At 32.5% G+C, this 144,179-nt stretch overlaps 10 protein-coding genes and 1 long non-coding RNA gene across 13 annotated transcripts; 6 read left to right on the top strand and 5 right to left on the bottom strand.

Moving 5' to 3' along the window:
* The first annotated feature begins 32,678 nt into the window (after nt 1-32,678).
* Nucleotides 32,679-35,849, top strand: LOC123691961 (uroporphyrinogen decarboxylase). Its single transcript, XM_045636557.1, has 7 exons — nt 32,679-32,834; nt 32,911-33,198; nt 33,444-33,602; nt 33,861-34,004; nt 35,047-35,202; nt 35,350-35,517; nt 35,612-35,849. Exons 1-7 carry the CDS (start codon nt 32,817-32,819, stop codon nt 35,753-35,755), a joined length of 1,077 nt encoding a protein of 358 aa, XP_045492513.1. The 5' UTR covers nt 32,679-32,816; the 3' UTR covers nt 35,756-35,849.
* Nucleotides 35,850-36,592: 743 nt separating this feature from the next.
* Nucleotides 36,593-40,617, bottom strand: LOC123692101 (COP9 signalosome complex subunit 3). The gene is made up of 9 exons (XM_045636746.1): nt 40,365-40,617; nt 40,119-40,273; nt 39,927-40,023; nt 39,417-39,634; nt 38,906-39,103; nt 38,424-38,576; nt 37,961-38,092; nt 36,996-37,178; nt 36,593-36,732 (listed from the first exon to the last, which is right to left on the bottom strand). The coding sequence occupies exons 1-9, from the start codon at nt 40,417-40,419 to the stop codon at nt 36,652-36,654; spliced, it is 1,272 nt and encodes a 423-aa protein (XP_045492702.1). The 5' UTR covers nt 40,420-40,617; the 3' UTR covers nt 36,593-36,651.
* A 3,723-nt stretch (nt 40,618-44,340) lies between these two features.
* On the top strand, nt 44,341-45,506 carry LOC123692097 (RWD domain-containing protein 2A). The gene has a single exon (XM_045636743.1). It carries the CDS (start codon nt 44,549-44,551, stop codon nt 45,419-45,421), a length of 873 nt encoding a protein of 290 aa, XP_045492699.1. The 5' UTR covers nt 44,341-44,548; the 3' UTR covers nt 45,422-45,506.
* Nucleotides 45,507-50,018: 4,512 nt separating this feature from the next.
* LOC123692100 lies at nt 50,019-50,552 on the bottom strand. The gene is made up of 3 exons (XR_006751483.1): nt 50,317-50,552; nt 50,150-50,224; nt 50,019-50,072 (listed from the first exon to the last, which is right to left on the bottom strand). It is a non-coding gene; the product is annotated as an uncharacterized LOC123692100 (long non-coding RNA).
* Nucleotides 50,553-52,712: 2,160 nt separating this feature from the next.
* Nucleotides 52,713-56,470, top strand: LOC123692095 (anaphase-promoting complex subunit 4). The gene is made up of 6 exons (XM_045636740.1): nt 52,713-53,111; nt 53,272-53,375; nt 53,891-54,079; nt 54,160-54,706; nt 54,878-55,077; nt 55,206-56,470. Exons 1-6 carry the CDS (start codon nt 53,003-53,005, stop codon nt 56,421-56,423), a joined length of 2,367 nt encoding a protein of 788 aa, XP_045492696.1. The 5' UTR covers nt 52,713-53,002; the 3' UTR covers nt 56,424-56,470.
* A 371-nt stretch (nt 56,471-56,841) lies between these two features.
* On the bottom strand, nt 56,842-58,366 carry LOC123692098. Its single transcript, XM_045636744.1, has 3 exons — nt 58,014-58,366; nt 57,595-57,829; nt 56,842-57,202 (listed from the first exon to the last, which is right to left on the bottom strand). Exons 1-3 carry the CDS (start codon nt 58,227-58,229, stop codon nt 57,006-57,008), a joined length of 648 nt encoding a protein of 215 aa, XP_045492700.1. The 5' UTR covers nt 58,230-58,366; the 3' UTR covers nt 56,842-57,005.
* A 25-nt stretch (nt 58,367-58,391) lies between these two features.
* On the bottom strand, nt 58,392-58,995 carry LOC123692099 (transmembrane protein 60). The gene has a single exon (XM_045636745.1). The coding sequence runs from the start codon at nt 58,802-58,804 to the stop codon at nt 58,400-58,402; it is 405 nt and encodes a 134-aa protein (XP_045492701.1). The 5' UTR covers nt 58,805-58,995; the 3' UTR covers nt 58,392-58,399.
* A 3,116-nt stretch (nt 58,996-62,111) lies between these two features.
* On the top strand, nt 62,112-65,387 carry LOC123692096 (probable dolichyl pyrophosphate Glc1Man9GlcNAc2 alpha-1,3-glucosyltransferase). 2 transcript variants are annotated; one of them, XM_045636741.1, is made up of 8 exons: nt 62,116-62,337; nt 62,413-62,685; nt 62,764-62,911; nt 62,990-63,232; nt 63,305-63,410; nt 63,613-63,811; nt 64,020-64,106; nt 64,798-65,387. In XM_045636741.1, the coding sequence occupies exons 1-8, from the start codon at nt 62,279-62,281 to the stop codon at nt 65,270-65,272; spliced, it is 1,590 nt and encodes a 529-aa protein (XP_045492697.1). In that variant the 5' UTR covers nt 62,116-62,278; the 3' UTR covers nt 65,273-65,387. The 2 variants fall into 2 exon arrangements, with proteins under 2 accessions (XP_045492698.1, XP_045492697.1); XM_045636742.1 differs by lacking the exons at nt 63,305-63,410; nt 63,613-63,811; nt 64,020-64,106; nt 64,798-65,387 and having other exon boundaries at nt 62,112-62,337; nt 62,990-63,015; nt 63,105-63,226.
* A 2,023-nt stretch (nt 65,388-67,410) lies between these two features.
* LOC123691738 (protein phosphatase 1 regulatory subunit 36-like) lies at nt 67,411-74,350 on the top strand. Its single transcript, XM_045636275.1, has 10 exons — nt 67,411-67,510; nt 67,657-67,753; nt 70,393-70,458; nt 70,623-70,754; nt 70,962-71,106; nt 71,233-71,385; nt 71,824-72,052; nt 72,454-72,621; nt 73,423-73,527; nt 73,807-74,350. Exons 1-10 carry the CDS (start codon nt 67,416-67,418, stop codon nt 73,922-73,924), a joined length of 1,308 nt encoding a protein of 435 aa, XP_045492231.1. The 5' UTR covers nt 67,411-67,415; the 3' UTR covers nt 73,925-74,350.
* An 826-nt stretch (nt 74,351-75,176) lies between these two features.
* Nucleotides 75,177-77,997, bottom strand: LOC123691813. The gene is made up of 10 exons (XM_045636380.1): nt 77,860-77,997; nt 77,662-77,755; nt 77,524-77,583; nt 77,322-77,453; nt 77,052-77,196; nt 76,832-76,981; nt 76,524-76,752; nt 76,085-76,273; nt 75,917-76,006; nt 75,177-75,338 (listed from the first exon to the last, which is right to left on the bottom strand). The coding sequence occupies exons 1-10, from the start codon at nt 77,952-77,954 to the stop codon at nt 75,191-75,193; spliced, it is 1,332 nt and encodes a 443-aa protein (XP_045492336.1). The 5' UTR covers nt 77,955-77,997; the 3' UTR covers nt 75,177-75,190.
* Nucleotides 77,998-93,890: 15,893 nt separating this feature from the next.
* Nucleotides 93,891-135,903, top strand: LOC123691704 (semaphorin-2A-like). 2 transcript variants are annotated; one of them, XM_045636229.1, is made up of 14 exons: nt 93,891-94,414; nt 127,001-127,088; nt 127,317-127,368; nt 127,717-127,887; nt 128,257-128,527; nt 128,741-128,971; nt 129,313-129,458; nt 130,513-130,628; nt 131,550-131,704; nt 132,155-132,335; nt 132,556-132,831; nt 133,088-133,222; nt 133,566-133,674; nt 134,106-135,903. In XM_045636229.1, exons 1-14 carry the CDS (start codon nt 94,276-94,278, stop codon nt 134,178-134,180), a joined length of 2,145 nt encoding a protein of 714 aa, XP_045492185.1. In that variant the 5' UTR covers nt 93,891-94,275; the 3' UTR covers nt 134,181-135,903. The 2 variants fall into 2 exon arrangements, with proteins under 2 accessions (XP_045492185.1, XP_045492186.1); XM_045636230.1 differs by lacking the exon at nt 93,891-94,414 and adding an exon at nt 99,263-99,423.
* The last annotated feature ends 8,276 nt before the right edge of the window (nt 135,904-144,179 follow it).

Below are 144,179 nucleotides of genomic sequence, written 5' to 3'. Positions count from 1 at the left end.
ACAAGTAATATACTAGCAAAGTACCGAGCTAGATTTTTTAAATTTGATCTGGTTAAGGAGTAAAAAAATAAAATGTTCGGTGGCGCTAGTTTCGGTGGTGTAGGCCTCTTAATCAAAGAGAAAAGTTTCGTATTCGTATGTAGGTACTTACCTATTTAGTTATAAAAATTGTAAAAGGCACAAAATATGTCTAATTAATTCGCTAAGAGTAATTAGGTTATTTGTTGTATGATTAGGATTTAGAACATGTGTGAATGCGGTGATAGCTTACTATTAGCATAAGATTATTTAAAACAAAGGCAGAATTGTATCACAATTAGGCCAATAAGACAAATCCACAATAACACGATAGGTATGATGAGTCAATTTTAACGTTGTTTTTGATAGTCTATAGACTTGCAAATATATTCACAATATTAATGTTAAAACAGAATACTTGCGATTCAAACGAACGCAAAGTAATCTTTTTATCAGAGATTTTCAGTAGAAGTTCATTAAATTGCAATTATTTTAGAATGGAACAAATCGACATCATCTTAGAAGATGGAGAAAACAACAAATATTTTCATAAATCAATTTAATACGCTAGAATCTAGATGATCTTTTTAAACATGAGCATACTGTAATTATCGCCAAAATTGAACTTTAGGCATAATCAGACCTAGGGCAACTTCCGACATGTTTGTATGGTTATGATAGTCTTATCTGTCTATGCAAATTGCCCTCTAAATGGCCGAATGGCTAATTTATCCAAATATTTACTTATGAAACGAACAAATAATTATTATGCGTCGATATATTTTACACTCTATACCTACGTCTTAAGTTTAGCGTGACAGAAAGTGAGTAGGTAATTACAGAAAATACATAAAATATGAAATGAAAGTTCCTAATCACCATCTATGGACAACTTGAACTACATTAGATGTGTATTATTTTTCATTATTACAAACCAATAAAAAACATAACAAACCGTTCGCCCAAATTTGTCGTTAAGAATTCATAAAATCATTAATACTTGTCCGCCTAATAACGGTCTCGTATGCTATAGAAAGGATTAAAAAAAGGAGTTCAATTATATTTAGCAATCACCCCTGTAATTACAGCGGAGGTTTCCTTAATTACAGCTTCCAATAAAAAGATAGAGCTTCCTACTTCCCACGTACCTACCCTTACGTGGGCGAAGCGAACACGTAACATGTGCGCGATGCGGCTTATTATTACACGCCGGTGAATACTATATAAATACAGATTACATTCCACCACCAATCTATACATATAATAAATCTGTAGAAGGGTCAATTCTGTATATTGAAAATATTGAAAAAATAAATAGCAGGGGGTGTTACTGGATCGATACCAAACCCAAATATGTGATTTAAAAAATTTTTGTCTGTCTGTCTGTCTGTCTGTCTGTCTGTCTGTCTGTCTGTATGTGAAGGTATCACGTGAAAACTAACGGTTCGATTTCGATGAAACTTGGTATAATTATACCTTATTATCCTGGGCGTAAAATAGGATACTTTTTATCCTGGAAAAATACGTAGAAAAAAATTAATCTTAATTTTTCAGTTTTATCCATAGACGTTGTTCTGTAGAACCGCGAACACACGTTGTGTATTATTATAGGCCTAGCCGTATTTGGGTCCAATAGATATTTATAAGATGTCATTGTCAGAGTTACTCAAAATGGAGAAATAAGCCATCCACGCGAAGACCGACATCCGCGCGGACGGAGTCGCGGGCGGAAGCTAGTATAGAATAAAGAAGACTCAACAAATATCAATATTCTCATTTCAATTAAAATAAATGTACAAAACAAAATTACATAATTCTTAGGTACCTACTTATTCAAATTTCAAACCGTGGTTGATTTAAGTTAGAAGAAAGAATTGTATAGGAGTACCTACCGAATACCTTGAATTCATTGGGTTATTGTAAATTTGCCACAAAGTTAATTCGTCACGTTTTTAAAACTCCATACATTGAAAGTAAATTCGTCACATGCCTTAAAAAGTATGTGTAAGTTCGTCACAGGTATATTCGGGTTATTGTAAATTTGCCACAAGTAGGTAGTAAAGTACCGCCAGCAAGCAAGGCAAGTGAATTATACCTTTCAGCCTGCGATGAAACCAGCAATATAATGATTTACATTTTAATATTACAGTCATCATTCACATAAGGTAAATTCATCAATAACATAAGGTAAATTCATAATTGAGTCAAATTGATTTGCGCTTTTTAAAAGTTTGAAATGATTTTTTATGTATTAGAATTTTTATTTTTATGGAAAACGAAAGTTGACTTAATTAATGTGATGTTGAAGAATGTTGAAAAATAATTAATGTGATTTTAACTGTGATTTATTAAGTGTCATGATCATGAAACGCGCTAGTCTGTTTGAGTTTTGATTTTTATTTGCTTTGTGTTTTTCTAATATTATAGGATATGATTTAAGTAAAGTAAGAGCAATATCTTTACTTGTTAAAATAAAAGAATAATATTTTATCCTTATTTTTATAGGATTGTTATTAATATTGTAGAGCCGCTTTTAGTTCATTGCATTTTAAAAATATTTATAGAGAGAACTGTGATTTTTACGATTACCTATGTAGAATAATATAGATGTTAAGTAGGTAATATTTTTTATAACTGTTGTATATTTTTAGAAAATTCAGGGTGTAAGTGACAGTCACCCGAAAACTTTAACCATGGAATCATTCTGAGCAACTTTCTCAAAGAAAGCATATTGTGGAAATGAAAAAAAAAAATTTCAACCTCCCATACAAAATTAGCATCTCACTCGAAAATTTTGTATGGGAAGCCGAATTTTTTTTTTTCATTTCCGCTATATGGTTTCTTTGGGAAAGTTGCTCAGAATGATTCCATGGTTAAAGTTTTCGGGAGGCTGTCCCTTACACCCTGTATACAAAATAGGTGAAAAATATTTTATCCTTATTTTTATACGATTTTGATAAATATTATAGAGCTGCTCTCATTTCATTACATTTTAAAAATATTTATAGAGAGAACTGTGATTTTTACCATTACCTATGTAGAATAATGTAGATGTTAAGTAATACTCTTTATAACTGCTGTGAATTTTTAGAACATATACAAAATAGATGTTCCTTGGTTTTTAGCAAAATTTATCTTTGTTATGCTTTTCCTTATGTTTTAACAAAGTCCATCGTCATCCAATTTGACTGTGATTTTTTTTACATGTAAGGTTGAAAATCTAAAACTGATTAAGAAATAAACATTTTAAATTAATTTATTGTTTAATTTTTTTGCTATCTGTACTTAAATTATCGATGTGACGAATTTACAATACTTGATATTAAATCGTGACGAATTAACTTAAAAAAAATAAAAGTGTGGCAAATTTACACATACTTTTTTAGGTGACGAATTAACTTTGTGGCAAATTTACAATAACCCAATTCATTTTATGCTAAACATAATAATAATTAATATTGAACCGAACCGTTTTTGTTTATCACACTATATTTGCACTAATTAATTATTTTGCAAACTTCATTCGGTATGATAATGCTTTCTTTATTACTGTTATCGTTTACTTTAGCAAATAAATAATTTATTTTAAATAGAGTTTGTAATTGCTAATGTAATTCACGGAACGTTGCTCTACATTTATCCAAAAAATAGCATTGCTTTAAAATTTATATAAATAAATGAAATAAAAAGGTATGTCTAAATGTTATTAAGTCTACAAAAATTACATAGGTAGTTGAATGTGAAATAAAATAATATAAAAAGGCAAAGTTCCGGCTTCAGGAGACCTGCGACACCACGAGTTATTTCAGGCAGCTCGTCCCCGCCTTAGGCTCTACATTAAATAGATAAATTGATCGCGTATTATGTTACACGAATTAAAACTATTTATATCGCACCGCATTTACTGATTCAACATTTATTGTATTCTTTACAATTGTAATAATAATAAAGATACAGACAAGAAGAGAGATACAGATGGTTACAGCACGGCTCTTCGGCATGAATGTTAAATTTTAATAAATATTACGTATCTCATTTCTTAATTTGACACATAAAAAAGGACTAATACATAACATATCATTAAAATTCTGAACAATAGAAAAACCAATATTTTTTTTTAATTTAATTTCGTACAGCCAACTTAAATTTATCTAACACTATCTTGCATTAACTAATACTATTAGATATACAAATAAGTATCTTTCTAATTGAAATCGCCATTAATTTGCTCATCAAAGAGCTCTCATTAATGTCTAACAAAAAACAATAAAGGTTAAATCTCGCGGACTCGCGTTAAATACTTAAAATGGATCATGTCGCCGCGTGCATTGAACCTCATTGTTTGATATTGCTAAACGAACTTATAGCCACTGCAAATGTATGAAAATCACATGTTATTCGAGAATATTTAATTTAAAAAAATTTAAACCCGAAAAAGTAACTTCACATTATTAGTTGAACTCATCCATTTGCATATCACCTAAGGTGATAAAGTAATACGTCGTTATAAGAACAATCGATTCCAAAAGTGTAAATTAGAATTGAAACGCTAAAAATTCAAAAAGCGGAATGGGAGACAAATACTTACCTATCCATATTCTTCACAACATTAACTTCTTTACCAGTAAATATTATAAGTAGGTTACATACACGGATATTTATGCATATACCTTCTCAAGCAAATTAATTGAAAAAAACTTAAACATAAAAATACATTTAGACTATAGCAGTTCGATAGCTACAGTAAACTATAATCTATGCATTAAAGTATTTGTTTAGCTGGTACTGTTATGCAAATGGACGATTGTAATTGTCAGGTCACAGGTGACCAACGGCTCGCTGCAACCCTTTCGCAAGTTGAATCGATTCTTCTCACTGAAGGGATAATGTCTTGTTCAATATTCTACTATGGTCCGATCTATAAATGAGATGAATAATCATCTCATTTGATGATGAATAATCATCTCATTTATAGATCCTATCACGTTTGAAAGAAAACGAGAATTGCAAAACAAGAAAAGTTTAGAGTTGAACAATATTTTACATATCGTAACGTGTATAATAGTATTATTATTTATTATTTCAAATGGGTAGGTTTAATACGAATTTTATCTTATTTACGGATCCCAAAACATACCCTATGAAAATTTATTTTATACACAGTTTCCGAAGTTATGAATTAATGTGACATATAAAGAAACTAAATTACATATTTTCAGTTAAAATACTATAACAATAAATGAAAAATATATTTTTTATAAGTATAATTGCGAAGTTCAATGTCACATGTACTTGGCAACGTTTCTACAGAACAAGTTGTCTATCCCATGAGGTCAGCGGTCACTGGTCAGAGGTGGCCAACGGACGGTCAGTTTGAGGGGTTGCGAATCACTGCGATGACCATGACTGGATTAGAGATCGTTGATGAATGTGTGAATCATAAATTTATAGGATAATAATTAATAAGTAGAGTCCTGATCCGGAACTCTTAATACCTAGTCAAAGCTGGATGGATAAAACGAGAACTCTAATGTTGATGATACTTCATAACACGCCGATGTATCCTATAAAAAGCAAATTTGGAAAAAAAAAAGAAAATTATTTATATTCAATGGTCTAATCTTTATTTTCTATAAGATACATCATCTAATTGTTGTGCCGTTAGAATGTTTTAGTTGTTTAAACTACTGAAAATCGGAACAAAGAAAAGGATTGATTAATTTATTTTGCACATGCAGCAAATGCAGATTTCAGTGTCAAGTTCTGAGTCTCATGAGGTCAGCGGTCAGTGGTCAAGGGTGACCAACGGCTACCATCTAAATCCTTTCGCGAATTCACTTTAATGCACCCCTAACCTGTAGTGACCCTTTGTTCAATTTGACAATGCAAAACTTTCATCTTCACAATACCTTATCACTCCCTCCAAGAAAATGATTGAAAACATTTTACATATCCATTGAGATAAACAATTTTTGAACTTAAAATACTGCATATATTTTGTTTGAAATGAAACAATACAGTGTGCATTATGCACAAAGGTCAATGTGTTAACAGAACTCTTTTGTATGCTAAATGTTTCGCAAAATTTTCTTTGCGTATTCATGAATATTTATTTTAAATTTAAAAAAGGACGAAAGAAAGGAATTCTAGAAAACGTTGAAGATATTTTAATAAAAGCAGGTTTTATCTGTCCGTTTCTCACCTTTGACCTACGCTTGACCGGTGCAGGAGTCCCGAAATAGCAGATGGCTAAATATCCTTGGCAGAATTTTTTATAGCACATTAATTGATAAAGTAAATATTTTTTTATTATTTGGATTAAGATTAAATAACTTCTTCGCATTTTTTTCTATGTTTACTTTTTAATTAGGAGTTAGGTACTTAACAACAGATTAAATGGATATAGATTGAAATTCCAATAACTATATTTCTACTCGTTTTAACAAGAGGCATGACTTGCCGTTTTGATTCATATGTTTGATGAATGAACGAAGCTTGCATAGGTGTCACATCAAATACCTAATCAAAACGTACGGTCAATGGGCAGTGGTCAGTCTTACGTTTCTTTTATTTACCATAAGCTTATTAAACCCTTTCTTTGTGAAATGTTCTTGAGAAGGGTAATTAATATGGTTGAGGTATTGTGCAAAAACGCCACCTTTGTTCTTTATTGTTTAGCCGCTTTGTGTACGATTTTCGTGCTGGTTTTTTGTTCCGTCGTTTTGTTCAAGCAATCATTAGGCTAGTAGGCAGTTTTGCATTGACCATTCACTACTTTTTCTCACAGATATAATACTTCCTTGACCGTTACAAAGTATTTTATAATTAATTCTCTATCAAATTATAGAAATTATCTGTAAAATGTATTGATTAATTTTCGGATATTTTAAAATTGGAGTTTTATATTTTTTTTTGTTTTAAATAGATAATATGTAGGTACATTATTAATTTATGCTGTTAATTTATTTTAAGTAGAGCTAAATTAAGTTATATAGGTACCTAAGTAGGTACCTACACATAGGTAGGGATCATAGTTACTACAGTATATATTATGTACAATTTAAAAATGTAATTTTTCATTATTAACTTCGTGTACAAATACCCTTATGCGCACATTAATAAAACGAATGACCAGTGCACTCCGAGCTGACCTCTGATCTCCGATGCATTTCTGAAGGTAACCGTTACGCAATTGTGCAAAGACTGGTTTTAATAAAACTTTATGTGAACGTTAAGAAACATTTTCGACGAAACATATGATATAATGAAACGACTGAACATATGATATAATGAAACGACTCTACATAATATGTGACATAATATTTACATAACAGAAACCGAGAAGTATACAAAACAAAGAGAGCTCCTCGCAAAACATAAAATCATACCATCCTGGTACTCTTATGTACCTACATACGGAGATACTCGAGAGAGGAAAATGTTCGCTTGTGTGAGTGTATATTACACGCGCAGGACGCGATTCGCCACAACTCCGCGTGTAGTGGTTCGCGAATCGCATCATTCGAGAGGAAGGAGTATCGCCCTCCCGCGCGAGTGGCCAATCGCAAAACGTCTAGACTGAGCGAGCTCCGTATCGGAACGTTGTATGGCTTTGCGAATATATTATTAGCGAACCTGTTCTTTATCTTGTATATGCGAAACATATAAAAAACTTTGTATATAATATTTACTTTAATAAATAGAACTCTTTTTTGCTATTGGCTATCTTATCGCTGGTATATAAGGAGATAGGTATTATACGTTCTGTATATGTCTCGACATAATGGAAAAACTCTATCTATGAGTAATTATGTAGTCCTAGTAATAATTATAGTTTAAATGAAATCGCTCAATTGAGAGCTTTTGTCCTAGTCATTCATTAAGAACAATGCGCGTCAAATATAGAGTTCTATGCAGCGGAAATATAAAATAGAGCGTCAAGGGAGCGCAAAAGCACGAGTTTAAGTAGGATTACTTACAAAACGATTTCAAATTAGTTTGCCGTGGAGGGCTGCACCTATTTTAGCTAAAGTGCGGGTGCAACCCTTCTCTGTAAAATGTGTCAATTAAATCGCTTCAAAACACGTGTTTGCTTAACACTGAACTCTGAAGGTTACCGGAGTGACGGATGGATTCCTAAAGCAGTTAATTTACTTTGTTTAAAAATATATAGGTACGGAATGAGCGGACTTTTTTTATTAAACCGTACTTAAAGGTAATTTTTTGAAGTTTAACTATTATTAAACCGTACCTACCTATTTACATAATATAAGAAAGCACAGTAATCGATTGTCTCAGGATTTAGTTTCTTGGTTTAGGTACGTAAATAAGAATATTCTGATACTTATTATTGTGTAGAGAAACTCTGAAAATAGACACTAATAGGAATAAATTCCGGATCAGTTAGTTATATGTATTTGGATCTATTGATTTAAATATTTAAACATAATTATTTTTCTATACAATTATTTTCGAAGTCATAAAGATTCTTACGACGAAATACTTTTCCAACCCTTTACAAGGGCTACGAGTAAAATAAGAAATATTGAGGGGATGTCGCGGGATTAGCCCTCCAGATTCGTTGAGCAAAAACACTGCAGATGGGCGGTTTTTCAATTAGCTGTCAGTTTGTCAACTCTTCTCCTATTAATCTTAAATAGCGGATATAAACAACACTGCTTACCCTTTTTCAAGTTTCTGTGATACACTTGCTTTTTTATAAAATATAAGATGCATTATTAGTTGTACCTATCGGAACAATAATAAAGAGGTCTATGCTACATAAATAAGCATTAAAAACTGTTTATGTTTATATATGACTTTTCGAAGTAATTTTATATCTTGACATATGAATTAATTAATTTTAAATTGAATTTACCTAAGAACATCGCTTAGAAGAGCATATGTTTTTTAAACCAATGATATCTGACTTTCACAATATTGTTTGTAATTGTAGTAGGTATGTACCTAATATAAACAAAAACGCATGAATGGTACATGCGTACGCGGATATCTTAAACCGTTTAATGCAAAGGAAGTGTATAACTGGGTCAGACAGACGATTGTTGATCGCACATGTTGTGAAAGCGCCGCAAAAAATACCCTTTATACCGCTTTGTTTCCACTCTTCTCAATTTTGATTATTGCCTGCAATTTGTACCAACTCTTCAGGATGTATAGTGCGGGCCACAAATCTTGGCTGTTGTTATTGTATTTTGAAATAAATTTTACAAACCACCATAGAAGTTATGATAGTCAATTTTATCCTTAAATAGTAACAGAGAAATCGATTTTTACACGTTCATAATAAATATTTAATATATCAGGTAAGTAGATATATTAGTAAGTTTTAAATTATTTATTGATTTGTAAAACACAAAAGTCCAGAAATCTATGAATTTATATGTAATAAGAAAAAAAATCTTCTCGAGATATTTATTAGGGCTATAAAATTTATTAGAAGCCAAATCATCGCAATGGCACTATACTTAACATTTTATCAAATTTTTTGCTCAAATCTACACGTTTTATATTTAACCCTTCTCGCGGTCTCTCCAGCCATTCTTTGCCTACCGACCTCTTTTTTACCCTGTTCCTTTTTAAATGGCACATGCAGAGAGAACGTTTTTTAAGTATAAGCCATTTGATAAAACGCAATATCATCAGTCTACCTGAATATCCTTTGGAGGCTTTCTTTTAATAGATCGTCTCTAATCGATTATTAAGAATGAAAAATAAAGTTATGCATGATCTTAGATTTTAATACGTGTAAAATTATTGAACATCTTCTAACCCAGTTGGATTCTTTACCTACCTACTTATATGATTATTTCTTATTAGTATTTTGTGTAAATTACATTACATCATTTTACGAATTTTAGATAATTTCTACTTTTAGTTTTATGAATTTAACAAGTTTAAAATATAGAATCATCAATCAGGAAAAGGTAGGTAAGTTATTCATGAGCTACGTGTAGGTACCTATTGTCTTATTGAGTTAAAAAGTTGCGTGTAATAATAATTTATTAACTGCAACTGCAACATTAACTCGTTACATAAAATATAAAGACTTATATAAAAATCTAAAGTTTCAGAACATTTTAATTCTTATAATCTTAAGAAACTTGATACCCAATTTTTTATTCAAAACAACCGTTACCCAAAATCCAAATCTTTTCCAAAACAAACTGATGTGCAAAATGTCAGACGCGACGAATCTAAAAATGGAAAAAACTTCTCAGGTAAAAAGTCATATACCGGTATAATTGTCACAAATTAAAGCAAAAAACTGTTCTCAAAAGATATCAAATCTGCAAGCCACACGAGCAGGTAGGGAAACCTTATAAAATTCCGAGCTTTTTTGCGCCGAAAGTGTGCAAAAGCGTGGGAGGGATTTCAAAATAACTGTATATTGCGAGGTATCAAATCAGACCTCGCATTGATCACGTTTTTTGTCGATGTAAAACTTAACTTTTTGCCTTTTGTTTTAAAATATATCCAATTAGATTTTAACGACTTGCCCACACCAACTGATTTCTTCATTTTCGAACTTTGGTCCAAATAATATGATATTATAATTTCGTGAAAATATACCTATCTATAAACCTAAACTTAGAATGAAAACATTTATAATTTAAACAAAACATTGTGCAATCTAAGAATTTTTGAAATCCAAAAAACTACCGCAAAAGTTTGCTTTGTCACTAAGTAAACATTAGGTCGCTAAGTTGGTATTGGATTTTGTTGTTGAGGGAATTTCGTGCAAAAACTGCAACAAAAACGAAAAGCTCGGCTTAAAATGCAACGTGATAAGTTTATTTTGAAACGGAGAACGTTTATACATGATTTGAATCTTTTCTTTATTACTAGACCGCGAAACGTGTGTGTATTTTTTATTTTAAAATTAATCAACAATCCCTATTATATTCTTATTGGTTATATATAGGAACGCAAACAATCACATATTTATATATTTATTATTGCTGTAGCCAACTCATGCGCAATACACATAAACGCAGCCACGAGCATAGTTCAATGCACCCTCCTGAAAAAATCACCCTCAACGTTTCAGAGCGTCTGCTTCTTTCTCACGCCAAAGTGAACTCTTGACACTAGCAAAAACAGTCTTAAATGAAAGATTTAAAATTTCGCTTGAAGCTTCACGTAAGCGTCTGCTTTATTTTACAAAAAAAAAACACAAAAATCTAATACGATTCCTTGTAATATGTATATTTTTTTTTGATTATTCCTTTATATCGTAATATACGGTCTACGATTTTTATTACAGCTTCTGTTTTTTAGGTTCCATGCTTATTCTAATAAGAGGTTAAACTTAAAATGTATCTGATGGCAGAATCAAAACATAACACAGAGCAAAAGGAGTAGAATCCTACTTTAATTTATTATTTTAATTTCTTTCATTTATTATTTTATTATTTTAATTGATTTCAACTCACAGAACTATATCTCGATATAGTTCTGTGTTTCAATTATTTCAATAATCTACATGGCTGACAACTACGCTTACAATTGATACGATACATTTCAGTTCGCCCATATAGCTCTACTACCTATATCGAGGGAACTGGGTATGTAATACACGTATATTAGTAACCCAATATAGCTAAATAGTATATTTCGACTATAGATGTCTTTTATAAGATAGACTTTTATAAGCAATAACATCAGAACATATGACGGAGGAAGTAACTGCGAATGCACCGTTTCCGGCTCGCCCCCGTCGCGTCTATCATTATTCTTTCAGCAAATACGTTGTGACTTAAACCATTAGCCCTTGTATCAAGCCCCTCTCCAACTGTCATCTAAAAAGTTTAAAATTGGAGATATTTAACTGTTAAATGGCTTTGTTGTTTTTGGTTTGTTAGTCTGTATTTTTGGCGGTTGGATGGTGGTTTTTGTGCATAGGAAGTAAATTTAGTTTAGGTTTAGAAATAGGAATACGAAAAAGGTGAATTTATAGAACTACTAGGGAGTTATCAATATATAAAATAATATTTACAATGTATATTGAGGAGCGCTTGACAAAAGAATATACCTATACTTACAAATAAAATATTATGCTTAAAACTTTGAGATAAAAGTTATTCAACACCAGTAAATCAGTAATATTCCCATAATTAAGACTACCTACTTCCTCAAACATCTTCCAAACCCCGCTATATGAAGTAAATAATACAGAAATTGTATGAAAAAAAGTGTGCAGATTCTAACGGTACAAAACAGATTGATCTGTATAACTGTCATCACTTCCCTAATCTATTGAAAATTGTGGGAACAAATTATCGCAAACACTTCGCTTGTGCAAGATGTGTACAAAAATGTATCGCACAAAACATCGAATCAAGTATTTTCGCCAAAAAAACATCACTCCCACGCTATGAAAGGGTTGAGTATGCACCTGACCTATATTGCATTAAATTAAAAAAATGTTTTTCATACGTTTTTTATTCCTTTATTTCCCTTACAAATCTTTGCATTAAGTAGGGTGACCATGTCCAATTTTTTAATCTATAATACTTCATTAGAATCGCAAGAGAATCGCATTTAACTAGGTACTAATTCACCTCTAGAAGAAAGTTCATTTTGTCTTGAGTATTCTAAATAATAAGGTAAAAAATTGTAGAGTTCTTCGCATAATTTGTATTAGGGGTTTATAAGTAACATTTTATCCAGACATCCTTTACTTTTTCTTGTACTGATTGTGTTTTAGATAATTGATTGAAAGTGATAAAATAATCTGTTTTCGAATAACAATTTAATGAAAGTAAAAACAAAAATGGAATACTTGAATTTCTTTTTTATTATTCCGGCACAGAGTTAACCGTATGCATCCTCCAAGCAGGTCACCCTACTTGCACAACTCAATTGCATACAATGCACTTAGATTGTGTAGCGCAGGTAGCCAAAGGGTTATCCGCTTATGCAAAAAAAGGAACTATCCGATTAACACTCGCATAACACGACTTCGCTTTTAAAATGCTAATCGTCGTATTAAGAGCTTTATAACAATGTTTAAAGACAGCTGCATTAATTAAAATTGAGCAAAAAGTGTAGCAATTTCTATAATTAGCTAGAAATTGAGTGCCTATTGTTCGCCTCTACATTCTGTTTTGAGGCCAAAAAATTGTAAAATCGTATTTATAAACTTCAAAATATCGTAAATTAAAGATATAACTGAAGGTTTTGTAGGAGGTCATCAAGATTGCTGCTATTTTTTGCACCCTTTGTTTACCTCGTTATAATGTGTAAATATTAAAATTAATTGTTCAAGACTGTTTGCTGCTTACTGAAAACTTTTCCTTTAATTGACATGATTCTTAATTAGCATGATTTTCAGTCGATCATTTAATACGACAAAAATCGGAATAAATAATATATCTACCTATAGATATAGACCTTATTTCTCCTGACATTAAGTACCTAGGTAGCTAACGTATTGTGTTGAATTATTTACCACTTTCTGTATTGGAATCGCGTGTCTGTTTAGTATATCTCGTCGATAACACGGGCTAGGTAGGTAAATTCGCGGCCTTTAACGAACCAGCCTTATTAAGAATTCATCGGTGACGCGTTAGCCGAGGAGGGTGAAAAGGCCGACAGGCGATGTGTTGCAAAATGAATAAATAGTGGCGAGAAATAGGGGCAGTTCGCTCGGTAACGACCACGCGATTCAATAATGCATCAATCTAGCTTTTTGAACTGTGAAACTGAACTATTTTAACGGCTCTACGGCTCAAGCGAAACTGGGCGACATTCAATAATGCGAAACACGGCATCATTAATGAGTATGTCGGACACGATAATGCCACGGCAAACAGTTGCAATCGACAGTTTGCAACCACCACTTGTTTCGTCCTATATTTGTAAATAAAATATGCGCTTTTAACGAAGCTCTTGATGATATTATTTGCACGCTATGTTCATGTTACAGTGGATTCAAATAAGCGTCGTCATTCAAAATATGTCTTTGTTGTTTCAACGCCATATGGATAAAAAACTGCATTAGACTGATCTGTCTGCACAAACGAATAAAAAACTAACTGGGCGAGCACCATGTGTAGATGCAGGTGCCCTCCGTTCCCACACAACCCTTTCAGCAACCGACCTCTGGCTCCGCGCCGCCCCCTCATCCCCTCTAAGTTCACAAAAAGTTAAAGATGAAATGATTCTGTTTTGCGCTGAAAAATAAACTTAATCGCACGACCATACAGTTCGAATTGCCAAACAAAATGTTTTGTATCATAAGCCTTTTCAACTTCACCCTTAATATTTCAAAATTCTACCTGTTTCGATTATATTTATAGACGGTGTCGTGTCATTAGATTTATTGTGGATATAATGCAATCTTCCCAAATTTTTTGTCCCCGTCCTCTTGCATTTTGTTATTCAAAAATATGCAATACTTTCTTCTTTTTGACGGTTAATATGATTTATTCTTATAATAACGAATTATTTAGTATTTATTCAATTTGTGTGATTCATTAAATTACTGTATTCATAAAAATTAATCACAATACCTATACGGTTCAATAAATAATCGTAATACATAATGCAAATAGTATACCTATAACATAAAACTTTTGTAATTCACATTTTTATAAAGCATTCCAAAACTTTGCACAATAGGTATTTAGGTATTGGTATCTAAAGTTAAACATTTTCGTAATACGTAAAAAAATTCAGTTTCATTAAACATATGAAACTGAAATATTATACTAATAATAAAGTAAAAACTTGTTACTTGAAACGCAACTTGAACCTGTAAGTAACATGTTTCAGTTTCGTATATTTTATATTTTTTTAATAAGGCACATCATTTCATCAATTTTTATGATATTGCACAAATTGCACTACTGTTATTAGGTACTTACGTTCACTTGAGCGTCTAATAATAATTATTTAATTCGATTCATAATTCTACCTAGTTTAAAATAAATTGCAATAACTAACTAACTACTAGTCTAACTAGGTATTGTACCTACACAAAAAATTGACATGAGATTGCTCTATAAAGCGCTAACGTTGAATCAGGAATTAATCAGGAAGTTGAATCCATTCACTGCATGCTAAAAACATCTTAAATAAATGTGTTATACGACCTAGTCTTAATTTAGACTTTTTTACAACAAAAAGTGTTTTGTATCCAATTAAAGCAAAAGGGTCACCGCCTGTTGGCCGTTTCGGTCCGTAGCTGTCCGCAATAAATCGCAACCCTACCAAAACGTTTCCGCTCCACTCTTGATGAAGGACCGCCATTATTTTGTACATTTACTAAATACAAAATTTGCATAAAAAATATTAAATAATTTGTTGTCTTTTCGTGTTATAACTGTTGAGACTCACGCGAAACACTGTGCTTAATTATAAATCTCAATTCTAATATAGTTCTTGAATACCTTGTAAAATGTGATACAAACGCTTTTTTCTTTATTTTTCATTCGCCTAATAAAGCTCACAATAAATTTATGCTTTTTCTAATGCTAGGCAGGCTTATTCAAATTATACACATATGTAGTTATGATGCACAAACGTATAGTAGGTATACAAAGACTAGATTTTCTAATTAATTTTCCTTTTGAATAATCGATTGAGAACAACCTGCAAACCTTGTTAAATTCTTATATTATATTCCAATCTTATAAGACTATCTAATTAAATGAAAAAATGTGTTCACCGGTGGCTAAACTCTATCTATATCTAAACGACTATAATGTATGAATCGCATTTTTATCTTCAAGAGGGCTTTCTTTTACCCCATGGTGAATAATTTAATGCGCTATAATACGGGCTCGCTATTGGTCACTCAGTTAAAGCTGCACCAATGCACACGGTTGCAGATCATGCCTGATATATCATGATTATTTCTTTAGCTAGTGGTTTTTACATCTGCCCTTACACACCCTGTTTTAACTTATGACCCTGCAATTATCAATGCAATGTAAACCGTTCGAAAATATCGGTTTGCTGTTATAATAAAGCTTATTTAAAAATTATAGGATGCCTGTTGCTATTTTCTGTGTTACATGCTGGAAAAACAATATAATAATTTTATTTTTTGTTTTTAATACAATCTACTTATACTAACGAGAACTTTAATATATAACTATTCTGAGATTTTAAAAGAAATTCGCTTGATACAGAAATACTAATAACTTTTCTATTTTTGCGTAGGTATTAACTGTGTAATAAGGTACACGATTCTTATAATTATAAATGCTCCAGTTTCTGAGGATGGATGGACTTCATAACACCATTAAATACATATAGTTATCTACAAACAGGTAGCAATCACAATGACATACAATACCTACATTCATATTAAAAAAGTTAATGCATATAAATATTGAATAATCTGATATGTTCGTTGAAGTATTTCCGTTACCAATATTTCTCATTAACTTTGTTTGCGGTTGTAAAAAATCTATGTCCGAAGGGTGGCCGGTGACCAGGAAGGGTTACTTGTCTCCACTAGGGAGGGCTCAGGGCATTGAGGGACACGCAAACAAGCAGATGGTCAGGGCTTCGATTACTTAATCAACAATTATTCAAATAAGTTCACCAATCTTAATGGCATTTGTAAATGATAATGTTTCTTTATTCTTATAGGTATGATCGTTCTAGCATGCTACGTACGTAGGTTCGTAAGCTTATTTGTATTTGTAATTGAATCGTCTCCTTGCTAAAGGCGGAAGCTAACTATTAACCATTACTTGATTCAACTTATAAAATTAAGATAACGAAGCAAACAATGAAACGTACCTATAATAAAAATTGAAAACGAAAGTACAAACGTCAGTAGTTGTATACGCGTTTCTGTAAAGTCACTAGATCACTGGGTAATGATAATTGTCTGTTGAGCATCGGCAACGAGCTAGTTATTTCTATTGAATTTCTTTACCGAGCTATCTGTTTATCATCCACATCTTGTATGATAAACATACATTGCGTTATTCATAACAGAATGTTTTCGATCGCTGCATCCGGAATGTTCGAGGGACGTCTATGGAGTGGAAACTGTAAGAAGCTTCGAACATTGCATCTTATCATAATGAAAGTAAAGATCACGATGCGTTATGTACGTAACGGTGCATTAGGGCCTGACTCACAGGGAACTGACCTAGCATGCTGTGGAGTGCATTGACGCCAACTCCGGCGCATTTATCGCTGGTATGCCCCTTGAGATAATGAGTATACTCGTATGATGAATAACGCATCTGTTTCCATGTCTGAGATAGACGAATTATTTCAAAGTTCATCCCCCTTTGTGTTTTATTCAGCAGACGATGCAATAATATTCATCCAATTTAAATGTCAGTGACTTCAATGCCTTTGCATTATCTTATTCGACTACAGGAAATTTATACGATTTTCGACGGATCATGTTTAACTAAATGTAAATATAATAAAGTTTTTGGAGAAGGACAACAACCCTACCCTTAAGATTAACATTATCGTTAGAAGAGTTAGAAGTTTGTAACGTTAGAATGAGAAATAAGCTAGAGAAAAGATAGAAAACTCAATCGGATGTTTAATGAAAAGTCAACTATTTGCGTAGAGGATAGCATTGAAACTGCTACGGATATTTTATTATCATATAAAAGTGTAATCTTGAAATCGTCAACTTGACCGTAATTCATGTGATCCGACCAAGGTCCTGGGCGGGTGATAAGACAGTTGTTTCACAATAGCAGAATTATTTGCGGCAGAGCCACCGTCGCGTCGCCTTGAGAAGCGCCACAAACAACTGGCGAACGGGCGCCCGCGCCGCTGAAATTGAACACTCGCGTTCAAAAGTGTCTTTGTATTTTACATGAGTCGCAGGGCATATGGAATACAATTCATAAATTGTCTTGTTTCGAATGTTTTTTCTAGTGGCTAAATGGCTTATGGCATGGATCAGAATTACGGAATGAAATATTACCGAGTCATTTTTCAGTACATAACCTTAAATACTACTTAATTTTCGAACTTATCTGTTTCGAATTTGAAATTAAGTAAGGTATAAATCGTATTTCAGTTCTAAACTTGCCATAATATTGTATGCGATAAATATATATACCACAAACTGCAATAGTTTAAATATAGGTACATATAAAATAGCTGTAAAAACTTCGAATGTGTTTATGCGCATACGTGACATCGTAAAGGGCTTTCAGTAGCGAGTATACTTGCGCGCACGCCGGTTAGGTATAGGTACGTAAGTGGGTCAATGGCAGAGCGTGACGCTGACGCGGCCCTTTACGTTCGCAGAGCTCTCCTTGAACTGATCTGGTAGCACGAGTACTGCGTTGCTCGGCTAAAATTTGAATTGTTTTCTATATATTTGAAGACTAAAATACATTTTTAATTTTTTTATATTTGTATTTTACATCATCTTGAAATAAAAATGATACATAATGCCAATTTCAATGCACACAAGAAAATATTATAGAATCAAATGTAACTTATTTATTTTAATTCGAAAAGTATACTCATTGATTAATGATTACTATCGTTTTGATATTTTTCAAACAAAGTTCAAACTCTCTCAAGTAGGCATCAATTTACGTCGTATTTCGAGAATATTGAAAGAAAACGCAGAAAACAATTTGTGCAAATAAACACACTTATTTTTAAATAGAAACATGAAAACATAAATAGATAAGAACAAATAATCTAATATCAAGGCAATGCAAGCGACATATACTCGTAATGAGTTGTTATCAAATAACAGCAACTACGTGTTAAATAGGTAAACGTAGGTAGTCTACGCTTTGGGTTTAAAAATTTAGTACAAAGCCTGTTTTTTGTATTTTCTATTCGTAGGAAGTATATGTTATAGATTATATATTGATGAAATAATATATATTGATCAACTTATTGCAAACTTAAAATAAAATAAAATAATAATATCAAAGCTCTAGAAACGTGCAATATTCGAGTTTCTTCAGTCAAACATTGGTTATTACGCAATTAACTAAAATTTAAGATGGAAAACAATTTGCATAAGTGTTGTTATCAATGTTAACGACAGTAGGTAATGTGTGGCAGAAGGTCTTACCGACCTTCCATGGCTGACGACGAGGCCCTTTGATTCGCTACTCAAAAACATTGGCAGCAATTAATTACTGTAAAAAATTAATTTAATACGCAATTCAGTCATTTGGCATTGTTTTATAATTAATTCTGTAATAAATTAAGAAACATGGATGCGGAATTGTACAGGAATTTAAAGCATCGGTAATAATAATTGTTTTTAAAGGCCCTTCAATGTGTTAGTTCTGTATGATCAAAGCATGAACGGAAGCTCTACGTAAAATGTAGAGACACGCTCTTAAACATATACAGCTTTCCTCGTCATTACAACTTTAACCATCACGTGAATGTAACGTATATTATATCCGATCACAGCTAAGTATATTATCTGTATTTTCTTGGTATCGGCCATATTCGCGCAAGGTTGGCTTGCGCAAGTCTTACACGTGTCGCTCGCCACGGCCTCTTCGGAACACTTCCGATTCGCATGCAACAACAACTTCTGGGCATTTGAAAGGTTACCATGACGTATATACGGAAATGAACATTGAATTTTATTAATAACAATATTTCACCTATGCTGTGCTTGACAAGGACAGCTTGCAAGCTTTTTGTGCTTTAGAAAAACATTGAATTATAGAGCTAGGTTGTAAAAAATTTGAAAAATTAAGAAATTTCAGTTTTTCATTGAGAAATGTGTCTTACTTTTATATTACTTACAACTTAAGGTGCAGGTCTACAAAGAAATGTGCACACCACTAACACGCGGTGACCTAAAAACAGTGTTTTCGTAAATTTACATATTCGTAGCTCGCCATATTTAGGCATATCCATAATTGTAACTTTAACTAGCACATGTAAACATAAATCTCAGGTAGTTTGTATTTCACTGGGTCAAAATTTAGGAAAAATATGAAACTAATCAAAATTGAACACAAAAACTTTATTAAACTTTAAAAACATTATACCTATTATATTTACTTACTTACTTATTTTTTGCATTATACAATATTTTTATACTAGGTAAAAGAACATAATATTCCAATAAAAATTTACACATATACGAGTATCGTCAAGGTAGCATTAGATATTATAATATTATACTTATTATTCTTGTACCATGGCCATTTAAAACGCGAAGAAAATTCTGGATTTGTCTGCTTATCAAACAAAGCAATTAATATCATTGTGGACCATTAACATCCATTGCTAAAAGCTATATTCCAATGAGTAAAAATAATCTTTCCTCATTTTTTTAATCAATTCTAGATAAAAGAGCTATGCCAATAAGAAATAACGAAATTTTTCTTGCCAGCTCCACAAGTTTTCCAGTTTTAACGGGTTCGCCGGTTCGGTTGACATCTTTATTGCAATGCTATCGCCGAATGATGGTATACAATATAAAATGTTTGACCTACTAATAAAGAATTCTATATCACGACTATGAGTAGGTAGATCACTTACAATGTAGTACAAATGTTTTCTAAATTTCTAGACTTCTAGTTGTTTCACTGAAAGAAACGTTAGTTTAATTATTTATTAATAAAAATAGTGGAAAGAGATTTTAATAGAATTCGTATACAATACCTATCTAATAAATTTTTATTGACAAAATGGTTTATCATTGATGTAAAACAAGGTAACTTCCCGTGAGTCGTGACCCCTTGTGCCCCAATCGTTCAGATGCATTTAAAATCTCTTTCAATGAACCATTTTCTTTAAACAACTAGGTTATCCATCTATGCCTTTACAAATGAATACTTTTTGTATGTCCCCACATAGGATCGAACGCAGTTAAGAACACTTTCGCGTTAATTATGAACTGGTAACAACTAACAAGTTAATACCTATAACAATAGTAAATTAGAAATGTGTAATTTTATTTTCCTACAAGGAAGCCTAAAAAGTATCTACTGAGTAGATAAGACCTTTAGGTACTTAAAAGTAGGTAGGAACTGTAATTTCCTTGATACGTCTAACCTTATTTATGCAAGTATAAATAAAACCTTCGATTAATTCAAAGAGGTCTTTTATATTAAAATTAAACATTACAGGTCGACCACTTCCAGTATGAGCCCTTCACTACTACAGACGCAAATCAAACTAGCGCAGAAACGCAACGAACAACATCGACAAATGTGTTCACGGCTAGTTGTAGGTGTAGACGCACACATGCACAGCGAAGACTTTGTTTTGCTGTTGAGATTCGCGCGTGTGGTTGCGCAAGCGCATAGTGGAGGCCATTGACACGGTGGACGTGCGTGGCCGCCATGTTGACGGCGCTGCGCGGGCGCGGTAGTGGAGCGCGAATCTAGCGGCTTCTGTACAGCGCTTTCGTAACCAACATGTTTGCCAAGCCGTCGCCAATGGGGACCCGGCCAGCGACTATAACGGACTATCGATAACAGGTTGCAAATCGATGTAAAACGATCACATCTAGCTTGAAGTTATTTTAATTAACTGTAAAATGTAGCTGGGCCACCATCGTTAAAAAGAGTCCAACAGTTCTAGATGCATGTCACTTTTTGAAGGATAACTAAATTATCCTAAGATTACGTCATTGTACGCAGATAAAACTTACATTTTTTCTAATATCCTAAGTACTTAATGGTAATAGTTAATAAACAATTAAGCTATTGTTTTATAAATTAAATGACCAAAAAACTAAAGAGTGGGTAATCCTATGCCCAGAAGAAACTTATTCGCCTATAAAAGTAACCATATTGTCTCTAACCTCTTGTATATAGCCGAGTTATACCTAATGGATTCTATTATATACCTACAAAATTTTCCATAACACTTATATACCTATTTTGCGTTAGGTATTTCCATTATCCAGTTAGAGACATAAAATATTATCATTAGTATAATAACAACGTGTCTTGTCACCCAAATAAAAATTAGAACATTTAAAAAAACATATTTTTCACTTCAATTCAAAGAAAAGTCGACATTTGTTCCGCCGCTTACAGTCAACCTATCAAGTGAGCGATTTAATTTAATTATTAATCGCAAACTACGAGTGCCGAATTCGAATCAATAACTGTCGGTTAGGTTAAACTGATAAGAGCTATTTTGTAAAGGATATTGGTTGCGAATGAGGTCATGTGTGTTGCAATCTCATGCATGTTTTCGATGTTAATAGAAACCTATTTTCCCTGTTGTACGTTGCGCAAGAATATTCGCGAACAGATAACGAAGTAGGTACAGAAATATGTGCCCCTCCGTCCTCTCGAAGCGAGTCTGATTTGAGCGTTGCGTCCTTATCTTTCCTCCGGCTTCTCGCTACGTCTGTCCCAGTCCCTCACTGTGACATAGATACTGCTAGGTACAGTTGCGAAACAGCGCGGATTATATAGCAGGTGGAATGTGCCGCAAACTAGTTTAAATAAATGCTTTCACATACTTATGAATTATATAAGCGATATTATAATGAAGCCTATCAAGATCTTTTCTCGGATTCGTGCTCTTTAATTAGCATTATCACTCTTTCACTTGGAGATTTTCGTGCTATATTTAGAGATTAGCGAATTTGTTTCACGAGATTATTCAAATAAAATATTTTATAACAATAGAAGCATTAGTACAGATGCTTTGTAGAGTTAAAACTCTATATAATATATGCAGTTAATTTTAAACGCTTCTTATTTATGCCTTGCTATTTAACTTTTTGGCTTGTAGAATTAAAAATTTAAAAGGAAACAGTATCTACTCGCTAAAGAAAGTGAGCTATTTAAAAATTAAAAGCTGTGTGGCATACCTATTGGAAATTCTAATCTTTTTAATTTCTATTGGAACTCTAGTGTCTCTAGCTTACTTCGATCCAACTTCCAAATCAGTAGACAAACTTACTAATACGTAAGCGCGAAATTGCCAAATTTTTTTCAAATATTGGCGAATAGGTAACTAAGATAACTTTTATGAATTGTTTGTAGTTTTCTTACCTAGGTACATGTAGGTAGGTAGCCTGTAGTGCAGTGTGGGTAACCTAATAAAGTATTTTCAGTTGTACCTACCTAAAATATTTAATGATCTTGATATTCCTATAGGCTAAAAAAGGCATAAGATGCAACATAGCTAGTCTTTCTTGAGTCATAGATATGGTGATGCCCTACTAAAAACAATCTTTTGTTTAGAATGACTACTAGAACATTCGATACCTAAAGGTTAACACGTAGGTATAAGTGAGCAGTAATTCAAGAATCGATTTATAAATGTTAAGGATAAGTGGATTCACGAACGTTACTTGAAAAGTAATGATTAAAAATTAAAGGAGCCCAGCTATGTGGAGGCGGAGTTCGCGACACTCGATAACCAATAATTCCTCCTACGAGACGCATGCGCTTTATTCTTAAGAAATTATCATTTTTTCGCTGGCAAGTATGCGTGTGTTTTATTTCCATTTTATGCGAGTAACAGCGCGACACGCCAACGATACTGATTAGATAAGAATAATCGATATATTCGCGCGATTCACTCGCTTGACCACACGAAAAGGCACTTTGCAAATGAACGCCGAAATAAACGTGCACGTAAGATTGCTGGATTTTAACAATTAAGTGTAGTAATTTATTCAAAAATGTAAACAATAAACTGCGAATAAGTTTCTATTACAGATGATTGTAGTACAAATACCTATGTTTAGGTACCTACCTACTTTTATATTTATTTTTGTAGGACCTGCCATTGACGACGAATTTTGGAAGAAAAAATAAATAGAAAATGAGATGAATTCTATAGGTATTTTAATCGTCAAGATGTTAAATTGTGATTAATGATCCTAAACTTAAATTTGCTAGATACTATTTTGAGACCGAAAGAAGTAGGTATAATTGAGTGATTTATGAATATATGTCCATTACGTTTGACACGGCTTGTTTCCTAAGTGATGAAAGAATCCTGGATTTACAACATGTGTTCTGGGTCACTGCCATTTCTTTGGCAATCGATGATCGACTCGTCTTATCTGCTAATGATGTTGTTTATGTATCTTAATGATCGTCGCTGCCTTATGCTAAAAGTGGCTATTAAGTTTTCAATTAATTTAAATTCATGACACCTAGAAGTGCACAGCAACGTCGTTGTGCACCGCATTTACAATGTCTTAAAATGTTAGCCTTTTATACACTGATTGATTAGATTTCTAAACATACAAAACTTGAATAGAAAAGTTGAAATAGAATATTTCTACAAAGTAATACAAAAATGTGTTGAAAATTGTTAGTTTGTATTTCGCCCCTTTTGGAAATAGTTTGTTGATTCTAAGTAAGTAGGTATTATGTTAAAACAAATTCATTAATTATTTTCCTATCAATAAGACATCCTTATTCCTAATATGCAAGCGATAAAGATGCAATAATAGCCCTTTTAAAGGATTGAACTCATATACTTTATAGATCTTAAAATAATATTACAATGCCACTGCTGAACAAACATTGTAAAACATTAACGCGGAATCCAGATCCATGTGGTATCAATTAATTTTTCAATATGTAAAATACACATTGTGAATAGACAAATATTTTTTGCTTTCTAGATTCACATTGCCTCTTGTTACGTGGTCAATAGGTATAATTGTTATTATTTCGTGTATTTACCTACACGAAATATCTATCTTATAAAATTCAAAATTTTACTTTTGGGATGGAGGTTATTAAAGATAGAGTTTTCTAAAAAACTGCATATTATATTATATTTTTATTTTAACAGTAGACAAACACGTCATAATTATTTATTTACTTACCCAAAGACTCTATATTAGTTTTGTCAAAGAGGATGGACCGATCGAATGATCGAATTAGTCCTTTTTGTTGACAGTGTTGCAGTTGGTTAAATTCAATTATGATTTGGAAATATTCTAATAGGAGAAAAATGCAGAGAAAACAACACATCCTTTGCGGCGTTAAGTCTAAAATGTAGAGTAGGTAGGGGAAACTTGCCTAATTCGTACCACTTAAGGAGAACCTCAAAAATTTTGGAAATGAACAATGATACACAGTTATTTATATTAAGTAATTATAATTTCACTAATGTTCTATTAGTATTTCAACAAAAAATAACATATATCTTATAAACTTCTGAGAAATAAACAATTTTCAAAAACTTAAAAAAAGTACGATTTAAGACCATTCATCTTAAATCGTACTAGTATATTCTTAAATCGTACTTTGAGATCCTATCATTGGTTTACAGTCTTAAAAATCACAATCTTAATAATCTTCTCCTCTTTTTCTTAATTTTAATGTACCTAGATTAATTCTTATTAATACAGCGGATGGTCTTTACCAAATCCTGACAGTCATTGCAGTAATAACATTTTGTTTTTTAGTTGTCCCTGCACATAGCTCATGTAGGTAATTGTGAAGTATGGGTAGGTACCCATACTTCACAATTACCGCATTTAATCATGTTTTCTTTAACGTCTTCTTGACATATTTTGCAATACCAACTGTCATTTTCATCTTGTTCTTGTTTCTTTTTCTTGTTTCCTTTTTGAGGTGTTTTCGTTCGTTCGTACAGGTACGTTTTAAGAAGTTGCTGCGAGTACGAAATAGGCACAAGTATCAAAAGAATTTCAAATTTGCCGCAAAAAAAAACTGTCAACGAACAAGCCGGCTTTACTATGTGAAATATATTCACAAATATACGCATAAATATAAAATAAACAGTTAAACAACTTATGAACGGTATACTTGGAAGACAGTTCTTGTGAAGTGTGCGAAAAAATTACTCAAAAAGTAAGAAAAAACTTACTTGATAAATATTTTAGTCGGGAGCAACGTAACAGGTATTTATTTGTCACATGGCAATATGGCCGACTATTATTGACATTTTATGCCACCAGAGGCGCTGGTAACTATTACCCAAGCCGAGATATAGACGAGGTACGATTTAAGCGCAGGTACGAATTATGCAAGTTTACCCTATGGTGACTTGTGACTTCCAATTATTCATTGTTTCTTTGGTCATTTTTCATGTGGGACTAATTATGACTACCTAATTCTCTAAGTTAAAAAAGTGACTTCTTTGCTGAAAATATTATCATTAGAACCCATCTAAATCCCCACAGGTTAACACTTTTTATGCGGTTTGCGTTAAATACGTAATCTTATTATGGATTATTACCTTATACCTTCTCGAGTCTCGACTCACGCTAGCTCTGTCGAAAATATTCGAGTTTAACTAGCCGAACCATTGTCGCTGGCGTTAATTCGACTGGATCACGATCACGCACAATCCGCCCCGCGGTTCTCTTGAGTTATTTAATAGTATTTTTTGTGCCGTGACGGGCGATTGCGCTCCGCCACCCCTGGGCTTCGCGCAAAAAACCCTCCTGCTCACAAATACTTAGAATGTTGTTTTGGTGGAGAGAGAGGGGAATGGCCCGCGGAGATCGCTATCGCACGCACCCACTGCACGCACTATCCTACGCGCTGGCCACTTAATTGTTGTGTACCGCGGCCGCAGTTCAAATAGGTATAGGTAGGTACATGGCCGTACCGAAATTAAAAGTAAACTCTGGATAATTATTCTTAAAACGCGACCATCATGAAGGGTGTTCTTTTCAAATTTCTGATTATAATAAAACAATTTTACATTACGTATGTTACTAATACGAAATACGTATAAAGTACAAAGGATGTGAAATATAGATCCTCGCCCTCACGATCTTCCTAAATTTCATAAAACGAGCGATTTTTTTAATTTCTACCATAATCTATGTATCTATATCGTTAAAGCTTAATTTTCTAATGTTTATTATCATATTTAAAAAATAATCAAATATATTATATAATTTTTTATCACTGATTCATTACCCGTAAAGGTGATTTTTGTTTACGTGAGCGCAGCACGAGGAAGCAATAGTAAAAGCTCATTAAGGTAAAAAGGCAAGAGCAAGCGTTGAATTAATAGCAAATTACACGAAGGGGACCTCTGTACATTGTGTACAGCTTAATATAGAAGAATTTATTTTACCTAATGCATCTTGACTCCCATAACTTTACCGTATAGGTACTCACTTACCTACGATATATAATATGTAAGTATACGTATGTACGCAAATATTGACTTTTGAAACCACAAACTTATAATATTATAATCCAAATTATTAATTAAGTAAACAAAAAACATTTCAATTTATTATAGAGTCATCAACACGGCTCTATAATTAATTAGGTATCCGATTTTTATCTTTTCACAATCTTTAAACCAAATCTAAATAGGTAAGTAACAATCCAATTTGATTCAAATATGAATTTATCTTGACCAAAAAACGTGCCATTACCTACATATGAAAAATTACTAGGTATTACAATCATATTAAATCTTGCATTCGATTATGTAGTTACTTAAAATCTTCCATTACGTAATTAATAAATAATGTGCTACAAAGTCACAGCTAATGCATTTCAAAGTGTTAGCGAAGCGAATCGTATCTGTGGCATAGACAGACTTGCATGAAGCCGATGGAGTGCCGACAGGGCGGGGAGCGGGCCCAGGGACGGAGGGCTATCAGCATTTCGGCGCGTCCGCGGGTCCCCTCCTTCGTCCCGCGCCGAATTCGCCCTGCACCCGCGACGCTCCCCTCCTTGCGCCGTGCTAACCTTGAAAATAGTTTTTACTGACACGAGGGTATTCACCCCGAACCCAAATTCCGGGATCTAGCGTACACCGCCGGTTTTCTAGCGATGCAGCTCAATTTCTTATAAGAATTCTTGTTGCATTCGTAAAAACGCCTCGTGTGGCACGACACTTTATTTTACGCGATCCACGTCAGGCAAAGGATATTTGATTGTTGTTTTTTAGACGAGTCGTATGTTTAGTACGCTTTGTATGCACAAGAATCAACGCCGAAACTTGCTGTGATTTTAAAAAGTTTCGGTTTCCTTTTTATATTTAAGAACAATAGACAAAATTTAAAGTTAATCCTGCTGTGTCGTTACGGCCCTTTCCTATAGCACACGTTCTTTTCTATTAATTAAATTAGACAAATAGCCTATTAAAATTATAATTAATTTGTGGCGGAATACTGTAGAGTGTATATGTAATTTAAACATCAAAACAAGCTTTAATTGTTTAGAATCTCCTTACCGTAAAATTATCTTCTATTGCATTTGAATTCATGCATAGTATTGATTGCATAGTAAGTACCTATTCCTGTAGAAAAAAACATAGTTTCAGGCGTAGCGAAACCAATAAGAAAAAGTAGCATCATTATTTACCTGCTAGCGTTCGGAGCTACGAAAACAAGAACAGAATAAAACGATCGCTATACAAGTATACACATAGCAAGCGAAGCAAGGGTAGAGCAGCAAAAAAGGTAAAAAAGAAGCAATGCACCGCGCCCGCGCACCTCCTCGCTTCGCGCCTACGCAGTCGCACTCTACAATTTCTCCTCCCCCATTGGCTTGTAGATTTATGAGATGTTTTTTATATTAAAAAAGTACCTTATAATTCCGAAATTTTTAGTAGTATGATAATGAAATAGGCTTAGGAAATAGGTAGATATAAGTTTTGGATTCGAATGACAGATTGATGAGTAAAAATGATAAAAAATATTTTTACTTAGGTATAAAATTTTTACTTATAACGTTTATTTATAATAATATTATGTAATATGTAACATGCAAAAATATATATGTATATCTTATACAGTGAACTGTTAACTTTTGAAAATACGTATAATTTAGATACATAATAAATTAAATCTTTTAATTTTTCAGGTAATAAAAATTTTTAAGAAGTACTTTTTACTCTACAATACTTTTTAACAATTATTTTATAAGCTCATATTACTTAGTACAGTAAAATCTCGGAAATAAATGTGCACATAGCAATAAACTTAAAATATATTTTAATGCCTTATTTTAGTAGATATTCTTATTTTATAGTTGATACGTTAATAGTAATATTTTAAAATTTCCATAGTATAGATGTACGGTACCTACGTATGAAAGACGCAAACTATAATTTTCAATGTTATCGAAAGAATGCTCGTATAAGAACAGCAGGCGCGCTCGCAACATAATTTCGTCTATTAGATAAAAGCTGCGAGCGAGTCATCAAGTCAGCAACGACGCACAGCTTAGATAAGGAACTGTTTACAATACTTGAGTCAACGGCCTCCTCATGATCGGCGACAGGGAAAACCTTGGAGTAGCACCTTATTACATCTTCCGTTTCCATTTAAACCTTCATCAAAATCCCTTCAGGGTGATGTGCACTCGATCGTTATTAATCACGTACGTTTAATAAGTGTCCATTGTATTGAGATGCTAATTTGGCAGAATGTAAATAAGTTTTTATACTCAATTCTCAAACCTTTTTTATTTCAATTAAACATAACTTAATTAAAAATACTTATTCATATGAAAATGGTTAGGTTTTGTTCATTGATTGTAAATGAATTGTTCGCAAAAAAAATTATACAGTTCTACAAAAGATAATCCTGCCCCCAAAGTAATTTTTTCGCACAGAACTTTCCTTGCTGCATACTAATACCACAGACTAACTAATACTCAAATATACATAATTATAAATAAAATATAATTCAATGAACTATTCTATTAACACTGAAAACTGTGTCCTTGTGCGCCCCTAGCCAACTCCTCGTAAATAAATTGAGCCGTATATTAGTGACAATTGTTCGCTATTGCATGAATGCATTTTCTTGAGAATTTATTAATAAAGTATCCTAAAGTAAATCATTGTTCAAACAAACATCAAAATTAAGGACAAATAAGCAAATTCCAGTAATATAAATAAAACTTAGCCAAACGTTCGTGCTCTAGCTGATAAGGCCCACTCATAAGCCATAGTTCGCGGGTTCCAGACCAAATTATCTCACGAACGGATCCAAAGGTCAATGAGTCGAGAAATTTAGTTTTTGCACAACGTTGTTTTAATTTTATTCTTTAGCTACGTAGGTACTCGATTAATAGTAGAAAACAATTCATATACACAGATACACTGCATAGATATATTAAATGATGGATATCGAATAAAGTTTATGTACCTGTATGATGATTTGCTAAAATCACAATAAAAAGTTAATCATATTTTCTCAGAGCAACCCCAACTGAGCCCAACGAACTTTATTTTGAAAAAACTAATCGCAGATTATTTATGCGAACTCCTGTGGAGATTTTTAGAAAAAAGGAAATCTTTTCGCTGACATAAAAAACGCTTTGTTTTTATTGATTACTAAAAATAATTAAATAAATTTTATAAACTCATTTGATTTACAGGTCCACTGTAGGTTCATCCTGAAAAATCGCTCTCCATTGGATAAGCGTATAACTTACCTATAAGACTTAAGTTAGGTAATACAGGGAAAAAGTCGTTGAGGGATTTTTATTAAAATAAAGTATGCGTATAATATTCAAATGATATTTTTTGCGGCTGCTCCCCCCTGCGAGGCTGCGACACACAAAGAATGCACAAGTCACACCGGCACCTGTGTATTCGACCCACACTCACTTGTATTACCTACTGCAATATTTGACTTAGAACCATAATAGTGTAACTTTTATTTGTTAATAAAATACATAGGTACCTACATCAAATTATGTGAAACATTCACTTTCCAAAAATAATAGATAATCATGATGATTTTTTATTTTGATAATTCTTTGGTTTTTAGATGATCAAAGAAATTTGCAAGTAAAACTGGTTGGTAGGTTTATGTTTAATTACACTAGCTATCCTTTATTTCGTACTGATATTGTTGAAATACCCCCGTTGTTGCAAGTAACTTAAAATATACCTATTGTATTTATTTTCCATGTAACATGGTGTAAACGCATGCTTACATACAAGGATAAATTAAATGGATATACAAATTAGGTTGACCGAGTTACAACTCTGTTCCCATAAACCGAATAAAGTTTATTGGGATAAAGGTTTGCTATAAAAAATTCTTACTGATAGGTCGCTATGTCGCTTGGATGGCAACAAAAACTACGGCGACCCCTCTCATTTGTGTTTTTTCGTTTTGATCGAAAGATAGCAGGTAGGTGCAAGCTCTCTTGCAAACTTTGTTTATAGGTACCTACTAACAACATTCGACTCTATTTATTGGATTCGTATTGGATAGGTAGGTATTATTATCCTTTACCTTTAGCTTGGGCATAATTATCCTTTACCTTGGGCAGCCTGGAAGAGATCGCTGATAAGCGATAAGGTTGCCTTATGTGCTGTGAATGTTTCCTTTTCTTTTAATAGATATTATAGATTGTAAAATTTGTAATGGTACAAAAAACTGTTAAATAAATATGTAAATAGATATTAGGTGCATCAACCGTTCAATAGTTTAACGACACTTTCATCAAACCAATTCAATAATATTATACGTCTTATCATATAGCTAGACAACATTGACTTTTGCAAATGTTCTTGAAACAGAATCGAAAACTATTAAACCGTAAATGATTGTAAATGGAAAATGCAGGATTTTTTAAATATGCTGCGATGTTAAAAAACGCTGCATTCATTTTCTGCTATTTTCAGTTAGGTTCTAGGGTACTAGTTCCAGTCGAGTATGGGAACACCTCATGAGGAAGTTGGTTCATCAGTCCGATGTGCACATGAAAATCCTTCGTTTGAAGCGCGCTTGACAAGATACTGTGGGAAATATAAATATTATATTGACTTAGATTAAAAACAATAACATAATTAGTATTCAGAAGTTGATGTTGATCAAGATGTTGATCATTTAATATGTGACGATTTAATAAAGCTAATTTTTAATTTTCTTGATCATCTTGTTTTTTTTTTTTTTTTTTTTAATTTAAGTCTTCCTTTTCCCTAATTGGATAAAAATTGTAATTACGGTATTGATATATAAATAATACAAATAATATTCACGCTGGGTAATGAATGGTTCCATGATAAGTGATAACCGACATAAGTTTCTTGTGTTTTTGTAAAGAGTCCATACTGTTATAATTATGAAAATAACAGTTTAAGACTTATAATAAAATTTCTGAAGCCTGTGAAAATCTTATCACGTATCAGGTAAACAGGTCAGGTTTTAGAGCATGCACATGTAGAGAACTGAAAATCACAACAGTTCTCGATTTTTCTAAGGTTCCCCCGCCCAGGATCTCTGTTAGGGTAAAAATTCCCTAGTATAATATTATAAGAAAAAATTAAAAAAGGCGTTATGGATAACGTTTCTACTCAGGTTTTTTTGTACAAGATATTGTAAAGCAGCAAGATACCTAATTAATTTTAAACATTATAATAATTATTGATAAAACGTTTAATATAGACTTAAAAATATTGAAAAATTGTATTAATATCTTAATAAAGTAATCGGCAAGACATATAAGTAAAAACATTCATAAAGTGCAGCTTATATATTTAATTTGTGCAAATAGACATTTTCAATCATGTGAAGAAAATATATTTTTGGATAAATCTTACATAGCGATTTTGATTACTTATTAAGTTATTATGCTTTAAACTTTAGTAGGTATTCTAAAAATATATAAGGTAGTAAAAAGTATATAAGATGATTATTATCTATTACAAATTGTATCTGTTGTTCGAAAGTTGTATCGATTGACATTTGACAGTGACAGATAAATAGATGTCATTCTATTGGCAACTGACGTCTGACACAATAGCTGCAAGTTTTTCAAACTTTTGCGATAGATGATATTTACTTTTTATTAAATTGATAAGACTTAGGTAGCTCCCAAAGAAACATCAATTCTATTTCTAAGAGATAAATCAGAAGTGATAAGCTACTGTATAAAATGGAGTACACAAATAAGGTTATTATTTTTTTTTATTTCAACATTTTTAATTAGCATACTTGTAAACCTACTTAAATAATTGCAAATATTTCAGAACTTTCCGGTACTAAAAAATACGAGACTGCTGGATGCCGCATTGGGTAGAGAAGTGGATAAAGTGCCGGTATGGGTTATGCGTCAGGCAGGGAGATATTTACCAGAATTTCAAGAAGTTCGCGCAAAACACGATTTTTTTACAGTTTGTCGAACACCGGAGCTAGCTTGTGAAGTGACCTTGCAGCCGTTAAGGCGATACGATCATTTAGATGCATCCATCATATTCAGTGATATTCTTGTTATTCCGCAAGCTCTTGGAATGATAGTGGAGATGCATCCTGGAAAGGTATTCTGAGAATTTATTTTCAAGATTTGATTTGTAGCATTCAATTTTAATTTAGTATCTGCAAGCCAATCCTGTATCCAATAAAGATTGGATTGTGCAGCTGAAGGATATAGAACTTTGTTTACCTTGCAGAAATCATTGTTATACATTAAATTATCTGTTTTCAATGAATTTTTATTCATTCAATAATGTTATCTAACTCAAACTATGTTTTATTTTATTACTATAAACATTTATAATTTCAGGGGCCTGTCTTTCCAAAACCACTAGTTGATCCTTCTGAAATAGACCAGCTTCAAGAAGATGGTGCTGTTTCTAGACTAACATACGTTGGTCAAGCTATTACTCTAACCAGGCACAAGATTGAAGGAAAAGTGCCGTTAATTGGATTCACAGGTGCACCTGTGAGTACTATATAAAATTTACTATTATTACAAAAAATAAAATAGGAAAAAAATTACAAAGACAAGTATTTCATATATTATACATAAATTAATTTATAATGCCTTTACAATGTAATCATACATTAAAAGCAATAATAATTATTGAGTAACCTTGTTTGCAGGATATCAAGAATTACTGATGCCTAGTTTTATTGATACCTTGAAATATAATGAGATGATTGACCTCATATTGTATAATAATTATTGTACTATTTTTAGTTCACCCTGATGGGATATATGATAGAAGGTGGTGGAAGCCAAACTATGTCTAAAACAAAGGAATGGTTAGAAAAATATCCTAAGGATGTCCACAGACTTCTAAGTCTGCTCACAAGAGTCATAATTGATTATCTTGTAATGCAGGTATGTTATATTGATTGTGATTTGTTATTTATTATCTTTACTTAATATATTTATATTATGTCAAGGAATATCAATATCTCAAAAACTATAATTAACACCTTTGTCCCTGTTCTATTAAAAAATTTTGTACTACATACAGTATGAATCAAACTCATCAAACGCAGAAAACAATTTAAGGTATTAGCCGGACGTTAAGTGACCTGTGCACCTAACTTCCGAACCACCATTAAGTTTGAATCGAACTATAACACCCTGAAATATTTCTTTTCATGTTGATCAATTTATTTATTACACTAACAAAATTTTAATAGAATATGGCCAAACCTAATTTTATAAGCATAAAGCATTGGTTGCCTTATCCTGTATAAAGTGTTTACTTTTCTTTCCTGGCAGAGTGCTATTTTATTTGTAACTAGCTTCCGCCCGCGACTCCGTCCGCGCGGATGTCGGTCTTCGCGTGGATGGTTATTTCTCCATTTTGAGTACCTCTGTCAATAACATCTTATAAATATCTATTGGACCCAATTCCCAAATACGGCTACGCCTATAATAATACGCAACGTATGTTCGCGGTTCTACGGAACAACGTCTATGGATAAAACTGAAAAATTAAGATTAATATTTTTCTACGTATTTTTCCAGGATAAAAAGTATCCTATTTTACGCTCAGGATAATAAGGTATAATTATACCAAGTTTCATCGAACTCGAACCGCTAGTTTTCACGTGATGCCTTCACATACAGACAGACAGACAGACAAAAATTTTTTTAATCACATATTTGGGTTTGGTATCGATCCAGTAACACCCCCTGCTATTTATTTTTTCAATATTTTCAATGTACAGAATTGACCCTTCTACAGATTTATTATATGTATAGATGTATCAGACTAACATAGGCTATGGACCCATATAACGTGTGTAACGTTTGTGATGATTTGTTTCTAAAAAAACCGTTGTAGACAAAAGTTATAAGTAACACTAGAAAATCAAATAGTGTTGATTTACAGTTCTTAATTACAAGTTATTTGTGATGATTGTAGGTTGAAAGTGGTGCTCAACTATTGCAAGTATTTGAATCTAGCGCTGATCATCTCACAAGGGAGCAATTTGCTGAAATATCAGCACCATATCTAAAGGACATTAGATCTGGAGTACAAAAGAAACTGCAAGATAGAAATTTGGAACAGGTTCCAATGGTAAGTACTTGTATGAATTTAATTATAGCAACTGTGATATGAAATTAGAAAGATGAGGAATGTAGAAATAGAAAAAAAAATAATCTGTTAAAAATAAAATAACAAATAGGTATATTGCAGTTTTTTTAACACACAAATCTCTTACAGACCGTTTTTGCAAAAGGAGGAGGTCATTCTTTAGATGTCCAAGCAAAAATGGGCTACGAAACAATTGGTTTGGATTGGACAGTAGATCCTGTTGAAGCAAGAAAAGTTGTTGGTGAAAATATTACTTTACAGGGAAATTTGGATCCACAAGATTTATATAAAACACCAGTATGTTTAAATAACCAATATTTATAATAATATATCATTCCACTCATTAAAACAGTGGCTTAAATCAATTAATAACCAAATGTATTTCTTTCAGGATGAAATAAGAAAACTAACAGTGGATATGGTCAAAAAGTTTGGTAAAAATAGATACATTGCTAACTTGGGCCATGGTATTACACCACAGACACCACTCGAAAGCATGACAGCTTTTACAGAGGCAGTCCATGAAGCATTATAAATTGCTCATTCTATCAGCAACATCTATGAACAAATTGTTTATTATAAAAATGTATAGTATAATATAATTATATTGTTTAATTTGTTTTATATTACAGTCAAAATCTGTTATAACGACATCGAAGGGACTACTCATATTGAGTCGTAAAAACCGATAGTTGTAACAACCGGATTTGAATTTTGATACACCATATTCTTTTGCCAGGTTTTTGTTTGGAATTCCTTTCTCTAGCTTTGAAATAATACGCGATTTTTCTTCGATATTGATTTGTTGTCTTTTTTGCGACATGTTACAATTTTCACAGTTAACTCAACAATATGTTTTGGTGCGCCTTGTGTAACGATAAGTAACAAACTGACTTAAGAGATATGACGAAGCGGGCCTTGAGGCTACGGCCAAGCTACGGCATGCATGTGCTTTGTTTCTAAGAATGACAAAAGACCCTAAACTTTGATTACTTTTAAGATAATAGCCATTGACTATTAAACTGTGCCAGATGTGGATACAGTTACCTATTCAATAATTGTTTACAATCCAGCTGAGCCGGTCGTTCTACAGATATAATTCTCCGAAAATATTAACCAAATGTGGTCGCTTAATGCGGTATGTCGTATTAAATTTTATTTACATTACATTGTCGTAAAAACCAATGTTTTCGATAAGGCGGTCATATAACATTCAGCCAGGACCTTTGATTTTGGTCAATTTAACCGGTATGTTGTTCTAAACGATGTCGCCATAAACGGTTTTGACTGTATATAGTTTAAACTAACACATTTTTTATATTTGTAATCTTTTTTAATTTTTTAATAATGGGGTAAGTGATACTTGAATGTAAGTTCATACATTTAATCACTAAAGGCTTACATAATATTGTTATGTTACAAATAAAATCTTCACATAGAATATGTTGTTTTTGAGTTTTGACTTGTTGCTGGCATATCTTCATCGTGGCATCCAACAGATTTTTTCACGTACTGAAAACAAATACGAATAAGATAATTACATAAATTATTTCATACACAACAATCTAAATACTCTACTTAAATACTAAAGACAATATAGTGATAATGTAGTATGTATGTTTCAATTATCAAAAAATTAAACATTGGAAGTAACTGATAGTTTGTTTAGATATAAAATGCCCATTTTAACTTTTTTCATGCAATGTGACATTTTTGTTTACTAATTCAAGACACTTCTTGTGAAATAGTTTGTTTTCACAAACATATTCATATACCTGTGGGTTCACTTGAATTTGTTCATCCATTTCTTGTATGTACTGGTGAAGCTTAGTGCAAGCAGCCATTTGTTGCTCCAACACACACAAAGTCTCTGGGGAGGCATATTTCTCAGGACTATCCAAGAACACCACCATGCCATCTTTCTGATTTATCATGGCATATATTTCACCTTCCTCAATCTATAATGAAGAAAGGAAGGAAAGTTTAGGGCTATTTCTATAAAATTACCATATCAGTTTAGTATCATATAGTATTGTATAGTATATAACTTAATACAGTAGAACCTCTATAAGTCGAATACCAAGGGAGACGCCAAAAATTTCGAGTTATAGAGTTTTCAACTTATGGAGGATTTCGACTTAGGCGGATTTTGATTCGACACAAAGAGTTTGAGGTTTATTCTTATAAATTTTGAATTCACAAAATCAAAATTGAACACCTGACACCAATCAAGCAAACACGTGTTTACGTGAGTCATAGATTTATTATCGTATACTCCTAAAATGTTTTCTAAGAAACAATAGTGTACTTTCATTGTTGGCAAGTTCTTTAAGTATTTTTGTTCGAACAATAGAGGTAATAAATTCCTATTGATCAAGTTGTAAAGGTTTTAAAATAAAACGTTGCTATGTTCGACATACAGAGGTCAAATTTAATTTTTCGAGTTATAGAGTGAAAATATGTACCAAAATGGCTTGGAGGGACTCGGTGATTATTTCGACTAACAGAGGGTAGAGATTTCAATAATGGAGGTTTTGGTGTTTGAAGGGAAGGGAACAAAACATTTTTTCGAGATTTGGAGGTTTTTGACTTATCGAGGTTCGACTTAACGGGGTTCTACTGTATATCAACATTTTTGTTGAACTAATTCTTTTAATAATTTTAAGGCAAAAAATTTAATACCTCATATTTAATTTGAATAACAAAATTATCTACTTTCAAAAATAGAGCAAATATTCACCATATTTAATATATATGATTCAGCTTGAGCAGGCCCAGATAACTGAACCCGTGACGCTACATCACTTAAAGATAGGGTCAAAAATGTTTTGGTAAGACGTTGTATATTCTTTTTGTACATTGAACTGAGCACCTGAAAATTAAAATGTTGAGTGAAAATATATTTTAATATAATTTGATTACTTTTTTACTTTAAAAAACGACAGTCCATTGCCTAAATCTGAAGAAAAATACCTAATTAAATGGTAATTAATAATTATGTAAGGTCAAAAACTTCAATTAAACTGATTTCCTTATGTATTTGCTTCTTTATTTCTCACCTAGGAACGTATAATCCCATACAAAAAACCATTCCATATTCGTGGCACATTTACAGAACCTATTACCCACAAATACAGAGCTTTTACTGTATTAACAGTAAATATATTATGAATATCCAAACATGACTTAAAAAGATTACCTACCTGATTGACCAATCCCATATTTTTGTCACGGACAAATGTTTCTCTGTGTTTAACAGCAGCATGTTGTGATGCAGCCAAATCATGATAAGCAACTGACAGAGGCTTTAAGAAACGGCACACAACTTGGGAAGTGTATTTGGGCATTTGTAGTATCTGTAATTAACATGTACATTGTTTTATTTATTTACTAGCCACTCTGCCCTACACACACAGATTCCATTCCCGTGGGATTTTTGGGATAAATGGGTACTTTGGTTTCTAACTATGTATGTACAAAATTTCATCCATATAGGTTCATTGTTACATAGTATAATTGTGTAGAAAGTATGGTGAAGAAGAGACAGACAAACATTACTGTCACATTTATGATATTGGTAGGGATATTGGCAAATTATTTTGATGGAAACTCAAAATGGAAATAACAACATACATTTTTATACATCAATAGTAACTACCTATGCAAAAATTAGATCTTGCCTTACCTTTCCATGTAAAATAAGAGAAATTAAAATATATTTCTTGTAAGCTTCAAGCATTATATGAGATACTACCATCGCTGGGACGGTTACAACCACTTCAAAGAAATATAGAGCTCTTTCATAATTTTTAAGTGCAGCATATATCATTCCTCCATAATAATAATACAGTAAAAAATGTTTTGAGTCATTATTTCCTCCAAGCTGAAAAAAAAAGTGAAAATTTCAATTGCACCAAGTGTAAAAGTCACCAATATTAAAAAAAAGATGTGTGGCACTCTGGGACTGCCGCGGTAAAGCTATTGGATAGCATGCCCTCAAGCTACACCGTGCCCGTCGGAGTGAGGAGTGTGAGGTTTTTTCGATACTGAATTTCTGGATTCGGTCCCTGCGCTCAAGGCCCGCGATAGAAGCTATGCAATAGCTTAAAAGGATAAATTTATGTGTAGTTACACTTATTCACATAAAATTTTAATATTGTTCAGAATAAGTTGTTTAATAAAAACCTCTACTATACCTCTGATCCTATTCCCGTAACATCTGTATCTAGAAATTCAAGGGCTGGTTTCATACATTTCGATAGAAGACACAATTGGCACAAATCAGCATGAATAGATGTTAGTTGAGAATCAAACAACTGAATTTTTCTTATGGCTTTTTTCAATATCTCAATGCCTTTAATTGGCTGTTTAATCTCAACAAGGTGGTCAGTAAGCAAATGACACAATTCTGCATCTAAAAACAAACATTTAAATATAAAATCATCATGAATATAGATAATTAATATGTTTAGAATTGACATATCCTACTAATATTATAAATGCGAAAGTTTGTGAGGATGTGTGTGTGTGTTTGTTACTTTTTCAAGCAAATACTACTGAACTGATTACAGTGAAATTTAGCACACATATAGAGGGTAACTTGGATTAACACATAGGATAGGTTTCATCCCGGAAATCCCACGGAAACGGGAACTATGCGGGTTTTTCTTTCAAAATGCGGGCGGCTAGTTAATTATATTACATACATAACTCAGGGCAGAATCTGACTTGTTCTCCATTACAATTACTTATAAAATCACATATTTGTTGAAACATAGTTGATTTATCTAAATCACTGGAACCCTGTAAAAATTAAAATTGTTTGGTTTAGACAAAAATAGATACGTACTAAACATTTTTGGTATGTTTTTTTCTCCAAACTATTATTCTATACTAACCTGAGGCAATGAAAACTTAGCTACCAGTACCGCCAAGACCCCTAGAGAATGTTGTTGTATATCAAGAGTTTCAAGTACTGTATTTAAATGAGCACTATTTCTCTGCAACACTTCATCCGATTTCGATATAATGTCGCAGAGGTCACGAAAGTTTCCTGTAAGTAATTGGAATTAAATAAGATTAAATAATTTTATTATGTGGAAAATAAACATAATTCTGATAATAAAAAACACAGAAAAACATACCTGAAGCTGATATTGTTCGTACATTGTTTACAAATTGTTCCAATGGCGAAGCCATTTCAATTACGATGTAGGAGTTCACAGTTAATAAAGGTAGCGTAAGGATTTGCCGGAAAGGGCAATATCATAGATATAATGTGTAACGTATTCAAAAAATGTGTATTTTTATCGTAGCGACAAACAAGCTTTGCTAGCGGGTATCAAAATCAAAACTCAACTCAGTCAGCTCAGGTGGAGAATTCTGCTTTCTGCTGATTGAAATTGATTGAAATTGAAGTATTGAAGTCTCCTGTCATTTCGCATTTTTTTCAAAGACGTCAAACTCTATAGTCTATTTTATTTCTGTGTATTTCAAGAAGCTAAGTCAAGAAGCTTATATCCTAAAGTAGCCTACTCACGATTCAATTTCAGTAACAATCTGTTGACACAATCTGCAGTGAGCTGACAGATTGTGTCGTGAATAGTATAGTTGAGGGCACGTTGGGGGCGTAACCCAACATGTTGCGAATTGGATCGGCGCGGAAGCAACCCGACAAATTGTCTCAGCAGATTGTGTGCGTGTTGAAACGTGAGTATTGTGATTGCTCCAATCTCGGCTCAATCGCGCTGCGCAGTAATCGCAAAATGGCGGTTTTGAGATAAACGCGGGAAAGACATTTTTACATATTTGAGGAAGATGTTTATATTTTATAGCCGTTTATACTTTATAGCCCTTGAAATCTATCAATAAAATTGGAAAAAATACAAGCTTTACAAAGATAATTATTATCTTATATTTCATAAATTAGTATATCCATTAATAATGCGTATTATTGCGTTGAGGTTTAGCATCCAGGCCAGGCATCAACGTGACGTGCACACGTTGTGGCAAGCAATCGCGGAATGAAATTGTGTCATCAGATTGAGGGTTGGATGAATCGTGAGTAGAGAACGCTCAATCGCGACTGCAACAAATTGTTTCAGCAGATTGTTGGTTGTGTTGAACCGTGAGTAGGGCCTTATAGTAGCCTACTCACGATTCAATTTCAGTAACAATCTGTTGACACAATCTGCAGTGAGCTGACAGATTGTGTCGTGAATAGTATAGTTGAGGGCACGTTGGGGGCGTAACCCAACATGTTGCGAATTGGATCGGCGCGGAAGCAACCCGACAAATTGTCTCAGCAGATTGTGTGCGTGTTGGAACGTGAGTATTGTGATTGCTCCAATCTCGCAGTGTTACCAACTCTCAAAAATATTTATCCCTAAAGTTTGTGTCAAAAACTCCTAAAAACGCCTAAATCATTCAGTTGTCCCCCTAAAAAAACATACAAATATAAATTCATGATGATTTAGAAATAATATGCTGTAATATGTTTCAAAATTCTTTTTATTACAAGTTATTTAATACATAAAATATTTCGTCTTCATCTGAAGATTCAGCGTTTTTGAAATCATACATGTTGAATAAATTTAACAGGATGGATTAAAATATGTTGTACAAGATCCACCATTTCGATTTAATGTAAATCGGACCATCATGATGCTTTGCAAAATTTTATTTAATTACGTACTGGATGTCGCTATGAGTCGCTAGGTCAAGAAATAAATATTAAAACTAGTTATGTAATTATCAATTTAAAAATATTAAACAGTAAAAAAAAAATCCCTAAAAATACCCCTAAAAATTTCAGACCCCTAAAAAATTCCTATCTCACTTATTTACCCCCTAAATCTGGGGGGAAAACCCCTAAGTTGGGAACCGTGCAATCTCGGCTCAATCGCGCAGCCGCGTTAATCGCAAAATGGCGGTTTTGAGATAAACGCGGGAAAGACATTTTTACATATTTGAGGAAGATGTTTATATTTTATAGCCGTTTATACTTTATAGCCCTTGAAATCTATCAATAAAATTGGAAAAAATACAAGCTTTACAAAGATAATTATCTTATATTTCATAAATTGTATATCCATTAATAATGCGTATTATTGTGTTGAGGTTTAGCATCAGGCCAGGCATCAACGTGACGTGCACACGTTGTGGCAAGCAATCGCGGAATGAAATTGTGTCAACAGATTGAGGGTTGGATGAATCGTGAGTAGAGAACGCTCAATCGCGACTGCAACAAATTGTTTCAGCAGATTGTTGGTTGTGTTGAACCGTGAGTAGGGCCTTTATATCTAATACACTGGAGATTGCACTATAACCATGTAACAAGAAAATAAGAAAATATGACGTTGAATGACGCCTGTATGTTTTTTATCCCTTTCACACCTAACTTGGGAAGTTGTCGTATTTCATTTATTATTTTTATTTTTTACAGCTTAAAAACGGGGAGTAGACCACGTAGACGTAATTGGAAAACGTGTGGAGAGCCGTCTCGTCACTTGTGTGCGCAGAACATAATAATAAATAAACTCGCGTTTGTGTAAAAGTTTCAGTACAAATCTCTACAATAAACTTTAATTTGAGTCGATACATATCAAACTCCGGTAAGTCCACTCCCCGCCAAAATTGAGATAACAATGGCGCCAATTTTGAATTGTAAAACTAAACCAGTCTGTACTTTTCAAAGTTAGGTAAGTCAATCGTATCTATATTAAAATAAGGTCTAAAGTAAATGTTTTTTTTCAAACGCCGGTATGTCCGTCGACAGTGGTTTATCAAACTCAGTTAAGTCCATTTCGACCAATCACAGCGCAGTATGGCACTAAAATGGCTGCCATTTCTCTCAATTTTGTTGAAGCTAACACGTGTGACCAATGCTTATAAATCGTTTTAATTGATAAATGATGGAAGAAAACAGTTTTACTATAGAGGTGGTGGTTCTAGACAAAGCAAGGAAAAAAACAATATCAAAAGCTAAAACAGACAAGGCTCCGAAAACAGCTAAAAGATAAATGAAACTAGACGCACAGCACACGCACAGTAGTTATTCCCAGCCATAAAGCCCACGGCCGTACTGAGATTTTTCAACCGTTTTGATTTATTGAGCCTTCTCTTTGACCAGCAGTGGGATGATAAAGGTTAATAATAATAATAATTTGTATCTTTTAATTTACATATTTTATTTTAATGTCCAATACTTACAACGCGCCGAACTATCTACCTATTTCCACCACCTCAGTACGTCCCAAAACTAAGTTCTATCAAAGCCCTGTAAGTCCATTCGAGATTTTTCAAATTCCTGTAAGTCCAAGACGTTCTTTTTCAAAACCCGGTAAGTCTTGCTGGTACATATCAAACGCCTGTATGTCCAGATTTAAATCTAATTTGTGGCATAATCATCAAGTAATACGTTTCTTTTTCTTCGTAAAAATAATTCTAATGTATTATATTATATCCGTCATAAATTATAAAGGTCCAAACATATTGTTTTTTTAAGTTATTAAAAATACCTCGATTCCCACATTTCTGTTAGAATGGACTTACCAGAGTTTGATATGTATCGACTCATTTAGTGTTGTAATCTAAGGGCGTATTCAGAAAGAAAGCTTGAAACTTGTAAGCGCTTATCGGCGCTTGTCAGTGCTGGTTCGTTCTACACAAAGGAAGCAGGTTGAAGCAGACCAAAACAAATTTTATATGGCAGCCACCAGCATTGTTGAAGCTTGTCGGAACTTGTCGGCGCCGATCAGCGCTTATAGGCGCATGTTCATATATTTTCCTGCGCAGGTTACCAGCGCTGACAAGCGCCGATAAGCGCTTATAAGCGCTTATAAGTTTCAAGCTTTCTTTCTGAATACGCCCTAAGGTTGTAATATTAAAAAAAATATGACAGCCGTCACGGGACGCATTGCAGAAGTGAAACACGGTACCGCGTAAACATTACTGCTTATAGGCCGCTGGCAGAAAGCTAGAAAAATTATATAAGTAGGTAGGTAGTTTGAATGATTGAAATTGGATAAATAAAATTATTGTAATAGACATAAGAGGAAATTATAATCGCACAAGCAACACACTTAACGAACTGTCATTAAATGACGTTTTACATACAAGATGACGGCAATCGGCTGACATTTTTATTTATTTATTTTGTTTTAGGTACTTTTTACCTATTATAATATTGTGTTTATTATCCTATGTTACTTGCTCTGTGTTTATTATTTAATAGTTAATACATGAATAATATGTACTGTATTACATTTTGAATTGTGAAAATAACTACAACTTCTATGCTAGTGATTCATTTAATTTCCTTATTACAATGGAAAGTGACGAAATGAAGGATAAACTGTTTTCCTGCCTAACTCAACAAATGAGTGAAATCGAGTTATTAAATTCAATGTATCCAAACAAGGATGAATTAATTTTTACAGATGCCTCCATTTTAGAAGAAGTTAAAGATTTTCTAGATAATAAAACTGATTACACACCAAGACACATAGACTTCATATTATATCTTTTTTTACAAAATAAGAAATTGGAGATTTCAATCAATTTACCTACCTTCTACCCTGAAGATGAACCAGACATTTACATAAGATGTAATCAAATGAATCGTCAACAAGAATCAAAATTGAATAGAGGGGCTGTAGATTTTCTAAAATCTAATCATAACAATGAACCTTGCATTTATTCAATTGTAGCATGGATACAAGATAATGTAGAAGAGATAAGTGAAGTAGAAGAAAGCACTCAAGAATTAAAAGATGATCATATAAACTATACAGAAGAGGTAAAGTTTGCCAGATATTGGATATTTTCACATCATATTTATAATAAGAAAAAACGAGAAGAAATTGTGAAGCTGGCTAGAGAGCTGAAATTAACTGGATTTTGTTTAAGTGGGAAGCCTGGAATTATATGTATTGAAGGAAGTGAAAATGACTGTAAAGAATGGTGGAAAGTGATAAAATCTATGAATTGGAAAAAAATTGTTGTTAGAAAAATAGAACTATTTGATATATCCCAACAAACAAAAGAACAACGATTTATAAAATTTGAAGAAATTGCATTTCTAAATTCATCTAATCGTAATAATAAACATGCTGATATGAGTGGGTTCTCCAAATATATAGACGAATATAACTTAACAGAAGCATTCAATGACTTTTTTGGCTTTTCCAATAATACTTGACATTACTCCGCTATTAAATTCTTAACACATTGTCACATAATATCATATTGGCCAAACTATGGCAATAACAATAAACTTAATCTGATGTTGCCTTTGTTTTACCCAAGAAGTTGATAGGCAATGTTCATAGATTATAATATAGATAGAGAACCATTCTGTTGATGGAGTTATACTTATGATGTTTTAGGAATATATTATATTTCCAAGAAACCAGAAGGGAATTTTTAAATTAACTTCTTTTCTGATTGAAGAATTCTCCAGAGTTTAACTTGTAAATAAATAAAATAAAATAATAAAATCTTTATTTACCAAAAATTTTAAACATTAAGTACATCATTAAATCTAATTGCAAATTCATAATCCTAACCTGCCATGAAATACCTAAGGATATAATAAGCATGGATACTTATATGATATATCAATCTGGTTTCTATTTAAAAAAAATGAATATGTGCCAGACTACACAATTTTCGCAAATATAGGTACTGTTAGACGTAACTTTTGATTTAATATTTTTGTGGATGAATAGTTGTCATTATTTCAAGTCTGAACATGCTTAGCTGTCGAATACTATAAAAAGCCGCTTTCCTTTGTGATTTGTCTCGTGGCGCATTCGTACGAATCGTGCCTAGGGGCTCGGACGTTGTTTATACGACGTTCGACCCAACTACCTTCACTTTGCTAATAGTCGTTGACTTGCTGCGTTTTGTTATCAACTACCTACATCAATTAGGTAGCTGTGTAGAATCGCAGTACATTCTTATTACATTCAAACTAATATTTAACCCGGCCTCGCGTGTTATTTCTTAGAGTAGGTACCTATAGTCATATATATTTTTTTAATATATTTTATTTCTTTATGAATTTATTAAAAGTTACAATTACTTTTTTTGTTTTTAAAACCAAAATGTGATAAACTGTACAAATAAAGGGTGTCAAGCTGAGAGGTGTGGTTTTTTGTGGTTAGCTTAAATGGAACATAAATCTGAAATATCACTTAAACATAAGCTAGAAATTTTAGTAAGTGTGGATTTTTAAAATCAGAAAATTATAAGTTACTGCATTTTATATTTGAAACGCATATTATTACTTAGTTGATTGATTAATCTATACCTTCTTGATCTATACTGATATTATAAAGCTGAAAAGTTTGTTTGTTTGTTTTGAACGCGATAGATAGCCCATTTGTCGATTAAATTGGCTGTCTAACACCGAAAGAATTTTTCAAATAGGATCAGTACCGTAAAATGCTGCAACTTTGCACGGATTTTGACGTTTTTCTTCGATAAATCTTTAATCGTTAAGAAAGTCGTATGTTTTTTCAATTACTGTCCAATATTGGACTTTAAGCTATAGAAATACATTTGCTATTAGTAAAAAAAACACCTATAAAGCACCAAAAAATTGCTTTGAAAACGTAGGCAAAGTTGAGGTAAAAACTACAACATTGCCTGTCATAATATCTTTTTAAATGAATAGGTATTTTGGTAACGGATTTGACACCCATATTGCCATGAAGTTCTTTTCCACGTCAGACTTCACTGAATCTTGAATAGCACAAGAAATTTTTTTTTACAATGCTAGGCAAAGTTGTGCATGTTTCTCTAAAACTCCCATACAAAAGTGAGTTTGGTGTAGGGCTGCCCCAAAGGAAATGCAACAATTTTTCTTAATATTCAAATATATTTTTAATAAATCAAATTGTTGTACTTAAATTTTAATCACATTTTTTTATAGGAAAACAAATATTATGTAATAATATTAGGTTAATATTCTGTAATAACATTAAAAAAAATAATGTTGGTATCTATTACGTATAAGTAATAAAGATTACAACAGCAGCCTGCAGTGAGATAAACAAATAGTTTTACATAAAATCAACAAAGAGTTTTACATTAGTGAGATCAACAAATAGTTTTCCAACATTTTCCATTAAAAACCTGCAATCGGTCATTTTTTTCTAAATAATCGTGCAGAACAATACGCAAGTCAATCATACTCAATCTTTACTCAATTGACAACCGAACTCTGCTGATAAATTAACAACTTCAGCAATATGCTTTTCTTCTTCTGCAAATAATTTTGTAGGATGGCCCACAGATTTTACATGAAGATTCTTACATATTTTGTTTTGTACGCCTAGGAATACCGAATTGCTTCTCCGCCTCGTATGAAGATATTTTCTTACATGTGACTAAATCTACCGCCACATTCAGCATCTACTCTTGGGTGGGTTGCTCATGTAATCATAAGTACTATAAATCGATACCTCAGTTCCAAAGTGTAACAATTCAGAAACAGGTATTCATGAGATAATTAGAAAACTTAATGACTATTGATACTTTTATTAATTTATTCTTTTATAGTTATTTCGATATTCTAAAATATATTATTTTTATGAAAGGTCTAGGTAGGAACACTATTAGGTGAAGAAGAGAAAGAAAATTATTAAGAGTTTCACCAAGTTTTCACAGTTTTTCTTTAATTGTTACTGTATGGAACTAAATTTTATTTCATTCTAGAGAAAGTTATTCCAAGTTATCCACTTTTGTATATAAATATTTAATAATCTTTATAGTAAATTTGAAATAAAACAATCATAATTGAAATCAAAATGTTGTTTTAATTACTTAATAATTAAAAGAAATAGATTTTTTTAATCTGAGTCATCTTCCTGAGTTCTTTCTTCAGATACTGTAGGTAGATTTTCATAAAAGTTCCAATGAGCTTGTGGAATTGCTCCTGATTTGCATAAATCTAATAAGTCCTTTTTCTTCAATTTTGAAATACCTGGTGGATTGTTGTATGCTGGTTTTAACTCTGTAATTGTTGCTTGTTGCCTTCTCGTCCTTCTATCAACATCAATTACTTTGAATTCATCATCAAAGAAAGACATTTTGTAAAATATCTTGTTAGGTTCATTTTTTTTTAGTTGAACAATGTGTACATTACTCCATTTAACAGCTTCTCCTTGACTGTTTTTTGTGAAATTATCTGTGTTTTTGACAAGAGATTTAATGTTTAAAAAATCACGAAACTCGTTGGTAATGTAGGGTTTACCATTCTTTTTGGCTAGATTGATTATTGGGGTTAGCTGTGTTGGAACATACAAGGGCCCACCCTTTAAGCATCTTTTTTTCTCGCGTTCTATCAGGGCATGCATAGCATCCCCCTCATTTTGTGTATGTCCTACCACAAAAAACTTGTGGGTTATTGACTCAATTTGTGTGTTCTTGACAACATAAGAATAAAGTGCCCACATAAACTTATTCTTATTTTGCCCTGGGCAATTGTCGGAGTAGAATATGACATCCTTGGCAGTAACATGATCCCTTAGGTACTTCATTAAACAACTGCCTATCTCATTCACACCTCTATTGGCCAGTCCTTCATGCCAAAGAAAGCAGTATCCTTGCTTGTTGTTTATCTCGTAAATTGTAAAGTTATAACAAGACAGTCTTCGTTTGTAGAAAAAATCGCTTCTATCTCCACTGGGAACAGTTTGAACAGCTTGCAAGTCAAAACACGAAACTACAGTAGTGCTGGCACATGATTTTAAATCATTTTCTTTTTCTATGCGACTTTGATTCTTCTCATTGATGTGATAATTATAACTCTCTTCTTTCTGTTGCTTTTCTTCAACGGATAGATTTTTAAAATTATCACAAAACCCACAGATATCTTTCTTCGGTTGAAAAAATGAGATATTGTACTCAGTGTTAAAAATGGTTTCATACAGATGTTTTTTAATAGGTTGAATATTTTCTTCTATGCACTTTTTAAGATACAATCTGTACATTTCTGACAAATTCAAATCCCCGTTTAAATATTTTCTTTGAGTTCGTGCTCGACAGTAGTGTGAATCTATGAGGGGAAATTGTTCTATATGCCTTCTAGCAAAATTTTTTCTTTCTTCTTCAATTCTTGGTCTACCAGAATTTTTATGACCACCTCTTTTATCTTTCTCTAGAAACCCAGTATTTGATATTTTCTTTGTAGCTGTATGTATGACTCTATTATTTATGTCTAATGTATTTTTGAAAAATGTCTTGCAAACTTGCACTCTATTTTTTTGTATGTTAAAGTAATATCCATTATTGTATGTTCTCTTACTTCCAGGTTTTATCATTGTATATTTAGGCTTGATAGGTTCAATATGTCTAACTAAAAACTCACGTTGTTTTTCAACATCTGATAGAGCCCAGTAACTCAAATGAATTTGTTGCCTCTCACTGTCGCTTATTTTTGATGAGCATTTAAGCCTACATGTTTCAGTACAGCTACTTTTTACTTTCTTACCAGAAATTTCTTTACCAGAGCTGGTTGTATAACATTGGCCAGAATTACGCTTTATTTTTCTAATATTTTTATGCCAATTCATAGGCTGACGCAGCCGTTTTTTAGATTTCACTGGAGCATGAATGGTTGTATCATCTTGTCTTGAACTTAATGTTGTAATACTGACAACAGATTGAGGAGGAATGTCAGGAATTTCGTCTGTTGAAATATCAGAGGATTCAGGAACGTATAAGTCATTTGAACCATCTGAAAAGTCTTCGTCAACTTCTGACTCTTCTGCTAATATAACATTGTTTATCAGATTATTATGATGCACTATTTGTGAACTAGTTCCTTCTTCCAAGACAGTATTCTGAAAATAAGATAATAATATTTAGAATTCACGTATATTTTATGTTATATAATAATTTAAGAATATAAAAACTCTACCTCAAAAGTAAGTACTATGCGGTTACTCTCTGATAGAATAGAATCACTGTTGCACAATTCGTCGTCGCCGTCTTCCTGTAAGAAAATAGTTGAGTATAATTTAACAATATTTACAAACCCAATTTGATAGAAAACATAGCATAACTTTGATAAGACTCTTTACTTACTTTGTTTTCATGATAAGAATTAATGTTATTCTCCTCGTTATTTTTGTTAACCAGTTTTAAAATACGCATAGATCTACTTTCGTAACACTTTTTATGCATGTTTAGCTATTTTTCTTATTTAAACAAACACGAAAACGAGTGGGTTTTAATTTTGTCAGCGGAATGACAGACAACATCATGCATGTGTCAAAAGGAAAACGTCAACCAGAAATCGCAATGTTGCCAGTTACGAAAAGTAACATTTCGATTTGTTACTATAAAGTGTAACTATTTTCAGTTCCAAAATGAAACAAATAGAGTTGTTACTGTATGAAAATAAAATAATCTCACGTTACGAAAAAATATTGGGTGTAACAATTGAACTGCATTCAGTTATCGACTTGTTACTCTTTGGAAATAGTGCGTAATCGTTTTGGGAACAATTTCTCACACTTATCTCCAATTCACTAAATTTCGAATTTGTTACACTTTGGAACTGAGGTATCGAAATGACTTAAAGAAAATTAAATTCGACATCCTTAATTTCTGATGATGATAAATAAAGAAACAATAGTTCTAGCTTCTATAAAACGTTGTTAGATCAATTACAAAAAAAAAATTATACAAGCAAAACCACGGTCGATTAAGAGTTTGTTGAAAAAATTAAAAGGGGCAGCCCTAACCCTAGATAATGTTGAGTAAAAAGTTGCGAAAATCTGACACAACTTTGCCGACCATGATTTAACGGTTTAAATTAAGATATAATACAGAAAAAACAGTTAAAATACATAAAAGAGCATATTTTCTTTGCTATATAACATATTACGCTAGGAAATAAAGCATAAATATTCACAAAATGAAATTTTCCTGAGAGCCGGTAAAAAGCGAGTATCCGCACCGACAATGAAAAGGACTCTGACAGTTTGTTATCTAAAATTTGGAGTGACGTGTGATTGAATGTTGCCATACAGATTGCCGACTTGCTTTTAGTAATACCATAGACAATAAAAAACATTTCGCAGCGGGAATAATTTAACTTTTTTGAATTTAGGCAATGTTGAGCTATAAAGGCAATGTTACAGCATTTTACGGTAGTTCCCGAGATTAACGCGTTCAAACAAACAAACTCTTCAGCTATATAATATTAGTATAGATATGAACTTAAAACATAAACAGTAGTAGTTCAGGATGCATCGCCCATTTTTGCAAGTGACTACTATCAAGCTGATTTTCCGTTTGTAGCTTTATTTTGATGAGACCCCGAATAATTTCGTGTACGAAACTCTCGATTGTGGTAGCTAACAGAGATAACAAGGATAAAATTTTTTGATTTGATGGTTCTCAAATATTTATTACGCAATTTGTAGGACAATATGTCTGTTGAATTATATAAACATTAATTAAGTGAAAACAAAAAAATCAGCTTGTTAGTAATCATTTATGATGACCTCGTTATCGATACACTTTGGAAAGGGGGACTCTTTGAACCAACCATAGATTTTGTAGGACAAATATTTTTTCGAATAATTTAGGTAATTATCTTGAGATTGAACAAAAAAATAAATTCAGTTAGTAATAAATATTTGAGAACCATCAAATCAAAATTTTTTATCCTTGTTATCTCTGTTAGCTACCACAATCGAGACTTTCGTACACGAAATTATTGGGCGTCTCATCAAAATAAAGCTACAAACGGAAAATTAGCTTGATAGTAGTCACTTGCAAAAATGGGCGATGTCCGAACTATAGGTTAGGTTACGAAACGGATGATGATTTTCCCGCCCCCACAGATCTGTGGTAGTAGATCTGTGCCCGCCCCACTCGTAAAAATCCAACAGAACATAGAAAAGAAACTTCAATGGTTTTCTCAAAAACTAGGTCTCTATTACCCCGTACCCGCCATCACAGGGGGAGTGGGAGTCCCCCTTAAGTCGACTGTCTCATTGTTACCTCTGAGTACAATATTATGTCGAATGTTGGGTGAACTGATTTATTATTAAAAAAAAAAGTAATATATTTTATTCGCATGTTGCCTATTAAAGTATGGATCATCTCATATGGTAGAAAATTAAAAAAGTGTTCAGCTAAAGGCGTAGTGGAGAAAGCTCTGCGAATAAAAACTCCGCTTCGAATTTACCGCGAACTCAACGCACATTATAAAAAAGTATCACTTTTATACGCGTTCTGGCGGTACTCGCGACTAAATTATTCATGGGTAATCACGATGGCTTTGATTAATTTTTAGCCCTTTCTTAAGCTTTTCAGACTTTTTTCAGAGCGCCGCGCCCGGCCTGGCTCGCGTAGCGCTGACTTGACCCTTTTAGTCACACTTTTAGTAAATCAAGGTGGCAACACTGCTGTCAGATGACAGATCTGTGAGACTGTGACGGACATACAAATTACAATTTACATATGGTCACACTGAATTTATTTTAAATTGTATCTTTTGGCCTAACACAAATAAATAATTGTTAATTTTAAAGAACTGTAAAATAATATCACCAATAATTTATTACGGCGCGCTTACGCCAAAAGCTTACGCTTACGAGTTAATATCGATACAGTTAACAGTTTCTTGGTAGGTAGTACCTATGTAGTATTATTGCATTGAGTACGGAATATCGTCTATCGTTACCTATTCACTTGTGAATTTAAAACGGGTTGCATAGAACATTGTTTAATAAGAAATATTAAAAAGAAAAGCAAAATGTATCATTGTGGTATGAGAAAAGTGGAAGAGAGGCATGTTGCCAATCAAGTTGAAATTATGATTTGGAGTCATCGGCTTGATTTACTGGCTCTCAGCAATAATAAAGGTGAATAAATCTTTATAATTTATTGCATTTTTTTTATTTTTCATTATAAATTTATGTTTTGTTAACACTAAGTGATTCATCTATATTTTGTATTTAAATCCCAAGTTGATGAGTTAGAAATGTGTTTAATTCATATAAATGAACTATTGTATGATTATAGGAGAAGTACAAGTTCACAGACTTCATTGGCAAAAAGTTTGGTGTTTACCTCCACCATCAGAAGAAGTTCTCGTGGACTCAATGGCTTGGCGACCAGATGGTAAAGTATGTATTAGATTATTTTTCAAGTATTATGCTTAAGCAGTTATTACAAATTCAGAAGTAACATAAGAAATAAGTAGATGTGATCACACTGTCCAAAATTATTTAGATAGGTACTAAATCAGATAATGGACACTGAATTTTTAGAAACAAGAGACGTCAGGAATTATCCATACACTGATTCAATATTGTATGATATAGCACATCTGGTAAATCATATCACAATTTAAAGTCAATACTTTTTTCTCCCAACTCTTGCTGAAAAAAAAATATGCCTGCAACATGTTGGTTCAGTTTTAAGTATCTACATGTATGCAATTATATTATGAGCCTCCTAAATGTGCTTCTAATTTGACTTAAAATGATTCAACCAGTCAGAAACCACCCTTTCTTCTGAATTTAAGATGCTAGCTCGCTGAATGTGATAACCAATAACTATTGACTGAGTTCAGTAAGAATTGAATTTAGATGACTAAGTTCAGTAAAGCACTACTAGAATATTTACTATATTTTTTCAGGCTATAGCAATTGGTTACAATAATGGAAGTGTTTATATTGTGGATATAGAGGATAGAGCAATTATTGATAAATATGACTTTGTTCAAGAAGTTGTAGAAGAATCAGAGTATAAAAACTATGGCATTCCCTGTATTCGGTGGGCTGTTAAAGCTGGTACTTTGGAAAGTGCAACAGAATATAATTTATATGTAAATATAATTTTCAAATTTTTTATGAACTTAATTTTCTTATTGTGCTCTTTATAATTTATTATCTTAATAATTTACAGGATGATTGCTCTATATTCTTACAAACGCCACCAGCAACTATAGGTTTTCCATATAAAAGTGGAAATACTGAAGAAAAAGAAAAAGGTTGTGGAGATCATTTAGACCAATTTAACCAGCTCAATTTGTTGATGATTGCATATGGTACTGGAAATATCTTTATGAGTGTGTTTGGTAGATATCCCTATAGAAGTGTTCATATGTCTCAATTTACTAAAGATGAATATGGAGATTATGAAATTCTAGACATACAAATGTCAGATGATTTTAGTGTGATGCAGGTGCTGTATGTTGAAAGAAATACAAACAGAATAATTGTCTCTGTTACAAATACAAGTGTTTTATCTGCTTACTCTGAAGAACTTTCTATTGTGGCCAATAAACATGTTCATATAGTACAAATGATTTCACATCTTGATAAAACTATGAAGGCCATTAATGAAGCATGGGAACATATTTTATTAGAAATGGATACAAAAATGGCATATTATGCATCAACTGTGCCAGAGGGTGGTGTTTCTGCAGATTTATTGGAGCTACTCATGTTAGGTATACTTACTGTTGTAGCATTTCTATAATTTTCATTTATTCTTTCTTTATTCCTTAAATTTATTTGTATGTCGTTATTAATGCTTTATCGGTAACATTATAGTTAAACAAGAGTGGTAGAGAATATATTGTTTCAACGCTTCTGATTTTACTATTCAATTTTGCTTACAGGTGTACCTTCTGATGAATTGGAAGTGTTTTTGTTAAGAGAGCTTACGGCAAAAGGTCTGAAGAAATTTGGTAGCTCAGTTGAATTAAGTTATTCAACTATACAAAAATTGGTTTTGAAGCAGTTGAATATTGTTGGACAAAATCTTGTATATCACTTGTCTGAACTGAGAGGCCTTGCTAAAATACCAGATCGATATAAGGTATTTATCAACTTCATTGTATAGTACCAGATTACACCAACACTTTTCACTATTAAATTTGAAATAGAATTTAGAATGGGTATGCATATTAAAGTTTGTAATTGTTCTTATTTAATTTTATTTTTCAGGTATTAGGTCTTGATGAAGCTAAGGTGACATCTGCAATAAGAGCTAGCTTTGCATTTTTAAACAAATGTCTAGAATTGCAGCAGGTCATAGATGTGTCAATGCGAAATTACAAAGCTTTCTTCCGTTGGTTATTTGTGGCAATAGTTCGATTATTGGATGAGCACACACCTAGTGAAATAGTAAAAATAACTCAGCAGGAGTTAACACATATTGCTGATTTCTTATACAACTTTGACAATGTACAAGTGGAAAATGAAGAGGAAACTGAAGAAAAGCCTATGAAATTTAATTTAGAAAGATTGGGTCAATATTTACAAGATAACGAATTAACAATTTTACCAGATGATGAGGACAATCCTTGGCATAAAATTCTTAAGGAAAATGCATGCCTTTTGAAAGACGATGATACAATTTATTTAACATCTGAATTTAAGAAATTTTCACTGGTACAACAACAGAAATACTTAAACCGTGAAGTTGAGGAGGTTTTTGATATTCATCATAAAGATATAGCAAAGAACTTTTCTGTTTTGTATAATATAAAATGCTATGATGGTGACGAAGATTTGAATGTAAATGAAAATGTAAGAATTTCTCAAATATTTGATCCCAAGCAGCAAAGATTCATGATGGCCATAGTCAATACAAAAATACCACAGCAGGGACTTTATTTTATGTCCGTAAGTGTCAAGGAAAGGTTATGCTCAGCTACAACATGTGAATATTTCTTTTCCCCAAGTTTACTTAAGGACAACAAACCTACATCAGATGAAAATTTAGAAATATTAGACATACAATTCTATTCACCTGAATATCTGTCTTTACTATTGAAGCATCCATACATGGAAGACAGCACTATATTTGTACAACTGCCTCTAAAAATTGCTTTAGAGAATTCACAAGAGTTTAATATGAAATGTAGGAATATCATTTTCAATGAAGACATGGAAAAAATAGATCTTTCTCCATTATTAGATCCCAGTGTATTTAAAGTTTTAGAAAAATTGAATGGAACTAAAATAGCAGTGTCAGGGGCGCGAAAGGTTGCTGTTGTGCTTTCGAATATACAAAGGAGAGTAAGAGTTTTTGAAATGGAAATAAACGGTGAGGATGAAGATGATGACACGTTGGACACAACTCCACAATCAAATTTAACGAATAACAGTGAAACTATTGCATCTACTAGTAATGCGACTGCAGGAAATATCACATTTTAATGTAAATAAAAAGAGAATACACCAAAAAATAAATATATTTTATCTTAGTAAATTATTCACAATATCTACATGTAGATTTATACCTACTATAGTTCAATAACAAGAATGAAATTAAAAAATAATTCACAGAAATTACACTATACAATACAAAGCTATTACTGTATCAATACAACAATATATATATGCTAATAATATATGCTATAAATTACTGAGACCTACTTTAGAATGTACACTTTTCACCTTATGGCATATATATAATATCATGACTAATACAAAATTAAAATGTATTTTATTAATTAAGTGAAATACTTAAATAATCACTTCACTACATAGTATAAAACAAAGTCGCTTTCTCTGTCCCTATGTCCCTTTGTATGCTTAAATCTTTAAAACTACGCAACGGATTTTGATCCGGTTTTTTTTTATTAGATAGAGTGATTCAAGAGGAAGGTTTAAGTATATAATTTCTTAGGTTGTAGACAAAGCGGGCGAAGCCGCGGGCGGTAAGCTAGTTATATTATATTCTTTAAGTATATCACTTAAGTTTCATCAAATGTACTATAGTCTACAATAATTAATGAATTATATCAAGCTAGCCTGTGGAGATTTTATTTGTATGTTTTCAAACACAGAATTAAAATCAGTGTCCAGGCCTTGATTGTCTATACCATATATCAAATGCTCTGAAGATGGGTTCCTACTAGGGCCAGGTACAGGTTCTGTTATAGAAGTTGTTGTGCGGTTGTATATTTCATCACCTTCCTCATCTTCATCATCCACTGAAAAGAAAAAATTATAAATATTAAATAAATAAATAGTTCAGGACATTTTTACCACAGCACAATCTGATCCTGTACTAAGCTTTCGCTGTTATGGAAATCAAATGGCTGATAAACATACATATATATAATTTTAATTTTTAAATAAATACCTATATATTATATACGTATATATATAATTAACACCTAGACATGGAGCAAACATGTTCATCACTAAAATATTTGCCCTGGGTGGGAATCAAACCCACCACCTCTGGCTTGGAAGGCAGGGTCACTACCAACCAAGCCAACAGACCTTATTATTTGAATAGTTATTAATATTAATTATTTTAATCTTTGTTGGAATTACTAGTAATGTATGGACATATCATAATAATTATTACAAAGATTACCTGGAACAACAGTTCTCCCGTCATACTTTTTCCACTGTTTCCTAAGCCTGAAGTAAATCACAGCACAAGTGATGATCACAAGGATAGACAGAACAATGGCAACCAGCTTCACAGCATCTGCTGCAGTGAATGTTGATCCCTTTACTATCATCTCCACTTCTCCAACAGCTATCCCTGATCCATCAAGGTTCTTTGAAACACATTTGTAATAGCCAGATTCTGTTGGGGATACATTCTAAAAGAGAGGAATAGAAAGTCATTCATATTTAAAAAAAAAGATGTGGATATCGCCTGAATCAACAAAAATATTGGTTACTAAAATATTTTTATTCTGGTATACATTCTGGCCTTATATAATTTTAATTACAATTAGAATATGATAGTTCGAAATTAAAATATCATTGGAATAATAAGCTTACATCAATATGGAGTCTTCCGGATAAAACTTCATACTTGTATTTCCTTTCATCATACAAGTTTCCTGGACCAATAACCTTGTTTTTGTCAAAAAGCCAAAACATGAAATTGTGATTAAAGTCATTACTGATACAGTTCAAAACGGCAGTTGATCCCATAGGCACTTCCTTCACTATTGTTGATTTTACGTCGGGTATATTACTCATTATTGATGGCATTATATAAAATTAAGTCACTTATGGGTTATGTTATATCACTGTACAACCAAAATTTTGTCATTACTGTGCAAACACATCACTGATGTCAATGGATGAGTGCCAAGTTTAAATTTATCTCAAAGTCACATGGTCATTTATACTTAAATGCATTTTATCTTCTAGACAAATATTCAATATCTACTTCTGCTCGAATTTTTTATAAGGTGCATAAAAACTTCCACACACAAAACTGGCAGTAACATCCAAATTGGAGTCATAACAACATAAATTGGGAGGTTTACTTTAGTGTATTCTAGTTTAATGCAAATTATAATTTGAGCTGCCATTTTCAGTCCTATAGCAGCAATATACCATACATTTTTGTTTATAGTCCCGCGAAACCTTTCTAGTCCATTTCTGCAGTGGGAAACCATGTGGAATATAACATATATCAATAGAATGCTATCATACACCCACATAGGAATAAAAACAATGAACCAATTCCAGTGTGTTCTTGATTCGAGACGTAGACAAAGTAGTATAAGAAATACTAATAATATGAACCATGTAAATAGCGCTCTATGAAGAATAGCCATGATCAGTGCTTACTGTTGATACTTCAAAATCTGAATGTTCATGAATAGTATCACAAATTTTGCTATGGCTTCCAGAGCATATTTTTTCGATATTAAAACATGGGGTCAACATTTAAAATCAAGGGTATTCGAAAAAGTAAATGTTTTTAATGTAAACAAAATATATTTTTGTTGACGTCAAAATACAAACGTCAGACCGCAGACGTTTAAAATATCATTGACAGTCACTGTCATCAGTCAACTGCCAAAATCCATTAAGCCCCCAGTAGATTCTACACAATGGCCCATGCTACATTGCCATTGTTTACACTGGCGGGCAATTGTCTGTCGCGGTCGTGGCGCGCAATCGGGGAGTTGTCGGTTTTTTGGGCACACTTCAAAGGAATCGTGGCGTAGCGTGGCCTGTGGTGTTCACACAATGGGCCATTGTTTAGTTCGTCAATCGTCACCGATCGCTGACCGGGATAGTGCACTTTTTGTTGCGTACTAGAACTAGAATTTTATTTTTATATTAAATTAAAGGTATTATTTGATCGCCTAAAATTTCAGTATTGTGGAGCAATGAAGAAACTTTCAGGTTTATTGATTTATATCAATCTGGAGCCCTGTACGTTCATCGCAAGTGGCTTGCCAGGCAGCAATGAGACATGTGCCAATGTGTGAGGCATCACGACAGTATCCATAAATGATCGTATTAGTGTTTTTAAGGGAAAATGTATAATAAATAAATTAAATATAGTGACTTAAAAATCTTCAAAACATTAAGATTAATGAGATTATCAATAAAATAAAACATTGAAATTCTGCAGTTCGCCATTTTGACTAAAACACGCGTGACGTCACGATTAAGTAAACAACTCACGCCAGATGTATTTTGTTGTTATGAATATGTTGAGAATACGCATTTTTATTTATTTTCTATTGTTTCACGTATGCTTTATCGACCCAGAACAGAAATATAATTGCGAATTCACGAATACGTGGTTTCGGGGTTCTCCGCGCCAACTTTATACAATAATTTCTTATTATTTTCTCGCTTGAAATAATTACTAACACATTTTTGAGCATTATTTTTATGTGGATTCACACTGCAATACTGCACACTACTTATAAACTTTGAAATTCGTTTCTATAACACATATTAAATAAATATTTCTTTAATTTTCTTCGCAATGCGTACAAATAATTACGTATTTACCAAAGAGTGACGTCACGCCTACGCCATGACACCTGCGAGCTGTTTTGGCACAGTTAATAAATATTTTTTGAAAAATGGCTTTTATCTTCGTTAAATTTAAGTATATTACCGAAATATAGGGTTTTTCTTGTATAGTAAACGTATACACACATTATGGAAGAGGATTTCAAAATCTTTCGTCATGCCTGTGCATTGTCGTCACAGGCTATTTAGTTTTGTCATTTTTTCTTTTTTCATTTTTTCATTTCATTTTATCATGTACTCACACCAAAATTATAAATCATAATTTATTAGTTGGATCACACCCACATCACACCTGTGGATCACACACTTGTAAAGAAAAATACCAAAAAATGTGGGAAATGTCGTTTAACCTTAGAGTATATATTACAATAGTATAGAGCGAGTGTATTGCACAAATTGCCTAGTGCGGATCGTAGGCAGATGAGCTATAGATACTATATAGATGTGTGTGTGACAAATAGGGATGGGTAGGTATCAATTGCGTGTTGAACTATCGATAATTTATGTAAATAAATATGTATCATAAGTAAATTTTATGTTCAATAAGTTATTAAAGGAAAAATATATGAATAAAGTATAAATATGTAATTTTTTTATTTGTTTACCAACTGAATAAAGTTTGTTTATTCCATTTGAATATTAAATATTATATAAGAAATTTTCTTGTATTAATTATAAGTACTTTAAAAAAATATGTTTAATTGGAATATCAGAAAAACGTGAGTACTTTTTAAATAATAAAGTTAATAAAATAAAAGATCGGGTTTAGTGCTATTTCTTTAATAATAAATCAAACAATAATAATAATGTTTTAAAAATGGTAAAAAATATTAAGGAATAATCAATAATTTAAAATGATAATATAATAAATAATATTAATAATTTTTTTATTTAATTTTATCCATTCTACTATCAAAATCTTCAAAATCAATTTAGCGGTTCAGAAAATATATCGTAACATTACATTTACACTATAATACATTCGCATTCATAATATTAGAAAGTGTATCATACAAAACACACCACAAATTTATTTATAATACATTTTTAAAAGAGTTTTAATTTTAAAGTTAAATAAATAATTTGTTAAAATATAGTTCTTCTAGTAAACTTTATATCGAGTACAGCGTTGGTCAGGTCACAACACTACGATCACGTGACGGCAGTGAGGCGCGCGAGCGAGCCTGCGCGTGTCCGCCTCCCACCTACCCTTCACCCCCGCGATGCTAGATTTATTTTCATAAAAATAAGTATAACAATCGACTTACTGATGAAATGTGATAGTGGATTTCAATTTTGTGTATTTTCTAGTATCGTTTTTGCAAGATAGAACTGCACATTTCACCATGTTTATTCGTAAATATAAAAAAAATCCAGAGCAACGCACTTCGTGAGCACTCAACCACGACTGCGAGCGCTCGCGGCGGGAGCGTCGTGTTGTTCCCACCTGTGCCTACTGTTCCCACTTGGTTGTTCGCACTCTATAGATAGTATGGCTGTTTTCCAATTACAGAGCATAATGCGACTCAGTGGCGCACAATGCCGAATTATGCTGATGCTTAATTGGAACGTGAAACGCACCAGCAGGTTGCGCTAAGTTCAGTGTTGAAAAAAAAAAAATATTCATAGAGTTAGCAATAACCTCATTAATGTGTAAATAAAGTGGTATACATAATAATTGGTTGAAAACTATTTACGGTTATTTTAAGTAATTTGGATTTACCTTCATCCATACTTATATTGATTTTTTTTAACACAATTTGAATTAACTTTGATTATTTCGAAAGAAACGAAAGCTTTAAATATTTTCCAACAATTATTAATTACTTACGATAAATCGCATCGCACGCATCAATTCACGCGCATTACTTTTAAGAGTGCTCAATTGTGCGAAGCATTGCTGCAATTGGAACATTCAACGCTAAGCATTATGCCGCATAATGCGCTCTAGTGCTGTAATTGGAAAACACGGTATATATACTCTAAGCGTTTAACACTGGGTTTGCAAATCGGTGACTGGCATAGAGAAAAATCTAAATGTCATTACTGCAACTGTCAAGCTTCAAGACCAAATTGCCAAATCGTAATGTCAATGTCAAAAAAACTGAAAACATGGTGCCGGGTGCGGGTTGTGTATTTACTTTTGTGAACAATAAAATTTATTATTTTAATGGAAACGAATGAATGTTTTATTAACAATTTTGTATTACCCCGTTTTTAATATACAATTGAGAACGTAGTGATTATTAAAAATGATAACACAAGTTACTGTGATTGTAACCGCGGTTAAATTTTTGTTCATGCCGCTCTAGTAAGCTTTTACTTTAATAAATATCAAATAATGATTTTGAAAAACTGTATAAATTATAAATTCTTTGTTTTCTAGCCGTTCAACAGATTTTGAAGTTCATAGAAACTGGTTGGCTATTACCCATAACAAATCTATTGATCAATGGTATTTTGAGTCTACTTCAGAATGGACACTAGACTATCCTCCTTTTTTTGCTTGGATGGAGTATGGTTTATCATTAATAGCTAAACAGCTTGATCCAGAAATGGTCAAAGTTGAGAACCTTAATTATGCTTCTGATGTAACAGTGATGTTTCAGCGATTTTCAGTGATTGCACTGGATTTTATTTACGTTTATAGTGTAAAAAAGTTTGTATATCTCATATGCACTCCATCATTAATTTGAACATAATAAGTATTCATATTACAGTTTAAATAAACTTACAGGTGTTCAGACTTATTGGACAATGGGAAACTTCTTGTTTTTATACTGCTGGTATCTAATCCTGGTTTATTAATGGTTGATCATATTCACTTTCAATATAACGGATTTTTATATGGATTTTTGCTTTTCTCTATAGCACACATGATAAAAGTAAGTATAACTAGCTATTTTGATAAAGTAATTATGCTTGCTATTGTATTGAATGTCATATTTTATTTATTTTTTCAGGGAAATTTTATCCAAGCGGCATTATGGTTTGCAATTTTAATAAATTTTAAGCATATTTTTATATACATTGCGCCAGTGTATGTTGTTTTTCTATTGAGGTCGTACTGTTTTACAGTTTCTTCCAATGATGGAGTCCACACGCCATGGTATTCGTTTTCATTTGTTAATTTGAGCAAACTGGCATTTATTGTTATTTCAGTATTTGCTTTATCTTTTGGACCTTTCATACATCAACTACCACAGGTATATTATTATAGTTCTACTTTGTTCTTATTTGAACTGTATCAAATTATTTTTTATTAATTTACTCTATAGTTATTTTCAAGGTTGTTTCCATTCAAAAGAGGACTTTGCCATGCCTATTGGGCTCCAAACTTTTGGGCTTTATACAATTTCGGAGATAAAGTCCTTCATGTTTTATGTGAGTTTGAATTTATTTAATCATTTATTAGGTTTGAATATAAATACATAATATAAATTCCTAATATTTTCCTTTTCATTTGTATCAGAAACATCAGAGTGAATTTTCTATTTTATAAAAATTTGAAAAAGATTATTCTAAAATATCTTCATAGCCTTATTTACAAGTTTTCAGCTTGTGAAAAGTGTGTATACTCTTGCAGATAAAAGGTTTGGTTTACCAACATCCAACAATGTTGCATCAATGACTGGTGGACTTGTACAGGAGTTTGACCATTCAGTATTGCCATCTATAAGACCAAATATTACATTTGTTTTGACAATTCTGTCAATGTTACCAGCACTTATTAAATTGTGGCATCTTGGAGCTGACAGAAGATATAGAAGCATGAGCTTTATAAGGTAAAAATAGTGCATTATTTTTAACTATTAATCTACTAAAGAACTGTTCGAATGAAATTATTACATAACGGTGAGATTAAGCATAATAATATTATGAATCATGGATATCAATGTCCTTTTGAAAGAATATTTAATTTTAAAAGGTATTGATACTTATGAAATTGCATAACATTTTGCCTGCTTATACATAATACTTTATATATTTTAGGTGTGTTGTTATATGTGCCACATGCTCATTTATGTTTGGATGGCATGTTCACGAGAAAGCAATTCTGATGATTTTAATTCCATTGAGGTAAGTTTAATTTTGAAATAAAAAATAGGTATAGGTAAACCAGAATCTGATGGCAATTAGAGAAATCAAAATTTTGAGTGTGCAACCCTAGGGAAAATGGACTGAACGATCTTGATACTGTTTATTTTTTATTTTGTCCTCAATATCATTAGTCACATTACATAAGTGGATAATAATGTACTTAATGATGAGATATCCACATAATATTATGTAGGTACATACTTACATGTATATGTACATATTACTTTTATATAGGTAATACATATTATGTATTTACACATACCTATATTTGTATGTATCATTATCATTATGCCATGTGAAAATATGGATGTAATGATAATGCAGATCAAAACTCGATTGTTTATAATTTTTTATAAAATAAAATAAAATCATGTTTATTTTCGTAAGTATTAACAGATACACAAATTATAAAATTGACTTGGATAACTTGGACTTGACGAATAGCCGTAGGTATTGGAAATTCCTGTAATAAGTTTTCACAAAATTATATGTATTGTAATCAACAAACAATATTATAACTAGTTATAATATTTTTAAACAATTATGAAACATTTGTCAGTACAAAATTAATGGTATTATTTTGCAATGCATATTACAATTAGTATAAAAAGTATGTGAGTTCGCAAATAATTAATGCCATTAATTGTTTTTTATTTATGTATATTTTCAGTTTCCTTTCCGTTTTGGGTGAAGATGACGGAAAATATTATTTGCTGTTATCAACAGTTGGACATTATTCACTTTTCCCTCTGCTGTATCCCAAAAATCTAGCATCAATAAAATTATTTCTCTTATTAACTCATTGTGCTATGGGTTTTGTTAACATTCCGAGTTTATATGAAGATCCAAAATGTAAAAAGAACAAAAAGCGTGCATTTTTAATTCCTCCTATGTTGAATTGGATGGAAATATTCTACTTGTTTGGATTAATTTTATTGTATATTTATGAAAATATATTACATTCATTTTTAGGTTTTAATAAGACTTTACCATTTCTTCCATTGTTGATGACCTCAGTGTATTGTTCTATTGGTGTATTTTATTTTTGGTTATCATATTATTATTATTTTCTAACCTTTAATCTTAGTAGAGTTTCTACATTACTTACTCCAAGAACATTAGAGTATCACCAGAAAACGAAATAGTCGTAACTGCTTCTACCCAATTCTAAAAAATGTCTTTATGTAAGTATTTGAATTGTTATGTTTAAACGATTAGTTTATATAAGTGAAATAATTAAATCATTTTAGAAATACTGTTTTTATATGTTTTATTTAAAAAAGCCCCGGTCCGGTCTTCTATTCCATATCCCTCTTAAAACACGGCAACGCATTTGCAGTCTTAGCTTCTGTGGATGTTTTATGGCGGTGGTGATTGTTTAATGGCAAAACACCTGGCAAGTTTCTCGCTCTAACATAAGCTACTCCAACCTATTCCAGAAGACAAAATACCCAACAAAACAAACTATTTCAATCCGTTCAGCCGCTCATGAGCTTAGGTTAGGTATGCCTAACGTAAGAATAGCTGCTCATGAATGGCTGAACTTATTTTTTATTAAAATATATACATAACTAATTATATAGATGAATAAGAGGTATGACGATAAAGAGACAATTTCTCTCAATTTTATAATATTAATATATATTTTCGTCTCTATCGCAGATAGCGAAGTTAACAGTATCGGGTAAACAAAAGTAGAGCTTTAGAGATATGGGACATAACTGAAAACATCATCAATACTCGCACAAAAAAAATGAAATACCTACTCAAAAAATCGCACAAATATTTTTCATAAGCGCATTTAATTATATATGTAGTTAATGATTTACTCACACATACATGAGATACCTAGATGCATAGAGCCATACAATTGCGCAGATGTAGAAGTGTTCTCCGTTCGCATATAAGTACGTAACTTAATAATAACATGATTTTCATGGTCCCAATATTGAATTTATGAATTGCCTAAGTACCTAAAGAAAATTTGCCAGAACGATGCGCTAAGTAAAGAGCTATTTAATGGCATGGCAGAACGAACATGATCAAAGCGCTTCGGCGCCTTTCGTAGCCTTATGTGCAATCGACTGTGTATTCGAATTCAATGAATTAACACACCTGACACACTTGTCCCTTTGCGGCATAATCCTATTTCAGTTAATGTTCTGTTTCATCTACACAAATCACTGCCTTATAAGTATTAGGGATTTAATTCTAAGCGCTCCCGCCGCTCTATCAAAACACTTTGTTGCGGATGTGACTTTAGAAAACCAGGTAAAAAGGTTATCAGTAGGTAAGAAATAAGAAAAAGTTAGTGCTTTGTATATATTCTTTAGGATTTTAACGGTTTCGAGTTAGCTGTACGAAGGCTGTACGGATATATTAACATAAATTTATATGCAGTGTCGTCGCAACTTACTGTGACGCCGTAAATTTTGCCAAAGTTACAAACATGGCGATGAAAATTCGAATCACAAGTTATTGCTAGCTATGAATTGCATTACGATATTTTTAAGAAAATAGGAGTTTGTTTGAACTTTGTGCGGAAGGAATAAAATGAATGGAATCATAAATTTGCTAGTTATGATAAGTTGGAGATATTTTTAAGTAAATATACTTAAGTCTACGTTGCTTATTTATATTTTTAATAGGAGATAGGTTATAGGACTAGGGTGGCTTTAGGTTAGGCTGCTTAATACGATTGTTCCTTGATGTATTGAGGCGATAAAGGCTTCGTGTTAAATGATTTTATGAATAGTTTTTATTTTATGATTTATCTGACTTTGAATTTTGACGTTTTTATTTTTTTTACAGTATTACCTAGTATTACACATAGCAAAAACCGCATTAAAATATGTGTATAACAGTGGTATTATATAACTAGTGTTTTTAACTTAGGTGAATAGGTATATTTTTTTATTAAATACCTAACCTAAAGATTTGTCGTAAAACATTTTTATAGATGGATTTTTGAATTAAAATGAAAATTGGAAACCTAACTACTATAAACAAAGTAAATTTATTTCTTGCCTTTGTAACTATTGGAATGTTTTCAAGTCATCTGTAGGTATGTCACTAAAGTCATAATCGTATTTAAATGAATATACAGGAATATACCTAACGTAAACAGCCATAAACAAGCCGTAAACGTATTGAAGTTTATTTTTAAGCCTTTTGCAAGTCTTTTGCTTTTTCCTATAAACGGGGGAATAAGAAGCGTATCTTAGACTAGTTGTCACAATAAATACATCACCATATTCTCTTCGTGCTTTCAAAGAAAGAGATTAGGTAATGGCTGATGATGAAGATGAAGGAGGTTTCGGCGGATTATATGAAGATGGTCATTGGGTGTGGGATGAAGCTACAGAGGCCTTAGTTTTTGTAAGGTATAATATATTTGATACCAAACAATTGAATATGCTTTAAAAAGTTTTATCAAAGTTGTTTGATTCGCATCGCTCAGCAAAGCTTGATCTTTAAACTTGAAATCGTTTACTTGTTATCGAATTTCAACAATATTAAACTATTTCAGCGATCTCCCGCCAAAGCCAGTTGAAGCAATACATATACCCATTAAAGCGCCGACAGGTACCGTCGAATTCAGAGACGATGTAGACTTAATTGAACAGGTATAATATGCTGTAAATGTAAACAATTTATAGCTAAATTACCTTAGGTTGCTAGATATTATTATTGATTTTATGATTATTACTTTAAACCAGTTATGTAACAAATGTAGAGGTGAATATGTTACAGTCAAAACCCTGAACCAGTCAATATCCTTATCGACGGTTATTAAGGTTATTGACTAAGGGCGTCGGTTAATATCCTTATTGACTGATTTTAACTGATTTAAAGAGCAGACATTCAGTCAATATAATATAGGCCGGTCAATATCCTTTTTAACTGATTTTATCAGATAAAATCAGTCAATAAGGATATTAACCGACGCCCTTAGTCAATAACCTTAATAACCGTCGATAAGGATATTGACTGGTTCAGGGTTTTGACTGTAGCATATACACAGAATGACAGAACACCTCTCTTTATATGTTCTGTGGGTGTATAACTAAATACTATTGGTATGAGTCGGTCGTTCCATACATGATTTTTTTTTAAGTCCTTAATCTAGACACGCGGCAGCGTGTCAAGCCGAGTTCAAGCGAAGAGAACTGGCGAGCAGCAGCCGTGTGTATATTTACACGAACCATTTCAAGCCACTTTTCACCCCCTTATAACTCGAAAACTATTTAAGTTATATAAACCAAATTTGGTACATATCAAGAGGACCTCAAGATAAACAAGAACCTTAAATTTCATAAATACAGATTAAACAGTTTCGTAGATATTAATATCCAAAAATCGCAATTTTTAAGACTGACTGACTTATAGACATATACAAAACCTAACCCACTTCCAGATGACCTAGAAAGTTCAAATTTTGTAATCAACTAGGTAATAGTGAGTGTACAAAGGAAAAAATCAGAAAATACTGAATTTATTTGTATTTAATTTTTTTTTCAATGACATAAATTTTGTTTGTATGGAAAAATGGAAAAGTTTAAAAAAAAAGAAAATAGTATATTCACCTTACTAGTCTTAAAAAATAGATCAAAACTAATCAGTGGCCGAAAAAAATTTTGAAATCCATCAATAAATGACTGAGATATAGATTATTGAAGTTTACATAGGTATTTTAGGACGAAACATCTGTAGATTCGAAGCGCCTCTGACATCACACTCACTCGCGCTAGTATCGCTAGGGCCGATTACTTCGATTGCATGATTTCTTTATTCAAAACTGTTATTAAACGTAAAATAAAAGAAAATTGTAATAAAAATATTGCCTTTATTGCTCATACAGTTAAAAATAATATATAATTTTACATATTCACATTTATTTATTCTTTATTTATGAGTGTTTAGTTTAGTTTTAATTTCAGTGTAAATAAATAAATAAAATCTTTATTTTGCTTTAAACATGGTATTCAATGGTGATACAATTATATTAATAAAGCACAAACATGTTTAGCCAATACAAGCATGCAAAAATAATTACCATAAATGGTGTAATGGAAGAAGGCTTCGTCGAAGGTCGAAATGATTTAATTTGCGTAATATTAATATGAGTGAAACATCTTTAGGCGCGTTTAGAGTAAAATTTCAAGATCGCGTCATGGCAATACCGTAACGTCATGGAGTAAGGCGACGATTCTTCTACAACGATCTTTGCATCTTGGTAATAGTGTGTGAGAGCACGCTTAACATGAGCATTAACTTAAACTGACCATCCGTTCAAAACCTGACATTGGCAGAATCCGTCCTCACTAGGATCGGGAATTGCCATTTGAAAAAAAGAAGAAGAAGAAGAATAGTGTGTGTACAAATTCACGCTGGATGTTTAGAAAATCATGTAATCTTTTAAACAGAAAACGAGTTTAAAAAATTGCAGATAATGACGGGGCAATGTGCGCTGACATTCATAACATACAAGAAAATATAGAAAATAATACTAAACAAACCATACAGAGAAACCGCAAGAAAAAAAAATCGTATATAAAAAGTATTATATTTATAAAGTAAATCAAATTTGCAGAGTAATTTTCTGTACAAAAAGTAATGATATCCCACCAAAAACATAAATGTAAAAATTGGAGCCGAGTTCAATCGATGACTTAATTTGCCAAAAAAAGAAATGAGATCTAAATGTGTGCCAAGTTCTGCAGACAGTCCAGAAATTTATTTACAAAGATGTATTAAGTTCTTAGGTTGACTGAAAACTCAATTGTTTTATTTTCCCTTAGAGAACAATGTTTATTCCAAAATATAACTTTTTTAATTTGAATAATATAATTATTTTCACAAAGCAAACAACTAATGACCTATTGAACCCCATAATTTGATGAGGCTAGTTTTACATACTGTTTATATTTTGTGAGGTTCTAAAAACTAGCCTCATCAAATTATGGGGTTCAATAGGTCATTAGTTGTTTGCTTTGTGAAAATAATTATATTATTCAAATTAAAAAAGTTATATTTTGGAATAAACATTGTTCTCTAAGGGAAAATAAAACAATTGAGTTTTCAGTCAACCTAAGAACTTAATACATCTTTGTAAATAAATTTCTGGACTGTCTGCAGAACTTGGCACACATTTAGATCTCATTTCTTTTTTTGGCAAATTAAGTCATCGATTGAACTCGGCTCCAATTTTTACATTTATGTTTTTGGTGGGATATTAATATCAGCACCCACTTATCTCTATTAGATTCGATTTAGAAGGCGTTACCAGAGAAAACTTAAACCAGGGCAGCCGGACATTATTACGGTCCAGGTGAGTTACCTCTAGTCTCTACAAAGTTTCATTTAACATTCTTAATAAATTAAACTTTCTTAGTAAACAAACTAGGTTCCTTGATAGATTAATTTCTTCATTTGTAGTTAATACGAAACTATTTTTGTTGTAGCTTAATTTATTGATATTTTTTTTCTGTACAGGACGTTAAAGATATTGCATTATTTACTGCTCCAGTAAATATTCTAAGCCCCATGCTAATAAATATGTTGCACCTGCCTACAACGGAACGTTTCATTAGAGCGCTTGTTCTGTGTTGTCAGTATTATTTACAGGCGAGTAAAATATAAAATTCTGTACATAAGAGGTAACAAGGAGACTAGTGACAACACTATATATTGTAAGATCTAAAAAAATCATTTAATGAAAGCTTAAAAGACGAGCTCACCGAGTTGTCTAAAGTAAAAATCTCAACGTAGGTATTTTACTTGAATCGTGTACAATCGTCTTAGAAGCCCATTAAACGTTGCTTTTATTTCAAGATTGCAGACGAAATGGCAAATCGAATAATTGAATTAGAAACAAAAGTACGTACTCCGCAGTGTGAAGTTCTAGAGAGCGAGTTTCGTGACAATTTATCTGATTTGAGGTTACTGGTGGCAAAAGAATATAGCACAATGTTGATTGGTTTGTTTGTTATTGTATAATCATATTATCTATTTATATTTTGAATTGAATTTAGTCAGTGCTTATATTAATAAATATCTTGAATTCAAATTTTACACAATACCTGGTATTGATATTGCTTGTAAGGTGGCGGAGATACGAAAAAATTCCATCATATGGGGCCTCAGAAGAAACGTCGATCCTTATCAGACAAAGATGCACGACTTTTCGAAACTTTGTTGCGTATGTGCGTTCAAATCGTGTGGTTGGCCCTCGGTCGCAAGGCCTTCAATCAGATAGGTATATAAATGATCGATTACTTTATCTTGCTTACTGTCTTGTTATAAATCAAGAAGTACGTTTTATTTGTTTGATCATCACGTGTGGTCAAATATATTAGGTATGTGCCTATTTTGTTAGTTTGTTATCTATGTTTATGCTGCTTATTTATTGAAAGCTTAAAACACTTTGTTTAGATTATAAAACAATAAGCTGAGCCAGCTGCCAAATAGGTTGGTGGGTACTCACATATTGATGCAGAATAAAATAGCTTAAACGACTGAACTCTGAAGTGTAGGTAGGTACCTATCTACCCCTTAAAGTTTGATAAAGTTAGAGGCAGGTGAAACAATTAGGTTCGGGCGAATTTTAAAAGGTTTCGTTTGTTGAATACACAATATGATCACGGTAATTTTAAATGAATTATTGTTCAAATTAATGAAATAATTTATGGTCTAGAATTGGAGGTCAACCGTTTGTTTAAGTCTGAGATATTCAACGCGGTGGAACACAATTTGAATACTGGCTATATTAATAAGATGACAAAGGAAGAGCGTGCAGTTCTACTAGGACGATGTCTGCGCCACGACAAGAAGCTCAATACCCGATCACCGCTAATGAATGAAGTGTTTTGCCACCGAGAGATCGACTATCGTCTCATGGGAGCTGGCGTCATTAAATGCCACCAGTAAGATCACAAATATGATTATTATATGAAGGTTATAATCATGAAATCAGACGTATAGGTAGATGGATTAGGGGAGCTAATGTTAATGTTTAACTGATGGATGAATAAAGAAGAAACAGTGAAGGAGGATAAAGGAAAAAATATTCCAGTATTTTTTTGTGTACGAATTAGATAGGTGAAAATAATGCGACTAAACATACATTACCATTTAAAATACATATATCTAAACATAAATTATAGGTATTCTGTTTGGCGAAGTTTTAATAACATTTTGGAAAAACAGCACATGATTTAAAATATGATACCTATAATCATTTGTGTGAAGGACTCCAATTGAATATAGAAATTAGCTATGTACTTTCCTAATAGTCCTATTATTAACACTGTGATTAATTATGTAGAATTTCGCCTCGAATTATGTACATGAAGGAGGCTGTAGCGGGTCCCGAAGAACGTCTTGTAGAACTTGGAATTGTTCTTGGTATTATTGGGATGCATCGATCAGCTTTCGATACCATGTTAAAGCCGTTGCCCACATCTAACGAAATTGGAAAATCGAAAGCTTCTGTGTTAGTACGACATCTGTGTTAGTACGACATGAAATAACTAAACTTTGTTCGCCTTTAAATTCTAATCAGAGCCCTGCAATTAGCCTAGAAATTTGAGTATATTAAGTACCTACAGGGGAAAGGCTAACTAGATAAAATCCATAACGGGGATATACCGTCGTGATTTCGTTTATATCATACGATGCTTTTTAAATTCAATCATAGTTTTAAAGATTAATATGGTAGAGGAGGTTAGGAGGATACATATTTTTGGCGTTATTTAAAGTAGATATTTATAACGTATTAGAGGAGTTACCATTACATAATAGAGTTCATAAATCCTACGTGAAAACTGCTGCTTAAATTCAAAGCTTTTCCTCCCTTTTAATATGATGTACGTTATATATTTTTATTTATATGAACGAAGTAGTACCATAAATTGTGTAGATTGCCAAGTATATTGTGCAAATTGAAATTTTATGATGAAGTTTTGAGCTGTGTTGTAAGATGCTTTTCTAAATAAATATGATATATTGGCATGGCTTTCGCTGAACTAATTGCTTTACACCTTTAGTCATACATTTTAGGTAGGTAGGTAGGTTTAGGTAGGTATGTTACAAGGACTTTTTTTGCGCCAACCTTTCAATAAAAGATTTAAAATAAATTAAGTTAATTTAAGTGATAATATTATCATTCTACTCAATTTGACATACGCAGGTTACATACCTATTACCTACCTAAATTTAACAAAAGAAAGATCGATCAAATATTTTGTTCATTTATCTTTTTACCAATAATAATTATAATCTTATATAATTTTAGGTCATCGGCAAGTTATGCCTCAAAGTCCAGTGTAAGCAGAAAAAGTCAAATAGCAAACCAGAAAGTGTACCCTGATATTGTACTGCCACGAAAGGAGTCTCGAATGTAAGTGAATACATACAACATAACATAACAAATGTGAATACACAAATTATTTGAAATTGCTGAATATCAATTATCAATGAGAAGTTTAATGGACATCGAATTTAATAATTGTGTAAAATTTATGTTTGATTACAAGCAACCTATGAACTGCAATGCACCTTTTATTCGTTATCTATTGTAAAATTTTAGCGTTGTAAACATTATCTAAACATACCTACGTAGGTGTACCTGAATAGGTAAAAGTTGGTGATCAACTATAGACACCAGTTTTTTTTTCAGAATATCATTCCCATCATCTTTTCCTGATGATCCAGAGGACATAAGGCCATGCAGTGAGACGCAACGACGGCGCTGGCAAAATAGACTTATGAAGTTATTGCATCCTTATGGTCGTTGAATGATTTTTGTGTCATTAATGAAATATACTTTGTATTGCTTATCTCATCTGTACTATTATATTAATAAAACTTCGACCTATATATTAAAATCGAACCTCCATCACGACTCTGCTAGAGGTACCTACTAATGTTTACGAACCTAATGTAGTGGCATATTGTTTCGTGAAACAATACTTAAATATTGAAACAACTGATACGTATACTATAACAATACTAATTAGTATTTTAAATTTTGCTGCCATTCATTTGCCAAAGGCTTGGGAGAGCCTTTTTAATTTTACAACTATTATAATTTAAAGGCTCTTGTTTTTGTTTTTTTTTAGGCAATGATGCTTATTTTGATATGTAAAGTGAAATGTATGCCGTTAATATATGATATCTTTACATCAATATTAATGAATAATTATATTTTGTGCTTATTCTGAAAAAAAAAATGGTTTTATTTTCATCCTCGCCTGTTTTTTAATACGCCGATTAAAAGATGATGCTTTTCACATTACAAGAACCAACTTCCAACCAACTGGAACATAATAAAAATATTATTGTTACAAAATAGGGACGATAAAATCATAAAATGCAGTGTTTAGCTAGTAAGACAATAAAAAGTAAGGGTTGAAATAGATACAAATTGAATTGAAATCTATTATCGATATCGAAATCGACGCCGATCGCAATTAGCGATACTAATTGCAATCGCCTAATAATAATTAGTTCCTGCAGTCCTTTTAATATACTACTCATACAGGAAGAATATTTTCAATATGTTGTTGAATGAGACATTTCTACTACAAGTATGAAGTATGTGTCTGCCTTCACTTATACATATTATATCATACTTACCTTATCGTGTTTCTATGAAATCATTGCCTTTTAAATGCTAACGTTTAAGTACCGACTCGGCAGTAGTTTGACATGATAAGTGGTTAGTTAATAAGACGTGAGTGTTGTTATCGAAACCATGTAACACGCTAACTTTCTTACGACTTGACTAAAAGCACACTAGTGTGAGGATAAATGAAGACATATAAATGGAAATGTTTATAACAAATTAAAAACCTTACGTTTATTATTATAAGAATGGTTTTGAAAGGTTTAGACGATACAAAAATAAATGTATTTGATATCTATGCCTATGTATTTTGTTATATTAAAAAAAGGACATAAAACTAGTCGATGAATTGTTTCTAATTTCAGTGGGTTTTTTTAAAGAAGTGAATGAGAGTTATAATGATTTAAAATAAAAGAAAACAATACTCATAAAAACTTTATTTGTGCTTGTTCTGTACAATATTTTTTGAAGCCAGTTTATTTTTCCTTCGACTAGCGATATATTTTAACCACTTCAACCGCTGTTTAATGCTGCATACAAGTTGAGCTTTTCCTTGTGTAGGAAACGAGTCATAAATATTTTGCCTGTCAATAGATAATTAAAATTATATCTCTTCTGTTACCAGATCTACAATGTTATCATACAAACATCCTAACATCAAATTTAAATAGATACGTAGATATATATAATAAAAAAATTAGATTAGATTAAAGATTATAATTATTTCGAAATTAGGACACTCACATTATCCTATCATAATACTTTCATTAGGAATCATCTACACAAAATACGTTTAAAGACTATTAGTATAATGTATGAAGGTACCGCAAACCATTCGCAAATGCTTTCCAAGCTTATGCATGTAGAGAGAAAATTACTGTCGGTGTTTCCATATTGTGTGCGTCAAAGTACCTTGTAATTCATCCCGTAATAGTTTCAGTATGTTGAATATAATCGGCATCAGTTGTTTGAGTTTTAAAAGACATTTTATAATGAAAAGCTTTTGTTTATGTTATAATTATTATTGTTCGTTTTAATATGAATGAGCAGTGATATTGATCAGGATTAATAAAAAGATATTTAGAAGTCTAAGAAAAGATGAAAAGATATAAACTTGCGATATTTTCTTCTGGTGCCATTGATTTATCTCTTCATTACTTACGGAGTTTCAGTTTTCTCAGGAATGTATAGATCTGGAATAAGTTTTTCTGGAGTAGCTGATACAGTACTTTTTCTTGAGCTTCGAGATGCCCTAAATTAAAATAATAAAAGGAATAAGATAAATATTTAATATGAGACGATTAGATCTGGTTATATTTGGGCGTCTCACCTATGTGCAGTGCTTCTGGAAGTACTAAAAGATGAGCTTGCATTAGTTGGAGCAGCTTTTATTTCGTGTAACATTATATCAAAGCGTGAACGAAGAATGCCTAGTATACCTAGAGAGAGATCTAATTTCTTGAATTTCGTCTCTGGTGCACATAAAAATAATTCCAAGATTATAAGTCGTTGACTTAATCTGTAAATATAAATCTATTATAAAGAATCCAGTGGTACATTATAATAGAAAATGGCGCAGGTACGAAAAGATGAATGATTAAAAACTGTCAATTTATAAAGGCTTCCAATCTTCCATGCAAATGCAGTCCCACTTTCAATCAGAACAGTGAAACTCGATTAAATTCCACTGACACGGCGAGCGACGTCAAACCATTTAAGTAATTATGACTTATTAAAATCAGACATGTGAATTGTGATGAATTATGTACCCTGAATATTTTACAACACCAAGTCCCAAGTGACGAAAGTCCATCTGACGATTGCAAAATACTTCATTAATTAATGGCGATGTAGTGTTTAATTTTTGTCCTTGATTCAAACAGTGTCCAAGAAGCACGCGTCGTTCTCTTGGAATTATGTTATTAAAGTAATTTGTTTTCAATTTGTGCTCAGCTGTATTAAATATCTCTGTTTTTAGAATTCGGTTGATTTCCAGCTCTAAAATTTACTATTATGATTTATTATTTTATTATGGTTAAATAATGTAAATCCAAATGATTGATAGCATAATTTATACCTATATAATTATAGCACTTTCTACCGAGTGCTATCCATACAATTTGAATTGATATTCGTAGGAGAGTTTCATATAGAACAGAGTCCTTTTTTGATAATGATTGTCTTTTATCCACACCCATATGATGATATGGTGCTAGCGCATCCTTTCCTGAAAAAAGGGTTGAACTACAAAATTTTAGTCACTGCGATAACTTCTGGAATATAAAATTTGCGTCTACCTAAAATAATGATGCAATATTCTTTAGCGACAAGAAGTCGTAAATCTTCCAGATCTTCTTGGTATTTCAATTCGATTTTATCACTATTCTGGGTCCGGATTTTCGTTTCTAATTCTAGGGTGCGATGGCTCATTTCATCTGATATCTAGTAAAGTTAGTTAACAAAATTGACATGAGATCGTCTATGTGTACCTACCTACCATTTAATATGTTATGAATTTTAGAAATAAAATAATAAACATTAACATAAATAATAATACGTTATGTTACCTGTAAGAAATATTGAATGTACAATATTAAAGCCCGCAGGAAACGTTCGGTGGTAGACAAGTGTAACAAGTTTATCAACGCAGGAGACAGTATCGATGTTGGCGCGGTGAACAACACGACATCTTTCAAGTCCTTTCAAACGAACGAATGCGATTAGAGCCTATTAATAATTTTATACATCATATTCATAAATAAACAGTACTTGAAGCGTTACAACGTCATCATCATCGGTTTTTCTTTGTAGGTATTTTCGAAATCGTTGCTGTAAATGTGATATAGTTGAATTACTTCAATATAATAAAGGCGCTGTCGATAATTAGGTAATTACCTGTTAACGTACCTGCTCTAATAAATCAACATCATCTTTAAACTCTACATTAGTTAAAGCAGTTGATGGTAATTCGTAGTCATCTTCTATCATAACTGGCAAATCACTACAAAATATTTTTATATAATTATGATTAGGTATGATTAGAATTATTGAAGTGAATAAGAGTTCTTAAAGTAAAATAAAATCCTATTATAGAATTGAAACAACCTTATAAATTGTAATTTTTCTACTTCTTCGTTCCAAATCCAGTGTCCATTTTCATATAAACTTTCAAAAGCATCTTCGTCTTCATCTTCAAACATTTTCGAGATTATTATTATCAAATAAAATAAAATATAAAAAATATTAATGTATAAAAATTAGTGTGTATAAATATATAAAATACAAATTGTTGACAATAGGTACTAATGTCAATCAAATATTGACATAATCTAGCTACATAGATTTTTTGAAACTTGCATGACACTGCCCGAGGGCGAGGGTGTAGACAGTAGAACAAGGTTTCATTAGTAGGAATTAGTTTTTATTAGTGTGGAGTTATCTATAATACGAACAATGGTTTAAAATTATAAAATTTAACTGTTGTACATAAAATACTATTTATATACCTAATTATTAATCTGCCATGAATATTTACCAGAATCCTTGTAGGTATACGTGCCTATTACAATATTATAAAAAAAAATAAACATAATGATGTGAAAATGTTGTTTTAATTATTTCTATAATAGTCTTACAAATGTTATCTATAATTATTAATCGGAGGGCTCTTTGAAAGCGCCTGGTGGACCATGAGCGGTGTCCGCTCATCCGTCGATGAGTTCGTAACGAGTTCATCCGTCGCCGATCTGTTGGAAACTCGGGCAAGGACGTAAACATTATATTATTTTAATCTGCTCATATTATTTACATTTTCTTTCCCCAATCTGTAGCTTAATAATTTATTAATAATTGACACCGAAAATGGCTATCTACGCTCGTTGCAAAGGAGGCATTGTTTAGCTGCAGTTTACATCATTCGGATAACCATTAACCAGTAGGTAATTTTTGTTTAAATATAATATGCAGTAAATTAGTAAATATTACCTACTCCGTGGGACGTGAGCATCTTATGAGCCGAAGAAATTGCTGATAAAATGCGATGCTTTTTACTTTTACTTTTCATGACAACAATCATCATAAAATAATCTCATATTTTTACTATTTGAAAATTGGATTCTTATATATTATGGTCTATAATGAACACAATTTAGTATCTACACATTTTGTCAATATTCAGTTGTAAGTATGTGAGGTACACGACGTCGGCTATCGGTACACTGTTCACTGGGTTCGACCCCGGGGCAGGGCCAGCCATCCGTGTACCTGTAACATAACTTCAAAACCCACAAAAGCTTTCCCTGATAAATTTCCAAACAGGTCACTTGTTCCGTGTTTAAATCCATTTTTTATTTTTATATTTTTAATACTGTGAAAGTATTAATGGAAAATCTTTTTTCGTGATTCCGAAGATATTGTTTTTTTTCCTTATTTGTGGTAAAAACATCGTTGAGTCAAAATTTCTTACAAAGTTACAAATTAAACTTTTTCGATTAATTAAAAAGATAACACATATAATATAATGTATCATAAAAATAATAGCTTAAATATGATATGGGTCTCCTAACTCCTTACGCAGCATGGTCATAACAGTGATAGAGGAATTAGCAAGTAAATTTTCTAGACGTGGCAGATTGCACGGTTTAAGCCCGCCGTAAACATTTACGAGACATACAGACTCCTAGCGCTATTCAAGGGGAGTCTAATCAAACTTGCAAGTCCATGGACTCAGAGCAACGACATTACGTTTGACACCCGGCTTACGTACCGAGATTTAATATGACAAGTTGAGGAATTCCATTTCTATAATACTTATTCTGTATGCATCCTATATGACTTGTAAGCCCCTGTAGCTGTGCGTTTTATTTTTATTAAGTCTTATTAATACGAATGATTTAGTTAAGAAGTGAGTCTATGTCATGAAATTACGAGTTTACACCAATATAGATACAAATCACACATTTGAAAAAAGAATAATAAAAATCGCTGAGTTTTTACGGTTTCTACGAATAATGCAGGCTAGAGAATTAAGATCAATAAGATTTTCAAGCGGCTTTAAAATGGAAAGATGTCAATTGGAGGCGTATTTTCTCCGATTATGCTGAGGTGGCGGCCCGATTGAAATCATTTCTATGTCACCTTAATGCGATTCAATATTCAGTGGTGCAGCAGCATTATGAAAACTACTTATCTTTGAAAATGTTTTAGTAGGGTATAATCTTAGGTATAATATGATTTTTAGTAACTCTAGATTCTAGACTCTTGATCGTCTATTGTGTGGTCGGTAGCGAGAGGCGCTGGGTAATAGTGAAGAAGTTTATTGAAAGCTAGTTTTCCGCTCGCGGTTATGTCCGCATTGACTATTACAAGTTTTAAATAAGTGATTTTCAAAACATCCTTTCTTATATATGAGACATCCAGTAAGATAGAGTTGCTTGGAAGGAATCGCTCGACACGAGCGATAAAGCCGCTCTTTGTACATATTATATAATTTTAAGTTTTTCTTAAATCATAAGTTATCTCAACCTTGTAACAAACAAACATTTCTGTGTAAGTACAATAAAGAGTATTCATTCATAAGTTATATATTTAGTGGAAATAGAAGGGGAAAATGATGATGATTTCGGAAATTTTATTATTAAACAAATCGTCGGAAAATTAATATAAGGAGAAGTTTTATATTTAATATCTTAGTTCAAACGCACAGTCGATACGTTACGAGGTATATTGACGTAGAGTCTGCTAGCACGCGTCGCTCGTGGCTCGGGTGTTACTGACATAGAGGAAATTACATCTGGCTGCTGCTATTCTTCAAAACCTATCAAAGTAATCTTGACGAATACGTATGGGGTTACTGCTTCATGCACAGACTGACATGACTGCTGCAGGTCTTAATCGCGGAAGAATTCTAATCAATACCCGCGGCCCCATCATTAAAGCGGCTCGACGGAACACAGTGGGGTTTTAGTCGGTAAGAATCCGACATAACCCACGGCTCCTTCCCCGGGGGCCGTGGGTATCTTTGGAAGATTTCCCCACTTAAAAAAAAAGGTTTTAATATTTTGCGAGTTTCTAATTAAAAAGTAGGAATGTATACTTTATTAGTGCAAGTTAAAGATTGAGAGAATGGGAGCTTAAAAACCTGTAAAAAATTATTGAAATTTATTGAATTAATACGTTCATCATTCCAATCGGTCAAGGAACACGTACTGAGGAAACTGGCATGTCTAGTAACCAAAAAGCTTGATGAAATGTGATATTGCGCATCTGGTCAGCGCCGTGCTTGCCAAATATAGACGCCTTCACAGAAATAATGCATTAATTAACCTAAAGTAGGTACCTACCTATTGCAAAAAATACTTACCTAAAGATCAAAACAATAGCAAGAAAGAAACGGCGTAATGGTAACAATAAAATACAATTGCAAAACGATGCAATCGACGGACCATTGTCCCCAAATTCGATACAAAGAAAATGGAACTAAGCAGAATGCATGGCGTGGCCATTATATCATGTTCTTTGCAGCTAAATTGAAATGGCAATTATTTCCAATATATTGTGTATGATTTTAAAATCCTAATACGGTTTTAGATGAATAGGGAAGTATTTCTATATTTTAATGGACTGATTGTGCAGCGGTCTTTTTTAGTCAGTATCTACAATCTAGGAAAATTATACTAGTACATATTTACAACTCTATATGTATATTTTTTAAAAGTTCGTAATTTTCCCTTGAGCATTTAATTATATTAAAGGTAATGTTTTAAAGTAATATAATTACTGGTTACAACACAAAATATTTTATGGTTACGCCGAGAGTCATGATTCTTATTTTATTACTTTCACATTTTGAAATACTTAATTAAGCCGTTTTATTTAAAAAATGCAATAAATTATTCATTATTATCATAGGTCGAAAAAAATATTTAGTACTAGTGGTCCGCCCCGGCTTCGCCCGTGGTACATATTTCGCAATAAAAGGTAGCCTATGTCCTTTCTCGGGTATCAAAATATCTCCATACCAAATTTCATGCAAATTGGTTCAGTAGTTTTATAGGCGTGATTGAGTAACAGACAGACAGACAGAGTTACTTTCGCATCTATACATATAATAAAATCGTAGGAAAGTCAAAACTGTACATTGAATATTTTTTTGAAAGAATACATAATCCATGATCTATAATCGATATAGAAGCCAAAAACATAGTTTTTAGAATTTTTGTCTGTTTGTCTGTTTGTCTGTTTGTCGGTTTGTCTGTTTGTCTGTTTGTCTGTATATTTGTCCGAGCTAATCTCGAAAAGTACCGCATAGATAGACTTCAAATTTTGCATGAATATTACTAACAGGTCGGGTGAGGCTTTTATATACACATTATCATGCTATCACCTCCGGGGGAGGAGCTGTGAACCTTTATTTTTCTAACGTATTCCTTGTATTACACAACGTACAATCTAAAGACTCATGTTTAAATGTTGTTTTTGGGTAAGCCACGCTATTATCTAGCTTTACACTATAAAAACAACGTCATTTACGTAATTTTGGCAGAAAAACAGTTTAATGAATCTTAGTAGTTTAGAGACAAATTTGAAACAGCGCCATCTATGAGACTTCATTAAAATCAAATCAATTTACATGTTTAACGCTTCTTGCAAATTTATAATTAAAAATTAAATAATATGATGTTGGTGGGGTTTTTAATTGTACTTATTTATTTAACTTTTTAACCCATGTCTTCCCAGAGTCCACTTCAGGTGCTTATATTTTATGTGAATATACTAAATAAAATTTTACAAGTGAGGGTAGATGTTTATTATTTGATGTCAAACAAGACACTATTAACAGTTAATTGTGACATTTAAAAAAATCCTTCTTGCGTTCCCACAAAAGGTAAGTTGTAGCTTTTATATTTATTCTTTATTAATTTATTATATAGTTAGACTCATGTTTTTAATTAGAATTGAAGTTACGACAAAATAAGAAAATGATGAAATTTTATTTTTATGTATAACTTACAAGACTATATTAAACGCCCAAAGAAGGTCACTTTAGTTCTTGATAGAATTTTATTTGTTAATAGCTTTTTAATAAAAATTAGGTAAAGTAATGTTTTCATTTTTTTTATTTACAGATTCAATGTTCATAAAAATTAACGATTTGCATGAGGATGTAGTAGAAATAAGTATCCTGGCGCGTGGTCAATTGTTGACTAAAGTTAATTTCCAACGTATGGTACAATCATTGGAAGAATCTTGGGTAATTTTAGAGGATATTTTTCGGGAATGAGAAAAGCGGCAGCCAACCACGTATCAGCGTGCGTGCGTGAGAAACTACCTACGTTTTAGTACCAAAAAAAATGTTATTTTGAAACGTAAATATTGCACTCACAACTACTGTACAAGTATGATTTTTAATCGTGCTTTACTGTCATCTGATTGTTTTATTATCGTTATGGCTATCGCGGTACAGATCGTACTGGGATCAGAGTACATATTATTTATCAATTGGTGTGGTAATATACGTACCACACCAAGTAAAATATTTACAATCATACCAAATGGATTAACACGGTATGTACATAAGGCGGTCTTATCGCATAATAGCGATCTCTTCCAGACTGCCCAAGGTAAGAGATAAAGAATTATACTCATGATCCAGCAATTTTCAACCGAAAAAGAAGTTTTTCTGTAATTGGTAGTCGTTTCATTTATTTATTTTAAATACCTAATTTTACTTTTATATTTGCCCATTTGCATTACATTCAGCTTCCATAAAACTTATAAAAATTTTATGTTTATTTCTGTCTAATATAAATACTCTTTTTTAGATATAAATAACAAAAACAACTTTTTTATTAAAATTTAGTACCTTGGGAAGATATTATCTATGTGTTAATAGAACAATACATAAAGGAAATTGTTACGATTTTATACAATGAAAATATGTAAAAAAATATTAGCAGGTGTAATTATTAAATTGATCCCGAACCCAAAACTGTAGTTAATTTTTTTGTCATTTAGTGTTTAATTCATGTCAATTGGTTCATTACTAAAAAAAATTTATGATCATTTAAATAATCACGGCGAACATTTGCTAAGGCATTCATGTACAAGGTGTAATCGTTCAGTGTGCACAGGCGATTTTTTTTTTGTAAGTATTACAGATAACAAAAAACTTTAAACTGATATCGAAAGTACTTAACCTAATAATGGCCGTAATCATTTTTTTTAAATAAATCGAGAAATATCAAAAAAAATATCTTTAAACCCTCCCATACATTAAGTACATAATATGAAATATGAATATCCCATATACATTTAATATGAAAGATTTTAGCTTTCTTTTTCTTTTTTTGGTTGTCTGCTTTAATTACTTCGCAAATTTGAAGTGGCATTTTCCACGCTTTTTCCGGACATTTTCACGCATTTTCCGGATATTTTCCAGGCATTTCCCAAGCATTTTCCTGACATTCCCCTGACATTTTCCGGAGATTATCCAGGCATTTTCCACGCTTTTCCGGACATTTTCACGCGTTTTCCAGATATTTTCCGGGAATTTTCTGGGTAATTCCCAGGAAATTTCCGGGGATTTTCCAGGCATTTTCCACGCTTTTTCCGGATATTTTCCAGATATTTCCCAGGCATTTTCCAGGCATTTCCCAAGCATTTTCCGGACATTCCCTGACATTTTTCCGGGGATTTCCAGGCATTTTCCACGCTTTTTCCGGACATTTTCACGCATTTTCCGGATATTTTCTAGATATTTTCCAGGCATTTTCTGAACATTTCCCTGACATTTTCCGGAGATTTTCCAGGCATTTTCCACGCTTTTTCCGGTCATTTTCACGCATTTTTCGGGGATTTTCCAGGCGTTTTCCAGACATTTTCCTGACATTTTCCGGGAATTTTCCAGGCATTTTCCACGCCTTTTCCGGACATTTTCACGCATTTTTTGAATATTCTCCGGGCATTTTCTGGGCATCTCTTAGGCATTTTCCGGGGATTTTCCAGGCATTTTCCACGCTTTTTCCGGATATTTTCCAGACATTTCCCTGGCATTTTCCGGAGATTTTTCAGGCATTTTCCACGCTTTTCCCGAACATTTTCACGCATTTTCCGGATATTTTCCGGGTATTTCCCGGACATTTTCACACATTTTCCGGGGGATTTTCCAGATATTTTACAGGCATTTTCCGGATATCCCCGGAAAATGCCCCGGATTTGCGGAAAGTACGTAAGTTTTTTAGCTTAGATTAGTAATAAATTCTATTAACAATTCTATGAATTGTTTATGGTAGTACGTGTTTGCTAAATAATTGTATGTAAAGTAGTTACTACTATGCAGTCGCTATTCCACGCGGACGAAGTCGCGGGCACAGCTAGTATATAATATTAATTATGTATTAAGAATAATAAAATTCTATCAATCATGTAAACGATAAACGATAAGCCGGATCAGACACGAGATGAAATAGTTTCGTTTGTTAAAACTGCAAAAAATAAAGTGCATGTGGTGTTACTGTAGTAAATAATTCTGCTACGAGCTCTACCATCCGTACTTGCAATAAAACGAACAATGCAATTTTGCTAGCACTGTATTCAACCGATGGTTCCTCACTAAAATTTGCTTCGAATGTCCATTGCTGTTTATTACAAACAAACATAAAACTCCACCGGGTTATGGACGCCGCAGCTATCATGTTGAGTGATAAATGGACGGCAAATTACGTTAGCATACGTAGCAAATGGTTCTTGATCTAAAAATATTTAAGGAATGAAGATATAAAATGGACTGTATAGTATAAGAGTCTTTGTGTTTCAATAATCCAAGATGAATAGATATGATTCGCGATTCTCTACCTCCAGCGTAGCGTAACAAGTGTTTTGTAAGTGGCTTCTTTTATATCACCTTAATTTATCATCTACGTTTAAAACTAAGTATTGTTGCAGCATAATTAAAAAAAATGTACCTATAACGTGAATACCATAAATATCTTTGTTTATAGGGTAAATAATGTAGGTATAGAGTTTATAGACAACGTGCATGTTCTTTTATTTATTAAATCAGCGCTATAAAACGGTCCTACAAAATAGGACAATTCAGAGTAGAGGCTTTATAAAATGCAGCGATGCCCGATTTGTGGGAATAGCGTATAAAAATTTCAAAGAGCCTATATGTGCGCGTGCACTGTCCGCGGTCGCCCCGCTTGCATAAAACATGCAAATTGGACCACTTCACTGCTGTGCCTAAGTTCACTTGCTTTTGCACTTTTATTTCAAATTGAGGGCCATTAGTCATGTAAATATCGTTAAACGAACTGTCCCTCGGAAAAACCCACTTGCATAAGATCAAATTTATTTACTTTCCTGTTGTTTGCCGGTAATTTTATTTCATGCCGGTACCTATATTTTGAAATAGTCTAGGTTTTTAAAGATTTAATCGTAGTTTAAATTCAAACATTGTCACTGAACGGTTTCGCTTATGATGCGACGCAAAATACTTTCATTGAAAATCGTTTTGTAATAAATTAGCATTTTACAGTTTTGCTGCATTAGCCATTTTAGAGCAATGAGGGCGAAAATTGAAGGCATTATTAGAAGTTTGCACAATGGAGCCTAAATGATGGCAGATCGTCGACTTCCGTGTTTGAGAGTGAATTGTTAGCATTTGGCTTAATAATGAGCCTTTGTATCTTAATGAGTTAAGTAATGAGGATGCTGCATTTAAATGTCCGTTTTATGTATGAACTGTCGTAATCTATATTTCTTGAACTTTGTTTCAACTTTAATTTTTTTCTAAGTTACAGCAACCGCGATCAATATAATCCTAGGGCTAATAGTACCTTTAGTACCTAGTCTTTTAAATCCATAGTTATTGACCAGTTTAATATTTTGTTATTATTTTGTTATCGATTGTTAGCATTGAAATCGAAAACTGTGATTGCCATAGGTACGTTAGCAGGGTGCCTCACGTTGACATCATCAATTATCTACAGCGCTCCTCCCATCCTCACCGAGGCAGTCGACTTCTTGCACTGATCTAAAGACACGCCTCCTCACATCTGTTTCAAAACCTTGCATGTTACAAATGATTAATGTACCTTCAACGATACTATGCTTTAGTGTACAGAGACAAAAAACATATCGGACATTGAACTTAGATTTAACATTTAATACGCCTTAGTCATTAGACTAGACTTTATTGTTGCTTGAGTGAAGCGCTAATTAAACACAGTTTATTCTCAAACAGAACACATTGCGTCCAATGCAAAATGCACAATCCAAACATGACATAGGTACGAAGTAAATATTATATTCTACAATAGGCTCATGACATAGTTACTGCAAATGTCAATGCATCGGGAATGATTGCTGCATTGTTTATAGTGATACAATCATAGCGAGATGGGCGACGGCCCGGCAGCACCGCGGAAACAAATTGAATATAGGTATTAAATGTCCAACCCAACTTTATACTCTGTTTATACTGCAAACTTTACGACACAATGTGCGTGTTATTTTGTTTTATGTAGAAATTATTGTGCTCCGCTAGCACTAAACCGAATACGGGACTGCAACAGCGAAACAGAATTACGGTTGATGTGCAAGCTACGAATAAGTATGTTGGGACGTGCACGGAAAGCGGACGTAAAATGCTCTTACATTATTCTGTCTGGGTGTTGGACTTAACACTACAGATAATAAATACATAATGCAACGCAACATAATAAATACCTATATTGACACTTATATAACATCAGTTAAGAGTGAATAAAAAATCATGTTATTCGTGTGTATTTAATTTATCTCGCTCAATCAGGCAACATTAATATTACCTATATATTTACTTTCAACCCGTGGACAGGTTGCAGAATATTTTTTCCGTTCGGGTGCTGTAATTATGTTACCAATGCTTATTTTCTAGATTTTATTTATTTATTTATTTATTTATTTATTTATTTATTTATTTAGAATTTCCAACAGAGGATACAGATTACATTTGTTACATCTAATTTAAATACATGATCTTCTGCACCTTTAATTATAGGAAATTACAGCATTCATAATTATTACAATTCGTCAATCTATTAAAAAATATTAGTTAAAAAAAAAAAATTAAAGAAATTTAATAACATTAATTATATAGGTATACCAAGAAAAGTATCACAATAAATTACAAATTTAAAATTACAATTATATTCGTCAAATTATTAAAAATATTATATAATCAAAATTTAATGAGCACTTAATTATACATACATAATAAATAAATAATTATTATAAAAAAAAATTACAAATTATATACTCAATTACAATTACTTATATTAAAATTTATTAAAATTTGTCACTACAAAATAATTATACAGGTTGGTTACATTTAATAAAGGAAAAATAGAAATAAATATAAAAATAGCTTTTATCATTGGCTGAATTGCAGGATTAACGATTTAAAACGTGTAAGAGATTGACTGAAGATGTCTATGTCTTGAGAGATACCAGTGAGCTTGTTGTACTCATGGGTGAGTCTGACTATCGGTGAGTTTTTACCAAGGTTTGTCCGATAAGAGGGGGCACTAAAAAGGCAACGAGGTTGACGAGGAACTCTAGATGGTACATTAATATTAAATCTGGTTAGTAACGCTGGACAATCGAAACCATTATTAAACACTTTATACAAAAACAGAAGATCAGATATAGTGCGACGCGATTCAAGAGATCTCATATTGAAATATTTAAGTCTGTCTTCGTAGCGAGTCACTGATTTCATGATACCAGCTCGGTAAGCCAGCTGGCGAACAAGTCTCCTTTGAATTCCTTCGATTCTTTTTCTGTGAGTCTGGTAAAAGGGGTTCCAGACGGTACTGCAATATTCCAAGCGGCTACGTACGAAGGTGTTATAGAGTAATAGCGTGGTAGACCAGTTCTTAAATTCTTTTGAGCTGCGCAAAATAAAGCCAAGTGAGCGGTACGCAGATGCAATTATGAAATCGTAATGCTCTGTAAAACGTAACTGAGAATCTAAGTTTACTCCTAAGTCACGAATCGTTGAGAGTTCTTTTAAAAAATTACCATTAATATGATATTTAGATAAGATTTTATGACGAGTTCGAGAAAAAGATATTTGAGAGCATTTACCGCAGTTTAGGTACATTCTATTGTTTTCGCACCAGTCAGTCAGTCTGTTTAGGTCAGTTTGCAATAAATCAGAGTCAGTAGGATTATTAATTTGGCGAATCAATTTTAAATCGTCAGCAAATAAAAAAGGGGTACTATGTTTGAAAATTCCAGGTAAATCGTTTATAAAAATGTTGAAAAATAATGGGCCGAGCGTCGAACCTTGAGGAACTCCTGATGTGGCTGAAAAATATTCAGACTGAGCACCATCTAGGACCACCGACGATTTTCTATCCTTTAAATAAGATGTACACCAATTCAAGAGGTTTCCAGTGATGCCTGAATGTTTGAGCTTGTCAGTCAGTACACTATGGCTGACTTTATCAAAGGCCTTGGAAAAGTCAGTATAGATGGCGTCAATCTGATGACCACGGTCCACAATTTCTGACACATCAGTTATAAAGGCCACCAAGTTAGTGTTCGTGGATCTTTTATTAACAAAACCATGCTGATGAATGGATAGAGTATTTTTGACAGTAGCATATAAACGGCTGTATATAAGGGATTCGAAGACTTTAGACATAGTAGAGAGTATAGAAATAGGGCGGTAATTGGAAATCAAATCCCGTTTACCATTTTTATGAATAGGTACTATCCGTGCCAGTTTCCATTTAGTTGGAAAAACTCCTAGTTGTAAAGAAACATTATATATAAGTGACAGTGGAAACGATAAAGCACGAGCGCAAGAAGACAAGAAAATAGGTGGTATATTATCTGGCCCGGCACCCTTTGATCTATCCAGTTTTGAAAGTGCTCTGTAGACAGCCTCTTCAGATATATAAAATACATTTGTGAATCCAGAAATTTTTACTTTATTTGCCAGAGAATAATCAGGCGAACTATGTGGTGGTTCAAAAACAGACGAGAATTGCTTTGCAAATAGATTAGCGATATCCATCGAGTTATTTGCAACTTCTGAATTCAGAAACATTTGCGACGGATAACTGGATCCGCCCTTTCGCAGGTTTTTAATATGCGTCCAGAAAATTTTAGGTTGAGTTTTTACAGCATTCTCAATCTTGTGTAGGTATTTCTGATAGCAGATGTTAATTAAAAGGGCACTTTCCTTACGTAAATATTTAAACTCAAGTACGTCCAAGGGATTACGATACTTTTTAATTCTAGTATGTAGCTTCAGTTTATTTTTAAGCAGTTTAATCAATTGATTTGAATACCAAGGTGGATAACAACCGTGATATCGACAAGTTTTTGGAATATTCTGTTTAATTATATTATTAAGAATGTTATAGAAATGCTCAACAATACCATCCACTCCTTTGGCAGAATTAAGTTCCCTACTCCAATTGACACTGTCAAGTGCTTTTGTTACGGCATTGTAGTCTGCCTTAAAAAAGTTTAAACGATGGGAGGGTTTAGGTTTACTTTTTCTGTTTATTTTTATAATTGGTGTGATGACTAAGGGGGGATGATACCTATCAACATCTCTAATTGGAGAAAGACATTCTACAACTTCAACACGTTCAACATCGGAGAAGACTAAATCGAGGGTTTTATTTTGAAAATTTTTAATTCCATTCTGCTGCGTCAAATCATGTAAGGTGAGAAAATCTACAAGACGATCTCTCAGGCGAGAGCCACAACAAGAGGCAAAGAGAAATTTATTAATATTGTCATGTATCCAGTCAATGCATGAGAGATTAAAGTCACCAAGTAGTAACGTGGTGCCTGCCGAGTACCGATCAATAACAGAGCTACAATTATTGAGAAAATTATTCAAAATATCAAAAGTAACAGGAGGGGGCAGATAAACGACACAGACTTTAATGCAAGTGTGGAAATCATTTCCAGAACCTATACTTATCCAGAGGTCCTCGCAGTTGCTCTCCCACTCTAGCATACGTTTTGAGACAAATTTATTCGAAACCGCAATCAGAACTCCGCCACCTAATCTCTTATGGTTACCGACGCGGGAGGTTTCACGATCGCGACGGTATACAGTAAATGATTTGTCGAAGATCTCGCTGTCAAAAATCCCATCGTACAGCCACGTCTCAGTAAAGACATAGACATCGTAGTCTGAGTTCCGTGTATGTTGCCGTACATTTGCTAAATTACTACGCAATCCTCTTGTGTTCTGGTAATAACATTTTAAGGAATCGAATTTTAAAAGTACAAACAATAAAACCTGCTTATACAAGTCAAAAACAACGTTATTAGGACACCGACTTTAATTTTTCTAGACTTCCTATGACTACAGTTTCAGACACCTCGTCCTTCTTTATAAATATCCTACCACCGCGCACCCATACGAATTTATAGTTTATTTCTTTTGCTCTCAATCTAGCAGCAGCATGAATTACTTTATTATGTGGTGATAAATGCTCAATTACATAGATAGGTGAGGTGAGATTTTGGGCGGGTTTGGGCGGCGCGGAGGTCAGATTACTTTAATACTTATTATTTCGTCACCGAAAGTACCGTGACTTTTCTGATATATGCGACGATAAAGATTAAAATATCAGAGACTAGTGTATAAGAATTTAAAATACTTTAATAGTATCCAAGCTTTATCCAAGATTGTAATGGAAAATGTCATACTTTAAGGGTGACGTAAGTTACGTATTTCTTTTAGATAAAGGAGTCTAAAAAATTTTGGAATTTTATATACCTATAAATAAACACTTTATATTAACAAGTTATTAAATCGCTTCACAAAATAAAAAAAAATAGCTTAGAATTTAGATCGTAGGTAATAATATAGTTAGATAGTGTTTTAATTTATTTAAATAAAATAAAGATAAGCGAGATCATATAAATCCTAGTTTATGTAAGTACCTATTATTTGCATAAAAAATGTATACTTACTTACATATATACAGGTTCAACACAATTTTATACATTTCTCCAAGAAGAGTGATGAATACTGGAGAAATTGATTTTACAAGAAAAGGTACATCTTCACGAAGCATTTTTGATTAGTTATGGAAGTACTTTACTAGTCTATAATAGTAATTGCTACTAGACCAATGATAATGGGTCAAGGTCAGTCACACAGTGAACAATCCATACTGCCTAATAATATAAATCCGAAAGTAACTCTGTCTGTCTGTCTGTTACTCAATCACGCCTTAACTACTGAACCAATTTGCATGAAATTTGGTATGGAGATATTTTGATACCCGAGAAAGGACATAGGCTACTTTTTATTGCAGAATACAGGTTTATGATTTCAATCAGAATTGCTAATAATGCTTTTTAATACAATTTTCGGTTTATAATGAAAACAAAACTTTGCCTCTATCTTAAAATATATTGAAATTTTAAATGTAAAAATAGGTTTCATTTGCTAAAAATAAGTGTATAAATCTAAGAATCTTCACAGCGCCTCGAAGTTTTTATTGAAAAACTTAAAATGCTGATGAAAATGGACGGAGATGTTAAAGGCCGTTCGCCTAAACGACATCAACTTTCAAATATAGGATTATTTTTAGAAAGTTGAATTACTTTTCTGAAATCACCCTTCACAAGAGTAATACATAGTAGAAAGTGAAGTCCCGTGTCCCCGTAGTGGGGTAAGGGGCAGATGCATTATGCATACATCTGTTTCACTGATCGATTTTCTTTAGGGCCAAGTAGGTGATCAGCCTTCTGTGTCCTACCAGACCGAGACATTTTTTTTTTCTTCGTCTCCACCGGGAATCGAACCCAGGACCCCTCGGTTCTACGCTCACGCGTCAACCACTGTACCAAGGAGGCGGTCAGAGTAATCGTAGAAGATATATATTATTATTTTGTTTATATAATAAATACTTTACGAAACATCACTTAAAGCTTATTCCACATAACTTATTTTTTGAAGTATTCGTCACAACGTTTTTTTTAATTTTCACTTATTTCTATCAGAGTTTATAGAAACATTAGGCAGTTAGAAATATATACCTCTTGTATTGTGTGTTTGCATGTTTTATAAATCCATACTAATAATGTCGTTCATATTCATCGTGCAATTATAATTTATAACACTTCATTATCATTTTTAAAAGCTTATTCAAGCTCGGCTGTCTAATTATGTAAGAGGGATCGTCGTGTCATAATTAAGTTATTTAAGATTAAAGAGGAGAGAAATGGAGATCGTAAATGTAATGTGCTAAGGTACGGGACCGCTCCTGGGAATGGACCAAATGAGTAATTGATAAAGGGAGCTCTAATTTTACCTAATCACGGTCAGACAGGGTTAAACCTTTTATCATATTGTGTGAACATTTTCTGCGTCTTTCAATGAAATCGCCAATAGTATGTTTGTATTCATTAATCACTATTCACTAAGCGCTGTCTGTTGCAATACTTTTTCTTCGAAAATAGATTTCGAAAAAGCTGCCTTAACAAATAAATGGTTATCACTTTATTCTGACCCATGCAATAAAAATAATGATAATAATTTGCTGAAACTGTGATATTTCACATTTCACAATGACGTAATAACTACTTGTTTAGAATTCCTGTGTAATTTACGGCGCGCTCACGTCCAATCTGACGTGACTCATACATCTCCGATAAATCATTGCCGATAAATATACATGTGTATCAAAATATAAAACGCTAACTTCCTTTCGCGTGCTCACAAACATAAAACTTTTTCGTGCGTATCCTTACGAGAACATAAATTAGGTAAATTTACTTCGTTTTTATAAAGAACATCCCCTTCATTACAATATGTTCGTAACGACACAGAGGGGTCACTGCGTAGACAAATCTCCCCTAGGTCTTCGAAATGGTATTGAATCGGCGAAATTATCAAAAGTTTTTAACTTACAACTTTTCCATAAGCGTGTGAAGCGAGCGAGACTTCCCATTCGCTAAAGCTTCGCGGTGAGCTTTTGATTCGCTCTTTCCTTGTCTAGCTCGAAGGATTCACTGAAGGCAAAAGCTAAGTTCGGTAGAGTCGTTGTCTCTCGACGAGTTGAGCGTAGTAACGAGGCACTCAGTTTGAAAGCGAGCGAGTTTCAGTTCACGGTATCGCGATGTCGGCGGCGCACGTCGCTTCTCCGCCACCTCTGCGAGAGTACGCTACCGCGATCGCGACACAACTCTCCAAACAAATAAATCAGTCGATGTGAACAAACTCCAAGCTCATGGAGCGATCGTATCCCACTATGAGAATGTAAGACTGGGCGCTGGTGCCGATTAAAAACGCAATTCAATTCGAACGGAAGCGTAATCTTACCGGGACTCGATTTAGGTGCGTAATGTAAATAGACAAACATTGTTAAAGATTTCCGGAATAGTTTGTTGATTTAACGCATACAATAAGCGTATTGAATATAGGTACAGTTGTTGGATTTGGTTCATAGTGCTTAATCGAGTGAATGTGCCCCGGCGGGTAACGGCGGGATGGCTGGAGGTCAGAGACAGTGGATAGCAGGACTGGTGTGGGCCGTGTTGGGATCAGTGTTGGCCGATTCTTGGACCACCTACCAGGAACAGCCATGCTGTCGTCCTGTGTCTCATCATCGAGTCCGACATCATAGAGGTAACTCGTTTAAATAATATATGAGTAATGTTCTATTTCATACCAAAATAACTGTTATCAGTGGTTTGTAGTTAGATTATACCTACCTTAAAGTTTGTTGAACTGTCCACAATATTAATGCATTCGCGCGTATAATGAAATAGTAAATGGTTTTTATCTAATGTTTAATTAGGAGATAACGCTATATTTAACGACAAAATTAATTAAAGTGGTTTTCATGACTCATGTATTTACTTACCTGAACAGTAATTTTTTCAAATTAGTATTATACACACTATTTTGTAAGTTTGTTTATAAAGTTACAAAATAGTGTGTAGGTATATTTTAGTCAAATATTGTTATTTGACATAGGAAATGATACAATATGTTTGAACAAAAATACTTTCTTAACTGATTTATTATTAACGCAGCATGTGAATAACAGCTATAGGTATATAAATAATTAATAACGTTTTTTTATTAATTATATTTTTTATTTATATTAATTATACCTATGTGTGATAAAAAATATTTTTTAAACACTTTTGAAGTCTGAACCGAAATCGTTCATTTGAAATCAATAACTAAGTAATAAACAACTACCTAAATCACTTATTTTTTTTACTGTTACCCAGTTGAATTATATTTTTCTGTCGCTACAGAAAATATTTTAATTTAAAAACATACGTTATTTAAAATCTATTAATTAGCTTCTCGCCGGGATGCACGTATTTTTGTAATTCTTTCATTATTCATTTAATAATCCAACCAAAACTTATTTTTTGAAACTTCTTCGTAGCCTTTTCACTCCATAAACGTTATTTTCAAAATGCGATACTGATGCAGTGATGCGCCACCTTTAAAAAAACATTATTATTAGAAAGATTTGCAAAAGTATTTTTTAAATTTTAAAACAAGACAATAATATGAAATTCTAATTACAATAATGAAAAAGTAAGCATTACCCAAAGTGATTTATAATCTTAAAAAGTTAACATGAGGGGAAGGGAACAAACACTATGACACACGCAAACTTGCGTTTATTCTGGCCAATCTGTTGTCGTACACAGCTATGAGTGGGATACCACATGACCGCATTCAGAACAATTTCTAACCTATTAACTACAAATCCTACGATAGAACACGGCTTGGTTAGCCTTTATCGTCACATTCTAGTACCATGCTCTATGGTTCATGTTCTTATCAGTAAGCTACACCTACAACTCGTATGGGACGATAAAACATACATAGAACGCTTTACATTGAAAAAGTACCTTGAAATGTAATTATGACCATATTTTAAATGTTTTTTACAGATTTACAGTATTAATCTAAGAGCCCACGACGGCCAGACTTTCCTTTCTTTAGGAAAGTTGAAAGTTTCTCTGTATATGTCTCCGATACAGATAAGAACGACTAGCGATTATCAAGTCTGGGTTGTGGCTACTTTGGCAGGAAACAGGTAGTAAAGGTGTATAAAATTGTAGCTAACTTTCATTATACTTTAAAAGCTAAATTTTATATATTTTACTTGGGGACGTATTAAAAGATGTTACCTCAAGAGCCGGACAGTTTTCATGGTTCTTACATCTGGCCAGACACATTTAAAAAAAAGTTTGGAAAATCCAAAAGTGCACGCCTCATAATCTCATCCTTTACAATAAAATTGATTACTTATAAAGGTGTATATAATATAAGTACTTGTTCTCATGTGCCAATGCTCTTGTACTGTCTCAAAACCGTTGGAAAAGTAAAGAAAGCGGTACCGTAATAATTGAGCTATTTTTCTTGTGGCCCCACCTAGATGTGAAACTGCGCAGGTTTAAGGGACTGACTACCAACTTATTTTTTTAAACCTTGGCTTATAGTATAAATAATCGAGTTTATAATGGTGAATTTTGAGTACACTATAAATATAAAAAAAAGTCGATATTTTTTTTTTGTTTATTTAATAAAAATTAAACCATATCGAATCAGACCCTGAAAAATGAAAGGATTCCTGAGCATACTCAAGCGTAAGAGAAAAAAAAAGACTCGATTAGTAAAGTATTTCGGTCGCTATCGTGTTAACAAGAAAATCCTCCGCACATACCTGTGGCACATACAGACACACGGACGTCCAAGACAGAACTTTTTTAAACTGTTTTTTAACTAGTTTAAATAACAAAAATGACATCAAAAATATCATGAATGTTAAAAATAGTGTTTTTTCTTAATATGTGTGTGTATGTATTATCTTACAAGTGCAATGTATGATACATAAAGACATTTTAAGTTTGAAAAATCAGATGTTTTGCGCGAAGTGACAGTAGTACCCAGTACCCACCTCAACGCTTTGCTTATGAGGCGTGCAATAACTAACATATCATCAAATTAACGTTACTACCTAAAAGTGTATCAAATATGAAATAACCCACTAAAGTTTACACATTAGTTTACTATAATTAATGATTAAAAAATAATAGTATAATAAGTTATTACTTATCTTTTACGGGGACTTATGTTGATGGAATTTCATGTATCTCGATGACACAATAACAAAGTCATCGAGATACGAGGAATTCCATCGACATAAGTCCCCTTAAAAGATAAGTAATAACTTTATTAAATATATTATACTATTATTTTTTAGTATTTAATTATAGTAAACTAATGTTTTAGTGGGTTATTTCATATTTGATACACTTTTAGGTAGTAACGTTAATTTGATGATATGTTAGTTATTTTTTAAATGTGTCTGGCCAGATGTAAGAACTATGAAAACTGTCCGGCTCTTGAGGTAACATCTTTTTATACGTCCCCAAGTAACATATATAAAATTTAGCTTTTAAAGTATAATGAAAGTTAGCTACAATTTTATACACCTTTACTACCTGTTTCCTGCCAAAGTAACCACAACCCAGACTTGATAATCGTTAGTCGTTCTTATCTGTATCGGAGACATATACAGAGGAACTTTCAACTTTCTTAAAGAAAGGAAAGTCTGGCCGTCGTGGGCTCTTGATCTATATGCTTTCAATCGATGCAACTTATTTTATTTAAACATTTTTTGTAGAACAAAAGACTATCATAACACTAAATTGAAAAGTGTTTTTCAAAATTCGCGTGAGATGAATAAAATAAAACAAATACAGCTTTTCATTTACACTGTTCTTATAATTGTACTTGCAAAGTTACAAGTATAAAGCGAGCCCAAGCACGGCAAGTTTGGGAATATGTTCGCTCTACATACCTATTACCTACTTTGTATATTTATACATGTTTTTTTCTAATTAAACAATATCAAATTTAGACAATATTTGTAATACATAATGTTTGAACACTAGCTAAGCGAATCTTTGGCCTAAGTAATTGATTCTTTTGAATTCAAAAATTATTGTAGAGCTTTTCTATATCAATGATCGAAATCAAACCGATCACAGATATTTATGTACAAGTAATATTTAATGTGTATCGACCACCCAACGCGAGTTCCAATCAGAGGCATTGTTTCAATATTTCTGAGTACCGTTGTAACAGCAAATATGGCACAAGTGGATTGTTTTGAGAAAACATTTGCAACGTAAGTCTGAATAAGCAATTTCAATGTATGAGGGTCTCGGTGGAAGCAATAATTTTGCGATTTCTTTTCATTGGTGGCTTTTCGTGGGATAAAGGAATTGATTATTACGTGGTCATTGTACTTATATCAGTTTAATATGTTATGAATTGTTTTTTATAATAACTTTGCTATGATTCTCTCGTTACTAACACATCTCCGGTGACATTTTAATTTTGCACTCCACATTAATAGCTATTATAAATACAAAAGATATGCGATAATAAGTCAATATTATGTTGTAATCTAAGATTATGATATAGATGTTTATTATAACTAATATAAAAATGCATTAGTACATACCAAAATTTTATCGGACACTCCATTTTCGGCAAAGCTCGCATATTTGCATTAAATGTATTCCCATTTCCCATGCCTATATAATATTTAATTTAAGGCAGTGAATACCAAAAGCCGAATTCTTCTTGGACATCTATAGGCGAGATGAGGACAATTTGCCATCATTAGCGAGTAACAAGCATTCCTGACATTGACACGTCTACGTAAAAATACGCTTAGATACGGGAGAATATCCAAATTACGATTATTCATGTCTTTACGTAAAACTGCGTAAAACGTAATGATGAATGTTCTTTTCTTATTTAGTACGATATTAAGTAAAATGCAACGTTTATAAAATAAAATAAACTCATATGAAATAGTCCTATTTTTTGTTAACCTTTTAAATTTCGCACCTCCAACAAAAAAATTTTAGGAGCAATAATTATATTATGTAAGCATTCATAGATTGTGTGAGATCTCTTTGTCGCTTAACTACTTTTTATAACAGATTCGTTAAGGAGCTGAATCGTGAGAAGCCATATAAGGCATGACACAGACTATTTAACCTAATAAATATTTAATAAGAACTTATATAGGTACGTATGATTATGTAGGTTTACATTAAATAAATTGGTATTATTAATAGCTATCTAGTTTTTGCTACATTTACAAAACCTTTGTTGCAAATTTATTTATAAGAAACTTATGACAAAATTCATCTCAAATCTGTAATTTATCTGTATATTCAGTGTGAAAGCAGACCACAAAAACGTTACCGTCTATTAAATCAGGATATATGTAGACTTGATTTCGAACCTAAAAGACTTGGACGGTTGGCAGGCGATTCGAGTCGGTCGTGCGTCAACAGCCTTAAACAAAAAAGGTTTATGTGTGCGATCGGTTCCAGTTGTCTGTCCGCTGAGAGAGGCAGGGGGCAGGCATCACTGCAAACCGGCTCGCCGCGCGCCTGCGTTCGCGCAGGTAATCGACTCTCCCGCGCGCGACTCAACTAAATTGAGCCATAAACGAGTAACTTTAATCGAACTATTAAACATGTTTCACAGTTTTATTATAATGTCGGTGCTACATCATTTCATCGGAATTTCCATAATGGTCTTGGAACTTAACGCCGCTTATTTGCATATGACGGGTATCTATTATTTTTTTATTTATTGTTATTTTATTTATAGAATTTGTAATGAATATAGGTAATTGATATTCATAGAGTTGTTTGTATGATTGATTATTATATTAGTTTCTAAGATTTGTTCATTTAATTATTTGTTGCTCTAACTCAGCTTTATTAGAGCTTGCCGCAGCTGTCGGTTGCCTAATATAAATGGAAATAGCTGTCAATTCACGGTCATTGTAATGAAACGAGCAGAGACCAAAAGCTATAAATCTAATTGTTTAATCTAATCTCACGTAGGGCGGAGTGGGTCCTCGTGTGTCAGGGCTCAGGGCGGGAAATGTGGTTGATTAGCGCATGTCACCAGCGGCTGACGGGTTAATCGTCACCGGTTATATGTAACGAATTTAGAAAATGAAATTGTGGGGCTAATTAATCATACAATACAATTAAGTAATAACATGATATATTTTGTAAGCAAAACAGTAATGGGGGTGTTGTTAATTAATAGTTAATACACGCGATCTGCCTCTATTCTTCGCTTTGTTAAACGCTATTGTCATAGCGCATAATATACCGTGCGGTCTACTGGAAAAATTTCCTAAATACAAAAACATATATCTCATAATCTCAATGTGCGTAACTTTTTGAACATTACAAATAGATATCACAAATTACTTCTCACATTATTTAGTGGGCTTCATTGTTATGTTTCAATAGCACTTACATTATACCGGTATCATAAAACACAACTATACATCTTAGCGTGTGGTCGTTGATCGTGTACAGCAATCGTTCTGACAGTTCACTCGATCTTATCTCTCTTTAATTTGAATGTATTTACTGCAAGCCTCCATTCGATATTCTGTACCGCTATCCGTGGGCGGCTGTATTTATATCTGATCGGACACAAAAACTACCTACTATGCTATGGTACATTAAACGTGTATTGTATGAAGTTTAACGGTTGAATGGTGATCACTGATCACTATTCACTTGTACATACTCTTTTACTGGGTCTATTACTCTATTGCCAAATAATCAAACTATTAACTCCATTACATTAAAAAATCACGTCATATTCGAAACCAATCTTAAAACATTTTATATACCTCCCAAAGTGGGAAGTTCATTTTGTTGGATTTTGAATGTAACATTTTTACGGTCCTTTAAGAACGTAATTATGAAGAAACAGGTCATACTTACACGAGATAGTTGTCATAAATCAAGTTTATTGTTAGCCGCAATAATTTTAAAGAAGCTTTTGAATTTTCACATTTTCACGTAGTAAAATTGTAGCTTCTCGAGAAAATTTGTTATAAATCACCCTTAACATATACTCGCGCTAGCAGCGATAATAACGTCCTGCTTATAAAGAATATTCGCATACAGTATTAGAATACTTGCGCCTGTAAAAGATCATACCGTGTTAATGGTGGCCATTTATCTGAGACGATATTAATCTGCATGATAAATTTTAAGCGATTCTTTACGTATTCACATTTAACTCGAGAGTTTCTTGAAGTAAATGCAAATTCACATTTATTTAATCTCAGTACAGCTCGGCTCTAATTGAAAGCGTCCTTGGCGAATGTTTACAGTGAAATCCAAGTAAAGTTGAACCAATATTGCACGGAATCGTTAAGGGATTTCCTGTGCCGTGCTAAACGGGCTTTATTGGGCGTGTGGCGTCGCAAGCAGTCGCGCCGAGGTTAGTAAATTGAACTGACATGCAGCAGTTGACTGACGCGGCTTCAACCTTCTATCTAAATAAATCACTGAGCTCGCACTCTAATAGAATTACACAGTACTCGGGTTTCAAAGGGAGAAAAATCCCTTGATGTTCACATTTTCATTAAATATTTCATGCGACAGTGGTAAAGTTTTACCCAGTTTTTAGAAATCGTAAAAGTTGTGGAAACACGAATTTTCGTAGAGAAAACACAAGTAGGTAAATTACATTTAAAATAGACAATCATGTAATTATTGTAGGCATCACAGGCATAATAATTAAAGTATATGTACTGAACATGACAGCTTGTATATTGTAAAATGTATTCAAACATCATTCTGTGTCTACAAATACGACAGACGACATGACACTCATTGAAGAGGCACTAGGTACGGATTGACTAGGCTTATCCGACACCTCTTAGAGAGGAATTATGAGAGATTTATGTTCCTCAGTACATTGTAATTTTATAAACTATAATGAATGTTATTCACACGTGGCTTACTTTAACAAATGAATAGCTTGTCGTTTGTGAATGCTTCGTTATCTTCAGACACCTTTTGTGATTTCGATTGTCTTGTCTTTGACAGGTTGTAAAGAAGTAATATACGCGAAGGTATATTTAACTGCGATACAAACTTAACAACAAGTCGTTAAATTCTGTCTCTCATACGTACCTACCTACTACTAATATAACCCGTTACGAGCATATAACTTATTGTTTATTCTTAAGGTTTATGATTATTGGTTTATAATGAACGTCTACTCATTCAAAGAACAATTAGGCATTCCCGTTTAAAACTACTCCAAACAAAAATATATTTTTCTATTCTTCTTTAACTTTTGGTGACTATCTTTAGAAAACAAAAAACAAGTGACAATTAATTTGCAAACACCAAAGCTTTATTATTTTTGAGATATTTTAATATCAAATTTATCGAAACACTAAAAAAACGAAACTAATAGGCGCGAGAAATCAGAAATTGATACGACCATCAACGCGGCAAACGTCAGAGCGGCAATTATTTCCAATTTTTTGTGCAATTCATACCTGCCGGCTTGTGTTTATGGCGACGCTTAGTTGAGTGGAATGATTGTGTAAAACTGTTGGACGGGCTCCAACCAGTACATGAGAAACAAACGGAACAAATAAAGTCAAATGAGTGAATCTACTAGGCTTCACTGAAGAGGAAATCAAATTATTTTATTGGACTTTGGAGAGGAGCCACGGATTCTGAATCAAATAAAGAATAGGGTTCATTACGCAGATTTTATTTTCGATACTTACATTTGTTATAGGATTTTTTAACTTCCTGCACCTATTAGAGGTTGACAATTAAATTATAAGCTTTATTAATTCCTTGCACCTTGTCGATATTTAACTTCTAATTAGAGATAACCATAATATTCGTAATTATTATTTATAACCATAAGTTCTTAATTCCAAAAAATGCAAACAATGTCTTTATAATAAATCATATCTTTAGTAATACAACACCGAAATGATCATGGGAAATATTTTGTCGTAATCACTTTACCTATACCTGAACATTAAAATAAAGCTTAGATTAGATTATGATCAATATATCAAAGTTATTACGGTGTTTAAACTTCATTGAATTCCAACATTACCGAGGACTTAAGTTTTATCACAAGCTAAAATATATAGTGCTGTATTGTTACATAACAAACAATGAGATACCAAAATGCTATTGTACCGCATTTGTGGATATTTTATTTCTATTGAACAAAATCTCGGTAATCTGTCGGAAGTGATAAGGGGATCTAGTGCGCGACATGTAGATAGTTGTTTCTTCGTAAATCTGAGAACGCATATTTCTATTTTCTACTATTCAATGTAAATTCATTCAACCGAGACATTTATTAGGTAATGTCTGAAGATTACAATGTCTTGGATATTGAAAGATCTTTCCTTTAGCTTTATATGTCGTTGTTGTAAAGAAATATTTTAATAAAATGATTACTGCAATATTCTGGTATAAATTTTAGGTACTTAATCCTATATGTACTTAAAAAAATATTTCATCATTTTAAATATCCAGATTTTTTTTAAGTGAAACTTTTATTACATCGTCTCAAACTTTTTGGTCTGTGTAGCGCATGTCGCGTGACGCACGATACGTACGATAATTATCGTACAAATACGATAATTTTTAGTTAAATGTTTACTTATAGTGTGAAAAAAAGTTTCACTTTTACCGTGGTTTCATAAAACCACACAACATTTTTAAGATTTTGGGAAATAAACGTTAATAATAATAAAAGTATTCATATAGAGTTATGGCGATACCCGTGTATTATGGAGAAAGTATTCATAGAATCTTTGTCAATATAACGAAAACATTTTATTGAAATGAATGGTTGGTAAAGGGCTTCATTATTGTACGAATTTATTAGGTATATTACTTTTAAATTTTGAAACATAATAGAGTTCTTCTAACCACTACTCAAACTTTTTGAGTATTTAGAAGGCTCTTAAATTAAATGACAATCACAAAAATTTAAAGTATATGTAGGTGCCTACAATACTAATTAATTACAAAATGGTTTTTTTTTTCTATTTTATAAATGTTATAATACCGTACGCTGATTAATTTATTGCAGAGGTCGGTAACCTACCTATCTTTGGGTATCATATGTCAGAGTGTAGATTTTCACATCACTGTAATGATACTATAGTTTTAATTTACAGTCTAGGTATTCATAAAGTTATAATTAGAGTTTAGATATTGATGTTATTAAAATTTTACACGCATTTAATTACTATTGTTTCTGTCATATTATTTTATGAGTAAAAATTAAAGAGGTTATGTAATTTGAGAGAAATTTAAAATCTCGCCACTTTTATATGATAGATATATCTTTTTTAAATTATTATCGAGATTTTATGAAAATGAAATATCATGAAGCGAAGAGTGCAATACTTAATTGGTAACAATATCTAGAGAAACATTTGTCATGTGGAAGCTGCACGGTATTAGTTATTACGGTATTTATCAAAAGACAAAAGATACAAAACTCAGAGATTTCAGCACAATACAAAACCGTTGTAATTATTTGTATTAAGAAAAATATTTATTACCAGCGTCCAGCTGCAATTACTAAGTAGGTAATAATAACTGAGAGTGCTCTACATGACACTGGAAAATATGGTAAATATTAAATTCATAAAATAAAATAAGCAGAAGAATTTTATCTATCTTACCTTTCGAATATGGAAGATGAAAATCCATTGAGGGTTGTCGCGTAAGAACTACAGTACAGTTCTTTGGCATATATTATTTATTTAGATATAAGTTACCTATATAATAATAATAAAATAATAAAAAAGAGTTTATTTCTCACATTGGTTACATTAAATAAGTACACATTTCGATTACATATAAATAAGTGTGAGACTGGTGCCTAAACTAGGTAATAAAAATTACCTGTATTTTAGGTCACCAGGCCCCCACTCCTAACTTCTTTGGATCACATTTTATTTATACTTGTTGAGAGAAAAAAAAAAAAACGCTAGAAATAAGAAAAACTACAAAGAATATATAAACCACTATCATACCTAAGCTCAGTTGTAACCACCAGTCCAGAAAGCAAGAGTTTTGTATATATTAAAAATATATAATTATCATTGTTTATTTAGGCAAAATTAATAATAAAATTCCCATTACACTTGCACTTAGCCCTACGACCAACGACGGGTCTTGGGATCGAATGACTGGATATATAAAGCCAGTCATTCACTAAGTCTAATAGAAATAAATAAAAAAAATAAAAAATAAAAATACTTAATTTTAATGTATTTTACTTTCATTACTTAAGTATTACGTCCTAAAAGTTAGCAATACCTCTGTATCCTCGTAATTCAAAGTAAGAAGCCATTCTTTCAAAACTAATTTTAGTTTATTTTTTGTGAGTGGATAAATGGATATTATTTGGGAAATTTTGTTGTACAGCCTTGGACCCATTACATAAGAGTGCCTACCCGCGATACAGGTTCTGCACGATTCTTGTTTAACTATTTTATTATTCCTACGTATAGTTGATAAGAGATGTTTATCATATTTTAAGTGTGCATGTGTACGAAGTATCATATTTAAGATATAAAGTTTTCGCACCGACAGAACTTTACAGTCAGCGTATAGTTTTGAAGTTGGGTATCTAAAATGTTTTTTAGTCATAATCTTCAGAATCATTCTCTGGGCTCTTTCAAGCTGTAAAATGGTTGTTTTAGGAGCTCCACCCCACACTGCAATACCGTAAGATAAGATCGATTGAGCTAAAGCATTATAAACAATAGTTAGTATTCGATTATCAGCAGAATTTTTTAATAACTTAAAGACATAAATTAACTTACGGACACGAGCAGTCATATATTGAATGTGGACATGCCAAGAGAGGTTTTCATCAATATGAATTCCTAAATATTTTATAGTTCTCGCCCTTTCGAGATGAGGACAATTACAAGTACTACTATCACAGTATGATCCGTTACAAGTATGAATTTTAATTGTGAATGAGGGATCAATGTGTCGAAAGCCAGCTGACGAGGCCGAGAAGAGCATGAAATGAGTCTTGCTAATATTTAGTGTAAGAAGATTATTAGAAAGCCAGGCCATAACAACAGACAGAGCTTTTTCCGCATTCTCTCTCGTTTCATCCCAAGTATGTCCTTCAATTATTAAAGCAGTGTCATCTGCGTAAGTAAAAATTTTGCAATGAGGTATGTTAAGCATACACAATTGATTTATGTAAACCAAGAACAAGGTGGGTCCAAGCACACTGCCCTGAGGAACTCCGTAAGACAAATTGATTTCGTCACTTATATAATCGCCAACCTTCACTCGCTGACTTCTTTCAATTAAGTAATTTCTGAATAAATCAAGCTCTACTCCTCTAATGCCCATTTCTTCGAGCTTGTTCACAAGCTTGGGTACAGAGACAGTATCAAAAGCTTTTTTTAGATCTAAAAATATACCAATACACTTATCTTTTCTATCTAGTGTTCTTGAAACTTCTTCAGTTAATCTCATAACAGCATCTTCTGATGATATGCCTTTACGAAAACCATATTGGTTGTCTGATATTATTTTATAGTTCTCTAGGTAAGTCATTAGACGCTTGTTCAGCGTTTTTTCAAGAACCTTAGACAGACTAGTAAGTACAGAAATAGGTCTATAGTTATTGATACTGCCTCTGTCACCACCCTTGTGTACTGGAGTTATAATAGCTTGTTTGAAAACTCTAGGAAAAATACCCGTGGAGTAGCAAAGATTGTAAAGTTTAGATATTATCGGTGCAAGTGTTGGTAATGCAAGTTTCAGTATTCTACAAGAGATTCCATCGACACCTACGGCACAATCATTTCGCAGATCATTTATAGTATTAATAATTTCAGTATCATCAACATCTACGAGACCAAATGAATTTAACATCGATGTTTTCGGTAGCACACTTAAGGGGAAACATATATTTGCGTTAGTAGAAAGAATATTATTCGCCAGGGAATTTCCAATATTTGAAAAGAAATCGTTTATATGATTAACAGAAACTGAAGGTATTTCACAAAGATATAGCAAATCCGTACTTGATGAAGGTTTGGTCGCGGCATGTGTGATGTTTTTTATTACTTCCCACGTCGCTTTAGGATTACCATTGACTTTTTCGAATTGATTGCGTTTGTATTGATGTTTTAATTTTTTCAGTAATTTTGTACAAAAATTTCGGTAGCGTTTATATGTCAGTAGAAGTGTATCGTTATTTGGGTCCTTTTTACATTTTTTATGCAGCTTATCTCGATTTCGTATGCACTTTAAGAGGCCAGGGGTGAGCCACGGTTTAAGGTTACGCTTTTTTTTTGGAATAATTTTAGTCGAGGTGTGTTTATTTATTATATTTGAAATACGAGACACAATATTTTCAGCAACAAAATTCGGGTCATTAGAAGCAATAATATCAGAAAAATTTGTTTCAGTTATGTCTTTAACTATGCTATCAAAATCAATGCGACGAATCAATGATGTATTATTCGATTTTTGCAAAGAAGCATGTAAAATTAACAATGTAGAATAATGATCAGTTAAAGTACTCTGAATGATTAGTGTTTTAAATAAATATCGTGACTTCAGAATGACATGATCGTAGCATGTACGACCATGCGTGGGTAAATAATGTGTAGATAGCAGCCCATGGCCTGCAAGCATATTCAGATAATCATTGCTGAAGCTAGTGTCACTTTGCGGTATAATATTAATATTAATATCTCCTACTAAAGCAACCGTACTAAATTGCGACAGTTCTGACAGAACATTATTTAATCCTGATATAAAATTATCCACATTTTTAAAAGAAGGTGGTCGATACACACCTATTATGGCAAAATTATTCCCGAGTTTGCAGATTAACCCACTACTTTCAATAAAAACCGGATAGCATATGGTATGTGTAATATTACTTTGAATGTAAATAATAACCCCATCGTTTTGGTTATGATTATCTTTTGAACAATAACTTAAAAAGCCATCAATTTTTTAAGTTACCTATATATAATGTAAAAATTAAATTGTATAATAAAAAATTTAATAGAGCAACTATGGCGTTTCTTGTCGGTTCTTCTCCATAGATACTGCTTTCCGAATCGGTGGTAAAAATATGTGATGACGATTCAAAAGTGCTTCTAGAAGAAGTTTAATGGAATAAATAAATGTTTGAGTTTGAAAATAAAATCTGCAAAACCAAATGTGATACTAGCAGAATCTTTTATATAAAAAGCAGCTATAAAGTCAAATGTTTTGCCTTTATAGCTGCTAATTTTATGTCTTTATAGAAATAGACGAAAGTTCACCGCGTGTTTGCTCTGAGCTGGCACCGCTCCAGTCGTTTCAATTTAATCCCATGGGACGCTGTAAACGTACCTAAATGATAAACGCATAATTTAAACATCTGATGAAAAAAGATAATTTATCCCAGGCTCTCATTTTTAACAAGATAAAAGTGTTTTATTGTGTCATTTATGTGTTAAATACTTAACTGCATTTCTTCTTATTTATTTTTCGAGATTTTTTTATTTTTCATACACGTAGGTATGTGCTATTTCTTTCCTTAAAAACCAGCATATGTTTATTTCAAGGTTTTTAATGCATGGCAATACTGAAACACCGCTGTCAATTAGACACGATAAATGCACATAGTCGATTCCCTGGAAATAATATAATATAACTAGCGGTCCGCCCCGGCTTCGCCCGTAGTACATTTTTACGTTTTCTCTCCAAAAGAACCATCCTCGTTCTTCAAGAAATGTAATAAAAAAAGAATTAACGAAATCGGTTCAGTTGTTCTCGAGTTATGCGCTTACCAACACATTTTGCGATTTATTTTTAACCGACTTCAAAAAAAAAGGAGGAGGTTATCAATTCGGCCGGTATGTTTTTATATTATAGATACAGTGAGAAAGCAAGGGTCGGCGATAGCATCACAGCCTTCGTCGCCACTCTGCATAAATCTGGCTTTGATACATTTTGGTAGCAAGCCAACTGCACGATGCACCACAGCCTCACCTCTAGCGCTTTGAAATAATAATTGTTCATAAAAATCCGTTTCAAACTTGCAACTTTGATATTTCCTTTAACTGATTTGCATCCTGCTTACATATTTATTTTCTTTGATATGTTTGTGTATTCTAGTGTTTTAAAAAGGTTTTATCTATCACGATTAAATGAAAGCAATATTTTATTATTAATTTTGTTATTTTGTACAGGATTAAACAGAAATAATTATCTAATAAAATAACTGGTATATATAAAGATATTTAATCTTCTGATTTTTTATCTTTACGACAGTAGGGTATGGATATATATTTGATTTAATCCAAACACTTTATTGTCCATTAAGGGCAAACATTATTGCGCTACGGTCAATAAGAATAGAATGCCTCGCCCAATAATAACTAGCGATCTATGCAAATTAACTCAATGAAGCGATTACTGCAACATTAGGCACTCGAGCGAAGCTTAATTAAAGTAAATACAATGTAAATTGCTGATGTCTAATTGATACTGAGAACGTTCTGAGCTTGACTCTTGCATAATGAATTGTCAGGTCTTTGTCGATAGGATCGGCTGCCTATACCTAAACATATATCCATAGAACGGAACAATCACAGCTATCAGTCTTGACATGGCAGCCCGTTTGTCTAAATTCTACAAATATTTGCTTGAATGTAGGCTTAGATATTAAGCTTCGAGCAGCAGTCGCATCTGCAGATAAAATAAAGTTATATGCTCGTAAATTTATGTTGTCTTTTTTATACGCACTTATATATAAGAACCTTCCCGGGCTAAAAGTCGACAATTAGGGAAGTTTCTTTTCTCCAACGATAAGTCCGTTAAGTAATAGGTTCATTTTCAAGTCGGTGAAGTGAGCTCATTAATCAGTGTTGGTCGAGCTTCCGTCGTCGGGCGTTTGCGTCGCTCCGCGCCGGAACAACGGCTTATTTCTGATTGTTTTTGATAAAATAAACAAAGAACGATTAAGCGGCATCGTTTATCACGTAACTGAATTAATCTATGTATCCTGAACATTTCTTCATAATATTTTATTGTTGTAATATTTCGATTGAATGATTGATTTTACATTTGTTCAGTATTGTTGCATTCAATTCGAATGACCTTGTTACTTTTGACACTGAATGATAAATACTATTAATGATTTTATTACTTTTAGATCTTGACATTGTTTTTCCCTTTACGTAGTATAGTAATTACTAATTATATACTAATTAGGTACCCACACAAATACTATTCGCGTTTTGTATAATTGATAATTATTATTTAAAAATATCTGTTTCATACATTATGATAGGTGTTATTCCAAACAGTTATCTGAATTTTTAATATATTTAAGCATAATTGTATTCTAATTGACATTTAGAAGGTCTTCGATGTACCTATCTATCATATAAATTGATCTTGGAAGTTGGGACTCCAGGCACGTCATAAAGCACGTAGATGGGCTCGAGATTTGAATGATATCGCTCATCTCTCGGCTCACCGATCACAGTGCAAAATTAATTTAAGGCATCTGCCGGAGAGTGAATACGGTTTATACTAAGGTATTTCCAGCGAAGCAGCTTGTAGCGCACCTATACAACAAAGTTGTCGGCCCGTAGAACACAGACTGAATTTATCTGCAAAATTGATTGGATATTCACGAACAAAGCTATCAAATACAATCTTCAGATAATCTTGACACTTAACGAATCTATTGTTTGCTTCTGAATTAAATTATTTAATTTGTTACAAGAACGTTTCAAAGCTTTTTTGTTACGGGTGATTAGTTCATTTCGAATAATAGGCAGACGACAGATAAATAATCGTACACTTTATCATTTATTGTGAGCTTTTTGTGACTTTTAATAAATAAATTGAAACACGTTTTTGGTTTATATTGTGCTTGTATGTCCCTTTAAATTCAAACGTTATTTTTGGCCATACTATCTTTGAATCAAATCGTCAAATAGACATGTAAAAATTGGATGCGGAATAGAGTGCGAGTCAATTTTAGAACAATGAGTTGGGAAATTGCTTTTGAGCGAATGGGTTCGGGTAACCGCGGCCAGCATGCCGTCAGACTCCTGTATTTAATGCATTAGGTGACCTCATTTATAGAATGTGCGACACGCCTTTAAATCATCTTGTTAATTTATTTTATTGTTGATAAACGAAGATGCCAATAATTTATAGTTGTACAGAATATACATTTCTTTGTTCTTGATGGTACCTTGAAAGGGTTTTTGTATTCTAAATCAAGATATAGATATATTTTAGACATAGGTCTAAATAAATTGTATGTACCTAAGCTTCACTCTATGTCAGTCACCTTCCTTTAGAGTGACGTGGCAAATTCGCCTGCGGTCTAAATTGCTAAGGTTCTTTCCCGCAGTATTTTCTTAGATGTTTTTGGTAGACTCAAATATATATTTAGAATATTTTTTCATAGTATGCTTAACTATATAAATTAATATATAAAGTGTATCGCGAAATGAGATTTACAGTGATCAAATAGCTTTACATTATGATGATGTAGATATAATTTAAAACTGGACTGAGGACTCCAACGCTAGACTATCGAAATCTAAATGTTATTAATGTATTAAAATGACATTAATTAACATGGACATAGGGCTAAGTGGCGTGCCATGGGTGAGACCTGGTCCAACAGTGGACGAACACAGGTTGAAAGAGAACATGGACATACAAAGGTCCATCTTGTCAATACTTTCTTTAAAAGTAAACATATATTACAGTCGCTTGTTTGTTCGTGTTTGCTGCGGCTGTGATTGTATTCGTGAGGGACTGACATCGTAAATCTGCTGAGACCGAATGGGTTACGGCGACGTCCCCATAAATTGTCCATCCATGCCTTACGATACTCACCGAAAGGAAACCGGGTCCTGACTTTCTAAATAACGCTCGGAGTTTACTATCATAAGATTTATTGAGGTATGCTCTGATTGCAATCACATTATAAGAGATACACGCGCATTCATCTTACCTTGTGATAAAGAAGGTCAAATTTTGGCATTGTGTAAATTCTATACACGAGGGGAAAGGTTTCCTCACCCTACCTTTGAAGATTCAAACACTAATTATGCGGAATAATAAATTGTATGTATGTATGTAGATAATGTAAGATTTGAATAAAGCTTAGTTATACCTTCATTTAAATTGTGCAATGTACTTATATATTATAATAAATTCATAAATATGTTTAATTGTATTTCACGTTTTTGTATAAAACTAGTTTAATTTCACTTGTTCACAATTACATTAAATTTGTCAACAATTAAATTTGAACAAAAACAATGAATTTATGTATTCCACGCGATAAACATATATTTGGCTCTAAATTAATGGCCCTCTGGTTGATATTAGCTAAATATGGAGTATTGTCTAACGTCCCACGTCAGTATCTTGACTCATTTGTGGATGTCCCGACGGCGCCTGCGTCGAGTCCAGCTAATTGAAACACACCAGGGAATTACATTCATCCCACCACAATCATAAACATCTAGTTTGCAACTGCTTCTCATTAATAACGCATTCAATTTATAAAGCATTTGCTGAATTACAACAATTTAATACTTTTATAAGTCTTATAGACAAAGGGCGACATAAAATTTAATTTATTCAGTGCAATAATACATAGTGAGTAAAATTAGTTTGTTGTAGACTTTCAAGAAAAGTTCTTGTAAAATTTAACTTGCCATGTATTGGTAGAGAAAGATAACGGAATGTGATACTTTGAATATTATATTTAAATAAATTAATAAATATAATATCAAACGTTAAAATTTCCGATATCGATAAAATCAAGGCAAATTCATGCCGTTAAAAGCCATCGGGATAGCTTCAAGAACTGTAAAAGTAAACGTTGACGCGGAAAAGGTAAATGGCAAGAGTGCGATCCCTCGTGAATCTCAAACAGTTCGAAATTATTTCCGTCAGGCCAAATCAATCACAGCTTGGTACGTTGCCTCATTTAAATGTAAGAGCTACGCCTATTTTCATTTATCGTTAAACATTTAATTTTTACGTTTATTGATACTTATATACCTAGGGTATCTAATTTTTTTAAAAACTTTTTTTCATAATCAATTTTTGGTAGCAAATCTTCGATGTTGTTTCAACCAAAGAGTTTGTCATATATTGAAACTATTAATGTTAAACTGAATGCAAACGCATTGTACATTGCTTTTATGAATATGGTTCAATTTTCAAAGACTACAATGGCTTAATCAGTAGAGCACGACATATCAACATATGTTTCTTGCATCACCCAGTTGCAATGCAATGAGCAATGATCTCATATATTTCGCCCTGTTCCAATTCCGTTCATTGCAAATATACTTGTCCACTAATATTTATGAAAGGTTGGATATTATTTATCATCCCGTTTAATCTCCCGTTTTAATAAGTCTCGTACTAATAAGACTAAAACGTGCAATTTCAGAGGCAGACACATTATGAATATTTGGCTTACAAGCTGACACTATGCGGCGAAATATATTTAACATTTGCTTTCAGGATTTTCCAACGATACGCGGAACGGTTGTTGTTTATTTATTTAGAGGGATTAAACATGCAAAGCTCGAATAGTGGAATATACATGGCCTCCGCTGCTTCTGCTTAAACTTTGCTAAACGTCCAGTCCCAGTGAAAACCTTCTAAACTTTGGCTGTATTTTGTGTGTTGAAATAATATTGGTTTTAAACACTACTTCCACTTTACCGCCATATGAACAAGAGCGCTCAAAATGTCCAACTTTTATATTTTGATTTTGTTTGTACGTTTTGCTTTAACAAGGAAAACATTTATTTACCTACAACTTTTTATTTCGATTTTTAGTAAACTATTTTTTATATTTAGGTATATATAGCTTAACATATGGTAAAAAAACATGTTGATAATTTATTGCATTTTTACTTGAAATTCAAGAAAAATACGGAGAATTTCAGAAACGAGGCTTGTCAAAAGTTTCGAACAATTTCGGAGTCCCAACTCCCAGCGGTCAGCATTCCGTCCTGGCTAAAACTCGCCGCACTGCTGTCGTGATGGGACAGACTATAAATTTACCTCTGCGTCTCGTACAACACGTTTCTTATAGGATCGAAACACTTCTGTAAAAGTGACCGTAATAAATACTCCCATAAAATGTATTCCGACCTGCAAGCTATTATTGATCTATTGATTTCGGTCGGTTTAATGGCCAAACTTATACTTTGTTTAGAATAAGAAAAAATATTAAAGCATTCCATCAACTTAAGTGCCTATTAAAAAGACGATGCATGCTTATGAATATTATCTATTTGGTTTTTGGAAGAGTTAAGTACTGTATGTATTTTTATATTACCAAAAGTAATAAAATGATTAATTTAACCATGCATCAAAAATAGAAATAATAATATTACAAAAGTTAGTTCAGTTAATGTACTTGAAATGAAGTTATAAAAGCTTTTTGTTGTTTTTCCCGAATGAATTGAGTTCATCGTCGGATGTCAGATGATGGGTGATAAATATATCAGATTACAATGAATAATAAATTATTATCCACGTTTAGCTGGATAATAAAGTTATGGCTTTATTCATTGTACTAACCTCTGGAGAATGAGATGCATTATAACGAGCGTTGTCAACAAAAATAATGACGCAACAAATTTACTGCATTAATTGAATTACATTGAAATGAAATATCATAATAGCCATACAAATTGCTACGTTAATTTTCTTTTTTAACGTTAACCCATAAAGTTATCCACTTATTTAATACACGGGTCGCCTAGTTTATCCGTATATAATTAATTTCAGATACGTCTCTCTTTTTTATTCTTGTTTGGATTGCAAATTCCCTCAAAGTTCTTTGTCTCATTTGGCATTTATTTACGGCGTATTCAATTTAAATACTGCTTCTTTCCCGTTTTATCGCTTTAGAAATTGTCCCACTTGGACCTCGACTCAGTTTCATTTAAATTTGTCAGTTTTGTTCTTATTGCTTGTGTTAAAATTTAGTCAAATAGAAGGAGATTTTTTTTGCCTGTTTTTACTAATTGGATGAATTTGTAAATGCTAATTCATTCATTTGTTCGCCCGTTTAATAAAATCGGTAAAGTATATTTTTCCTTTCACAACTGTACTGGTCTTTTATAATAATCATTAAAAATTATAATAATGCGTAGGTTCATTTTAATATTATGTCAAATGATTTTTCCTAGCTAAATATAAAATATTTAAGAACTTAAATATTTAATAATTATTCAAAGATCTTACTTTCCAAATCTTTTATATGACTTTTTTAGCAATAGATAGAATTAATTGAATAAAATATTATTTTAAGTCGCCAAACAATTGAAACAATGAAATTACGTATAAATTACAGAATTTGTGTGCTTAACGAGGAATAAGTGTAATTAAAAGTTTAAAGTTCTATTATAAGAAAAGCGCGTTGGAGTGCGGCGGGAATGTGAACTGTGCCAAGTGTCGGATTTTGTACGTGACCAGACTTTGCAATGTATTTAAAGTTCGGCGCTATTCTGTGCATATCTATAATACTAAAACCGCACAAGATTTACCCACATTATACTTCCGCCTTAAAATATTTATTCAGTGAATTGGAGTATCTTTGAATATTGAATTATCTATCTTCTGAAGCGTTGGTACTAAGAATGTTCTTATCTCCACACTAGGCTATAAATCAATGATTCATACACAACACGGCTGCTAACCTAACCATACTAATTTATTACGAAATTCAGATGACCGAATGAGAACAGCACGTATCTAAATATATTTAAACAAAAGTTAATATAACTATTCATTTAAACAAGTTTATTTTTTTGCAATATGTAAGTAGGTATGTTTAAAAGTTGAATCTGAACGTTTCTGTACCCAGTGAAAATATTTAATATTTTAATAACGAATGAAACATACGTTCCTCAAATCTATATTGTATACATACAAAAATAGGACTTATTCATTAATTGTTAAAAAAAAGTAGGTGTCATCAGTAGCGATAAGTACCTACGTCTAATTTAATTTAAATGTAAATTTTTAAATTAAAAGATGTAGTAGAATTGTTATGATTAAAACATTTTATTCTACGATATTTTTATTAAACGAGAGAACAGAACGACAAATTTAAATTATGTCGATTGAAGCCAAAATAGTCATTATTTTAATTTTATTCAAGTATTTTAATATAAACATATTATTGTGATTCTCTCTGAGGGTTAAAAAATATATTTGAAGCTAATTAAAAAGCAGAAAGAGAGCGAGGGCGTGTATTTCAACTTAGCCCCGAGCTCCCCTTTTTCAATTCACTGTTGACAAATGCAGTTCGTCGTTTAACGGTCTTTGAGAATTTGTTACGACCCCTACTTCAAATTTAAATAAATACTACTCAACGAACTTGTATTTAGAAAAGTTTACAATTAGCACTTGGTATGTTAGTTTTTCAGTTTTGATAAACAGTTTTATGTCCATCTCATAACCCAGTGGGTTATTTTAATTCTAAAGTATTCGGAACTCGACTATAGCGATTTTTAGAAGCTTATACTGTTGGATTACAAACGCAGTAAATTTTATTGCGAGCTAAACCAGCGACTTAATGCTCCGAAAAATCTGGACACTCGAACAGCAATTACGACGGGGATTGTTTGTTTAACTTATTTATTCTGGGCTAGAAAAAAAGGCAATATATAGTTGTAATCAAATTAAAATTGTAAATTTTGATTGGAAATACAATTGTTAACTATATAATATTAACGCAACCTGCAAAGTAATTTTAAATACTTATTTTTTATTAGATTACTAGCTGCAAGCACTTGCTCAATCCCTGTAGACTTAGTAAAATATTTCATGATCGGTTGAACAGGGATACAAACAATGTAAATGTAGTCACACAAAATATAGCGTGGCTTTCGATTAGTTAAATAATAATGTGACCTACAACGTCACAAACACTAATTCATAAAATCTTTACCACTTTATAATATTAGTATAGATATAGATACCACTTTAGGCACGCTGCTGGAAAATTAAATGCGTCGATCAACAAAGCACCAATATATTTTTTGATTACTTTGTAGTAAAAGCGCTTGTAATTTTTAATTCTCGTTTGTGATCGCTGAGGAGTGTAAAATGACCTCATAAACAAAACAAACTGGCTGGGAAAAGTTATGGCATTTTAATTAAAATTACAACTCGCTTTAAATACATGGACAGGCCCATCATATGTGTTTCATGTGCGTGACGTCCATTAAAACTAACTTTAAAATTACATTCAGTTAGGTTACCGATATAATGCTTGATTTTATAGAACTCTTATTTCCATTTAATTTATATGAACCATTTTTATTATTTTTTAAATGAGCTAAGAAAGGGTTTGAATAAATTATTGGCAAATATATGTAGCAATAAATTCCATTCTGTCAGTTTGGCTTCAAGCGGATGTTGATAGAAATAGTGTTCCGGGACTTCCCAATACTTAACTAAATAAATATGTTTTGCTGATTCGAGCCGAAATTTGCAAGTCTGCCAAGAATATTCGTACCAAATCGTTTTCCTATAATTGGAGTACATGTGAATTTTGTATTCAGTAGCGTATCTACGGTGGATGGAATTCCGCCATTTCGCGGGCGTCTTACATCATGCGTGCTTATTGATGTAATTTATGTTACTTTGCATCCCCGGAAACGTATCTTCATCACCATTTGTTTTAAAACCGTTAACGATTGGAATTTTAATGAGGTACCAAAGAAATATATTACGTACATGTCCAAATAATCACCCTTTATGACGTCAATTAAAAATGAGGAACATTTAAGTACACAAAAGACCTGTTTCATTCGAATAATTTGTATAAAATGTATTTATTGCACATACATCAAATTTGTAAACAGTCCTAAAAAGAAGGGATATTTATTTCATATTATTAAAATCAAAGACTGATTAATTAAAACATTTTAGATAATTAGTATTAAAATTTATGTCGTGAGCAGCCATTTATCAGTTACTCGTTCTTAAATGCAATTCCTTTAATTAATATCTTATCATACCTCAAATAAACGTATACCATCTAATTTTATTCAATTTCCCACGGGATAATTCAACGGAAATGTGAAATGCGAGTCAGCTGTAGACGCTACGCAAAGGTAATTACGAAATGTACCTAATACCATACTTAGAGCTGCCAAGTTCAAATATTCTGCCTAGTTATTAATTTCTGTGACACCTATAATTTCTACTAAAAGTTTTTCATGTTGAGTAGATATATTTTTCTATAATCTATCCATTACATTATTATAGGTCTTTTAATAGCAAACGTGAAAAATATATAGACACCTACATAACCAAACTCGTATAGAATTTGCTGAGTGTGAGTGGCTATAAGCCATTAAGCTTTATTGTTATGATGATTAAGTATCAATAAAATTAATTATTCCATACTGCATAATTGTTTATATCTGAACTTTTTAAAAGTAAACAAAGAAAAGTTGGAACTTATATTGTGCTCATATGCATTCTAATTTTTGTCTTAAAAAAAATAGCTGTAATAAATTCACTGCTCTTACAAACATTTAGTCTATACGAAAATGGATACGTCTTACGCTGAATATCGAAAAACGTGACTTGAAACTTTGTTTCAATACATTACATCTCGGGTTGAACTAGATTTAACGTTCGAAATAGCAAAATGTTTAAATTTAAGCCGAGACAGTTATTTTTGCAAAAAGTGTAAGTACATCGAATTAAACCTTTTGTGTGGAGGATGTTTATTGCATTACATTTCACGACGGAGGAAAAGCTGGCTGAAATAAACATGTGGCGCCCGCATGTAAACATGTTCATTACGCTTTGATTGTGTGCGTGTTGTACGGTCTACTATTCCTTTAGTGCAGAAGGCAGGTAATGTGGGTAGAGTTATTATTTGAGAGTCGGTGACACGTTGGGGGTATCAGTGCCACGGTTGGCTGCCCACGTGGGAGCGGCGCGGCGCCCGTATTCACTATTTTATCATGTTTGCAGCTAGTGGAAATATTAAATTAAAAAAGTATCCGTCAAGATAGTAATGCTCAAAAATACATTGAGCGTACATTGCTATTCAGACGCTGCTCTAACACATTGTTATACAGTTGGCTTGAATTCCTAGAAAATGGGAAATTGTTAATAAAATATTTTTTTAGATTAGATTTTTTATATTTTGTAATATTAGAGTATCGTTTACTATAAAGAAAATTTTTATATTTTTTAGATGATTATTAAATTGTCATCAACAGAAGCACTTTTCTAGGTATGTTTAGTATCTATATAGTGTGGACAAATTTCGATATAAGAAAAATATAGGGAATAACATCAATTATGTATCTTAAATAAAAAATCCCCTGCGATAGCTCTCCTATAACAGTGAGAGCTGTCGAATAATAATAAAGATATTAATTCTTTATCGGCGTTATCGTTAAGTGCTCTTCTTTACTCACGACTGGTTTAAAAGTAAATATCAGTCGAAGTGTTTGCTACCGATAAATTCCCATGTCTCCGACGCATAATGACCGGCTTTAACATATTCTTTGATAAAGGGATTATTAGACATCTTTGACAGGTGAAAACGCTCAATCCCTATTAAAAAATGTGATTATCATTCGTTAAGTCGGATAGGATTTGTATAAAATATACAAATAAATATTGGTAGGTATTGCTTAAATAAGCATTTCAAAAGTTTGTAGAAAATATGATTCGTCGAATTTCTTAAGTCTTCTTTCTTTAAGAAAACTTAAAAGATCATGTGCTTGTTGGTGTGTTAAATTTAAGCCAAAAATTCAAAATGTTTTAACTGCCAATATTTAGTGTTCCGAAAAGTAAGATGATATTTCTCCAATGCAAAGGAAGGCTCCTCGACCCGACTGCTTGACTGGCTGTTAGCCCCAGTGGATGTTCTTGGAAGCCTGTACATTCAGAGTGTTGAACAAACTTCAACTGAGCGACGTAGAATGACGGTAGGTACAGAACGGGCTATATAACTAGCGTTGAAAATCGTGAAGAATCTGGTTTCATCTAGGTATTATTTTAACTTACGACAAGAAACATTATAACATATAACATGCATGAGGTAATTACAGAAGAAAGCAGGACCGCTTATGTGTGATACTCAAACTGAAAGCTCATTTCACGGCATCCGCACTCATATTTTACAGCGTCCAAAATATTCTTACTGGCAAGTAGCAACTTTATAGTCTCGTTTAGCATAAATACTCTTTATAGCAGGGTGTTAGAGCACAATTTACCTGAGCTTATATGCTCTGCAAGAGATACTTCGCTAAAACTAGTTTCGCTATTATGTATGCACGTGAGCAAGAACAAAGAATGACTCGTTATTTACATTATAAAAGTTATATGACTATGTCTCTACGGCGAAAATTACGTGTTAAAAAGACATTTGGCTGAATGAATATATTTATTTCCACATTTTATTGCATAACTCTTTAAGGCAGTAAAATCGTATAAATTTCCGTAGGAAAAAAAAAAGTTTATGTATTTCGATAAAAATATTCACATTTATCATACTAAAGAAACAAATTAAGGTTCAAAATTGCAAGTCACTACTAAAAGTTGACGCAGTGAGTTCTTAGGAGCACGATTACGCGAGCCAACGAGAACGATGGACTGACAGCGGAGGCTGACAGTACTATTTCGGATTCTCAACAGTGTACGGTGCAGGTCCACTTCGCTTTACTGACCTACATCCGCTTTGGCACCGCTCACAATCGCCGCTTCAACTTAATTGTCCCGACACTTCGAGCTCCTAACGATGCCGCAATCGGCCGATTTAAGGGGAAGCTCGGAAAGTTGTCACTGTGACAGCATTCAAGCACCATTTGGTCAAATATCCATAACAAGTGAATGAATACTCAATGGTCGCCGCTGAATTACATTATTCCGAGAGGAAGATTTATTTTTGTTGATAGGTGAAACGCGCTTTACGGAAATGTAGATGAGAATGAAAAAATACGACACATTGTCTGGGTGCCTTGTTACGGACATATATAATGAAAGAGGGGGATTACAATTTGCCTTTGTGACGGCGTCGTCCAATTACATTAATCTGGCGTGCTCGTGGCGTGGTGGCGCCGCCGCAAGCAACTTGATTAAAAATTCTATTAGTTGGGAGGCACAGGATTCTCCTTAATAGATAAAGTGCATACCTCTAATCATCTTCTATGAGTATGTTGTCACGTGTAAGAAATTATTATACGTTACTCAACCTTGCAATAATTTGTTCGCATAAACATGACGTCGCATCTTGGCAATATATTAATATAATGTAGCATCGCGTAGTTTGCCTTACTCTTCGTCTTAATAAGCGCGCTTTATCTATGACACTTCCTTTGTACCAAATAAATTCTAAAAATAAATCAATAATTCGCAGACCACTTTACGTTGCATTCAGTTACAATAAAGCCAACTTGCGACTACGTGTAGAACATTCATTATACTTTAAAAATAAAACTACAGAACAAAAGCGTCGCTAAAAAGGCGCGCAAATGTCTGTGGTTACAATAAATCAATGTGGAAAAGCTGGGAGTGCAAAACGAAAGTAACCACATAGTGTTTCCGTACCACATATTATCTGTGCAGCTAGTGTACAAGGCAGATTTACGCGAAGACGGTCAGGATATCTTTGCCACCGCATCTCGGGTGCACGTGCAAACAAGACCAACATGACCTAACTCACCCAAACTAAATTTATTCTTATCAGAAGTTGCAATGTATTTTCATTTGAAACCACGTTCGTTTTATGAAAATCTATTGCACTGATTCCGTTTTCTAAGTGGTCTTAATTAGTTATTTTTATATGTTTTCTGTATTTATACATTTCGTGATTGGTTTCAATATAGGTAACATCACCAAGCACAAGCTAGATTCATATTAATTTAAAAATATTTATCCGCGTTAGCATTCATTACGAACACAGACATACCGTCATATTAAGACGATATTATCACTGTACAGAGTAGTCTCCACTCACCCGCAAATTTTTAACTTTTTTTGTCAAGGTACACAAGTTTTTGAATTAGATTATGTGAATTGTAAAATTCTTTTGAAAAAAAAAAGTCTCTAAACCTATATTTCCAATGCACCAGGAGAGCAATTAAAACAATTCTTTGTCATAATGCCTATGACAAAGAATTGTTTTATTAGATTGCCAATAAATCAATTAAAATTAATATAAATGATTTAAAAAAGTATACGATTTCATTAAAAAAAAAAATTGGTGCAGTCACTCTGTAGTTGATTTAGCATGTTTCACTTTCATCGTTATTAACTTTTGTTTATTTTAAAACGAATTCAATTTTGTTGAAGGCGATACACAAATGTTGATGTTTACACAAATCAACTAAATCAGCACCGAAAATTTGTGATGAGTTTATCATGCTTATATTTTATGAATTTACCGAATATATTACTTAGAACAATGAATTATTTATTAGGTAATTAATGGTCACAAATATGTAATAATATTTTTTTACTTACATGCATATTTAGGATAATAAACCATTGTATGTAATAATATTTTTTTACTTACATGCATATTTAGGATAATAAACCATTGAGATAATATTATTACGTATGGAGGAGACACCACGAACAAAATCTGTGCGCCATGTTTTTGCTCTAACTAAGTTTTAAAAATTATTATCTAGTTAGGTACCTACTTACCGATGACAGTTATTCCTTTGCACTTTTCCGTATTATTTGTATTATTTGGCGTATGTTGAGCGGAACATAAGTGATGTACCTAGGCGGTGTCGTCTCCATATGTATATCTCAATGTAATAAACAAATAAAATTTCGGCCAATTTCATATACATTAAATTCTTTAATACATTAGTAAGAAATATTTTTACAAATTTACGCTAACAATGTACCACTTTCATTCATTACAATTATTTTCATTCCAGGGGGGTTAGACAAGTGTCTTTCTATTAGCGTAACGTTTAATAGAATAGACTATGAATGTATGAGATTGACATAAGTTGTAGATAAACGTATCTACAGCTTACGTCAATCTCATACATCAAACTTTACGCTAATAGAAAGCCACTTGTCTAGGGGAGCAGAACAGATTTATGGTCAGAAAAATAGTCATCTACTGGAAATTTTTGTCCGATCTCTATTCAAACGTTTGCTCACTGCTCTTTTGAGTGTACAGTGGGATTCCACTGTGTAAGTTGCCGACTCGTGAGCTCTGCAAATACGGTCACAATATTTTAACTTTCTCTAAGATCAAAGACAAACGTACGGCTCTGTCGTAGTAAGCTCATAAGTTTTTAAGCATGTACTTAAGTCTTTACAATTCAAAAAATGAATCACATAGAAAGTTTCTATTTAATATTATTAACAGATAATCCATTAATATTAATTAATGTAGAACGTTCATTAAAATTAACATTACATTGTAAAAATCAACGAAAATTTCGTAACAAATTCATGTTGCAATCATCGAGATATAATGTACTGTTGCAATTCATAGAATCAAACCTTTGAATACGGCGATAACTTTAAATGAGAGTCGCTTCATGAAGGAAATAGCGACATAAAATAGCAAACTAAGAATACACAATACAGTATAAACTGGGACATTTTAATTGCAGGGCTTGTAATACCAATTGTGGCGAGGCATACCGAGTGGATGCGAGTTGCAAAACAAATAAGATAGTTTTAAAACAGCTGCAGCATGTGCAAGTATAATGTTGACTAACATTTGTAGTCCTTTTGGAGGCGAGTATTCGAGCCGAGCTGGCAAGTGCTCGGGACAGTTTACTGCTATTGTGGACCGGGCGCATTGCAACGAATCGCGACTAGATTCGAAACAATCAAGGGACCATTGTAAGAAAATGCGATCGGAATTCTGCGTCCAATTCTTATTATGCACTGTTCCAATTTTGATCCAAAAAGAATACGAATATTTTATCATTTTCAAATTTAACGAAACCAGTTCTTATAAAAAAATATTATGCTATGTATTTTAGATTTATTGAAGGATTTAATAATTAATTAAATTATTAAATCCTTCAATAAATCTAAAATACAAACAAACTCTCATTTACAAAATTAGTGTGGCTATAATGATTATTTCAATCAAAACCCAAAGTAAAAAAGTAAAGATAATATAAATTCATTGAATTTTTCCACTAATTTTAACATTGCAGTAAAATATAAAAGAAATAACATCCCTGGCTTTGCTCAAATGCCATAAGCCCCAGCTATTTAAAATGATAGCTACGGACATTATCATTATTTTTTAACATTCGGTCTCTCCAGAATTTTTAATAAAACCATTTCGGAAATAATTTTAAACGAGCGGTAAGCATGGCAGTTCCGTGCAAACAGTCGGCAGTCGGCTTCGACAGTTTACTTGTTGCGGTATTTAGCGTCCGATGTTATCTACATAATGCGGCCGTCAGTGCCAGCGTCGCGCGATACTTCACCTCATTACTATGGATTTACATTTTAACCAACGCCATAATACCGCTTGTTTGCTGTAAATTAATTTACTACGCAATTTGCAGTCATTGAATTTATGAAAAATAAAACTGATCAATGCGCAAATTTAAATAATAATTTGTTTGCAAATTTAATCATTTATATAATCTTCTTTTATACAGGGTTACAGGAAAAGTCGACCTAGATCCGTTTATGGCGTGTAGTACACATCATTTCTGAATGATTTTACTATGAAACCCCCCCCTCCTAAACTTAACCGTTTTCGAGATATTCGAGTTTTAATTTTTTTTATGAAAATGCCCAATTTTTCGGCTATTCAATTGAATATTTTGAATTGTTTTGACTCTTATGATTATTTTTTTGGTTTTTTACATGAAGAATGAGATGCTTAATGACCTCAATGACTAAAATTGCACGTAAGTTAACTAAATAGGTCATTGTAGACGATCGAAACTTAAGAAAATAAGTACAAATTCAAAAACGTTATTTTCCAAACAAAAGCCAGTAACTAGTCACTAACGCTCAAGTAATAGTTGGCGTACGGTCATTATTTGTACGATCGACGATCTGAACAAAAAAAATGCTATAAAACTGAATGATCCTAGGTCAGGATAGCGGGATATCGATGCATGCATGAAGGTAGTAGCTAGCCGAGGGAGGCCTATGTTCAATATTGGAAGCCAGTAGGCTGAAATGATGATGCTGAACTTAAGTCAAATTAATTAGATTAAATAAGCGCTATTTATTCTGACTGCCATGTAGCCTTAGAAACTAAGTTTCACCTTTGAGGTTAATAAATACCCTAGAGTGTTTATACCTCGTTGGATAGCTGATAAAATGAAGGTGCTTTTAAGCACATCTGCAGAGCAAGTGCCATAATAATTTTTTGAGATATCGAGAAAAGAAAAATATTTTTTTATAATTTGTACTTATTTTCTTAAATTTCGATCGTCTACAATGACCTATTTAGTTAACTTACGTGCAATTTTAGTCATTGAGGTCATTAAGCATCTCATTCTTCATGTAAAAAACCAAAAAAATAATCATAAGAGTCAAAACAATTCAAAATATTCAATTGAATACCCGAAAAATTGGGCATTTTCATAAAAAAAATTAAAACTCGAATATCTCGAAAACGGTTAAGTTTAGGAGGGGGGGTTTGATAGTGAAATCATTTAGAAATGATGTGTACCACACGCCCTTAACGGATCTAGGTCGACTTTTCCTGTAACCCTGTATAATACATTTATAGATTTACAAAGAGGATAGATTTATTTAAATTTAAGAATAAAGGGGAGGAGATGAGAAAAGAAATAATGACTCTATTATTGTGATAAATGTCGTACAATAAATATGAACAAATTGTATACCTGCCTATGTGTTAAATCGACGTCGACATCTGCGAAATGAAGACCTTCATCCTTTTATGAATAAAAGTAAATGAATAGTCTGGCGAGAAAATGTATCTTTTATAATATTATTTACGCTTTATACCGCAAATAAATATATCGCTTGTATCGGTCGCGCCATGTTCGTTCAAATAAATGACTTTATATAGTTCGTTAGATTTTCAAACAAAGGCTTCATTAGCTCTGTAATCGCCATTGTATTTAGCCACTCTTATTGGTTTTAACACTCATCAATCTGTCGTATTGTACCTACTGTTGTTATAGCTCTATTTATTTTAATAAATTGTTAGGAGTTCAATGTACGTCAGACAATACTTGGTGCTGTAAACTTTTTTACTGTTAATTACTGATGTATGACGAAATTTTCAATGGGTATCTATATTTAGGGTCGCTTGACAATTTATAGTTTAATTTCAAAGAGACTAATTAAAAAAATCAGTATAACTACGTAAATAAATAATCTTTTAAATAACTTTCCGATTTCATACTCTACTCAAAAAAATTATCTAAGAATATTTTATAAATAGTAGGTATCTTGATGATTCAAAAGGTGTTGTTTTGTTGAATTTATATTTTTGGTTTTATGGCATTCAAATGCTTTATAAATATAAATTTATAAAGAATAGAAAGAAGGTGTTGTTTTGTAAAGTACTTATAGAGAAAATAAATGTGAAAACATTAACAAGAAGCACAAAATTGAGACTTATGAAGTGCCGTTCAAACCAATAATTACCTACGACGTTATTGATGATACTTGAAAATTTATCAAGAATTATTTCAATTATATCATAACTTTATTATGTACCGCGTAACTTATCAAATTACACAAAATGTCCTAAATGGAAGAGAGACAACACGGCACCTAATAAGGTATAATTTGAATAATGGACCCTTTAGATAATCGAAATGATAGTGTTAATAATGAACTTTTAAAGAATATCGGTTTGGTGAAGTTTAATATGTTTAAGTAGTGGTCGTTGAAGCTATGAGCCGGTCACGAGAGCTCGCGTGTTCGCTCCTGCCAATAATCACTGGCTATTGCAACCGTTCGTAATTAGATACTCATTGAAATTGCAACCAGACTTATTATTTCATATGTGCACGGGGCATTTTACTTTGATTGCTTTACATCTAAAAGTTTTAAAAAGAACGTGTGATCGTTATTGACAGAAAATAATAATACGTTACAGAACTATCATTTTCAGTAAATATAAAGTACCTACATACCGTCATGTATTTTTCGTAGGTGCGGGTAAGCACAAGCGTTTGACATTTCGAATAGATTTATTACCTTTAAGAAAGTTTATTAAAATTAAAATATTTATTAATTTATGTACATGAAAATTTAACTTTGACTCATAATATTTTTTCATTGTTTTCAGATCACATTAGAGAATTTGCCTGCGGTAACCTTTTTTATCGCACTTTATATATTAATGAAGAGAGAAACACACTATACGTCGGTGCTATGTGAGTAAATATAAGTAATGTAATTTAATTGAAATAACTAAGAAAATCCTCTAGCTCTGGCTTCAGGAAGATTGGAACATATAATAAAATATATTAGAAAGAAAAATGTGTTATTTATTATAACAGATTGTATGTTTCTTGTTTTCATAACAACATACATTATTAAGAAGAATAAAACACAATGACGGATACACAATATGAATATTCATCTACATTTTTTGCTTTCAGGGACCGAATATTTAGGCTTAATATGACAGATATTAGTCAGTCACATTGTGAGGTTAGTATGTTTTACAACTTCTCTAGAACTTGAATTCATAAAGTAAACGACTCGCAAAAGGGGAAAAACACACGCTTATGATATCTAAGTTTAAGAGGGCTCTCTTTTACTGTGAGGATTTATGCTCGTCCATTTATACTGAAATGTTACCAGCGGATTTACAAGGGAAATTTTGTTTGAAACTTTGAGTCGGCTTTCCAACAGATATAAACAAAATTTTTATGAAATACTCACATCCCAATATGCCGGATTCATGTACTCACATAATGTGTTATCTATCTTTGGATAAGGAAGATGAATATACTGGAGAATGGAGATAAACTTTTCTGATGTGTAATTTGGTTTCAGAGAGATGCATTATTATTAGAAGCAAGTAATGTAGCGAGGTGTGTGAGTAAAGGCAAATCAGAGCCATTTGAGTGTAGAAACCACATACGAGTGCTACAGCCTCTCGGCGACGGAGAACGGTTGTACGTGTGCGGTACAAACGCTCATAGTCCCAAAGACTGGGTGGTCTATGTGAGTAAATTGCTTCTAATATTACTACACATTTTGTAACGTACTTGGTATAAAATATCGAGGTTGCGGCATGTTTAGTTGTGGTTTAATTTCTTAAGCGTAAATGATACTCGTTGTTCATACATACTTTTAAGGCACAAATATATGTCCAATCGCGCATCTCAATTAAATGTAGCATGTTTTTTTTTAACAGTATAGTTTTATTGAGGCTACAAATTACAATAAAAGTTTAATAACCGAAACCCTAACCTACATACAAGCTCGTCTATCAGTAAAAATTGTAAAAAATACAAGTGCCAAATTGTTTCGTTTCGGTTATTAACTTGTGACAAATAAACGGCTGCCATATGACGATTTTGTTCCGCACAGTTAAACCTAACACACCTCCCGCGCCACGAGTACGTGCCAGGAGTAGGGCTCGGCGTGGCCAAGTGCCCCTATGACCCGGCTGACAACAGCACTGCAGTGTGGGTCACGAAGGGCAACCCCGGCGGCCTGCCAGCGCTCTACGCGGGCACTAACGCCGAGTTCACGAAAGCAGATCCAGTCATTTTCAGAAACGACCTCTTCGATTTTCGAACGGGTCAAAAGCGATTCAATTTTAAGAGAACATTGAAGTATGACTCGAAATGGTTGGACAGTGAGTATCGCTTTAAGCTTTTTCATCGCTTTCATTATTGCGCTCATACTGAGCGAGTCATCAATTGCGTTGCGAGCGTAAAAGATATCAATGTAGTGAGAACTGCAATCGTAACTCACATGTTTCGTAATTAACCCACAAAGTGCTTTGTGAATTCATGATCTGCAAAGACATTTAAACGTGATTGCCTATCTAAATTTCCATTTATTTCAGAAACCAATTTTGTGGGATCGTTCGATGTCGGGGACTATGTTTTGTTCTTTTTTCGGGAAACTGCCGTAGAGTTCATGAACTGTGGTAAAGCTGTTTACTCCCGCGTGGCAAGAGTATGCAAACAAGACACTGGTGGCAAGCACATATTGAGCCAAAATTGGGCCACTTATTTAAAAGCCAGGCTCAACTGTAGCATACCTGGAGAGTTTCCATTCTACTTTGATGAAATACGTAAGTTATTCAGTTTAAAAGCACAAAAATAATATAAGTTCAAGTTAACGTAAACTCAGTTTATAGCTCTTTCGTTGAACTAAGAAAGCTACATTGTTTAAATTGAATTTTCTTACACCGTCATAAAGAGTAAACTGGAGCAGACTATGTATAGATCTTTTAGTATAAAAGACATTTTGGAATTTATTTCCTTCAAATCTGATTTTGAACTTTTGCTTCAGTAAACATATTTGTCTGTTTTGGCATGAGATTACAGTTAAGACTAAGAATATAGATAGAAAAACATTACATAATATATATTAAACACACCTCAATACAAATTTTATTTATATTTTGTATAGAAAGTGTGTACCAAATGCCGGGTGATCCGACAAAATTCTACGCTACCTTTACAACGGGCGCCAGTGATGGGCTCGTCGGGTCCGCAATCTGTACTTACACCATGGAAAATATTCAAGAAGCATTTGCAGGAAGATTTAAAGAACAAGTGAGTTATTATAATTTTGAAACAGCTGTTATAAGCTTCACACATTTTAGTTTATTAAATCACCATTTCATATGTTTTGAAATGAAAATGTTAATTTTGAAAAACTTGTATACACACAAAATTTAATTAAGGTCAGTTATCTAGTTTTCATCTCATCATTTGTAAATGTATCATTTATTTTTATATACCTAACTAAGGTATATAATCGGGTTATATTACATCAACATGCATACAAATTATCACTTGCTAATATGAGCCCTTATACTTTAGAAATCGGTTTTTTATCATATTACGTAATCTGTTCTTATTTTTTCATCAATAGAGACATTATAAGTATTCAAAGAATGCCGCCGAGCCTCTACATTAATTTGCGGTAAAATTAATTGATCTACATATTTCTGCTATAAAATAATATATAAGTATTTTAGTAGGCTTTAGTGTAAAGCAAGAATTTTTATTATGACTTATAATTTCAACTTTCGAGGAAGGACCGGTTTTTGCATTACCACGGAGTATGGACAAAGTATTCATATTTGGGCAAATGTTAATGACTAAGATTACCGTTACATTACTCATGCAAACATTTAACTTGAATCATTATGTTTAAGATTGCATTTCAATGCGGTAAAACCAATTCCATGTTCCAATTTTAAGGAAATTAGTCTTCAGATATTCTGTTAAAATAAAAAGTAGTAAAGGTTGTTTCAAAAATGTAGGAAGGTAATTTTTATTATGATACTAGCTTCCGCCCGCGACTCCGTCCGCGCAGATGTCGGTCTTCGCGTGGATGGTTTGTTTCTCCATTTTGAGTAACTCTGACAATGACATCTTATAAAAAAAAAATCAATCACATATTTGGGTTTGGTATCGATCCAGTTACACCCCCTGCTATTTATTTTTTCAATATTTTCAATGTAACAGAATTGACCCTTCTACAAATTATATTATATGTATAGATATAGATATCCATATCATATGAAACTTATAGATATCCATATCATATGAAACTATCTTATTAATCGTATTAATAATAGTTTTTAAATTTTGTTATCAGGCAACATCTAGTTCGGCATGGCTGCCAGTCCTCCGCGCGAGGGTGCCGGAGCCCCGACCCGGCACTTGTGTCAACAACACTGAGGCCTTACCAGATAACGTCCTGAATTTTATCAGGTACGTCTTTTGAGAAATGCTGCTGTTAGGAACCTGTATTTTTATTAGAGGTTTTAAGATAAGATGTCGACATTGATTACTTTAATCAACCCAAATGAAAATAGATTGGGCAATTATGTCCTTAAGGTTTTAAAAATTGAAATACGTAAGTTTTGTATCTTTATGTTATTGACTTAATACAAAGTTAACTTTTTCAGTATTCTGTGTATAAATATATTTGCGCAAACATTCTCCACGATTTATTTTTATAAAGCAGTTTATATCAGGAGCTAAATGTAAAGAATGGCGAAAGTAAAACAAAGTATTAGGTATATTGTCTGCGGTAATACTAAATAAAATATTAGCGATGCTATCTTGTTTATGAGATTAAATTTCCCTTGAAACATGCTTAATGAAAAAACGGAGCATTTAGCTTTATGCTCCCACAAGACTAATCTCAACAAGGTTTTATACCTGACATTAGTTTTGCCGCGTGTGTTCCTTAATTGGGTCACACCGAGTCACACGCCTACCCACGTCTTAATTGACGGCGTGCCACTAAATTAGTTCAAATAAATTATTGCTTTTGTAATGGATTAATGGCGAATGGTGTTGACGTGACGTGGAAATGTCGTACGAAAAGTACCTACATTATGTTGAAAATGAGGTTATAATGTGCACTCAACCATGTATGCAAGACGTCAACTACCTACTAATATTGACTTAATGATAAGCATCAAAGTAGAACAAAGCTGGCTAGAGCGTTTAATTTTACAAGGTAACTAACCGACTTTAATGTCTTGGAAATCAAGATAGGTCAGTTGTGAAACGAAAAATAAAAACAGAACTTTAAGTTCAAATCTATTTCGTTTGAAGGCAATTTAATGGTAGTAAGAAGATTTTATTCCAAAGACAAAGATGACCTCGCCGATTCTCTCGCAGGTCACATCCGCTAATGGACGCGGCGGTACGGCATGATGGCGACTCGCCCGCCTTCTACAAACGTGACCTGGTGCTCACGACGCTGGTCGTCGACAGACAGACTGTTGATATGCTGGCTGATGATATCACGTACCCCGTGTTCTACGCTGGCACTAGTGAGTTAATCGATTTGGGGTATAAACATTAGCGAACATCTGAACATAAATCCTTGTTACTTATGCACCATTTATTTAGATTAAATTAAATAGTTTTATTTTCAGAAAATCACTGAATAATAGAAGCAAAAAAAAAGTGTAGTGAAATAGATTTCACTTTATTTAATTACACCTACCTATTAAGTATAGTTTTACTGATCTCCCTATAAGGATATGTCGGGACATTTTATCATCTAAAGATCTTCAGAATAGTGTTTATGCAATTTTGTAAAGTTTTAAAATATGAAAAAATGAGGACATGACCTATATTCTAAACCCACTTTTGAAATCTGTAACATTAAGTTCATCTCATTATTGTAAAAAGCGTTCAAGTGTAACGTCTAGCTAGCATATTTATTAAAACATAATAAACAACTTGAGATTTTATAGAAAAACAACTTTTCTTACAAGGTGCGGGCGAAGTTTACAAAATAGTTCAGTGGGCCGGCGGCGGATCGCGCGTTGTAGATATATGGCGCGCGGCGGGCGACGAGCCCGTACGGGCGCTCGCGCTCTCCAGGCAGGCTCATGCGCTTTATCTGGCCACGGACAACAGACTGAGGCAACTGCCTCTACGCGCTTGTGCCCATAGGTATATTTTTTAACTAATGTAGTTCCAAAATAAGTGTAATTATAAACAAAAATGGAAGCAGTTTTATTTCCTTCCATGTTACTTAATGTTTATTAAAATAGTTAATTTTGATGATTTGTTTTTAAACTACTTAATTTTGTACAAATTTTTATCGGATATATAGAACAGTTTTTTCCTCAAAATTGCTATTGATTTTCAATTAAAACTAAATTGAAAACAGGTATGACAGTTGCGTTCGTTGCGTATTGGATCCATATTGTGGCTGGGATAAGGAAGTAGGAGCATGTCGGCCTTATACGCTGGGCCTTCTACATGATGCTACTAATTCCACTCCATCAATATGTGAAGCAAGCGCCCCGTTGAAAACTGTAAGGGCTGGATATGGACAAAGTGTGCATCTGGCCGCATTTGGAAAGACGCCTGAAGCCCTGCGCGATCAGAATGTGGCATGGTATCACCATTCACGGGAAAGAGGAAGATACAAAATAATTTACAAGTATGTGAATTTATATCTGATGAGTACATTTAGTGTTTATTTAGCAACTTATTAAAAAGTAGTATGAAACCTTCGAAGACAAAGTAAGATTTAATTAGATGCATCAGTTGACATACAATGTTAATTAATCTACAAAACATGTTACCTTACAGCCATAAATTCAGCAAATTTAACGTGCACAACTTGCACCAAAATTGTGGAGCGTTCAAAACAAAATTAGCTTGTAACAACATCTAAAGCGCTCAAATCGTTTCAGTTGGGAGCGAGTTCTGCTAACTTCTGAGCGCGGCTTGGTGTTGCTTTCCGTGACTGATTCTGATAGAGGCCGATACGAATGCTACTTCGGCCCGACGCTCGTCGCCTCCTATAATTTAGATATAGATATTCACAGGTAATTTCTTCAAACATTTTTAAACTCCAATTAAGTCTTGCCCAATATTTCAACTATGTAAATTACCGATGTTTCCGTTATACCTGTTCAAATAATAATTATCCTGCTTAGCAACCTATATGAATCAATAAAATTAAATGCTACTTCAAACTGAAATATTAAAATCAATGCTACAGAAATACCCTTGAGAAATGCTATTTACAGTCGATGTTAATAAACCATGTGCACTTACGAAATTTCTTCCTTCTTGCGTAAAAATTGTCTGTTAATTTAAAATCTTTCCCAAGTCTCGAGTAGGATGTAGTAAATTTTGTTAATTAAAAGTTACATGTTGTCTGCTCAGATGTACGCAGCCAAATAAATCACAGGAGTACAGACAAGTATACTCTGATTGGTGTCACGAGTTTGAGAAGTATAAGAGTGCGATGAAAGCTTGGGAGTCGCGGCAAATGGTGAGTATTTCATACGCATTTTGTTCGCAACTGCTCTTAGTAATGCGCATATATGTGGGCCATTTTGTGATCTTTAGAAATTAAATCAATACAAAGTATAAAAGCAAATCAAGTTATTAGGTATCAGTTTCAAGTAGGTATCAAGGTATCGATTTCTCAAAATTAAATTTCTTTTATTTATCATTCAAGGCTAAACCCGGATGGAAATTAACCAAAAGTGTGTAATTGATATAACAGTATTTTCGTTATTGTTAGAAACTTTGAGTCGAAACACAGAAACTTGTTATAGTATCGTTAAATTAATTAAAAGCTCTTTTACTCCTAAACAATACTTTGAACGGTTGTACTATAATCGTCAGACACATTTACTTTTGCTTTAATAATTACCAATTTGTTATTAAAAATGTATTTAATCAATTTTATGGTTTCAGCAATGTTCTAAAAATATGAACTCATCAAGTCAACAGAATACTATGAGCAACGAGATTGTAGCTTCGCTGCGGTGATAGGAGTCATTGTTTTTATTGCCTACAATCAAAGTAGGTATTCGCATTATATACAGACTATGAACGAATATACGTGGGGGTTAATAAATTACTCGATTGAAAATATTAAACAGATGTAGTATTTAATTTATTAAGTTTCATCACGGATTATTTTCCAATGCAATTGTGTTGCACCATAAACATAGGTATTTTTTTATTTTCTTGTACTTACAGATAACTGAAATTTTATGTCGAATAATGATCAGACAACAAAGTTTGCTTAAGGAAACCGATCTCATTTCTCCCGAATCGAAATATGGTAATTGACAGAAATAAATATGTTTTGGATGGAATGACTCGAACATTTTATTAGCTTATGCTTGTGAAATTACCAGGGGGAAGCATAATTTGGTAAGGGAATGATCAGTTAAAATACATTTGTCGGTCGTTCCACTGACTGCGTTTGATGATGGATCACTGATATTTGTTTGACTTCTGTTACAACAGAAATACGATCTTATTTCAATTTGTAGAGTTATCGATGATCCATCCTTTCTAATATGATTATTTTTTGTATTAATTTATATGTTATTATTATTAAAACGTCACTATTCAGTGGCATTATTGCACTTTGTTTGGAAGTCTTGATACATAAGTATTTCAATTATTAAAAAAAATATTTTATATGGTTAAATAATTGCCCTGGAATGTTTTCAAATCTGTTTGAGATATAACAAAAATTTAATAGTTCCCAAAAATGTTAATTTCTAAATTTAAAATTTATGTTGAAATAATAAATTGTAAATATTTGTAAACAATTATTACGGTGATAATCACTAAAAATGCTGTGATATCAGTTCGCGTATTCGTATTCACGTAACAATTTATTCCTTAAAAATATAATTAATAATATATTATGGATGAATATGTACAAAAGACCAACACGAGTATCTTTTCATTACAAGTACCTACGTAAGCAATTACTTAGACGAGCCTATAGAAAGTCGTGTGTTGCGTCCGAAATTCTGATTAAGGAGAGAGCAATATGAACGCCAATTTAGCTTTAAGATATAATCTGTTTAAAGCTTATTTTCCAAGCATCCGCTTGGACTGCAGCAGCATTTACTATAAAAGTAGTTCTAAACATTAAGTAATTACTTAAAATTTTTGTGTGTGATAGATTTGTTTCGATTTATCTAGTAACGTTTTAAATTAAGTTTTATTTGTTTTACTATCTCCATGTTATTGATTGAATCGCCGTAAAATGTAATTTTAGGCCCATTTCGAAGATTTAAACCGAATTTAATAGTTGTTCCCATTGTTTTCGGTTAAGTTTTATTGATAATCTCGCTAGAATAGTGCCTTGTGAAGCATGCTTAATAGGATCATCAAAGTTGATATAGTATTTTGTGTATGCTATGAAGAGTTGGCGTAGATAAGGATATATAATAAGTTGAAAATAAAGCAATAAAATACAGTGAATAGAAAATTTAACAGTATTAAACATTGGTTTCATTGTAAAATTATAATATGTTAATTGTTAATATTAAAATATGCTTCAATTATAAAAAATATATCGAATAGAATAGCAAACCATGCCATTATACTATTATGCAATAAATGTTAATTGTATAGAAATAGGAATTATTCTAAAATTTTTATTCTAACAGAAACACGTTTGAAATATAGGTGCAAGTATATTAATTTTCTAAAACAATGTTGGGTGTATGACCAATTTCTAATTATTTATGTATGGAATATTTTACCAAGAATTGTTTAATAAACATACAATAAAATTAACGTCGATGTTCATTAATCACGAACTGATACCCATGGCCATGTGAACAATGCGTGCGTTGCGAAATAGAAAAAACTTATACAAAACAAAAACGTGTATTATATAACGTGACCCTTATTGTTTGAAGATAATTTATATAAATTATTTGCATATAAAATTAAAAATATTGTAAATTGTAAATACGCCGTATAGAAATCGCTACACATAGTTAAATACCAATGTTTATTGTATAAACTTTGTTAAGATAGATTATAAGCTATTGTTTTATAAAAGAGCGCAAAACTAAATAAATTATTTTAGAATTACTCTGTCTTTTTATTACACACAAAGAAGCCCTTTTAAAATAATCTATTGGAATCATAAGTGAGTGGTTTTTAGTAGTGTATCTATAATTCGAACCCTTACAAGCAACCTGTACTTCTTTGCATTGGATAAAAAAGGTACATTGATTTTTAATGAGGGAGTTATTTAATGTTTTTATATAAATTACAATAAACTAAAAAGTAAGTAGAATTGTCTCCTTTCATGCACAGTTCCATGTCGGGACGGATGCATTTTGCATATTTTGTTTCATTGACGATTTTTTAATAAATAAGAGTGTTGAAGTCATGTCAAACTGAGATGATACTGATAATGGTTCAGCCAGGTACAAAACAGATAGATTGGTATTTTTACGCAGATCCCGGAACAAAAATCTATTAAGGTGTTTAATGTTTATATTGACCAAACTGAATTCTAGTTTACAAATTAACTTATAAAACAAAGAATTGTGTCTATGGCAATTTGAACCCCATAAACTTTATTTTATTAACACACTTTAAAAGCGTCCGTAATGAATTCTCTCGGAGTTAAATAATCGTAACCGAGTTTTTATTCACTTATATCTTTTACGGGTAATGAAACTGTAATTTGAGTATCGTAAACGGCGTCTGTCTTAGATTGGCGAACATCATAGAATTTAATTACCGAGGGAGACTGGAATAATTGGCGACTCGCCTGTAATGGCCAAGCTTTACGGCCAAATTAATAGATTTCAGGCTCCGCAGAACCTCATTTTATTATTAATTACTGACCTAATATTCAATTTCCAATGCTCACTTTATAATTGAGATGGTCGTCCCTTGAATATATATCAAACGTTATTGACAAATATTTATCCCAATTAGGCGTTTCTCGTACCTTCGAGAAGACTCGTATGTGTAAATGTTATATTTGGTCACAACCTCGTGAATTTATAATTCAATTTGTCTTCAGCGCTCTAGCTTCTAGTACACCGAATTATCTAGACCTTCTATTTCAATCAAATAAGGATTTATAAATATTTAATTTAATATACTCGTTCAGTAAAGTACAAAGAACATTGAATCATAATTAAGTATTGATTTAGTTAATACCAACAACTAAATTAATTTTTAATTAGCTTACCGCCCGCAGCGTCGCCCACTTTATTTAAAACCCAATAAATTTTATAATAACCTTCCTCTTGAATCAGTCTATCTATTACAAAAAACCGCATCAAAATCCGTTGCGTAGCTTTAAAGATTTAAGCATACAAAGGGACATACGGAAATAGGGACAGAGAAAGCGACTTTGTTTTATACTATGTAGTGAAGAAAAACATTGTCCTAATACAATAAATAGAGAAGTGCAATAACTTTAAGCAATTAAATATATTTATATGAAATGCAAACGTTTCGTTTAGAAACATCTGAAACTCATTTGAACTTTTGCTGTATAATGTAGTATAATTAATTCTTAAACTCATAACTATAGTTTTCCTAAAATTTAGTTCTTATAAAGTTGGTGCACGGGCTGTTCCACGCAACTTTGCTAGCGTGAGCTCATGCACTCGTTTCAATTATGATAGGTACTATCATGACGAACATTTTCTGTCATACGAATTTGGAAATAAATTTTTATTTTTCATTGAATAAATTAAGGCATATACTAAATTTTAGTAAGGTAGAGCTGACTGTAGAGCAGTTCTATTTTATATCGCATATATTCGCCTGTAATTCAGCATGTTATTTTGTCAAATCCAATTGGTGTGTAACCAGATAAAGTAAAACCCCATAAAGCACTGAGGATGATGACCGTTCAAGCAAATGACGAGCCGTAAATTGAGAGAATGTGAGACGAATCATCACACGGTCTGGTTAGAGCGTAATAAATTAACTTCATTTGATTTATTGCGTTCGTATTAGTGAGTATTAATGTTAAGTCCGCTTTCTTTATTTGCTCTTCTTAATGAAGTGCTTGTCCAAATAACGACTAAGATTTTTATTGGACTGTTTCTTAAATAAATATTTACAATTGTTTATGTATTTCTAAGTATTTGGTTTAATTGAAAACTTTGAACTGGACGTGTTTCAGTCGAGATCGATAAGTGTACTTAACATAGAAGATTTTCTTATAAACAAATTATAGATATATTTTTGTCTTAAAGCAAATTTATATGCGGATTCACATATAAATAATATCTAAGAATCTAATTTCAATTCCACCATTCTAATTCCGTTGTTGTAATTTATATGACGGTCGTATATAATCAAAATTCCTTTACAATGCGAGGGAACGACAAGCGATTAAGGGTTTAAGGCTATTCAGAATTGTAACTTAATCTTTGATAAATCCGTATTATCAGTTACGGCTCAAGGGCCGTGTCATCATAGTAAAATGCAAATTACACAGATTTAATCTTATTGAGCCCGATAACTGTTAATAATCCGACGAGTAAATGCGCCGCCCGTCATTCGATCACACACTACTAATCGCACTGGTTATGGAGTTATAATTACATTTTCGTTATCCATGACTAATCATTATAATGTTATGTTAACGAGGATTGTAATCGATTTTTAATATTTTGGCTATGAGAATATAATTGTATTAGATGAGAATACATGAAAATTGGTTTCTTATTTATTTTCAATTAGTTATGTGAATTGTGAACGAGAGCAAAGGTGGAAGATTTTTTTTGTTTCAAAAATTAAATTGTTCATTTAAGGTTCAATTAATGTCCCTGAAAGGCTTTCATATAAAAACACGGCTATATGATCTAAAGATCACTCACACCTTTGCTTGTGAGTCATATAAAAAATACCTTAAGGTAAAGTAAAGATACCTTCACTTATACTCAAATTACATACATTCTTTAATTTCAAATTACCTACTTTGTATCATAAATATTTCATAAACGGATTAGTATAATATGTATGAGTTGTATATTTTCTTAAAGTCAATATAATGTGGAATAACAAACATTTCTCTTGAAGTTAAAGGCATTTCATTACCTATAAACATCTACGGGTTTAATCGGAAAACTTATTAAGGTGTAAATTACGCGATGCTAAGAGGATGGGGTTATAATCCTATTAAGTACACTTCTTACTTGTTGTTATTGATTTCCATTGTATGCCCAAAATCCCCATTTGAGTGATTTGGTTATATGTATTCGTTGTGCGTTCGAACTATTTTTGCTATTTTCTTAGTTCCGAGTGTTGATTTACGGAATGGATTAAATTAAAAAGTAAAGTAAGGTGGTAATGAGTGTTCCTGTTTAGAGAACTTTGCTCATAATTTTATATTACCTACTTATTTTTGTGTGATAGATTTTTTTCGGGAATGGAACACGGGAGTAGTCTAAAAGGCTTACCTAAATATGCAGCTTATCCTTATTAGCACACGGCGTTAGAAAACAATCGTCACTGATAAATACTTTAACCATTATAAAAAACTTCCACTAACATGATTTAGCTTTTGTATTTGAAGTATATTTTACAAGCTAAGTTAAACTCTCCGAGGTATTATTTCTCAGTTTTCTCATTGGATTTATAGAACTCAGTTAATACTTTGGCCTATTTCCGAGGAATATCAGCTGCGCTCTTTGAATATAAGAAGTGACCGTTTCCTAATAGATAAGTACTAATTAAACTTTTTTAATCTGAGCAGTCGTAGCAAGGTGTCGACGCCCCGAGGCCTCGGAATCGTCGCGATAGCTCTTTCTCAATTTAAGGATCTCAGCGAAGCCCTCTGATAAGCCCCAGATTTAGCGCTGAGCGAATTTGTACGGGTAATTTACTTTTCGAGTTGTGAAGACAATAAAACTTGGCCAGCCTTTTACATTCGTGAAGCTTTATTTTGTTTTATGTAATGAAGACTTATTTTACAAGTCAAATGGTCTGCTGGCGAAACACTTTTACGAATCTTATAAAACATGCGCGGTGTATCTGTTAGTCAAAATAAAATTACAGAATTAAAAGCGATTAAACGAGAACATACTTCGAACAGATTGGTGGATAATGATAAGCTATATGTTTACGTCAGCATTAAGGATGCTTGTCACGGCGGGTTTGCTGCTGTCACCGCTGAACTCATCCATCAATCCGAGGTCAACCCTTCCCGGTGACGTATACCAATAAAAACGACTGCTTTCATCTCACGCTTATAGAAAATTGATTATAAAACTGGCCTTTGTCTTTGAATTAATTTGATAACTCAATAGCGATCATATTGATGAATGATGATATTATGATATATAAAGATAGGTAATAAAGAAATGTAGTGAATAAATAACAATTTGTAAATGTATTATCTAACGTAATTTCTATTTTCCACGTGCATTGCTCAATCCATTTCAATTTGATACAAACATAAATAAAATTAAGCTGTAATTACAGTTATAAAAATCATTCACTACATTAAAGTTATGCAAACGTAAAAAATATATCAAATTTATTACGGCTTGGAGTTGTTCTGTGTATGGTCACGAGATGTTCCGTGAGTTATGGATAACTGCCAATAACTAGCATACTAGAATGTTTTACCCTACCATTAGGCGAACCCACGTCTACCACCAACTGCGTCAAGCGCTGGTCTCGCATTTATTTTAAACAACCCCTTTTACTGTAATTACTTTTACGATTGAACTCACGAAAGCTTCAAACACGACATATTTACAGTAATTTTGCTGATAGTATGCAGATTTCTTACATTAATAATACAATTTGCTGATTGTATTATTCTGCGACGTAAGATCTCTTAAAATATCTATTTTATATATCTTTTCGTTTTCAAACAACTTTAGAGGAGAATTTTCAAATAAGTCGATATCTCGTTTCACAATAAATCAGATTGAGCTTGAAAATAGGATGTGGCCTGCACGTTCGCGTGGTCGCTTTGTTATATGTTTCCTTGCCAACGTCATAGAATTTTATAAAAAAAATACGTACACGGATTTCTTTTACAAATTCACCCATAAATCTGACCCTACTTTCAATGAAATTTTGAAAGTCAAAGTTACGAAAATAAAACGGGAAGGTATGCCTATCACATTTCTTTTATTTACATAGAAAAGTGTACTGCGGCTTCAATTTAAAATTCAATATTTGGGGTCACGGCACTCGAGAGAACTTTTGAAGAACCTCCACTCGGCTAGGGGTACGAAAATGAATAATTATTCTGTCTCATGAAAAAAATCACTTCTCCAAGTAATGAAAACTCAAGCTGATGTGCTCGAGAGGTGGAGTTCCGGTCCGACGGATATTACGGCAATATATTTCAATTACACATAAGAAAAAGAACAAGTCATTTGGAGTAGCTGAAAATAATAAGGAGGCGACGCTAACGAGTGGGGATGATAACTTTCAGGACAGAAAACCTCCTGCAAATATTGTGGGCTTGGAAAATGAGATTTATACACAATGATGACAAACATGAAACATCATAATAGCTAATCCAAACCTTTAAAATGTTACATTTCACACATTATACATTTTTATAGGATATAATTTGATAATAATTTACGCTTTAAATCATATAAAAAAAATAAATAAATAGAAAATAATTAAAATTGATTATTTATTTTTATGATTTTGAAACAATAGAAAAAAAATGTTATTTTTTATTTCAAGCCTTTTTCAACATAATAAGAATGTAAAATCAAATAGTGATGAATGATATAATTTTTATTACGCATTAAAATGGCCCCCTTTTCAAAATTCAAGTTAGCTATAATTGCTATTCAAGGGATGCGAAAACTGTGAACGTGGCGGTCATAGGGTGAAGATTTGTGCGATTAAATGGAATTTAATTACTGGCCCAACAGCGCCATAATAACGGGGCAAAAATATTTATGTTTATTGTTGCTGCTAATGCCTCAATGTGACCACACCGTAGTGCGAGGTAATTGTGGCTCACCTGCTAAATGCTTTTATTGTATAAGTATGTTTTCATTTTGTTAAAAATATTGTTGTGATACAAAAAGCAGATAGACCTTGATTGAATATAAAGAGTAATAAAATTATAATTATCGGAATGACCAGATCATTCTTTTTAAAAAGCTTGAACGTAAAATGAATTGATCATACTCAATAGAGCTTTTATATTTATATAAACATCAATATTTCTTTGATGTGCTCAAATAGACAATAGTTTATGCCCTGTTAGTATGGGTGATTACGTTATATTTGGAAAAATCAAAGAGTCGCGACGGTCATATTTATTTTGAGCGTCGACAATTACGGTCATTCGAAGTCGAGCGTGATGTTTCCAGTCCATTTCTCGTAATAGCTCTGCTTTTATAACCGAAGCGTAATGAAACTCGTTTAAATATCACTAAAGTGGTTGGATTACGGTTGCCAACCACTTTATACTGCTTAATTACTGCCCTCGACAGAAATAATTGGAAACTTGGGGATTACAGTTGGACTTTACTGGTGATTTGAAGATTTTACAAAATACGGAAGTAAAAGGCTGTTTCGTTAACATAATTTGGTAATATTGTGTTATTTAATTAACGTGATTATGCGATGATGCCCTTGTGCCAAGCTCAGGCTTTTGTTTATTTTAACAAATTGTTCTTTATGAATTGTATTATCTTAATTTATGACATTTTTTTGTAAATTGTATCTACTCAATTACGCAGCGAAACTACAGGTCCGGTCTAAAACAATAGAATACAATAGCTAGCCAAAATGAAATCCCCGCAAGCAATTATTTGATTTCATCGAACACACGACTGCCCATCGACGCACAATGTTCGTTAAGTGAATGGAAACAAATGAGTTCATGATTTAGTGTCCGATATATCGCATCTGAATACGAGATCAAGCCGAATCTTGTTTACGTCATGATCAATTTTGTTTGGGCACGGGATTAAGCTTTATGACGTTAATTGCGCAAATGTTTTGAAAGCGCGAAAATTAATAATGAAGTTAGCGATAGTTTAATATCATTCTGAAATACAGAGAAATAATTCTATATGTAGATACCTATTTTAAGTGTTATTTTATAATTTGATACACCTAAAGACGTTGATTTTTTAGTATTTAAAATATTTATTGGCTGAAAAATTTTTGCAATATGCATTTTAGTCGTTTTAAAACATGTAATGAATTTTATTAACAATAATTATTGACCGTGATAACACCACGATAAAAATTTAATGTTATTCGTGATTTATTTTTCATAGGAAACTCATTACCCCTATTAATAGTCATTTGCTTATCCAAATTACGACGGCAACTGGAGCTTAACCCGTGGGATCGATCAATTTATTTGATACGCTCGGATTTTATGCTCTTCGTGCTTCATATTTCACATTTTTAAATTCGATTTATCTATATTTCCCGGCTGCTCGTTTGTTTTAATTTTGATACATTATAAATATATTCTGCATGAATTTGCGTCTTCGCGTTCTAGCATACATTCCTCACCAATCAGGGTTGCCTGGAAAAAATTGCTTTTGTGCAATAAGGCCGTTATTTAGTACGGATGTGCCGGGTGTTTTGATTGTATCTAATAATAGTATAGCTTATTTCTGTTTGGTATTTGTACAATAAATAGATAAGTATGGGGTAGTATCATAAATAAATATAGGATAAATCATCATCATCATCAATATCATCATCATCATCATCATCAATACATATAATAAAATTCTAGAAAAGTCGTGTCTGTACAATCAAAATATATAAAAAAAAATTAGCGGGTGCTATTATTAAATCGATCCCAAACCCAAAACTGTAGTTAAAAAAATTTTTGTCTGTTTGTCTGTTTGTCGGTTTGTCTGTTTGTCTGTTTGTCTGTATGTTCGTGCACGCTAATCTCAGAAACGGCTTATCCGATTAAGATGCGGTTTTCACTAATATATTGTGCTAATCTTCATTTAACATTTAGTGTTTATTTCATGTCAATCGGTTCGTAAATAAAAAAGTTATGAC

This window comes from Colias croceus, chromosome 5, assembly GCF_905220415.1.
Source record: "Colias croceus chromosome 5, ilColCroc2.1".
Taxonomy (NCBI): domain Eukaryota; kingdom Metazoa; phylum Arthropoda; class Insecta; order Lepidoptera; family Pieridae; genus Colias; species Colias croceus.
The sequence above is the reverse complement of the archived record's forward strand: the minus strand, read 5'-3'. Positions and strand labels throughout refer to the sequence as shown.

What these genes read in the sequence shown, in the direction of transcription:
- LOC123691961 (XM_045636557.1), top strand. An exon ending in TTGGATTCACAGGTGCACCT is followed by an intron (nt 33,603 to 33,860) that starts GTGAGTACTATA and finishes TACTATTTTTAG; the next exon opens with TTCACCCTGATGGGATATAT. An exon ending in TTGATTATCTTGTAATGCAG is followed by an intron (nt 34,005 to 35,046) that starts GTATGTTATATT and finishes TGATGATTGTAG; the next exon opens with GTTGAAAGTGGTGCTCAACT.
- LOC123692101 (XM_045636746.1), bottom strand. Translation starts at nt 40,419, where the DNA reads ATGGCTTCGCCATTGGAACAATTTGTAAACAATGTACGAACAATATCA. An exon ending in ACGAACAATATCAGCTTCAG is followed by an intron (nt 40,274 to 40,364) that starts GTATGTTTTTCT and finishes AATTACTTACAG; the next exon opens with GAAACTTTCGTGACCTCTGC. An exon ending in AATCATATATATTAAATATG is followed by an intron (nt 37,179 to 37,960) that starts GTGAATATTTGC and finishes TCTTCATTATAG; the next exon opens with ATTGAGGAAGGTGAAATATA.
- LOC123692097 (XM_045636743.1), top strand. Translation starts at nt 44,549, where the DNA reads ATGGAAAGTGACGAAATGAAGGATAAACTGTTTTCCTGCCTAACTCAA.
- LOC123692095 (XM_045636740.1), top strand. Translation starts at nt 53,003, where the DNA reads ATGTATCATTGTGGTATGAGAAAAGTGGAAGAGAGGCATGTTGCCAAT. An exon ending in CTTGGCGACCAGATGGTAAA is followed by an intron (nt 53,376 to 53,890) that starts GTATGTATTAGA and finishes ATATTTTTTCAG; the next exon opens with GCTATAGCAATTGGTTACAA. An exon ending in CAACAGAATATAATTTATAT is followed by an intron (nt 54,080 to 54,159) that starts GTAAATATAATT and finishes AATAATTTACAG; the next exon opens with GATGATTGCTCTATATTCTT.
- LOC123692098 (XM_045636744.1), bottom strand. Translation starts at nt 58,229, where the DNA reads ATGCCATCAATAATGAGTAATATACCCGACGTAAAATCAACAATAGTG. An exon ending in CCGGAAGACTCCATATTGAT is followed by an intron (nt 57,830 to 58,013) that starts GTAAGCTTATTA and finishes CCTCTCTTTTAG; the next exon opens with AATGTATCCCCAACAGAATC. An exon ending in CGGGAGAACTGTTGTTCCAG is followed by an intron (nt 57,203 to 57,594) that starts GTAATCTTTGTA and finishes TTTTCTTTTCAG; the next exon opens with TGGATGATGAAGATGAGGAA.
- LOC123692099 (XM_045636745.1), bottom strand. Translation starts at nt 58,804, where the DNA reads ATGGCTATTCTTCATAGAGCGCTATTTACATGGTTCATATTATTAGTA.
- LOC123692096 (XM_045636741.1), top strand. Translation starts at nt 62,279, where the DNA reads ATGATAACACAAGTTACTGTGATTGTAACCGCGGTTAAATTTTTGTTC. An exon ending in TACGTTTATAGTGTAAAAAA is followed by an intron (nt 62,686 to 62,763) that starts GTTTGTATATCT and finishes ATAAACTTACAG; the next exon opens with GTGTTCAGACTTATTGGACA. An exon ending in TAAAGTCCTTCATGTTTTAT is followed by an intron (nt 63,411 to 63,612) that starts GTGAGTTTGAAT and finishes ATACTCTTGCAG; the next exon opens with ATAAAAGGTTTGGTTTACCA.
- LOC123691738 (XM_045636275.1), top strand. Translation starts at nt 67,416, where the DNA reads ATGGCTGATGATGAAGATGAAGGAGGTTTCGGCGGATTATATGAAGAT. An exon ending in ATGTAGACTTAATTGAACAG is followed by an intron (nt 67,754 to 70,392) that starts GTATAATATGCT and finishes TATCTCTATTAG; the next exon opens with ATTCGATTTAGAAGGCGTTA. An exon ending in GGCGTCATTAAATGCCACCA is followed by an intron (nt 72,053 to 72,453) that starts GTAAGATCACAA and finishes TTAATTATGTAG; the next exon opens with AATTTCGCCTCGAATTATGT.
- LOC123691813 (XM_045636380.1), bottom strand. Translation starts at nt 77,954, where the DNA reads ATGTTTGAAGATGAAGACGAAGATGCTTTTGAAAGTTTATATGAAAAT. An exon ending in AAAGTGCTATAATTATATAG is followed by an intron (nt 76,753 to 76,831) that starts GTATAAATTATG and finishes AGTAAATTTTAG; the next exon opens with AGCTGGAAATCAACCGAATT. An exon ending in CCTGAGAAAACTGAAACTCC is followed by an intron (nt 75,339 to 75,916) that starts GTAAGTAATGAA and finishes ATCTATTGACAG; the next exon opens with GCAAAATATTTATGACTCGT.
- LOC123691704 (XM_045636229.1), top strand. Translation starts at nt 94,276, where the DNA reads ATGGCTGGAGGTCAGAGACAGTGGATAGCAGGACTGGTGTGGGCCGTG. An exon ending in TCGAGTCCGACATCATAGAG is followed by an intron (nt 94,415 to 127,000) that starts GTAACTCGTTTA and finishes CATTGTTTTCAG; the next exon opens with ATCACATTAGAGAATTTGCC. An exon ending in ATTCTACTTTGATGAAATAC is followed by an intron (nt 128,972 to 129,312) that starts GTAAGTTATTCA and finishes TATTTTGTATAG; the next exon opens with AAAGTGTGTACCAAATGCCG.